General features: G+C 53.3%; 7 protein-coding genes across 9 annotated transcripts; 4 read left to right on the top strand and 3 right to left on the bottom strand.

Moving 5' to 3' along the window:
• The first annotated feature begins 15036 nt into the window (after positions 1 to 15036).
• Positions 15037 to 21764, top strand: PPP1R14A (protein phosphatase 1 regulatory inhibitor subunit 14A). The gene is made up of 4 exons (XM_081872169.1): positions 15037 to 15273; positions 19261 to 19341; positions 20223 to 20255; positions 21322 to 21764. The coding sequence occupies exons 1-4, from the start codon at positions 15052 to 15054 to the stop codon at positions 21460 to 21462; spliced, it is 477 nt and encodes a 158-aa protein (XP_081728295.1). The 5' UTR covers positions 15037 to 15051; the 3' UTR covers positions 21463 to 21764.
• Positions 21765 to 27930: 6166 nt separating this feature from the next.
• On the bottom strand, positions 27931 to 39572 carry LOC309347767 (cdc42 effector protein 2-like). The gene is made up of 2 exons (XM_081872538.1): positions 39094 to 39572; positions 27931 to 29077 (listed from the first exon to the last, which is right to left on the bottom strand). The coding sequence occupies exon 2, from the start codon at positions 28810 to 28812 to the stop codon at positions 28144 to 28146; it is 669 nt and encodes a 222-aa protein (XP_081728664.1). The 5' UTR covers positions 28813 to 29077; positions 39094 to 39572; the 3' UTR covers positions 27931 to 28143.
• Positions 39573 to 40330: 758 nt separating this feature from the next.
• Positions 40331 to 67099, bottom strand: ZC3H4 (zinc finger CCCH-type containing 4; the record flags this gene model as incomplete). Its single annotated transcript, XM_081869908.1, is given in 16 exon segments — positions 40331 to 44620; positions 46231 to 46482; positions 47504 to 47778; positions 48101 to 48456; positions 48674 to 48783; positions 49105 to 49216; positions 52041 to 52154; positions 53246 to 53385; positions 53580 to 53676; positions 54284 to 54426; positions 55029 to 55245; positions 55907 to 56020; positions 57198 to 57414; positions 66909 to 66945; positions 66948 to 67030; positions 67032 to 67099. Coding segments are annotated over 16 exon segments (3864 nt in total). The 3' UTR covers positions 40331 to 43091.
• A 486-nt stretch (positions 67100 to 67585) lies between these two features.
• SAE1 (SUMO1 activating enzyme subunit 1) lies at positions 67586 to 89638 on the top strand. Of its 2 annotated transcripts, none has more exons than XM_081869370.1 (10): positions 67586 to 67657; positions 67700 to 67776; positions 75423 to 75534; positions 81576 to 81749; positions 82332 to 82474; positions 82747 to 82846; positions 85341 to 85446; positions 88013 to 88157; positions 89031 to 89100; positions 89371 to 89638. In XM_081869370.1, exons 1-10 carry the CDS (start codon positions 67607 to 67609, stop codon positions 89461 to 89463), a joined length of 1071 nt encoding a protein of 356 aa, XP_081725496.1. In that variant the 5' UTR covers positions 67586 to 67606; the 3' UTR covers positions 89464 to 89638. The 2 variants fall into 2 exon arrangements, with proteins under 2 accessions (XP_081725496.1, XP_081725497.1); XM_081869371.1 differs by having other exon boundaries at positions 67597 to 67657; positions 67706 to 67776.
• A 1107-nt stretch (positions 89639 to 90745) lies between these two features.
• LOC309347752 (uncharacterized protein) lies at positions 90746 to 93343 on the bottom strand (the record flags this gene model as incomplete). The annotated part of the gene is made up of 4 exons (XM_081872523.1): positions 90746 to 91105; positions 91352 to 91503; positions 92568 to 92784; positions 93005 to 93343. 4 exons carry the CDS (start codon positions 93341 to 93343, stop codon positions 90989 to 90991), a joined length of 825 nt encoding a protein of 274 aa, XP_081728649.1. The 3' UTR covers positions 90746 to 90988.
• A 13451-nt stretch (positions 93344 to 106794) lies between these two features.
• On the top strand, positions 106795 to 125567 carry CCDC9 (coiled-coil domain containing 9). 2 transcript variants are annotated; one of them, XM_081869039.1, is made up of 14 exons: positions 106795 to 106941; positions 107141 to 107245; positions 109385 to 109543; positions 109649 to 109906; positions 109987 to 110070; positions 110185 to 110361; positions 111530 to 111729; positions 112210 to 112256; positions 115164 to 115305; positions 115441 to 115543; positions 118243 to 118609; positions 119636 to 119809; positions 119913 to 119977; positions 124983 to 125567. In XM_081869039.1, the coding sequence occupies exons 1-14, from the start codon at positions 106939 to 106941 to the stop codon at positions 125001 to 125003; spliced, it is 1905 nt and encodes a 634-aa protein (XP_081725165.1). In that variant the 5' UTR covers positions 106795 to 106938; the 3' UTR covers positions 125004 to 125567. The 2 variants fall into 2 exon arrangements, with proteins under 2 accessions (XP_081725165.1, XP_081725164.1); XM_081869038.1 differs by having other exon boundaries at positions 110182 to 110361.
• Positions 125568 to 126567: 1000 nt separating this feature from the next.
• C5AR1 (complement C5a receptor 1) lies at positions 126568 to 130968 on the top strand. Its single transcript, XM_081869358.1, has 2 exons — positions 126568 to 126792; positions 129643 to 130968. The coding sequence occupies exon 2, from the start codon at positions 129662 to 129664 to the stop codon at positions 130754 to 130756; it is 1095 nt and encodes a 364-aa protein (XP_081725484.1). The 5' UTR covers positions 126568 to 126792; positions 129643 to 129661; the 3' UTR covers positions 130757 to 130968.
• Positions 130969 to 135089: the final 4121 nt, after the last annotated feature.

Genomic DNA, 135089 nt, shown 5'->3' with positions numbered 1-135089 from the left:
TCACGGCCCTTCACTTCATCCAATCTGGCCCTCTTTGGGAAAAGTTTGGACGCCACTGGAGCCAGGGTCCGGGAAATCCCGGAAATATGGCAGTCCTCATTTATATGCTGGTTGTCCGTTTATTTTTTCAACCTGGGTCATATTCCACTTTGGAGATGGGTTTCCCGTCTGGCTATGGTGAGTCTGATTTTTCTTCTCCTTCTTTGGCAATCTTCTTTAGCCAAATAAGATTGTCTTCCATGAACACAGTTTTAACCATGTGTCCATAAGTGACTTTGGAGGCCAATTCTGGACCCACACATCCTTCCACAGTGGGGACATTGGTTTCCAGGCAGGAGTTGATCACGGTGTGGATTTGCCAAGCGTGCCTTCCTCTTCGCACACTTCTCCTTTGTGTCCTGAGTTCGAGTGTCTTCAAAACCCAGGACACCTTGGGTCAAGGCTGTTCTCCGAATAGAGCACTTGCAGGCCAGTGTTTCCCAATTGTTGGTGTTTATACTACATTTTTTAAGATTTGCCTTGAGAAAATCTTAAAACCTCTTTTGTTGACCACCAGCATTACGCTTTCCATTTTTAAGTTTGGAATAGAGCAGTTGCTTTGGAAGACAATCATCAGGCATCTGCACAACATGACCAGTCCAACGAAGCTGATGTTGGAGAATCATTGCTTCAACACTGGTGATCTTTGCTTCATCCAGTACACTGATATTAGTTCTCCTGTCTTCCCAAGTGATGTGTAAATTTTTCGGAGAAACCATTGATGAAATCTTTCGAGGAGCTAGAGATGGCGTTTATAAGTGGTCCGTGTTTCACAAGCATACAATGCCGCCACGTGGCTTGGAGAAAGTGGAGAGGACCGTTGCTGTCCCTCTCTCAAAACCGCAGGAGGCAGTGGGGTCGGACGTTGGAGCTGGATGCCAACAGGGCTGAGGAAAAGGAATTAAACTGCAGAACTCACTGCCACAGGATGCAGGGACAGCAGCCCACTGGGGTGGGACAAATTCAGGGAGGAAGAGAAGGCTATCAATGACTGCTATCCAAGATGGCTTGCCTCTGGCTCCAGGGTCCTTGGGAGGCAGCAGTTCTTCTGAAGGCCAGCTGCCATGATCCGCGGGGGGCGGGGGGAGCGGACGGACGGACTGGATGTAATGGGAAAGTCTTGCTTCCAGACTTCCCATTAGGGCACCTGGCTTAGATGTTTCGATTATTTACATTTCACATTTCGGGAACAGGGCCAGATTTAGATTTTATGAGGCCCTCAGCTCCTGAAGGGAATGGGGTCCTTTCTATGTCCAGCTGTCCTTTGCCAACAACAAATTGTCACTGTTTTTGGTGTTGAATATATGCTAGATGGTCATTGATGGCCCTAAGCTATTTGCACATAATAAATAGGAGCCTACACAGCACAAAACACTTTTGCTGTATGTAGGTTTTATTTTATTTGTTTTTTATCTTATATTTCAGAAATGTACATCCAGGTGTTTTTTCCTTTAATTTTTTGGGGGCCCCCCAAGAGAGTGGGGCCCTAAGCTATACAGTGGTACCTCTAGGTTACAAACACTTCTGGTTATGAACGCTTCAGGTTACGAGCTCCGCTAACCCGGAAGTAGCTGCTTCTGGTTGCGAACTTTGCCCCGAATGGAAATCGCGAGTCGGAGATCTCATTAGCGAAAGCATGCCTCAGGATAAGAACTGTTTTAGCTTAAGAACGGACCTCCAGAATGAATTAAGTTTGTAACCAGAGGGACCACTGTAGCTTGTTTAGCTTATACGTAAATCTAGCACTTTTTGGGATACAGATCTTTCCCAGGTGGCTTCAAACAGCAAAGAGGTCTCCATGAAATCTTAATAACTGTATCTAGAGCAAGGGGTCAGCATCCTGGGGCAGTTGGCGCTAGAAGGTCCTGTTTTGGGGCAGGGGGAAATCCTGGTGTCCTCCTCTTCTTGGTCACCTCCCTCTCCTCCCTTCCTCTGATGGTGTTTTGCTTCTATGGAAAGCACTTTGGACAAAGTGCTTTTGCAAATGAAAGGAACAATTGAACAGAAGAGAGGGGGAAATTCAGCTTGGAGGGCCCCCTGCCCCCAATAGGATAAGAAGGACCACGGGAGAGAGGGAGGGAGGGAGGGAGGGAGTTGGCTGGGCCTAAAGATTTTGGTCTGTGGTTCAGAGGAATTATGCCAGAATTACGCCACAATGTCAGGGAAATGCCAAAAGCCCCTTTGGAGTTTCTGCCTGTTGTGTTGATTCCCAGGGCTGGACATCCGAGGAGAGGAGCTCCCCTTTTGGAACTGGTAAGTGGTGACCCCTCCCTGTGGAAACGCAGGAAGCTGCCTTGTACCGAGTTCGAGCTCCGGTCCACCAGCCTCAGGGACGTGGCCCAAAGGACAGCAGAGCAGGACCCTGGGCATCGTCTGGGCTGCAGGAGTTGCCAGAAGGAGGCGTACGGAGTACAACCCAATCAGGCGGGGTGCAAATAATAAAGTTAGCAGAATGAAAGACAATACAAGTAATGTAATTAATTTAATAGAGTATTTGGAAGTAAGAAATGAAAAATAGGTTGCATTGATCATTTTAGATGCGGAGAAAGCTTTTGACAATATTTCGTGGTCATTTATGAACAAGATTTTAGAGAAAATGGAAATAGGTAATTCTTTCCTAGCAGGAATTAAAGCAATCTATGCAGATCAATCTGCAAATATATTAATAAATAATATTTTTTCAGACAAATGCCAAATAGAAAAAGGAACAAGACAAGGCTGTTCCCTGTATCCACTGCTGTTTATTATGACATTAGAAATATAAGGAGAAATAGGAAAATTAAAGGTCTTGAGGTGGGACGTGGAGTTTATAAATTAAGAACATTTGCTGATGATGTGGTGCTGACACTAGAACAACCTTTGGAGAGTGTTCCCAAAGCATTAGAAGAAATTAAAAGGTTTGGAGAAGTGGCAGGTTTTGGGTTTTTTTGTATATAATTTTTATTAATTTTCCAATAAAAACAAATTTATAACACAAACATTAGGAATTCATCACACGTCTTTTTTCTTTTAGACTTCCATCAACATGTCTGATAATTTTCCGTAGTTATTACATACCTTCACATTTCTTCATTTATATTGCACTATGTATATCTTATCTTACCATGTTATTTAAACAATATTTCTACCAAACCTTCTTACAGAGCTTCTTGGAAACTTACAAACGTTATATCATTATCACAAAGAGAAGTGGCAGGTTTTAAAGTAAATTCAGATAAAACCAAAATGTTGTTTCAAAACATGGATGAGAAGTTGAAATTTTTTAAAGAAAGGATGTTTGGTCTAAAAATAGGCAAAAAAAGTTAGGTATTCGGGAATTTGATTGACAGTAAGAAATCTCATCCTGTTTGAAAATAATTATATTAAATTGTGGAAAGTAATTAAGAAAGAGTTGGATATATGAGGAAGAATGAAACTCTCCCGTGTTAGGTAGAATTTCAGCTATTAAAATGAATTTATTGCCTTGGATGCTGTTTTTATTCCAATCAATCCCAATTGTGAATAATTTAAGCTGCTTCAAAGAATTGAAAAAGGGACTTCCGGGTTAGCGCCATCGGCAATGGTGGAATTCCTCTGATCCAGAGGAACCAGCTCCGCGAAAATCGGGTCTTGCCGCTGCGGCGAAGGCGGAGACCCTTTAAAAATCCCAGGCGGAGGAAGCCTGGAAACGTGGGATTCGGCTGACACCAGGAGCGCCCCCCTACACACAAGGAAACCCCTTTTTCGGGGATCCGAAGCGACGTGGGGTGAGTGGCGCGGTGTTTTGAATCGACCGCTATTTTTTCGGAGTGAAGCCACACAGCCGTTGCCGGAGAGCGCTGACTTTTTCCTGTGGACAATTGGACTCTAAAACAAGTACCCGTGAGTAGAACGGAAAATTGGGCTAAGAAACATTTTAATTTGGCACTCAAGCGGGAAGGCTCTAAACAGGAAGTCCGCCTTCCGTTTTTGTAAATAGCTTGAAGCAAAAATTGTGCAAGCTAAAGTCTGGAAAGCTGTTCATAAAGGTCTAAAATTCCTCCTGTCTTAACCATCTAAACCCCTCTTGAAAGCAGGAGTAAAGAGGGGGAATTTTGACTGTTTAAGCCTGCAGGAGAGAGAGTAAAGAAAGATAAATTTCCACCGTCTCAAACCTGGGAACGGGGTGTCAGAGACAGAGATTTTTGGTGAAGTTCATTGACTGTGAAAGGAACATCTTTTGACAGATAGCTAAAGAAGAGAAACAAATTATCTCCAATGTTGCCTTTTGCATTTAAAAGAAACCAAAAACTCGAAAAATGAAAGTAACTTTCTTTTGTTGGATCTGCTTTTAAAAAATGGATACAAATAGAAATTGTCTCCTCTAGAGGGAGTTTGTTAAATTGTTACTGGAGTCGATCTGGGGACTTTCCAGCTGTGGTGATTAGGATCCTGGGAACAGACTGTGACCTTGAACAAAGATGTGTTTGGAAGAAGTTTTGGTGCTTGCTTTTTGCAAGACAAGTGCTTTGTTGGAGCAGATGCACGAGAAGATGGATTTGATGACTGTTGCAGTCAAAAATTTTGGACAAACAGTGAATTCTTATACAGAAATCATCTATGAGCCAACTCAAGAACCTGATTTGATAGAGCAAGTGCAAATGCAGAAGATAAGGGAGGAGGTTGCTGTTGAACCTCAAGTAAAGCCCGAGGCCCTGCAGGAGCATAAGCCGTTGTTGTTGAAGGTTGAATCTGGAGTGGGCCGGGGGGGGGGGGTCCTGGAGCTGTGGGGGTCCTTAAGTTTGGAGGGACTTTGAAACATGCTTTTAAATATTTTCTGGACTACACTGTTGACTGTGGGGAATGGGACTGTGGGGAATGGGCCGATCTGCTGAGGAGAGACGGAGATATTTTCGAGTTGGAACATCCCCGAGACCTACTCCTCAATGAGAAAGGAAAGAAATTAAGAAAGAGATCAACAAAAGATAAGGTAAAGTGCAAGTACAAACAAGAAGAAGATCTGCAGAAGGGACATGGAAATGACTTAAGAGCCTCGGACACAAGATTACCAGGTTGATGGACTAGAAGAAATGGACAATAAGGACTGACATAACCCAAGATCAGGAAAAAGAGACGCTGGATGAAGATTGGAAGAAAGTATTTAAAGTTTTATTTTTGGGAATTAATGTGAAATTAATGAGTATTAGGAAAAACGTTGGAATGAAACTATTTGGCTTTAGTAGAAATGATATAAGGAGTTATGTATAAATAAGTATTAAGTTTTAAGCTTTAAGGTATTTTATGGTAAGATAAGGTTAAAATTAATTAAGGTAAACTGAATGACAGAATATAGTGAAAGATGGAAAGGATTTGTTGACTTAATTAATAGGTTAGACTGTTAAGATAAATTACCTAATAAAAATTGAGAAAGATGGAAAGAATTTGCTGAGACAAATAATTAAACTAGAATATAAAAAGGGAGGTGTGAGGAGGTCGATGAAACAAGTAATTGGAAGATTAAGATATGAAATATTGGATTTGTTTTGTTTTTTGTTTTTGTTTTTTTATGGATATTGTATGTTTTTTGTTTTTTGTTTTCTTTTTTATGTATTGTATGTTTCATTAAATTTTTTGCTTTTTTTTCTTCTTTTTTGTATTTTTAAACTTCTAATAAATATCATTAAAAAAACAACAACAAAGAATGGAAAAAAGATATCTCAAAATTATCTGACGGGGAAAAGCCAAGAATTAAACATAAAAGTATGATAGATACAAATGAAAGAGGAGGCTTTGCTCTGCCAGATTTGCAAATGTATTTTGAGGCAGTTTGCCTATGTTAGTTAAAAGAATGGAGTGTATTGGATAATGCAGACATCTTAGATTTAGAGGGTCAAGATTAAAAATTCGGCTGGCATGCATGTCTCGTATGGGAAGGCTAAAATCTGCAAGAGTTTTATGAACCACATTCTTAGTAAGAAAATATAAATATATATTTCTTAGGAGAAATATAAAAATCTGCTGGAAAGAAAAACATCTTTATGGCTATCTCCCATTGAAGCAATCACAATTAAGAGAGTTAATATTCAGACAATGTACAAGCAGTCAAGTACAACATTCCTTGTTTTCCTAGAGTGGACATGCGGGGGAATGCTTGGTCCAGCCAGTGGAAAACTTCCTGTTTCCTCCTGGCTGGGACATACTTCCTTTGCATGTGACTAGAGGTGGGCGTGACCTTACCTGTCCAGGTAACAAAAGGACAAGGCACGCAGCCCCCCCTTGACTTCCTCTGTCGTTGGAGCAGTTTTTAGCTAGAGATGCTCTGTTGACTTCCAGCCACCAGAGGGCACTGGAATTATCCCCATATGGGACAGATCCACATGTATATCCTTTGTAACTAAGTCTGCCTTCAGGGATCCCACTGTGAACTGATGTGAGTAAACTTATTTTATATACTTTACACAAGATTGTGGCGTGTTTATTCTTTTAAGAGGGATATAAGGGAACTTACCAACAACCTAATAGTGAGAGGCTTACACAAGCCTGCAACCGATTGTCCACTGTGTGTTTAAAAGGGGAATATGAAACTCTGCAAAGTAAAGGAAATTGCTAGCACAAGTTAAAGATAAAGGGACCCCTGTGTCCAGTTGTGGACGACTCCGGGGTTGGGGCGCTCATCTCGCTTTATTTGCCGAGAGAGCCGGCATACAGCTTCCGGGTCATGTGGCCAGCAGGACTAAGCCGCTTCTGGCGAAGCAGAGCAGCGCACGGAAACGCCATTTACCTTCCCGCCAGAGCGGTACCTATTTATCTACTTGCACTTTGAGGTGCTTTCGAACTGCTAGGTTGGCAGGAGCTGGTACCAAGCAACGGGAGCTCACTCCATCGCGGGGATTCAAACTGCCAACCTTAAAATGACAGAATATGCACAACTTGCAGATTTAACATATAGGATAAGAGAGCAAGAAGAACATAGGTTTAAAGAAAATTGGAAAACGTTTATTGACTATATGGAAAATACTTATGCAGCTCAAAACGCTGGCAGCATCAATAGAGTAAATAATTTCTGATGGAAGTAAAAGTGGAGAAATGATTTGAATAGTGATAGTAAAATATGCTGGGATGTGTGATATGCAAAATGAACCATGGAAAGAGAAGAAGGGACGTCACTGGATATTTCAGAGTTTGTAAAATGTTTATTTGGAAAGGTAAAATTGAAAATTCAATAAAAATTATTATAAATAATAATAAGATTAGTCCCAGTAGTCTTAGTGGAAGGTGCCATCCAACCCTCTCAGGGACCCCACTCCAGAAATATGCAGCTTTTATTCCTTAGCTTTTTCTTCTTCTGGAAAATCCCACAAGGCAGCCGAGGTTTAGGATGCGAGTTTTATTTCCTTCTCCTAAATGGGCTCTAAGGTGTTACGGCAAAAATCTGGGTGCGAGGCTGCTCTGCCACCCAGCTCATCGGACTAAGTCCGTGGGTCCCTGCGGAGGAAAATGAGCTCAGCCGGAGACAGGAGCAAACTGCAGAAGATCCAAGTTTATTGCGCAACAGGTTCAAGGCGAGATTGAACAGTGAGAAAGGGGTGACATGAGTTTTTGAAACTCCCTCCATGTCCCAGAATACAGTGCAAAACACGTCATGAATACATCACAGAAAGGTGGGGTTACACAGATCAGCAGTTCAGTAAGGTAGGGGTTGCACAGATTAACATATGGAGGAGGGAGGGGGGAATATGCAGAGCTGGAGATATGCACAGATAAACACTTCCTGGGGATGAAAAGACAATGGTCTCAAATATGCATAGTCTGCCACCTGACATTGTCTGGAGGAAAGGCGGATCAGAACAATTTGAAAGGATTAAGGTCTTGACACTTTGCTTGAGGGATTATGCTGGACAGGGGAGATGTGATGGAGTCCTAGAGTAATTGAGCAAACTGGCACGCTGATTTTCTATGAATTTTATAGATTTTAGTCCCTTTTGACAATTGGAAATAAATTGATATATTGTAGCGAAGAAGAAGGTGAAGAAGACATGCCCCCCCCTTCCGTAACAGTCCCCCATTCGGAGATAGATTTGCATTAAAGTTCTGTAAGAACTTGCAAATCTTTTCTCCGCACCCTAAATCTCGGTGAAGGTAGGGGTGCCGTGTGAGTGGGAATAGGCCCTAATGGAAAAGGAGGTGGGTTGAGCAGGGCAACAAAGGAGGGAGCAACACGGACCAATACAATGTATGTGTATGTTATATAGATATGCACTAAATAATAACTTTGTATCTATCGTACTAGATGTGTGGGTTTGTGCAAACCTGAAGGGGACTTGCAAATCATGCCTCTTAAGGCCATTTGCAAGTATAGTAGTGCAAAAAGGACACCTGTTGTATTTTGTTCAATAGTGGTCTATGCTTTACATTTAGCAGGAAGGTCCACTACTGACTGAAAAAAAATGTAGTTTGCTTTGTCCCCCGCCATTTTTGTGTTCTCAGGTGTCAAGGTAGCTTTTCTGTGGTCTCACAGTAGTGGCAATCCCTGGTGAATCCACTTAGGGCTTTCATATTAACCATGTTGCCTGGCACTCACCACAGCTGCCATAGGTTCGGGCACGTCCTGAGGGAAATGTCCTTGCCTTGGCTTCCTATGGGGGTTTTATTATTGGTCTTGCAGTCATGGGAAGTTGCGCACTTGCACTTTAAGGACCAAAAGCTAATTGCAGCCTGGATACACTTGCCCAATTCAAACTGAGTCCAATTTGAATTTATCTTTCCCCATGGTTCTCAACTCTTCAAACCAATCTGTTAAAAGAAAACCATTCTTAAAGGGGCACTTGTCGAAATAAGTCAATTTAACTGTATAAGGGATCATTCCTGCTAAACCAAAGCATATCCACCTTCATGTATAAGCTTCTCCTTGGTAAAGTGGGTTTTAGCACATTTTTTAAAATGGGTAGGGAAGTTGGCAGAGTGCCAGGTGAAACAACGAAATATGGTAATAAATTTATCTAAGTCTAAACATTGGACTACATAATATCCTGATCTGTTAAAAGGTATAAAATGTATGAGGATCCTCCACTGGGGTGTAAGGAATAAGACATTAGACATAAAACACTTACACACAAAAATAGCCACAAAATAGCCCCCCCATTTGTGGAAATGACACACTGTCAGACACATTTCAACATTCCTACGTAATAACACATAATACAAAACAAACTAATTAAATATCAGTTGCATATCTTGAGACAATTGGGATATTTTATATATGTATCTTGAGGTTCAAAAGTCAGAAAATGTCCTTGTAATTCAACTCCACCCCCCTTTGTCAGCCCCACTCCCCCCGGCAGTCTATATCCTTTGAAAGAGACATCACTTTGAAACTTTGGTGTCTTCTGTTGTGGTGGCGAAGTCTTTCATTGGATCTGTAATAACACACTTGTAGAAGTGATATCCTGTAAGGGCAGGGTGGACTTAAAAGACACAGTTAAAATAATAATAAAACACACACACACACACACACACAATGACCTATGAGGAACCAAAATAAATAAATGCTAAGACACAGAATTTTAAGAAATCTGAAGTAACAATGAAAATAAAAGAGTGTTTCTTGATGTGACCACATCAGTTAGAATGTTAATAGCAAAATACTGGGAAATGACTTAATACCAAGAAAATGAATGGCAATTTAAAGTTGTGCAAGTACCTTGAACTAGCCAAAATGACAGAATTAATAAGAAATGATCAGGCAAAGGGTAAACAAATACCATTCCACAAACAATGTTAGGTTGTGCTTCGCTTAATTTCGTAGACATCATGGAAAAACTGATTAAATAAATGAAAAGAGATTATTTGTAACTTAAAGCGTCAAAGGCACGAAGAGATGGAAGTCACAAATACAGCAGGGATTCAGACATGTTTCACAGAACAGGAAAGAAAGTTGCTGTGGGAGAAAAGAAGGGACAAAAACCTTTGTTATCGGGGTTCACATATCCTGTTAAAAGGGAAAAATTATTTCATGTGAGAAGCCTGTCAGGAAATGCTGTTCCTAAAATGCACACAAAGTCTGTGATTTTAAATCCCTTGGGGGGGGGGAGTGCTTTGAAATTTACCTGTGAAAAGAATTTGGCATGTTAATCATGTTAAGATTTGAAACTTGGCACACCTTTTGTCTTGCGAAGCCCCTGGAGCAAAGGACACATTAAGGGTGATTTCCCTCAGTGGCTCCAAGTTTTTACATAAGGAAATTAGGATAAATTTCCCCTTTCAGCCCAAGCTCCTCTCACTCCCTACAGTTCCTATCCTCTTTTTTTTTTTCTTGCTGATCTAGTCTCTGTGCATGTGTGGAGTTCATGTCTCAGCAAACCTTTTATACTATTGAAATGTTGCATCTTTTGGCAAAATTAGAATTTGAATAAGGGAAGGGTAAGTAGATTTTAAAAGAGGGTTAGATTTAAAACAAAAGAGAGAAACTCAGCAATTGAAGTATTCACCAACAAAAGCTAGCAATTTCAGCCCAAGCAAAGCGACTGCTTCCTTTATGTACAGGAAAGGGCTAATATCCCTCTGGCCATTCGTGGAACAATGCCACGCCCTTATATATGGGGGAAAATGGCCAGACTCAGAATTCATAAGATTTTTAATATTCCCAATCATTTCAGCCTTACCATTTGCAGACAAATTTTTTTCTGCCCTTTATTTACAGGATAAATGGTCAAGACTCATATGTATTTGATGTGCTTAAACTTTGAATTGACTTTGAAGTCTGATTTTTTTTAATAGTAGACAAAATGATAAACACTGTAATCACTCAAATGCTTGATATTCTCAGTTGTGCTTCGGCTTCACCTCTCATGTTTTAAAACTAAAGAGCAAAGCTAGGCTGAATTTCAACTCCATCACCACACCAGAATTTAAGAATTACCCTCAAATCCTCCAATGCTTGCAGACACATGTCCTTCCACACAGCCTCAAATTGGGAGAGCTAAAAGGGACCCTGGGGTCATCTAGTCCAACCCTCCAAAATAAAGGGTTCACAGCAAGATTTCACAGCAAGATTTGTACTACACACACATACTTATGTACACAGGCACTACTGGGGAAGAGAGCACAATCAGTGCTCCTATCATGTACTAAGGAAGAAGAAAATAAAAATTCCCAACTTTATACAGAACCCTTTAGCAGATCTTGAGATTAGTTTGAGTTTACTTCTTTAGACGTGCAAGTTCCTAGACAAATGATCTTTAAAGAAAGATTGAAGTGAACATTTTCTTAAGGTAGGGAGAGGATCTCTTATAAAGCATAGTTAAAACAGCCATAGATTTGATTTAAAGGGAATACAAAAGTGACAATTTTTCCTGAATTTGCAGAGGAATAGTAAACCTAATCTATGCCCCCCCCCTTTTGCAGTTTCCTTTAAAGGAAGCTTACTCAGAAGTAAATTTACCTGGCACAGAAGAGGAGAAAGGAAAAAAAAAAACCTGAAAGAGACAGAATGAAACAAGGGGGGGCATTTTCTAAGAAAAGAGGCCTGATATCAGGAGCCTTACAATAACTCTTCTGTCCAACCAAATCAAAGTTAAAACTGGACTCAGATATTTTCTTAGAAGGAAGACCATACTTTCATAGGCATGTGCTTCATGAAATAAATACACTGCATTTTAGCTTGAGAGAGCAGTGGTGCTCACCTACGCTTTTGCAGCAGAAACATCTAATTCACATTAGAAACATTCACATTCCAAAATAGACTGTAGACTCACGATCTGAAAAGTTGCGGCAGAGCACGAGGTGGGGTAAACATTTGCACCTTTCATTCTCATTTTGTCTTATTTAGGACTGATAAGGTCCAGCATGGCTTCCTTAAAAAATTAAATTTTGAAGCAAGCTTGCAGTTTAAACTATGCGCGCTTAAGAAAGGCAGTCTGTCAGAGACAGAAGGAACAGACAACACACATAACAGACGACATGTAAACACACATATTCTCATATATGTATTAACACACAACACACATAACAGACAACATGTAAACATATATACTCTCATCCTTTAGTTGGTTATTGCAAGGAGTTGGGCTGCTTCCTTTAGCTTCATTAAGTGAAATTAGTAGGAAGGTCCCACATGGTTTTAAGAGCCTCCTTGCCTCTTCAAACACCACCAGTTAACCAGCCGGCCAACGCAATTCGGGCTTGGCGGAGGCGGTGCTGGCAGGCCAGATTTCAGAACAGAGGTTCTCTAATTTTGCTTCGATAATAATTTGTGGCCAGGAATCGTCTTCCAATACGTGATGACAAATTGGAGAGGAGAGTCAGGGTCCTTCTGAGACTGAGATGGCTTTCTAGAAGCCTTCTTCCCAGAGTGAGCCCGCTCGCGTTTGGAAGCCTGGGTACCCATTTTATGTTTTACGCGTGTCTAGACAGAAAGAGGGAAGAGAAAGGGTGGTAAGGATTGGTATATCTAGGAGATTGATATACTTAATACGGGATTTATAGTAAAGAGGGGTCTTTAGTCGCTTGGCAACTTCCTTAGAGGGTTTTTAAAGAGCTCTAGCTATCCGGTATTCCTTCCTATTTCCTTAGTCAATAACCTGGGGTCCTTTTCCACTCTGCCGATCCCGCCCAATTCCTCATGGGCTATCCCTCCTGGCAACCTCCTACCTATCGTCAATCTCAGGAAAAGGGGCCCTACTGAACGCCCGCGCCGTGCGGTGCCAGATCGGGTGATCCCTGGATAGAGTTTCGAACCGAAAATCCCCCTTGCTTTTGGAAGCGGGCTCACGCACGATACACGTGTTACGTGGCACCGACCAGTGCGGCTGGGATTGATACAGAAAGCAAGACCACTTCCCGCCCCCTTGCCGGGCGCTAAAGAAGTTCGGAAAAGAACTCCAACCCCTTGCTTTCAACTGGGATGTCCGTTGCGGAGAGTCGGCTGTCTTTCAAGTCGGCTCTCTCCGTCTTACTTTCGGACTCCCAATTGGTGCGGCTGGCTGGAGGGTTTTTAGAGAAAGAGATAGAGCTCAGAACCCCCCTTTCGGGTCGAGCAGCAGTCCACGGTCTCTCTCACCAATTGGACCAAGAGACAGGCGAGAAGGAGCGATAGAGAGGAGGGCAGAGAATTCAGTTGCCAGGAGATTTCCACCCCTTTCCCACCAGTGCACTGGATTTTTCCTTTTCCTTATACTCACGTGTCTTCTATGATGATAAGCCGGCTGGATCCCTCTTTGCTCCCCGGCTGAACTCCTGGGGCTTTTGATTACCGCCCGGAAGATGGCCGGGGGTCCAAAGGATCTTCCCAGGCAAAATGGCCTGGTGCCGGCTGAAGATTTCGGGGCCCCCGGTCAGCAACGCGGGAGAACCGCATGCCCCACGTGGGGCGCCAACTGTTACGGCAAAAATCTGGGTGCGAGGCTGCTCTGCCACCCAGCTCATCGGACTAAGTCCGTGGGTCCCTGCGGAGGAAAATGAGCTCAGCCGGAGACAGGAGCAAACTGCAGAAGATCCAAGTTTATTGCGCAACAGGTTCAAGGCGAGATTGAACAGTGAGAAAGGGGTGACATGAGTTTTTGAAACTCCCTCCATGTCCCAGAATACAGTGCAAAACACGTCATGAATACATCACAGAAAGGTGGGGTTACACAGATCAGCAGTTCAGTAAGGTAGGGGTTGCACAGATTAACATATGGAGGAGGGAGGGGGGAATATGCAGAGCTGGAGATATGCACAGATAAACACTTCCTGGGGATGAAAAGACAATGGTCTCAAATATGCATAGTCTGCCACCTGACATTGTCTGGAGGAAAGGCGGATCAGAACAATTTGAAAGGATTAAGGTCTTGACACTTTGCTTGAGGGATTATGCTGGACAGGGGAGATGTGATGGAGTCCTAGAGTAATTGAGCAAACTGGCACGCTGATTTTCTATGAATTTTATAGATTTTAGTCCCTTTTGACAATTGGAAATAAATTGATATATTGTAGCGAAGAAGAAGGTGAAGAAGACATGCCCCCCCCTTCCGTAACAAAGGAAATATTTGGAGTCACAAAGAGAGCCAAGATGGCTTGTTTGGGATTGTTCTGTGTGCTAAAAGTGTAGTTTTCTTAGGGAACATTTCCTAAAATCCGAAGGGTGAAGGGTTGGTTTTCTGTGGGCTGTGTGTTTGCGATTTGTGCACCCCGAAATTTTGTAGCAGCTCCTCCTTCCCCGGCTGAGGAGCCCCATCTGCAGCCCGTGGGCGTCACGTTGGCAAGAAGGACGAGAACAGGCAGAGGAGCTGCGCGTCTCCCTCCCTCCCTCCCTTCCCTCCTTCCTTCCTGCCCAGCTGCCTGGTTCACAAGTGGGTCGGGGAGACCCACGCCTCCCCGGAGGAGGCCCCTACCTCCCGGGCTGCTCCCCCCCCCCCGCTCTTTCGCTTCCCACAGGGCAGAACTCGGCTGCTGTGGGCAATTGTGGGGATGGGCAAAGCAGGGAGACCCCCGCTCAAGACCCCCCTCACATCCCCTAGAGTGGTCTCACCGCCTTCCCATCCCCAAATCATCCTTTGCCCTCTACTGCAACCCCGCCTTCTCCCCCCACCCCTTCCCAAGGGCTGGGTACCATCACCCCAAACTCTCGGCTCCCAGTTCGGAAGGACCCAAAGAATAAAGGGGCCAAAAAGTCTTTTATGCGCCTTCCCTGTTGAGGAATCCCTCGCCATGAGATGATGGGCAGCCTTCAAAGACAAATGCACGGAAGAAAGGCGTATATATATTTGGGGGGGGGTGCATGGAGCCTCCATGTCCAGGGCAGCCTACCTGCCAAGAGGGCAGCCTCTCCGAGGGATCTGGCTGGAGACTCCCCCCCCCTCCCGCGCAACGGGACGCTGAGCCTTCTTTGGGTCTCCCTGGCGGCGGCGCCGCAGCCTGGCCTGGACGGGGCCGGCCGGGAGGTGGCGCTGGGGGCCGCCCGCCGTGGGGCGGGGCGCCCTGCCGCCCTTCCCCGCCCCGCCCGCCCCTCGCCCCTCGCTATAAGGCGCCGTGGGGCTGCGGGCGCCCCGTCGGGCAGCGGCGGCGGCGGCGCGAGCGATGGCTGCGCACCGGGTGGGGCGGCGCCTGGGACGGGCTTCGCCGGCGCGCCCGGCCGGGCTGTCTCCGGGGGGCGGCCGCGCGGCCGAGAGGACGCCCAGCCCGGGCATCCAGCGGCGCCAGGCGAGGGTCACCGTCAAGTACGACCGGCGGGAGCTGCAGCGGCGCCTCGACACCGAGAAGTGGATCGACGGCCGCCTGGAGGAGCTCTACCGGGGACAGGTGAGCGGGCCGAGGGAGGCCAGCCGGGGGGACGCCCGCCCGCCCGCCCGCCCCGTCGGAAGCCTCTCGGGGAGACTCCGCGGGTTCCTCCGGCGCGGCTGCCTCGACCGAGGGGGAAGGAGGGGCAGGATCCGGGCTGCCATCTGGTGAGGGGCTGGAGGCGGGGGTCTTCTGCCGTCCTCCCTGGGGAGCGAGGGGCCCGGCAGGAGGCGGCGTGTGGGCTTAGCATCCGAGGAGCGTGGAGCTGGTAGGGAACTCCAGGGGTCATCGAGCCCAAAGGAGGCTCACGCACGGAAGAAGGCTTTCGGGTCGGGCCAAAGAGACGCTCCCAGCTCAGAAGTGGCCGAGAGGGAACCTTGGGCAACACGAGAGTGGCAGCAGAATCCTCCTACGGAAGAAGCAGGGCTCATTTAGCCTGCGGAACTCCCAGCCACTGCGTGGGCTCTTTGTAGGTCACCGGGAAGGAAGCCGCTGTTTCCAGGAAGCCTCAGGGTGGAGCTGCTCGCCCTGACCCAGCTGCCCCCACTCTCCTGGTCATTCACTGCTGGGGCAGCAGCTCCGTTGGCAGAGCGTGAGGCTCGTGGGTCTGAGCCCCCCTTTGGGCAAAAGATTCCTGCATTGTCAGGCTTGGAGCAGATGGGGTCCCTTTTCGCACTACAGTTCTGTGATCCTTTCTCTTCCTGTGCCAGGGATCTGTGATCCAGCCAGGCCTGCTCCTCCCTTGCCCCAGATGCCATCGCCCGGCTGTGTGGCATCCCTGAAGCTGGAACAGGTCGGCTGCAGCCCCTTCTCCCTCCTGGCCCCCCTGGGGGGCTGCAGCCTTTTCTCCGCCCTCTACCCCCTTCCATTTTCTTCTCCTGCCACCCCAATATTTCTATGTGGCTTTCCGATGGGCAGAATCCCCATTAATCTCGCCAAATCCCTTCATTGATCTTTCTTGATTACTTGCCCTCGGGCACGATTAAGGCACTGCCCAAGACATATGGTGCCAGGATGTGAAATGGGGGGAGAGGGTCTCAGCTCAGGGGCAGGGAACTGCCAAGGCCCCCAGGCAGGACTGGGGGAACCAGAGAGCCCTGCCCAGTCCCAGCAAGATGGGACAGCCAGTCAGATTCTGGCGAAGGAAGCTGGCCTGCGTTGTTTATTTATTCCTTGCATTTATTTCCCACCTTTTTCTCCAAGGAGCTCAAGGTGGGAAACGTGGTTCTCCTCCCCATTTATTATTATTATTATTATTATTATTATTATTATTATTATTATTAATAATAATATACCACCCTATACCCAGGGGTCTCAGGGAGATTGTCAGAATAAAATCAAGATATAAAACCACAAAATACATAATATTTTGCCCCCCCGAAAAACACATTTTAAAAGGGCATAGCGTGTATCCCTGCAACAACCCTGTGAGGTAGGCTAGGCTGAGAGATGCAGTGATTTGTCCCCCAAGGTCACCCAGTGAACTTAATGGCTGAGTGGGGCTTTGAACCCTGGTCTCCCAGGTCCAACTCCAACCACTATGCCACACTGTCTCTCTCTGCACCGTCTCCTAATGGGAATCCTTTTCTGCTCTGATTTGGCTGGAGAGTCTGGATCCTTCCTTCCTTGGTGGCCCTTCTTTCATCCAGGCCTTTCTTCTCCTGTGGATCCCACATTGCACCCCCCACCCCCACATGCACAGGCCCCTGCCCACTTGCCATGGGGCTGGTCTTGCTTGCCCATCCCCCCCTCTCTCTCCTGCTGCCACCCCACCTCAGTCCAGCTCCTTTTGGAGGGCCCCCCTGCCTGCTCTTGGTGCCCCCCCCCCAGTGTGGCTTCTGCCTCCCCATATTCCAGAGCAATGAAAGGCAGAATTAGAACTTGGGTCCCTTCCCAGACCCCTCTGGAAGTAGGCAAGGATGCTGCCCCTGTGATTAATAAGAAGAGCAACAAAAATAATTAAGACCATTTCTGTGCTGCTCTTGGAGGCGACCTGGAGCTATTGACTTTGCCTTTATTAATTGAATTAATATCCTGCCCTTCATCCCAAGCACACAGGGCGGTTTGTCGGTGGGGATCTCCTCCTCCTGTCCCCCCCCCCCACAAAGGGGCTGCTTTGGGGTGGCTTGCGGGGGGGGCAGACCTCAGCTGGTCCCACGAAAGAGTGGCTTTTTGAGAGGAAGAGAATGCATTCCTGCAGCCTGAGGCCTGGGAGGGAGCGAGGTGGGGGGGCGGGGGGGGGGCGGAGAGGAGCCAGACCCATCTATAAAAGAGGCGCCCGCAACCCTGCCATGAAAGGAAAGTTTCCAGCCCGGCTGGCTTGGCGCATCCCAGGGGAGTTGCAGCGAGAGGAGCAGGGCTCAGCTGGCCGGCAAATTCTGCAGCTGCACAGCAGTGGGGGGGGGGGACGGGACACAGCAGCGTTTGCCCCCGCCTTGCCTGCAGGCCTCCCCCTGAACCCCTTTGCTCTGGTCAGGACGCCCTGGGAGGCTGCAGCTACTGGGGCAAGCGATGGGGAGAGCTGGTTCTCTGCTGGCCGCCCTGGCTGAGCCCAGTGGGAAGCGCTGCTGATCTCCCTTTGGGGCCCTGATGGGCTGGCTTGGCTTCCAGGGCTGTCTGCAGGCGTGTCAACAGCTCAGGCCTCCGATCAGGAGGCCCTGCAGTGCAGGTCTGTCCGGTTGGAGGCCTTTCCCGGCAGGGCCCGATCCCTACCTACAGGATGCCTGATCCTTACGGAATAGGCTCCTGCCTTGACAAACAGGTCTTGAACAGGCCTGGAGGGAGTCCTCTGCCTTTAACTGATGTTGCCCTTTTATTTTTCAGGGATATTTTAATGTTTGGTGTGTGTGTGTGTGTGTGTGTACATAGCCAGGTTCCACTTTGCAACCCACCCCAGAAGGCTTTTGACCCTTTCAGCCAGCATAAACGAAGATAATGAAAGCAAATAAACGCTGACCCACTCCTCCGTGGGCGACAGGGCCTTGGGTGCGCTGGGTGCCAAGGCACAAGCAGAGCGTGGCCCGGCCTCTTCTGCCTTCCCCAGCCCCCTCTGCAAGACCCCTCTTAGCAGCCCAGGGCTGGAGGAAGGCAGTGGGGCAGCTGCCTGCTGTGCTGCTTCAGGAGGGAGTTTGGGAGTGGTGCCACCAGCCAAGTCTTTGCAGGAAGGATGGTGAATGAATGAATTTTATTATTACGCTCACAGACCAGTTCCGGGTCACTTACAACATCAGGAAAATCATTAAACACAAAACTATATATATATATATAAATCTTGATCTTGTTCCCTAAGTTTTATGGCAGTCACACAGAATTTGGCCACCCTTAGCGTAATCTCCAGATCCTTGTTCTCTACCATGAGTTTTAGACATTGAAGTTCGGACCCATTTGGAGATTTTTGTATAACAGGAGTGATGAATGCCGAGCGTAGATCCCCGCAGAAACGGCAGCGTGACAAGGCATGAGAGACAGTTTCTACCTCCACGAAGCCGCAGGGGCAGACTTAGGAAGGAGGGTGGCAAAGGGGGCATTTGGGAGGGGGAGAGGGGCCAACTGTGATGGAGACGAAGGCTGTTGCTTCTGGGATGGAGCTAGCGGCCTCTGCTCTTCGCAGAGCATACAGGGAGGGCTCTCTGGCCAGCAGCTACGCTCTGCCTGTCTGGTCAGAGGCAGTGATGCTTCTGAATCCCAGCTGCTGGAAACCACCGGAGGGGAGAGAGCTGCTCTTGCACCCGGGTCTCGCTTGTGAGTTTCCCATGAGGGCGTCGGGTTGGCCACTGGGAGAACAGGCTGCTGGACCAGATGGGTCTTTGGCCCATTTTCTGTTCTTAGGATCTCCTAGCGAGCCTGTTTGTGATCTTCACAAATGGTGGCTGGCCCCCCTATTCCAGAGTCCTGTAAAGGGGCTGGTCCCTGGTGAGGCCTTGCTTGGGCACAAGATCCCTTTCCTGAGCTTTGGGGCGCTTCCTTGGTCCCGCAGAGCCCAACTCAACCCCCTGGCTTTCGTTGCAGGAAGCAGAGATGCCGGACGAGGTGAACATTGACGATCTGCTGGAGATGGCCACAGACGAGGAGCGGGCCAAGAAGCTGCAGGTTGGCGCAGGGGGCTGCTGTCGTGGGGGGGGGACTCTATGTCAGTGCCAGGGCAGCTGCATGGCTTGCAAGAGGTTAGCCACCCTAGCCTGGCAGCATCTTCCGGTAGGGCAGGGAAACAGCCCTGTGTCCAAAACCCTGCAGAGCCTTTCTCAAGTGCGCGTGGAGACTGCGCTGGGTGGAGCAGCCTTCTCACCCAGGTTGAGGCAGGACCCCATGTTCCTGTGCCCCAAATTTGGAGGGAGGGAGCTTTGTGCAGGAAACCCCCTCTGGATGAGATCCCTGAAAGAGCCGTCTCAGAGTGTGGAAGGTCACAAGGTCCCTGGCATTTCCAGGTGGGCCTGGGCCAGAGGTGCTGCCAGCCAGTGTAGACAGTATTGAGTCGGATTGACCAATAGTCTGACTCTGTATAAGGTGGCTTCTTTACGGTCCTCTCCCAAGGCTGGTGGGCAGGATCCAGAACTCCTGATGATAAGATTTCCAGCCTCTGCGCATTTGTGAGCAAGCGAGTTCTGCCTCTGGCCTGGGCGCAATAACCAGGGATCCGCGGGGTAAAGGCCATTGGTGCAATTGATAAGCGCGCCTGCCATGTTGCCACGCCAGCTGGAAAGAAATCCAAATAGTAATAAATCGAAACCAAAAGAGCTTCAAGCGGAAGGGCATCCAAACTTTATCCAAGGGGAGATGAGTTTACAGCAGGCCGAGGGGCCAGGGGGCCTGGGAGGGAGGGAGGCTTTTTGGGGGATGGGTTTGCAGCTGCACCGGGAGCGAAGAGAAGTGGGATTCTCCTCCTGCCCCCTCCCCAAATTCCAGGGTCAGAGAAGGGGGCTGAGATGCAAGGCAGGCTCCCCCAGCCGTTCCTCATTCTCCTCTCTTTGCAGAGCATCTTGGAGTCTTGCCACAAGGACACAGAGGTGGGTGCCTTTGCTCTTTGACCCCCAGGGACCCCTCTGGCTTGTACCCTGCAAGGGGAGGGAGGGGAATTAGCCGCTTGCCCCCCCCCCCAGAGCACCTGCTGGATGAAGCCTCTCCCAGCAGGAGTGGTGGTCTGTGGAGGAGGAGGAGGGGATGCAGCTCCCATCGCTGGCACAAAGCCCCCCCCCCCAGATACACAACACAGCCTCCCCCCTCCCCCCTCCCTCTCGGTGGCTGCTGGGATGGCTGCTGGATCCTCCCGGGGATTCCTGGCGTTCCAATCCCAGCTGGTCACTCCTAAGAGCATCCCCTGCCTCCCCCACTGGATCCCTTCTGCTGAGAAGCACGGAGCCCCTCCCCCCAGGGCTAGCCAGCCTGGCTGCTCTCAGGGCAGGGAGCTGGGGGGCAGCTTCCGGGGGGGGGCACTGTGAGAAGAGGACGCTGGATGGGGGGAGGCGTTGGCCGCAGCCAGGCTTTCCTGATGTCCTTATGGAACCCACAGCTCCACAGGCAGTCTACCTGGACTCCTAAAGGTAAAGGGACCCCTGACCATTAGGTCCAGTCACGGACGACTCTGAGGTTGCGGCGCTCATCTCGCTTTATTGGCCGAGAGAGCCAGCATACAGCTTCTGGGTCATGTGGCCAGCATGACTAAGCCGCTTCTGGCGAACCAGAGCAGCGCATGGAAATGCTGTTTACCTTCCCGCCGGAGTGGTACCTATTTATCTACTTGCACTTTGACGTGCTTTCGAACTGCTAGGTGGGCAGGAGCAGGGACCGAGCAACGGGAGCTCACCCTGTAGCAGGGATTCGAACCGCCGACCTTCTGATCGGCAAGTCCTAGGCTCTGTGGTTTAGGTAGACGGATATTTGGTCCCTTTGAGAAGAGGATGCTGGACCGGATGGGCCCCTGGTCTGATCTGGCAGCCTGGCTCTCCTTGGGAATGCTTCCCCCTCCCTTGCCGGCCGTTTTGACCCAGCTGTTGGCCCAGCCTGGCCTCTGACCCTCTCTCCCCACCGGCCGGAGAGAGGCGGGACTCACCCCTTCCTTCCTTCCTGTCGCAGGACTTCATCCAGGAGCTGCTGGGGAAGCTGAGGGGCCTCCGGACAGAGCATGTCCTCCGCCGGACCAGCCCCGACAGCGGAGGCGGCGGCAGCCGGGAGAGAGCGGATCAGGGCCCGGGGAGCCCGGAGGAGCGAGTGTGAGAGCCGCCTGATCTTGCGGAAGGCTTTGCCGAAAGCCTCAGGGGTGGACTCCTGGGGGAGGACGGGGGGGGGGCTGCAATATAGAGGTCAGGCTGCCAGTGGCAGCAGCAAACCAGGTTCCCAATGGTGTCTGGAAGAGGCGCATCTCCCCCCAGTTGCATCTGGCTGCAGGGACGTCCCCCAGCCCCACAGCTGCTGCACCCCTGCGCCCCCCAGCAGCATCTCTGAACCCCCTCCCCATTGTACAGTGAACAGTCTTGTCTGCTTTCCGTGTATCCTGTAATAAAGCACTCTGTCTCAAACGGCTCACAGGTCAGCTGCTGCCTCGGCTGCGGAGGTGGGGTTTCTTCTGGGGAGGGGGTACCTGTCGCACACCTGCTGCTGACATCGGCTGCAGGGATAGGCAGCCTGTGGCCCCCCCAAAGCCATCAGGGAAACATGCAGTAGGAAGGGACCCCCCAGGGCCGTCTAGTCCAGCCCCCTGCAATGTGGGAATTGCTGCTTTGGATCCTGCTGGGCCCCCCCTCACGTGCCCAGAAGCGTCTTTTGGGGCTCCAGCTCTGCTTCTCGTGAACCAGAGTCTGCCCATGCCCCACTCTCTGCCAGGGGCAAACTCTTGGGCTCGTCTCCAGCTCAAAATTGACTCTTGCTGCCCTCCCCCTTTGGAGGCTGTAAGCCTGGCCTCCAGTGGCCTTTGGGGCTGGGGGGTAGTAGCCTTGCGTGGGCCCAGTGGCCGTCTTCGGGACGCAGCCTCTCCCAGCTGCCGATCTTGTTTACAGCTCAGGATAAACAGCTGCACGCAGCACATCCCTTTTGGATGGGAACAAGGAGGCCTTCTCCGCTGGCCTCTCCTGACCTTCCCAGGCCGCCTCTTCCTGCATTTCCAGCTCTGTCAGGGTTTGGGCAGCCTTGGTGGGGAGGCTGCCCTTTTCACCAGTGGGGGGGATTCCCCTCCTAGAGAGCTGGCCTCGTTTCTTTGCTTTAAAACAGGCTTCTCCTGCCCCGGTTGTCTTCCCCATAGACTCAGGGCTGGAAGGGACCCTGATTTCAAGGCAGGCATCTCTGGCAGGTGGCCAACGCAAGCTCCGAGAGACCACAACCTTTGGAGGGGGTCAAGTTCTTGGTTCTTAGAATCTCCTTCCTTGTAACTTAAATTCATCGGTTCTGTCCCCCCCCCCTCCAGAGCAGGGAGAAACAGGCGCGTTCCTCCTTCTATGTGGCAGCGCTTGAGATATGGGAAGACAGCTCTCCTATCTCCTCTTAAGTCTCCTCCAGGCTACACCCCCCCAACCCCTTCAGCTCTTCCTCATAAGGCTTGCTTTCCAGACCCTGGATTATTTTAATCACCCAGATTAAAATGTGTTGCCCAGAACCAGCCACAGTATTCCAGGTGTGGCCTGGCCAAGGCAGAAGAGAGGGGAACGGACATCCCTTGATCCAGACACTCAATTGGCATTCGCTTCCCCGCACTCACTGATGTGCCTTCATAGTTGCACAATTTCCTCTCAGCGCCTTGTTTTCCTCAGTTCCTCTGGCAACCCCCAGCGCAGCAGGGACCTGGGGGGCGGAGGGCCTTTTATGGTCTGCTTAGCTTGCAGCCACGGACCCAACTGGCACGGCAGACACCGTTTAACTACCAGCTTTAATGACTGGAAATGAACTCTTTTCAGGCTGTCCTTCCAAAAACAATGACTTCACGCGGCCCTTTGGCCCCCTTCAGCAGGAGGAGGCGGAAAACCCCACGGCGGCCTCCCTGGCTCGGCCCTTTCCTCGCTCGCAGCGGAGATACAGTGGGGCATTCATGCCTTTGCCGCTTCCCTCCTGCCTGCCCCCCCTCCCCAAAGAGCACATGTGCCCATTGTCTTCTTCTCCCTCAATGGCGCTCTGTGGTTTGCTGTGCCAACCTGTGCCAGCCTCTGCCCAGAGGCCTCTTGCTGCATCGCAGGCAGCTGGAGAGAAACTCACCTCCCACCTTCAAGGTGGTAGACTCTCCTTCACGGGGGTGGCTTTTAATAAATAATAATAATTTACTATTTATACCCCGCCCATCTGGCTGGGTTTCCCATCACTCTGGGCGGCTTCTAGCAAAATATTAAAATACAAGAATTCATCAATTAGCTTCCCTAAACAGGGCTGCCTTCAGATGTCTTCTAAATGTCAGATAGTTGTTTATTTCCTTGACATCTGGTGGGAGGGCGTTCCACAGGGCAGGCGCCACCACCAAGAAGGCCCTCTGCCTGGTTCCCTGCAGCCTCACTTCTCGCAGGGAGGGAACCGCCAGAAGGCCCTCGGAAGATGGACCCTGGTGTCCAGGGTGGAGACGCTCCTTCAGGTCTACTGGGCCTTTGAGGCCATTTAGGGCTTTCAAGGTCAGCACCAACACTTTGAATTGTGCAAAGCTCTGATGGCCCCCCAGCGATCAGGCTTCCGCCGCGACTCCTGCATTTGCAGGGAGCCCAACGAGAGCCACAAGAAGCCTATGTTTCTGTGCCCTTGGCTGGGTGCTGAAAAATGGATTCTTGGCCACCTGGAGGAGGGGGCCGGGAAGGAGGAGAGACTGGCAGTGGGCGCTTAGCCGTTTCTTCTGCCCCCCCCCCTTGTGCAGGGAGTGCAGGCTGGCCTGACCCTCTGCTGCTGCGGGTGGTGAGCCCCTTCTTTGCCTCGGTGGAGAAAGGCACCAGGCTCCCCACCCACTGATGTCTCCCTGGGGAGCCTGGCTCTGATCTCCTTATTTGGCAAGAGGCAAAGGATGGCAGTGGGGGGCTCTCCGGACTGCCTCTGGCAGATTCAGTCATCGTCTTCTTCGGCGATCCCTCGTAACTGAGTAAGATTGCCTTCCATAAACACAGTTTTAACAATGAGTCCTTAAGTGACTGTGGAGGCCAGTTCTGGACCCACACGTCCTTCCACAGTGGGGACATTGGTTTCCAGGTGGGAGCTTATCAGTGTGGATTTGCCAAGCGTGCCTTCCTCTTAGCACGTTTCTCCCTTGCGTCCTGAGTTCAAGTGTCTTCAAAGCCCAGGACACCTTTGGTCAAGGCTGTTCTCCAACTGGAGCGCTTGCAGGCCAGTGTTTTCCAATTGTTGATGTTTATGCTACATTTTTAAAAATTTGCCTTGAGACAGTCTTTAACCCTCTTTTATTCACCACCAGCATTACACTTTCAGTTTTTAAGTTTGGAGTAGTGCTTTGGAAGACGATCATCAGGCATCTGAACCACATGACCAGTCCAACAAAGCGGATGTTGAAGAATCAACACTGGTGATCTGTGCTTCTTCCAGTCCACTGGGGCTGGGGAGGGTGCCACATAATTGGCCCCAGGCCCAATGGGGCGACCAGGAAGGGGCAGCCCACGAGAGCCCTGGCAAGGTGGAGGCAGGGATGCTATCTCTGGGTGGGTGGAGGCAAAGGGTTAACCTGCCCCCCAGCCACCAGCCTAGGAAAAGGGGGTGGGGGTTGGCAGGCAGCAGCTGGAATTCACACCCCCCCCCAGGAGGCAATGATGGCCACTGACTTGGATGGCTTTGAAATAGGGAGGGAGTTTGTTCTTGTGGGTTTCCCGTAATGGGCATTTAATTTGCCACTGGGTATCGTCGTCTCCCCCCCCCCCCCCGCTCTTCCTATGTTCAGCTGGTATCACTTGTCCAGGACCACTTCTCTCTTGCCCCCGCACTTCCATACTTGGTTTCCCAGACTCGCTTTCTGAATTTGCAACCTGGCGGCTGATTGCTCATCCAACCCTCCTGCTCAACTCTGGCTGTCACAGCAAGGGTTAATACACTGCCTCCTCGCTGGATAAGTGGGCAGATGCCGCCGCCTGGTGGCTGCAGGAGGTGCTGCGCCCCACTAGGCCTCTTCCATGCTGGCTCAGGAAGAAAAAACTCTCAGCACCTTCAACTGTGTCAGGCCCCCCACCCCCAAATCAAGCAAGTGTTGGGGTGCAGAGGTTTGCACAAAGCAACGGAAGGATGGCTCTGAGGCAGAGCGTCACTAAATGCTGGGGACACGTAAGGCCAGACGCTTCAATTTTTCTAATGCAAAGGCTTTTGAAAATGCAAATCACATCCTCCTAACAGTCTGGTAACAGATGGGATGAGCCCAGGCATGGAAGAGGAAGAAGCTAACCCTTTCTCTTTTCCACGCAGGCCTGAGGAAAATCCCACTTCCGGATCCAGGGTTAATTTCTCCTTTCACACCTGCTACAGACCACTTTAATTATCAGCCCAAACACCTGATGGAATTTGCATTTAAAAAGAAAAACGTTTTTAAACAATGCAAGCAGCCAGTGGGGTTCCCCACCAATTGGTACTGGGATCTTTTATTCATGATCGGTCTGAAGGTGGCAGGTAACTCCAAACTATTCGCAACCAGAATAAAAGCAGACTGGGAGGGGCGCTCCATGCTGCACAGAGGATGTCTGGCACAGCAGACGGGGAGCTGCCTTGTGACACGGGACTTGGCCAAAGTGATGCTCACTGGGGCAAAATAACCCCATTGTACAGGTTCCTGGGAGATCAGATACCATCACTGTATGAGATCTTGGGGTCACAGTGGATAGCTCAGGGAAAGCATAAACCCCAAGTGCAGCAACTTTGAACAAGGCTAATTTTGTATTAAGGAGCATTAGGGAAGGGACAAAAATAAGACTGCCAGTATGAGATGGTTCCTCGCCATCCTGGGGCAAAGTGAGTGGGGGGCCACCCAGTTCTACCCTGGGCCCATTGTTGTTCAATGTCTGTATAAATGACTTGGATGAAGGAATTGAGGGGATGCCCATCAAATTTGCAGAAGACACCAAACTGGGAGGGGTAGCTAATGCCGGGGATGACAAGATCAGAATTCAACATTACCTTAACAGATTGGAGAACTGGGTGCAAGCTAACAGAACGATTTCCAGTAGGGACAAACGTAAAGAACTTTAGACAAGAAGAACCAGGTGCGCCAATATAGGATGGGGGACACCCGGCTTACTAGCAGGACATGTGGAAAGGATCTCTGGGTCTCGGTGGACCACAAGCTGAACATGAGTCCACAGGGTGAGGCAGCAGCAAAAAAACCCTAATGCTGGAAGTCTAGTGTTCAGGTCAAGGGAATTCATAGTCCCACTCTATTCTGCCTTGGTCAGACCACACATGGGACGCTGTGTCCAGTTCTGGGCGCCCCAATTAAAGGAGGAACATGTGCAGAGGAGGGCGACCAAGATGATCAAGGGTCAGGAAACCAAGCCTGATGAGGAACGGTTGAGGGTGTTGGGTATGTTTAGCCTGGTAAGAGACTGAGATGGAGATAGGAGAGCCATCTTCAAATATCTACAGGTGAAACTCGAAAAATTAGAATATTGTGGAAAAGTTCATTTATTTCAGTAATTCAACTTAAAAGGTGAAACTAATATATGAGATCGACTCATGCCATGCAAAGCGAGATAGGTTTCTACTTCTCAGAGGTCCAATCTTGCTCAATTTGCAATCCTTGTTTTGCTGATTTCCATGAATATTCTAATTTTCTGAGATTGTTAATTTGGGGTTTTCATCAGCTGTACGCCATGATCATCGCAATGATAACAAATCAAGGCTCTTCATATCTCACTTTGCATGTCATGAGTCTATCTCATATATTAGTTTCACCTTTCAAGTTGAATTACGGAAATAAAGGAACTTTTCCACGATATTCTAATTTTTTGAGTTTCACCTGTAGAGGGCTGTCCCATGGAAGAGGGAGCCGGCTTGTTTTCTGCTGCTCCGGAGAGTTGGGTCTGAACCAAAGGCTTCAAGTGACAAGGATGGAGATTCTGACCAAGCACTGGGAAGACCTTTGTGGCAGCAAGAGGTGCCCCACAGTGGAAGAGTCTCCCTTGGGGGGTTGTGGCCTCTCCTTCCCCAGAGGTTTCAAAGCAGAGGCTGGAGGGCCACCTGTCAGGGAAGCCTGAGCTGAGATTCCTGCATTGCAGGGGGCTGGACTAGAGGACCCTTGGGGATCCCTTACAACTCTACCATTCTATGATAATGCCCTGAAACAAATCTTATTACGTTGGAATGCTTTGAGCATGTCTGTAGACCTGAGAAAGGGGCCACCCAAGCGACAAGGGGCTGGAGCACTTTCCCTTTGAGGCAAGAGGACAATATTTAATGCACAGAATCCACCGTCCCAAAACATCGCTCTGGTTCCAATAGAGGATGCCATCAAAATAAAACAATCATGGAGACGGGGGAGGTCTGTCCAGTGGCTCATTAAGTCACGATAGCTATGCAGAACCTCCATATTCAGAGGAAGTCTATCTCCACATAGCAGATGCTGGAGTGGGGGAGCCTGTTGCCTTCGTGTCCTGGGGCTGGGCCAGGTGGACTTGGCCGTGGCCTGAAGGGGCAGCTGCAAGGTGGTGCCTCCTTGCCGTCCCTTGGGTGGGACCGGGCGTGGTTGGAGCCGCTTCTCCTCTGGCGTTGCAGAAGGCAACAGCAGCCAGCTGCCCCCCACTCTCTTTCCGCAAAGACCCCCCTCAATTCGACTCCTGGCCAAGCCCCTGTCTCTCCTTGCTGCCTGCCTGGGCCCTCGAGCAGGCAAATGGGGCTGCCTCTCCTCGCCACCCCAGGACCCCGCAGGTCCAACCTCTCTAGGGACGTTGAGCAGGAAGGCCGCAGCCACACCGGTGGAGCTGAGGAGGGGCGCGTGGGCAGGCGGGTGCTCTACAGGTCTTTGGGCACAGGTCGCTGGTATTCCTCCATGATGCGCAGGACGTCATCCAAGATGGAGGGGCCCAGGTCCAGGTCGAGGCGCAGCAGGGACTCCGAGCGAGGCAGGGGGGCTGCTCCCCCACAGGGGCACTCCTGGCTGCTCACGGCGCGGTACCCGCTGTCCCCCACAAAACAGCCGCCTTCTGGTGGGGGGGCCGAGAAGGAGACGGAAGAGGCCAGTGGCTCGTAGTGGGGGGCAGCCGCGGCAGAGAAGGAGAGACCCTCGGCGGCGCTGGCACAGCCCACCGACATGGAGCGCCCCTGCCCCCCGCCGCTGGGCATCTCCTCCAGGTGGAGGCGGGGGGGCTTGGGGGGTGCCTGGTCCTGGGCGCCGCTGAAGGCGGGCAGGGAGACGGCGCTCTTCAGGAGGGTGCGGTAGCCGCCCCCACCCCCCGGGGAGCCCCCACAGCGGCCCAGGCGGGGCAGCAGGTCGTACTTGCCCTGCAGGAAGGAGAGCTCCCCAAACATGTCGCCCTCCCCGTCCAGGCCGATGTGGGCGCTGTGGCGGAAGTCGCCCAGCGGGGGGCTGATCAGGTCGCTGGAGAGCACTTCCCGCAGGCGCAGCTTCCGGCCCCGCTTGGGGGTCGAGGTCTTCAGGTAGATGGGGGTCTTGGCTGGCATCTCCGGGGGGGTGGGCGCAGGGAGTCACCCTCAGCGGCTGGGCTGGCTGCGCCCTCAGGTCAAAGGCCGCTGCTCCTAAGAGGCTCCTCGGAAGGCCAGCTGATGACGTGGCTGGGAGAGGGGCCTTTTCTCACAGGACTGGCAGGTGCCCCTTCCAGTGCCACCAGAAGGCGGCGGCGGTGACTCCTCCGTGGCGCCAGACACCTTTCTTGGGCCTGGAGCTCCTCTGCTCAGCTGCCCCTTGCCCTGGGAGGCATTTTGAGACCTGTGGGAGGAGCAAACAGGCACAGGTGAGCCTGGCAGAGGCCGGAGGGATCTCTCGCCAGTGCCCATCTGCACACACATCCCCTTCCTTGTGGCTTTCTGGTCGGGAGACATTCCCAGGCCAGGGGTCCATGCTCCACATCCTGCTCTCATCCCTGCCAGCAAAATCTAGGCAGCCACATCAATCTGCCCAGGCTGGGCAAGGAGGGGGTGGGAAGCAGGGAAGGCACAGCCTTCTGACTCTTCTCCCAGCAAATCTGGGGCTGAGCCCTGCTATGGGGAGAGTAGGGGTGTGGGTGGCGCTGTGGTCTAAACCACTCAGCCTCTTGGGCTTGCTGACTGGAAGGTCAGCAGTTCGAATCCCCACGATGGGGTGAGCTCTGTCCCAGCTCCTGACAACCTAGCAGTTTGAAAGCATGCCAGTGCAAGTAGATAGGTACTGCTGTGGCGGAAAGGTACATGGCATTTCCATGCACTCTGGCACTCATCACAGTCCTCCGTGCGCCAGTGGCAGTTTAGTCCTGCTGGCCACATGACCTGGAAAGCTGCCTGTGGACAAACGCCGGCTCCCTCAGCCTGAAAGCAAGATGAGTGCCGCACCCCATAAGTTGCCTTTGACTGGACTTAACCATCAGGGGTCCTTTAGCTTTACCTATGGGGAGAGTGGAGGCTGCTGGTTTCTAAGGCTCCCCTCCCAGCCAGTCAGTCGAGGAAGAAAGCCAGCCAAAGCACAGCCCCCCCCCCTGACCTCTGGTGCCCAGCCAAGGGCCATGACCTGCCCTGCTTTGAGGCTGGAGTCAGCCTCGGGTACCCAGAGGGCTCCTCGGGCCAAGAGGCCACAGCAGGAGCCCTGGGCAGAGGAGGGCAAGCTTGGCCTTTTGGTGTGGCCTGGAGCTGGCAGGGATGGAGGCGAAGGGCTTCCTTCCCCCAGTGGGACAGAGAGCCCTGCCTCCTCCAGCCGCTGGGCTGCTCTGCCAGGTAGCAAAAGCTGCTTGCCTCAGCCTCGTACCCTCAAAGGGCCGGGAGGGCAAGGAGCGCCGACCCCCCAAGAGTCTGGGTGAGAAGCCTGCTCTCCTTGCAAGGAGCCACTGTGGATTCTTTTTTTTTTTTATAAATTTTTATTGGATTTTCAAATTTTTTAACAACAAACAACACATATGACTTCCCCCCACCCCCCCACATACATCCCACTTCCCCCATTTAATTCAGCAAGTTCTTATTCCTCTCTCTAAACTTAATCTCATTATTCTCCAACTTAGTTCATCTTATTAAACCCTATATTATTACCCTATCTTCTTATATGCAATAAATCCTTTTTTCTAAGATCAATCAAAATTTATATACCAATCTCCCCTTTTTTATATTAAAGTATAAATCAAATTTACAATATCCAAAAATCATAAAGTTTTTCAAAAATCTGTTTTCCCCCCTCCCTCCCTGCCCGGGTATCTGTCCCTTCCCAGGTAGTTATCCTCCCATAAAATTCCTAGCCAGGATTCCTCACATCTCCAGCCCTCAAGTCTATTTCAGTCTCTCTCCGGTTTTTCTGTTGATATTCCTTTTTGCTGGTTTCCAGGTCTCGAAGGGTGTCTGTTACAGTTACTTCATCTTCTCCCAGTTCAAACCTAATTGAGAAAACTTGTTGCCAGGATTCTACCAAAAGTCCTCCAGGTTGCAGATAATAAAGGCCAGAAAAGAGGAGGAAGTCCCAGTTATATTTCTTTACTCCTTTAATTTTCATAATTCCACAGTTTCCAAGGGCTTCCTCCTTCACTTTTCTCCTCAGTCTCATGTCTTCATACTTTGTAATCCAAAAGGTTTCTTTGTTCTCTGGCACCATAGGTTTCCACACTTTCTCTTCTCCGACTTCCTCCTTCACCCCCTCCAAAGATGTCATATTTGGTTGAGCTACAGAGTCTCTCAAGAACAAGTCTCTAGTTCCATCAGCAAGGTTGTTTGTTTTAAAAATCAAGGTCATGTATTGTTCTTGTAAGATTCCCACGAGAAAAGAGGCTCTCTCAATTTGTGCTAGTAATTTTCCTTCTGCAGCCATTGTAGTGTCACTGGTTTCCCCTAGGGGGATTGCCATTGTTCAAAGTTCTACGCCAGCAATCCTTTACCCTATTGTTTATTACTTTGTTTCAAATCACGTCTGTTTATATGTAACACCTTTAAACCAAAGAGATATATAGTAATACAGTTTTGTCCTTTGTTCAGCTGTTTGACAGCTCAGTTGACAGCTGTCAAACTCCGATTCCTTAAGGCTAGATTGGTGCAGGACGCTCCCAGGTCCAAGGGGGGGGGGGGGTCACAAAAGTTTCCAAAGTTCGTCTCTTCCCTCCAGCACAACTTGGCAAAATAAAACTTGTTCTTAAAAGTTATTAAAGTCTCTTACCAATTTCCGTAGACATAAAATCTTTTTTCCGATCTTAGATTTTCGCTCCTTGCTTCCAATTGTCTGTATGAAAGGGGGGTGCGGACTTCCCTTTAGCACATCCCCCCGTTTGCCCGATTTACAAATAACGATTTTTTTTAAAGTCCAAGTTTTCTTCTACTCACGGGGTGTTTGTATCCAATCGAATTTTCAGGTAGAAAGTTGACGCTCTCCGGTGAATGGCTTGCGGCTTCACTCCACTGAGGTAGCGGTTTTACTCTCAGCACCACGCCACCCCCCGTACCTTCTCCGCAGCCTTTAAAAAGGCTCTTCGACTGTCAGGGGGGGCGCTTAAGGTGCCCACCGAGTCACCAGGTCCACAGGTATCCGCACCTGTGGTTTCTAAGGGTCCCCGCGTCGCCGGCGCGGCAAGACCCGTCCTCAGAGGAGCCGATTCCCTCCGGAGCTCGGAGGGAATCCGCCATTACACCGATCGCGTCAACCCGGAAGTCCGCCACTGTGGATTCTTATTGCTCTTTGGGATTGAAAATGTTATCGTAAAATACGGAGGGATGGATGTTAATGAACTGCTGTGTGCAAATGCCTCAAATGAGCAGGCAGGCAAACAAGGACGCCCGTCCCCTCTTTCTCCCTCACCCCCCCCCCCGGAGAGGCTGAAAGGTTATCCAAGGAGGAGGTCAAGGGAAGAGCTGGAGGGAGACCCCCGAGGGATGGTGCATCAGACCAAGGGCAGTGCCAGGGTCACCCCCCCCCCGGCTGTCCCCAGATGCGTTTGGAATGATTTATGGACCCTCTTGGCCCAAAGCACTTCAGCCGCAGCAGCAGCAGCAACTGAGATCAATAGTGCAGCAGCCAAGCAGGAAAACTGGCGTGCCTGTCCGAGGGGGTCAACAGGCAGGGAAAGGAGCAGCCATGAATAACCTGCTGCCAGGTGACTGGGGCACAGGGAACCTCTTTGCCACGCCCACCAGCTGGCTCAGGGGAGAAGCGGCTCTCCTCACTTGACCCCAGTGCCAAGGCTGCTCCCCCTAGGGCTTCCCACAGAGCAAGACAGGCAGACCTCAGAGATTCCCGGGAGGTACAGGTATTGCAGCACCCGTAAACAAGCAGCCTCCTGCTCTGCAAAGGGCACCCTGGCAACTCAGAAGTGCACCCAAGGGCCCCTCCTCAGGAGTCGGGAACCCACCGATCTCCAATGGCAAGGAGGAGGAGGAGGAGAGGAAGTCTCAGGGCTCTGCCAGCCAGCCGGCCTGCCCCTCCCTCAGCCTCCTTGCCAGGGCTCAGAGATGCCTCCTAGGCCAGCCCCAGAGCGGCACTTGCTCCCTTATGTAACAGGCTTATCGTGGAAATCAGTTTCCTCTGCCCTTCTTCTGATCTTGCTCTCTGAATAGCCGCTCCCCGACAAATCCCAAGTCTGGATGAGGCCCTGGCTCCTCTGGCAAGTGGCACAAAACAAGGAGGAGGAGGAGGAGGACGGGCCCTCTGGAGTTTCTGCCCCTCCCAAGCAACACCCATCCCCAAGGGTGCAGGCAAGGCTTGACCTCTTCCCTACCACCCTGCACATCTCTGGGTACACATGTGGGGAAGGGTGCGTTCGCCAAACGAGGCCTGACCTCACCACAAACTCCTGCCCCAAGTTGGCCACCCGACAGCAATGCCTTCCAGTGAGCCCCTTCCCCATTTAAGGCTCACCTGCGGAGCCAAAGAGAGGTGGGGAGAGAGGTGACCGAGTGCCCAAGCCCTGAGCATCTCCGCAGGAAGAGCAGCAGGGGTCTGTGGGGGCCAGGAAATGTGCCACCTCTGCTCTGCTTTCGCCCAGATGTTTTGGATGACAACTCCCAGCCACCCGGCTGGCATGGGGCCAACAGGGGCCGGGGGGGGGGGTGCTGGGAGTTGGAGGCAAACAACATCCGGAGGGCAGGAAGTCAAGGAGTCAAAGGACCAGACGAGATGGTGTGGTTGCTGTTTCTGCCCCCGCTAGCTAAACCTCCTTGCAAGGGGCTTGGGAAAGGGACCCCCTCCCTCCTGCTTCCTGCCCGCCTGCAGCCTGCCAACCCCTTTTCCCTCCTTGCACCCAGGGCTGAGTCCCACACCCCCATCTCTCTCCTGCTACCCTGCTTCTTGGCAGGCTCCCCACCCTCCCAGCTCCATCCTCCGAGGGTTGCACTTGCCTGGAGCTGCCCAGCACCTTCTTGCTCCGCGCTACACCGAGGGAGCCTGTGAGAACACCCAGCCCCAGTCCGAGGAGGAGGAGTCTGAGCCGGCCTCTGACGCAAAGCCAAAGCCCAGCTTAGGCCGCCTCGTCCCCCCCCCTCCCCGGAGGGGCTGCAGACAGGCGCTCCGCCCAGCCCAGCCCAGCCAGCGCAGAGAGGCTCTGTCCACATGGAGGGAGAAGAAGAAAACATCACCCCTTTGCTGCACAAATCAATGGCAGCAAGCTGGTCTCCCCATGGCCCTGGGGAGAAGCAGGAAGGGACAGGATGTGGCAGCTGGTCCAAGAGGCCAAAGGGCCACAGCGGAAGAAGCACAGGCCAGAGAGAGAGAGAGAGAGAGCGCAGGAGAAGTATATAAAGTTATGCAGGGCCTAGAGAAAGTGGAGGGAGAAAAAAAATTCCCACTCTCTCCTACAGTGCTGGGTTTACGTATAAGCTAAACAGGCTATAGGGACGCGGGTGGTGCTGTGGGTTAAACCACAGAGCCTAGGGCTTGCCGATCAGAAGGTCGGAGGTTCGAATCCCCACGATGGGGTGAGCTCCTGTTGCTCGGTCCCTGCTCCTGCCTACCTAGCAGTTTGAAAGCACGTCAAAGTGCAAGTAGATCAATAGGTACCACTCCAGTGGGAAGGTAAACGGCGTTTCCGTGTGCTGCTCTGGTTCGCCAGAAGCGGCTTAGTCCTGCTGGCCACATGACCCGGAAGCTGTATGCCGGCTCCCTCGGCCAATAAAGTGAGATGAGCGCCGCAACCCCAGAGTCAGCCACAACCGGACCTCATGGTCAGGGGTTCCTTTACCTTTACCTAGGTTAGGGCCCCACTCTCTATTGAGGCCCCCCCAAAAAATTAAAGAAAAAACAACACTGGATGTACATTTCCAAAATATAAGGTAACAACAAATAAAATAAAACCTACATCCAGCAACAGTGTTTTGTGTTGTGTAGACTCCTATGATGTAAGGAATATTATTAATATTAATAACAAGCTATTATGGGCTGTCCCATGAATCCGCTGGATGGAACAGTGGAAGAACGTTGCCTCAGGAGAGTGAGGGAAATTCTCAGGGATGATTATTCACACCCTGGCCGGCACTTTCTTGATCTCCTGCCCTCAGGCAGAAGATACAGAAGCCTGATTAGTTGCACCAACAGGGTAAAGAACAGCTTCTATCCGTGGGCTGCTAGTCTGTTAAATGAAAAGATAACAACAGGGCAACTGACTTTTGGGTTTTGTGGGTGTGCGTCAGTAAATGAGGGGAATGAAGACTAAGAAAGCTGAGTGCGGGGTGCTTGTGTAATCTCACTATATACAAGTTGTACAAGTGACAATAAACTATTTCAATAATATACTTGTTCTTAATTGTTTTTCACTATTAATATGCTTATTCTTAATTGTATTTCAGTTCAACAATTACTTTGATAAAATACACATTTTGTGATGTGCAAACGGCTTGAAATGCCTATGAGGTCCATCAATGACCATCTAGGATATATTCAACACAAAAACCAGCAACAATTTGTTGTTGTCAAAGGACAGCTGGACATATCAAGGGCCCCATTCCCTTCAGGAGCTGAGGGCCTCATCAAACCTAAGTCCGGCCCTGCTCTCCCAACACCAGCAGAAGCGGAATTTTGGACGATTCAGGACAGAAAAGTCCCTCTTCACGCAGAGCAAGGCCCTAGATGGCTTTAAGACAGAGGGCGATGGAGGCCGTCTCACCATGGCTCTGCTCTGCCTCCACAGTGAGAGGCAGCGAAGCCACAGGAGGGGAGGGGGGGTCTCTCTTTCTTAGCATTCCCCTCGGGGCATCTGGCTATTACTACTACTTGTGACTTATTCCATTTGTATACTGCCCTGTACCTGCAGGTATCAGGGCCCTTCACAGGAGGAAAAACACAATGTGAAAACACAAAATGCATAATCAAAATAAAAACAGGAACAACCCAATAACCCCCAAAGGCCTGGTTAAAGAAGAACATTTTTGAAAGGCGCTTGTGAGAGAGCAGGTGCTGGCCATTGTCCTTCTGCTCTTGGACGGACTCTGCAGAGGGGCTTCTCTGCTAGGAGCCTCCAAGGTGGGCGAGCTGGAGGGCCTGGCTTGAAAGCAGAGCATGGATATAGGGGGGTTAGGAGATGAGAACCAGCAGGACCCTCTAGAGGAATCTCAGGTGGTCAGACGGCTGCTCCACAGGGCCCAAGGGCAGGCCCCCAAATTCATTTAGTACCAGGATGTACCAGGCCTAACACCCAGGGCGATGAGGATCTTGAGGTGGAACATGACTTCAACTGCGCTCTCCTAGAGAGCAACTGGCACATCCGTGTTCCAGCCACAACAGAGAGGTTGGGTTTTTGGACACCTCGGACAACTGTGGCCCAGAACAGTTGGTCACAGAAGCAACTGATGGGAGAGGATCGCAGGTGAATCTGAAGCTGCACCCAGGACCTCCTGTGCAATGTAAGCCTCGTGCAGCTAGCTGGGAGCAGCCGGTCGCCAGCGCTGCGCAATTCAACGGATACTAACTGGGAAATGGCCAAGAGAGCCCAACGAGAGTTCCATCTGAGGAAAGTTCCCAAAGATGAAGAAACTGGTAAAAAGGACGTTGCAAGGGAAAGCCAAGAGGGCCAAATTCCTCCCGAAAGCTTTGCGGTTATTTTTTGAAAAGTGGAACAACCAGACTTTAGCCCAAAGAATACTTTTGGGAAATGTCCCTGTGGTTGGCCAAGCCCAGTCAAGGAAGTGACTGGAGGGCTGGGGGTTGACCCAGCAGGCAGCACTTCATTCTAGGGATCAGAGGAAAGGAATTGAAAGCACACCTGCCGACATCAGGCCATTATGCAAATTCAGGGGGTGATTGCATTTGGAATAATGTGTTGAGCTCTGGTTGCCCCACCTCAAAAGGGACATTGCAGCGCTGCAAAAAGGTTCAGAAAAGGGTCACCCAGATGATCAGGGAGATGGAGCAACTATGATGAAAGGTTTCAGGGTTGGGGGTGGGTAGAAAAGGCAGGCAAAGAGGCTTCTGAAATGATGAATGGTGTGGAGAACATGGAAGTGTGACTGTTAGCTCCCTGGGGCAGAGACTTGTCACCTTGTACTTTTTTACATGCCAGGCACAAGGAAAAGAAACAGCCCAGTAGTGTTCCCTGCCTGAACTGGGAGCTGCTGCTTGGCTCTGCAAGGACTCGGGCAGAGGCCTCTCCCAGGCCGGCCACCCAAATGCCTTCTGCCTGGAGGTGCTGGCTCTGGGCCTAACAGCCAGCTGGGTCCCCCCGTCTCCAGGAGGGCCTGAGAGACCAGTACCCAAGGCCAGAAGGCCAGGAAGCAGGAGGTGGAAAGCCCACCTGTGGCAGGAGCAGACTTAGGGGCGGAGAGAGAGTTCAGTCTTGTGCTGACAACCCCCTGTCCCCAGGCAGGAGCAGGCTGCTCCCAGGCACACATCCTCCATGCAGAAGGGGGAGTCATGCCAGCGAGGGCCCCTCCCCTCCTCCTGAAGCCATTCCCAGGCTGGCCTCCCTCCATGCCCCCCCCCTTGGTCTTGCCCAGGGCTCTCCTTCCTTTGCTTTGGGACTTTAAAAGGCAACTATTTAAACCATTTATTAAATTCAGGCATTCACCTGTGATGGATTAACCACGGTTAACCATGATTTGCCGGCTGCTCCAGAAGAAAAACATTTTTAAAAGCCAGATGCAAATGATGTTAACAGTCAATCAATCTACTGGAAATCAGCAGCAACTATGCTTTGATTTGAAAATTCTTAAAGGCAGCTGGATGGACCAGGCTGCAACCTGAGCTGTGAGACAGGCTTGCCAGCAGCCAGAGTGCTAACCACTCTCTTGGCGTGGGGCGGAGGGGTCTGGGTGTGGGTGGTCTGGGCGGGCAGCTCCACCCACTGACCCCTGCAGCCAAAAGCCAGGCCACGCCCTCCCTTTTGAGGAAGTGCAGCGCACACAGATCAGCCAGAACACTTTGCCCTGCGCTAATCAGCCCCAGGCAATAAAGCCTCTAAGTTCCTGACCCATTTTCCCCATAAGCCGATTCACAGCTATTTATAGTGCACACACACAAGGCTCCCAAGGTCGCCCGTCAATGGACTGTGTCCCCACTGAGAGAGGAAAGCACAGGCACTCAAAAGCCCAGCCCAAAATGACCAGGGGAACAGAGTGACTCCCCTTTAAAGGGGACAGCATTTGGGACTTTCCAGCTAGGAGAAAAGGCAAGCAAGAGGCTGCAGCATGACAGGTTAAAAAATGGAGAAAGTGGATAAAGAACAGCTTTTCTCCCTCTCTCACAAGGCTAGAACTCACAGAAGAATCATAGAGCTGCAGACTTGGAAGGGACCCCCCCAGGGTCATCCAGTCAAACCCCCTGAAATGCAGGCACGTCAGCTCAAGCATCCCTGACAGAGGCCACCTGCCCTCTGCTTAAAAAGCTTCACGGAAGGCAAGGCCCCCACCTTCTGAGGGAGTCCGTTCCACTGCTCCTCATGGACACCAACGCAGTGGTGGAGCAAGCCGATCGGGCGCCTGTGGCGGCACATGTGCCCTGCACCCGGGGCAGGGACAGCCAGGGCAGGATGGTCCGTGGGGCCTCCAAGGAGTATGCCTGCCTCCTCCCATGTAGCTGCCCTACAGCGGGGGGGGGGGAGGGAGGCAACAGAGTCTGCACGCACCCAAGCTACTACATCTCTCCCAGGAGAGACGCATGTCTCGGGCGCACTGCAGGCCCCACGGTGAGTACCGCCTGGCATTTTGTCACCCCTCTCAGTTGGGACACCCAGGGCGGCCAGCCTCCCCTGCACCCGCCTTCCTCCTCCCCTGCAGCAATGAAGCTGAATGTTGGAAGATTCAGCTGAGATAAAAGCACTTATTCAGGCAGCGCATAAACTGGGGGATTTGGCTCCCACAGGAGGCAGTCCAGGCAACTTCCAGTTTTTGTGGGAGTTGCATTCCTGGTCCCCGTGTGCATCGGAGGAGCGTGCGTAAGCCTGCCCCACCCCGTTTTGGGGCCATGTCAATTGGGCGCGTGTAAAACGGTCACTGCCTGCAATAGGCATCAAACTTGGTTTCAAAAGAGGATTACACGAATTCAGAGAGGGCTACCGAAGGCCACTAGCCACGATGGCTAAGCTCTGCCTCCATGGTCAGAAGCAGCAACGCTCCCAAATCACAATTCCTGGAAAGCCCAGGGAGAGAGCAAGCTCTGGTGCTCGAATCCTGCTTGCAGGTTCCCATAGGCATCTGGTTGGCCCCTGTGAGACCAGGATGCTGGGGGCTTCGCAGGCCAGACTGTTCCCCCTATTTCTGCAGGTGCAGCCCTATCAACCCAGCGCTGTAGAGTATTCAAGCTTTGTGCTGCCCCAACACAAGGACGCAGGCAGCAAGGAACAAGAAGGAAAGTCTAGCACTTACCCGTCTAGGAGGATGAAGAGCCGAGCAGCTGGCTGGGCTGCCACCGTCAGAGGAGAGAGCAGCGACCGAGGTCTGCAGCTGGTGGCAAGATTGCCCACACGGCCGGGATCTTCAGCCTCCTGTCTTCAATGGGAGATGAGTGACGTGTTCTTCCGCCTTTCTGAGCTCGGCTCTTTCCAGACCTAAGCTGCAGCAGAGGGTTAGTTTCAACGCTTGACATTCCTGGTGCCTGGAAGTGTGGGAAGCTGCCATTTCCAGGCCACGTATCTAAGCAAAAGGGGCAGGATCACGCCCGCCCACCCTCACCTGAGGACTGCCCCCTACACTACCTGCTGCTGTCAGCCCAGCCTACCCTCAGGGAGAGATTGTGAGGAGCCAGCCTGGCAACCCAGGGGCTGCAAGGTGTCCAGAGTGCCTCCGACGGGGATGCTTCAAAAGATTAGACAAATTAACAGAGAATAAGGCTAACCATGACTTCTTCTTCTTCTGGTCACCGCGTCTATGCACTCCCGCCAGTATCAAAGGCAGCATGCGTCTGAATACAAGTTGCTGGAGATGGCAAGCCCAAGGAGGACACCCAAAGGATCCTGGACCAGGCAGGCCAGCAGGTGCTGTTCTGATCCTCAGACGAAGGTACGCCAACGTCTGTGATGCTATGCCCTTGACGGAGGCTGCAGACCCACCCTCCTGGGCTCTCCCCAGCAGGCTGCTGGGGTTCTAGCCTGGCCCCCACAGCAGCAACCAAGTTTGCCGGGGGGGGGGGAGTTCTGGCCTAGAGAAAAGCCCTCCTTCCTGCTCCACATTCTGGAGCCTCTCCTGGTCTGGCTGGAAGAGGTCCCATTCGCTTCCTTTCTCCAAGCAGCAGTCCCCCCGCGCAATGACATTGCACAGCGCAGCCCCTCAGCCCAAAACGCAGCTGGTTCAGGATGTGTGCAAAGTGGTTGTCACTGTAATCTCAGAGCGGAGGACCAGCGGGCTGGTCAGTCAGGAGTAGTTTGGAAAATCCAAGAACGGCAGATGCCAAGCTTGCCAGACAGCCTTGCCACCTTCCTTTCGCAAATGCCATCCTCTTCCTCCTCCTCCTCCTCCTCCGTTACCTTATACCACACCATCCTGGGACCCCTCCCCTGCATACTGTCTCTTCCAAGCATCCCCTGGCTGAAAAACTGCACCTCGGGGGGGGGGCGGTCATTTCTGTTACAAAGGGATTCCACACCAGAGCCAAACAACAGCAGCCTTTAAAATCACTGCATCATTTAATGTCAGCAGTACAATGATAGGAGACTTGAGTCTGGATGACATTGTTGGAAGACAAATGTGTGATACAAAAGAAAGTAGAGAGCCATGCAACCAAAGATTCACTGTAAAAATACCAGTACAATATATACAAACCCCATTTCAAATAGTATTTACATTTTATAGCATGTTTATAAAGCTCTGGTAGATGACCAATTTCATCAATTAATTTTTTTGCCATTTGTGTCTATTGAAGTGATTTTACAGTTTTTACAAAAGATCAGTTTTTTTTATACAAATGTCACTGGGCATCTCTATCTAAATAAGCACGCAAGACAGAATACTTCACAAAGAACCTCCCTGGTTAAAGTTACACTCAAAAACTTTACACCAGTTTGAGAGCTATAGCTGCACCAAGGAGCCCTGGAAATGATAGTTTGGGGAGGCTGCTGAGAATTTTGTTCTAGTTCACTGTCCCTCCCACAGGACCTACAGCAGCTAGACCTCAATGCTTGTGCATAGAGTCAGAACGGTGAAACGGTTGCCAAGTTTGTAGAACGGACAATTGGCTTAACCATCTCGGCTTTCACCAAGGAAAACTGGTTTAAGTTTGGAGCGAGATGGAACACGTCCCTCCTATTCTTAAACCAGTTCCTCCAATACACTGTGGCTTTTATGCTCCCGGGTAAGAGCCAAACCACATCTCCATTAAATGAATGTGCCTGGAACAGGAGGATTTGCAGCGGCACAGGTCTGGGGAACGACCAACCTTTCAAGGTGTCCTGATGGCCCTTTTTAAAGTAAACACTGCCAAGTTCAGCACCCACAACGTTCCCAGCAATGCAAATGCCTTAAAGCTGTTTTCCCAACCCTAAATACTTTTTTCTCCGAATGAAAGACACCCCACCACTTCTCATACGTATATACTACACGGGAGGGAGAGAAGACCTTCTTACAGCTAGTCAGTTTCAGCTAAGACACACTCCGCTCACAGTGTTTACTGCCTTCACCACTCAAGACTATGACCTCCACGCAGGGGGAGAGACCAACCTGTTCCAAATCTTTGGGGGTGCTGTGTGCTGAGCATGGTTGCAGGATGCTTCCTTTGACCAGGCTGGGTCGCTAGGACTCAGTCAAAGCAGAGGGGAAGCCTCGGCTGCCTCTTCCTCCTCGTTTTCTGGGTAGGTTCCTTGTGCAGAAAGGGCACAAGCACCTCGTCTCTGCCGAGCTGACAGAGCTCATGCTTTTTTTCAGAACACTGCAAATAGCTGTGAAAGACCCTTGCTGTTGAGAAATACTTTTTCCAGGCCAGCATCCAGTCTCTCTCCTGCCTTCAAGTGCAGATGGACAGGTGAGAAGGAAGACGACGAAGAGCAGCAGCCCCACCTGAAGGAGGCCGCCAAGAGGCGGCAGGCGCTTATTTCTACAGGATCAGGCCAAACAGCTTTGTGTGCTTTAACACAGAGATGATGAGATGCCAACCTCACGACGCTGGCAGGGGAGAGGCAGCAGTACAATGCAGGGCAGGGGGGCTATGAAGCAAGTGCAGGCCCCAAACTCCTCTTCCCTTTGAGAAGAGATTCTGGCTGGGCTTTAAAACAGCCAGCAGGCAAGTTGACTGCGATGAGCTCTCAAGAACAGACGTTGCAATCTCTGGTTCTTGCTCCTGGTCCTCATCAGCTGCTTCTGAAGCACCAACGCCAGACACCTGCTCTTCTGATGCTTCCCAAAGGACTGTCCACCTTCAGGAACGCTTCCACTTCTAAAGCCACGTGGAATCTCGAGTTATTCAGGCTGGATTTTAAGTGAACCTGCTCTCCAGCAGAGCCTCTGGGCCCTGGCCTGCTCTACAGTTGCCCCCTTCCACCTCCCCAAGACGGCCTGCAAAACTGCCTGTTCTCGTAGGAGCTACATAATCTACAGGCCATTTGGGAGCCCTGGCAGTGCCTGCTCATTAAGACAAGTGCAGAAGACAGACAAGTGGAATCAAAGGGATATTAATAATTTAATTTCAATACTACAAATTCTGTTTTGGTAGAAAGCATCACGTTTTTTGAGAGGCGCCCCAACACCCCAGATGTAGCGCCCTGTTCTAGTTCAGCTCGATCTGGATCCAGCCACCTCCAGGAAATGGCAAACAAGTACTTAAAATCCAACACAATTACAAAAATAATCCAACATGGTTATTTCTCCATGGTAATTTTCACCGCACTAGATTTTTTTTCTTCTTCTTAAAAAAAGGCTATGATACACTTATTTTGTTACAGCTAAGAAATGAAGATACATATATTCTACAGATCAGCATGGCTGACAGCATCATCCCTTCACGCACCAGGAAGGAACCACCTTTCTCTCCCCAGCCTCTCCTCCACCCCGCAGAGAAGACCTGAAGAGGAGGAGGAGCAGGAGGGGTTCGGACGTAGCCCACTGTGCAAAGGAAGGCTAAGGGCTGGAGGGATTGCTGGCCCAGGTTTCCAAAGAAGATTTGAAGACAATGAATGATTCCAGGTGAGCCTCAAACAAAGGCCCAGGGCATCAGACAATACTGGCTAGTACTACTTAAGATACTCTGATTACTTGTTTACAATGCAGCTTGGATATTACACGCTACAGCACTGAGCAAAACCCAAAGGAGGTATATACAAGTTATATGGCTGGGGTGGAGGGGGGGGGAATTAATGGAATAAAAGGAAAAGAAGAGAACAAGTTTTGAACACTGCTGCTTCTCTCGGGCACAAGGCTGCAGGGGCAAGTCTTTAATACTACTGGCAGAACGGGGAGGCTGTGGGGTCAAAGCCTTTAAAAACATCCTTTAAGGAGCCGGCGTCCTGCGGGTCCCCCTCCTGCGCAGGGCTGTTTCCAGCAAAGGGGCTGCCTGCCCCGGACTTGGCCGCCTGCTTCACCATGCCATAGACGGGGGGCACCGGAAGGTTGTGGATGCCGGGTTGTGCGGCAGTCTCTGTGGCAGCAGGCGTGGTGGTGGTGGTGGCAGTGGTGGCCGTGGTGGTGGTGGCGGCGGCCTTGGGCCGTGGCCGGTTGTAGCTGTTGTACCTGTCGGTTGACGGTTCTGCGCTGGGCTTCTCCGCTTCCAGCTGGTCCAGGGCCGACCGGCGAACAAACAAGGGCTCCTTCCCTCTGGCGCTGCCTTTGCTGCTGTTGCTGCTGCCGCCGCCGTCAGAGCCCTTGGCCGCCGGGCTGCCCTCCCCAGCTGGCTCCGCAGCCTTGCCGCCTGAGCCCGGAGTCCTTGGGTCATAGAGGCTGATCCCACTCAGGACACTGCTCTGGCCGGTGCCTCTGCTCAGCCCTCCCGCCGTCAGCAGCCGGGGGTCGTAGGGAGCGATGCTGGGGGTTGCCTCCGAGGAGGCAGTAGGGCCAGCTGCCGACGTGCTGGCGGCCTCTGTTGGCTTTGAGGGCGCCGAGGGCGCTGGGGGCTCAGAAGCCTTTTGCAGCCTGGGGTCAGCAGGGGCTTTGCGCATCCGGGGGTCGCTTGGCTTGTCGCTCGGGGTTGGGCTGCCTGCTGCGTTGACGGTCTTCAATATCCTCGAGAGCAGCTCAAAGTCCGGGAGGCTGGAGCCAGAACCGGCCGAGGCTTCTGCTGGGGCTGCTGCCCGCTGCCTGGGGTCAGAGAGGCCGGTGGAGTTCGGAGGCCGGTTCAGGCGCGGATCAAGACCAGGCAGAGCCTGCAGAGCCGCCGGGACGGGAACAAACTCCTGCTTGGGGACAGGCAGTGGGATGAGGTCCTCGGGGCTCCACAGGACCATGCGGGCAAAACCGGGCATGACCAGGACAATGTCCTTCTTGATGTGGCTGAACTGCTGCAGCTGGCCCCTAGGGTCCCTCAGGGTGTGATTTGGCAGAGCATCCAGGGGAATCGTGACCGGCTTGTCCCTCAGGGCCCTCTCCCCCCCTTCCTCCTCGTCTGGAACTGGAACGCCCTTCTGCCCAACGGAGGGGCTGGAATGCAGAGAGTCTGCTTTAGGGGCAGAGGGGGGAATGTGCCGCGCCAGCCTGGGATCTGTGGGCCCTGCGTCCCCTGCGCCGGGCGGAGCAGAAGGCTCCACGCCTCGGGAAAGCCTGGGGTCGCGCAGGAGGCGAGGGTCGGCTGGCCGGCCGCTTCCCGGGGGCTGGCTTTTCTGGAGGCGAGGGTCGCTCCTGCCCAAGGCGGGGCCAGCGCCACTAGGAGGGTCTTCATGGGGCCGGCTGGAACTTTGCTGCCGCAGAGTCTTCAGGATGGAGCTGACGCTGCTGCTGCCATCGTCCTCGTCGCTGGAGTACCAATTGCCAGTATCACCTGGGGGGGGGGGAGCAGAGAGAAGGGGCAACAGAATGAGTCACGAGGCAAAGCTGGAGTATCAATCCTGGCTATAGTAACCCCCAAATCAGGGACAACTGACAAGATACTTGAAACTGCAAAACGCAAACCTCGCCTGGCCGAAGTGCTTAAGGCAACATTAAATGCAAACTGCCACCCCAAGCAAAAGGTCTGCCTCTCTGTCTGTCTCTGAGACATGCACCACCCAAGCTTTAGAGGTCAGTTAGGGCTCTGGACTATGCCAGACTCCGTCATGAATGGCAGATGATTGTGTCCTCAGCCTAAACGAAGAGACCACTTCCTTCTCACCAGCTGCAGCTCAAGAACCCCAGGAGGAGGGGCTCTAAGAGAGGGATGGGCAACCTCTGGCCCCACCCATGGCCCCCTGCTCATCACCTGAGGTCATGTGACAGGGTGGGACGGGGCAGATAAACCTGCAGAAAAAAGCATCTGTCAGGGGCTCAGGAGCAGAGGCACAGGGAAGATGGGAGATGGAGAGCGAGGGGGAGGAATCCGAGGGGAGTGTAGGAGGGGACAGTGGTCCGAGGGATTCCATGAGCCCCTCCAGCGAATCGGAAGATTCACAGAAGGGGGCGCCAGTGGCCAGGGGCAGGGGGGTCCCAAGGGGAACGCCCCAGGAGCAAGGGGCAGCAGGGACTCCCAGAGCAGTAGTTGGAAATCAGGACCAGCTTCCCCACCAGAGCAGAGTGGGGGGGAAGAGTCCCAGGCATCGGGGCCAGTGCTTTCCCCACCAGGGAGAGAAGACGAGGCAGAGCTGACCACGCCTCCCTCGGAGAGTCGGACAACGGAGGGGAGGTCAGATCCGGCCAGTGTCACGGAAGAGGAAAGCAGTGATAGAAGTAGTGTAACGGTTAGGAGAAAGGTCACTGGGTTGGCGCGAGAAGCAAGTTCAAATGTACAGGAGCGCGGGACAGCAGAGAGTGAGGATTGGGAACAGGGTCCCAAAGCCCGCCGGAGGCAGGGGGAGGAGCTAAGCGACTCAGCGTCGGAAGAGTCCAGAAAGGGGAATGCCCCAGCGGGCAGGAGGACCCAGAGGAGGAGAGAGCAGCGCAGAAGGTGGAGCAGGGCTAGGATCTTAAACTGGTGCGGAAGGGGCGGAGACTCAGATGGGACTTCGCCGATCTAGAGTCTAGACGTAGGGCTGCACGCTCTGGCTTTGAAATGGAACCTAAACTTCAATAAAGACTTTTGTACATAACATCAGCCTGGCGTTGGTCCTCTGTGAGCTGGGACCTAGAGGCAGCTCTGACAGCATCAAATTATGCCACAGGCAAAGAAGGAAGACTCAGAAGGCAGGGGGGAAGGACAACGACTTAGGTGAGTGCCTGGTTTTTCCTTTGCAAGCTGCAGGTTTGAAGCTGAGTCACCTGACGTCCTATGACAAGAGGTGACTGACAGGTAGGCAGCCTTGCCCAACTGTGAAAGTGGTCCATGGAGGGAGGGGGTTCTGGGGGGTCCACTTCCCAACCTCTGATCTAGGAGGACACCAAGACAGCCAGTCTGAACGACCAGAGCAGCTTGGCCCCCTCCAAGCAAGCGTGGAGTCAGGGGCTGCCGGAGCCACTTGCCTTCCTCGTGCTCCCGATCCGGCTTGTAGCCTTCCGCGTGCCGCCGAGCCCTCTCTTCCTCCTCCTGCTGCTTGTGCTGGATGCGCAGGTACAGAGCCCGCTGCGTGGACGGCAGGAAGTCGGGGACGTTGGTGGGAGGCTTCTGCAGTCTGGGCATCCCTCCGTCGCAGAAGGGGTCTGGCTCCAAGGAAGGGTCGGGGAAGATGTTTTCCCCGGGCAGCTCGTCCATCTCATCGTAGTTCCCGTAGCCCTCTGTCAGGGAAAGCGCAGGCAAGGAAGCCGTGAGAAACAAGGGCGGGGAGAGCAAGCACAGCCATGCTAGGGACGGAGGAGCCTCCAAGAGCAGCCGCCTCCCAGCATACTGTGGCCCTCCAGGCTGCAGGGTCCAAAGGGCCCATTGGACTCAATGCTCTAGCGCAGTGTTTCTCAACCTGTGGGTCCCCAGATGTTGTTAGACTACAACTCCCATCATGCCTAGCCAGCACGACCAGTGGTCAGGGATGATGGGAGTTGTAGTCCAACGGTCTTATTTTCATACGGAAGCTGCCTTGAGTCCCATAAGGGGGAAAGGTGGGGTAAGGTAAAAAAAGATAAAGGACCCCTGGACAGTTCAGTCCAGTCAAAGGCGACTCTGGGGTTGCGGCGCTCATCTCGCTTTCAGGCCGAGGGAGCCGGCGTTTGTCCACAGACAGCTTTCCAAGTCATGTGGCCCACAAGACTAAACCGCTACTGACACACGGAGGACCGTGGTGAGTGCCAGAGCACACGGAAACGCCTTTTACCTTCCCACCGCAGCGGTACCTATTTATCTACTTGCGCTGGCATGCTTTCAAACAGCTAGGTTGGCAGGAGCTGGGACAGCAACAGGAGCTCACCCCGTTGCAGAGATTCAAACCGCTGACCTTCCTACCAGGAAGCCCAAGAGGCTCAGTGGTTTAGACCACAGTGCCACCCGCTCTAGCGGGTCTCGTTTTCAAACCTAAGCTGCCTTGAGTTCCATAGGGGGAAAAGGTGGGGTATTTAATAATAATAATAATAATAATAATAATAATAATAATAATAATAATAATAATAGGCCTGCTGCCCACAGCTTCTCTTTAGCCACACCACTGACATGCACCTATTTTTAACTGCTATTTTTAAAAGAGTAAACACTTATTTTCACGTGCTTTCTTTTAACTGCCTGCAATGGTATTGTTTTGCCACTGGGCTCCTTTGGAAGAGAGGGAGGGAGGGAGGGAAGGAGGACGGGATATAAATGAGTTAAAAGTACCTGGGCCACCCATCAGGCTGGGGTCCATCTCCAAGCCTTCTGGGTGCGGGTAGAAGCCGTCATAGAAGTCGGGTGCCGGTGGGCCAGGGGGCATCTCCTCAGGCCCAAAGGGCATCATTGGGGGCCCAGGGCCCATGGGAGGACCAGGATTCATGCCAGGGCCCATGGGCATGTCGGAGCACATGTCAGGGCACATGTCAGGAAGCATGTCGGGGGGCATGTCCGGGGGCATGTCGGGATGCCCAGGGAACATAGGCGGAGACATGCCTGGGTGCCTAGAGGAATGAAGGCAGCGAGGGTCAGCAAAATGGCCAAAGAGGAGGAGGAAGAGGAAAAGGAGCCTTTTCAGAGGCGGCTCACTTCAGCACGGGGTGAGGCAGGTCAAGCCAAACCTGCTGCATGTGGCTCCCCGCCAGGCAGCAGGACATGGAGGAGGAGCGTAGCCTGGAAAGAGGAGTCAGCCCCCTACCACCACCCCCCAGGCCGGGACCTGAAGCACTTTGGCTGCCACCAAGAGGGAGGGGGAAGCCCCTGGCGCCCCCCCTTCCTTGCCCCTCACCAGGTCCCCGTGCGCGCTGGAGGGAAGGTGGCACGTACCTCACACCCAGCTTCTCCGCCAGCTGGCCGGTGGGCCTCACCACAATCTCAAAGAGGGAGGGAATCTTCTTGAACATGTCCTGCTGCTGCGGCGAGAGGGGCTCGTGCATCGGAGGCGGCATCTGCGGGGGCCCAGGGGGCGGGAGGGGAGGCGGTGGGGGCGGCGGAGCAGGTGGCCCCCCAGGCATGGGCCGGCCGTTGGGCGACGTTGGAGCTGGCGGCCCTGGCGGCCGAGGGGGGGTGGGCAGGAGCCCCACCCCGGGGGGCGGCTTGGGCAGGGGGTTGATGCCTTGCTTCTTCAGCTCCTCCACTTCCTTCTCGTCTTCTGCTCCGGCCTCAGCATCGTCCGCCAACATCTAAGGGGCAAGCGAAACAAGGCCGTGGGCGAAGAAGGCAGGGGCCACCTTGGGTGGTAAGGCAGGAGGAGTTGTCTCCCGTTATCCCCACACGCCGACTGCATGGCTCCCGAACCATCCCTGCGCCCCACAACTGCTAAGGAGAAGGCACTGCCCTCGGCAAAGGGCTTCCATGACCGGAAGCAAAGCTCAGCAGCCCCCCCCCCGGCCCACTCACCTTATCCAGAAGCTCCCGCGTCTCGTCTGTGAGAGGTTCGTGGGAGAACATGCAGTCGTCTCCATTGATGCAGTTCCCAGTCGTGTGGAACAGCTTGCAAGGGAAGTCCCGTGCGAGGCATTAAAGAAAGCAAATCATGCCAAGGGCAAAGGCACAGAAGAACTAACACACCCCAGGCCAGGCTTCGGCTTGCAGCAGGCCCACCCCCAGACTCAGGGCTCTCACACCCAGGAAGCGGGCGGGGCTGATCTCCCTAGAGCAACCCTGGCCCAGCTCAAAAACTTTGACTGAAGCTTAGCCGTTGTCCACAGTATGGAGAGTCAGATTAAACCTCCCCACCTACTACCCTTTGATATTAGCTTTCCTCTAAAAATGCAGGACTCAGAGGCAAATCTAAGAAACCCCGGCGTGGAAGCAACCAGAAAGGATATCGTGCATGTAGGGACAGTTTTCAGCTCTGGCGCAGTAGCCAGTGATGTAAAACTTGCACAGTTCCCGCTTCTTTGGCAGCTCAATGTCATGGCTGAAGTTGCAGTGTTCGCCCTGCCAGGAAAAAGCAGAAGGTGCAAAGAGCTGACTTTTGCACAGTGTGACACCTGAGCACAAAGGATGTTTAGCAGTTCATCCCTAGAAACAGTCCCCACCTCAATCAGCTCCAGAGGTGAGATGAGCCACCTCTTCACACAATCAGACAATGAGGGGAAAAGAAGAACTTCTCATTTGGAAAGAACAGCAACAGGAGTAACGTACAGCCATGAACACCTTCCCAAGTTACAAGGACAGGCTCAGCACTCGAGGTCTTTGTGACATCAGCAGCAAACTGCTGGCACAGGAGGCCAAAATGGGCAGAGCTGGTGGTACAGCAAGACAGAAGCGGGACTTAGCTGGCATCTAGCGGTGTAACATTATGCCTGCCAAAGAGGTGAAATCTAATACGCTCCAAGTCAATGGAGAGCCCAAGGTGATCTCTTCCCCTACAGCCGAGTTCAGGGACCCATGGCCCTCCAGGTACTATTGGACTAAAACTCCCACCATCCCTGGCCACCAGCTGTGCTGGACGGGGCTGATGGGAACTAGAGTCCAGCAAATTCTAGAGAGCAACAGATGCCTGCTGCTGCCCTCCCTATGCAACCAGCCATATGCCTTGTAGCCCTTCAGTCACATGCAATGGGGCCACACCCAGGTCTGACTCTGGCGATGGGGAATGGCGCATAATTTAACTCTCTGGTTGCTTGTTTTTCTGCTGTTTTATTGCATTTCTACATGCAGAGCCACACTGAGATCTTGTGAAGGGCAGCACATTAATAAACACACAAAACAGAATAGTGGTGAAACAATTATCCCTTCTTCAAGAGGTAGCCACTACGTCCTCCACACAGGCCAAGTATGCATTACATAGAAAGGGCCCTCCATCAGCCATGAGCCCCCAAATGAAGCACTGGCAAAGGCCAAGGGGGGCACAGCAGGCACTTCACCTCACCTGCAGGATCTGATCTCTTTCCGCAGGGCCTGTAAGACAGAGTTGTTCCGCCTGGCCTTTGGCTTGGAATCAACTTGATCCCCTCCCCCTCTTTCCTTTTTCCTTCTGTGATGGAACTCCTATTTGGGGACTTCCCTGCTTTTTTCTGGCCCACGTAGGACCAGTCTGGATAGTTGGCCTTGGTGAAGACTTGACATTTCCATCCCCAAAAAGTTTTTGATTTGAGTTTCTACTGAAATGAGGCTGCATTTGAATGTTGTATTTTAATCTTGTTTTTAAGTTGTATTTTAATCAATTTTTTTATACCTGGTGTTAGCCGCCCTGAGCCCAGTCTTGGCTGGGGAGGGCAGGGTATAAATAAAATTATTATAATTATAATTATTATTATCTGCTGCTCCTTCTAGTCAAATACTCATGTCCCCTTTTCCTGACAGGATCAGAGCAAAAATGAGGCCACAGGAGCTGGAGACAGAGATCCCTAAATGAGATGGAAGCTTCCGTGTCTCCCCGATCCGACCACCGGCAGGTGAACCACCAAATGTGGCCGTTCTGGGCACCACCAACAGGGGAACGGAGCTAAGGCGTGAGGGCCAAGAGAACATCTAGCCAGCTTGCTCACTGACCCCTACGGAGGCACAGAAACTGCTGACTGCTCACTACTCCTGACTTGGCCTCCTAAAAGCAATGGGACGGCTCTCCAGCAGATGCAAAAGCAGGCAAGCTTTCTTCCAGCACTGCAATGCAGGCCACAAGCAAGGTGCACAGCGGAGCCAGCAGCCCTCTGGGCTTGTCCCCCCTTCTCTTCCCAAGCAGTGGCTCTTCCTACACTGGATACATGCTCTCCAGCCTACTATGGAAGCCTCCGGATATTGTTAGCCACACAGAGTCCAAACCCACCAGCCTCGTAAGTACAGTGGTGCCCCACAAGACGAATGCCTCGCAAGACGAAAAACCCGCTAGACGAAAGGGTTTTCCGTTTTGGAGGCGCTTCGCAAAACGAATTTCCTATGGGCTTGCTTCGCAAGACGAAAATGTCTTGCGAGTTTTTCCGACTTTTTTTCCCTCCCCCCCTTTTTCTAAGCCACTAAGCCGCTTATCTGCTTATCCGCTAAACGCCGCTAATAGCGCTAATCCGCTAAGCCGTCAATGGGCTTGCTTTGCAAGACGAAAAAACCGCTAGACGAAGAGAATCGCGGAACGGATTCTTTTCGTCTTGCGAGGCACCACTGTACAGTGGCACCTTGGTTCTCAAACGCCTTGGTACTCAAACAACTTGGAACCCAAACACTGCAAACCTGGAATAAAGTGTTCTGGTTTGCAAACTTTTTTCGGAAGCTGAACGTGCTCTGTTTTGAGTGTTACGCTTCTGATTTGAGTGCCACACTTCCGTTTTGAGTGCTACGCTGAGGTCTGTCTGTTTTTGCTATTTATAATGCGTTTTTGTGGTTCTTTTTGTTTTGGTTTGTGACTGTGTAGAACCCTGTTCAGTACATTGTTTATTACTTTGATTTTATGGATCAATGGTCTCGTTAGATAGTGAAACTCATGTTAAATTGTTTTAGGGGTTGTTTTTAAAAGTCTGGAACAGGTTAATCCATTTAGCATTACTTTCTATGGGAAAGCACGCCTTGGTTTTGACTGGACTTCCGGAACGGATTAAGTTTTAGAACCAAGGTACCACTGTACTGTACAAGCCTCTGATGCAAGTGGACTCTAGTACAAGAAAGCTTATGCCATAACAAGTCCATGAGCCTTTAAGGTGCCACCAGACAGACGCCTTGCTGTTTTTGCTGCAACAGACTCCGATGGCACATATGCCTGCAGACCCAGTGCATGGCCACCACATCATCAGGCAGCCAGGAAGGAAATCTGGTCCTGAACACTTACCCAGGTGCATCTTCCCTCCACAAAATATTTGCAGATGACTTTTCCTTTCTTATCTGATTGCTGGTGAGATTTATCGTGGTCGTTCCGCCGATAATTCCCGCCTCCGCCTCCATCCTATGGCAATCACAAGACACTTTATTTACCAATGTTATTCATGCAAAGCCTCCGAAAGTAGTTTACATAATTTTAGAACAAAACAATCTGTAAATATTGCCTGCTGCCGCCCAGTCTTGCTGCAACAATTTTGTTGGGTTTTTCCCAGCCTGCCTTCTCAGAAGTCTGGCTGCTGCTGCAAATAGCTTCCTTTTTCTGCCCCATCCAGGTTGTGTAACCACTGTTCCTTTAACTCTGAACTTGCAAACTATGCTGCCAACAGTGTCTCTAGGAACATGCAGTGCCTTTGCTATCTTTTTGTATCCTGCTCCTTGTTTGTGAAGGGCGATGTTCTCTTCTCTTACCTTCTTGGACAATTCTCCTAGCTTAGCCATATTCCTACCATGCAGCCAAATTTGACACTCTGCAACCCCCTGGTCAGCTCAGGTATTCCATGTGTTCAAGCACACCTAGTGCAACTAGTGGAGCCCTTGATCAGTTGTACCAGGTGCGCCTGAGACAACACCTGCTGTATTTGTGTTGCTGTGAGGGGTTCTATACAGGGGGCTGAATAATAGTGAGACTGGAGAAGCCAGTATAAGTTGCAATTTCAGCTGAATTTGGGGAACCAGGAAGCATCTGCTGCACTGAGCTATTTCAATTGCTTTTGTTTGATTTGCTCATTGCAAACAGCTGAAAGTCTGCAAATTTTGATAATACAGTGGAACCTCGGTTTTCAAACGTCTCGGAAGCTGAACAATTTGGAACCAGAACGCAGAAAACCCGGAAGTAATTGCTTCCGTTTTCGAACATGCCTTGGAAGTCATACGGCTTCCAAGGCGCATTTCTCTATTTTTTCAATGGATTCTGCCAACCGCTCATTGATCCTTGGTTTTCGAATGTTTCAGAAGTCAAACTGTCTTCCAGAACGGATTATGTTCGAAAACCGAGGTTCCACTGTAAACTTGATTTGCAATGGTGGTTGAGTAATTTTGATTGCAACTGCATCTCGACCAATCAGGCTTTGGCCCCATGGAAGCAGAAGGGGCCTGATCCAGGCACACAAACTGTAGGGGAAGGCTTAAGGAACGTGGGTCGGGGAAGTCGCTCACCCCCATGTCGTCATCGTAGTAGTCGTCCTCTTCATTCATCCCCCCTCCTTTGCCCATGCCTCCTCTCCCTCGGCCTCTTCCTCGGCCCATCCCCTTGCCTCCTCGCCCTCGGGAGCCACGGCCTCGGCCACGACCTAAGCCTGGAACAAGTCAAGCAACAACATTTTCTTAAATGGCAACAGATGGCACACCATCACTTCAAGTCCACACAGGCAACTGGATCACACAGTGCCAGCACAAACAAAAGGGAAAGAGAGGCCTGTGAGGGCTCCAGCCTGCCGGCCAGAGGGGTAACTGCAGTCTTGGCCAACCGCAAGACCCCCGGCCTACCTACCTCTTCCCCTTCCTTCCTTGCTCCTGCGATACTGGTTCAGCTCTTTGGAATAGTCGTCATACTCATCTCCCCCTGCAGGCTCTTCTCCTTCGCAGTACTGGCATTCAGAAAGAGGAGAAATCAGCAAAGTGGGGTTTGGCTCATGAAATGCCACACAAGGAGTGTCCAACAATGAAGGAATACAGAGAATAGAATCTAACCAAAACAAACACAGCTGTGTATATAATGAAAGTATAACACGAACTGAATGTCCCGATGGAATTTATATTATGCAATTGGACAAAACAATGTCCATGCAATGTACAGTCGCAATGTACATTGTAATAACAGCATGACATGTATTATTTAGCAATGTGTCTGAACCGACTAGAAGATGATATGATATGCGAAATGAAGACAATGCCCAGGCATCTCCTCGGCCGGAGTCCTTCATCTTATCTAGAAGATTCACTACATAGTCAAACTATTGAACTCTCGGTTATATTGAAAAGCAATTTGCAAGATTGCATATATGCTTTTTTCAAGTCCTCTGCCACTGTACACATAGGCCTCAAGTGGATATTATTTTGGGTCATGATACCAATTGCGCTGGGACATTCAGTATGTATTATACTTCCATTGTATACAGTTGTGTATGTTTTGATTAGATGCCACACAAGTTGCAGAAGCTGGGCTGGCTGCAAGCGCCAACCGTGCCAGCTCACCTCCATTTCCTCTTCATACATTTCCTCCTCCTCCTCCTCCGGGTGCTCTCCTCTTCCCCTGCCACGGTTGCCTCTGCCCATGCCTCGCCCACGCATCCCGCCTCTTCCACGACCACGGTAGCCTCGGCCTCGGCCACGACCCCCTGTGGACACAAGACAAACAAAACAAAAACGGATCAGACTCTGGGGCATAAAGAGACGCTGCTTCCAGCTTCCTGCCAAGGCTCCCTGTAAGCAGGAACAGCAGAGAGTTTTGCATCTGTCTATCAGGAACAGCAAAATTCCCATGCAATGGCGCACAGCCCTGCCACCATGATTCTGTGGACCAGAGGACACAACACACCAGGGGTGGGGGGGAATATGTTGTCTTGCCTTTCTATGACTAAGATCTCAAAGGAAAGGAAAGCAGCCATGTTGTGGCAAGGGACCTGCATAACCAAGGAGCTAACGCACCTTCGGTACCAAAGTCAATCTGACTCAAAATTTGCAGCTGGCCTCAAGGGAGCCTAACAGGCAGAGACAGTTCAACTCCTCCCTGGTGACAAAAAGCAGGCAGGAACGCAACCCTGTTTTCTGAGTTTGAACCCAGAACAAAAATCTGCACTGAGCCTGAAGCACCTTTTAAAAAGGCAAGTTTAATCCCTTTGAATGCTGACTAACTTTCACGATGGGCGTCACTTTTGTACTGGGGAGCAAACACTTTCCCAGCATCTGGAATGAGGGCTAAGCACAGGCGGGTGTGTACCTCTCCCCCTGTGCGACCCCTCCTTGGCCCTCCGGTATTGGTTCAGCTCCTTTGCGAAGTCATCATAGTCTTCTTTGCCCATGTCCTCGTCATCCTCTCCCTCATAGTCACAATAGCCCTCGTTCTCATATTCCTCGTACATGGGGTAGTTCTTGCTTTCCATTTTGGAATATCCCTTTTTGGGGGCGCTGTGAGATGATGAATACTGCTGATGAGACTGGAAGTGAACGCACACAGAGTTATTACCAGGCATAACAAGCTGATCACCATCACCCATCATCTCAAGGAGACGTACAATGAAAACAGCAAATGTACTGGAAACAGGGTGCCATAGGCACTCCTGGCAAAAACACATTGAGTCAACTGGGAAAGCCACCTGTCTCTTGAAAGAAATGCTGCTCCACACCGCATGGGCAGCCACACCAAAAACCCTGGCCTGAGTTCCTGTGGAGGAGGGCTGCTGAGATCCTGGGGACTTGCAGGAGAAACTCTCCCGTAGGCCGCAGGAATAAGGCAGTCTCTCTCATAACCTGGTCCTCAGGTGTATAGGGTCTTGAGGTACAAATGGGCTCCTTATGCATCTTCTAAACCAGCCTCTCCAGAGGGACATCCCTGATCACTGGCCATGCTGGCTGAGGCTGAACTGTAGTCCAAAAAGTACGGAGGGCACCACGTTGGGGGAGGCTCTCCTCCAAACCACCCTTTCCGGGAGCAGACACCAAGCTGCCTGCTTTCCCCTCTGGCACAGAGGCCTCCACTGCCACCTGCCAGTTCTGCCACAAATCCCGCTGGCCCCTGTTGCGTGGGAGCCTTTGCCCAACCGCAGGGTGGGACTGAGACCCCAGCCCGATTCCCGGTGAACTTCCAAATGCACTTACGGAGGAGGAGTAGAGAGGGCTGTACTCCCTGTACTTCCGATGCCCCTTCTCGCCAGGGCTGAAGTCTGAGTCCTCACTGTAGTCTGAGAAATCGTCACTTGAAGAGGCATGGCGCTGCAAAGGAGAGCAAGGCTGTTAGTGGCTGCTCCCCAGATCGTGCTCTTTTTTCACCCAGCTCTGGCTACTGCTTAAAAGGAGCTTTAATGTTTTCAGCACAGACTTCTCTACACAGGTGGGAATTCCAACTATTTATGAAGCAGCAGTCACTACATCAGGCTGCAACAGCCAACAGAAGACAAGGGCAGCAGGGACACCCCATCGGCACAACAGAGAGACAAGCAACTTTTTGTGCCTCCTCTCCATTAACTTTTTCATGCCAGCTGGCCATTAGATTGCTTATTTCCTCCTCCCTCCCAACCCCTTTATCTTTTGTGTTGTGTCTTTTTAGATTATAAACCTGATAGGCCAATGACCCTCCTTGGTTTTTAGAGATTTGAAAGCTCTGGCTAATGGGTAGCAGTTGAAAATAGATAGATGATAGACAGATAGACAGATAGATAGAAGATACTGCTTGCCTGGAGCAAGCAGGCTGTTTCCAAAGGCATCAAATGCAACTTGAAATTGGGCTTCCAGCACATGCACTCTAGGTTACATGATTTTTCAGATACTTTGGTATTTCTACATGCAAGTCTAGCTGTTTTTGGTTCCTCGTATCATCTGTTCACCTTAGAAGCAGTTGCTTTTAATCAAGAGTGATCTCTTCTAGCCTCCAAACATTTCTGCCACCTTTGATTCTAGTTCATCGCTTCTCATCTCATTCATGCAGTTGTGTGGCCCCCTCATGCTTTTGAAGACCAGCATGCCATTGGCACAGCAGGCTCTGGGCCCACCAAGATCCTTGTTAAGAAATGCAGGTGACAGTCTGTGCTTGGCATCCCCTTTACGTCCCCAGCTCTCTGACCCCAGACCAGGGCAAACATCAAAGGAAAGAACAAAATAAAAAAATTCCTTCCAGTAGCACCTTAAAGACCAACTGAGTTAGTTCTAGGTATGAGCTTTCGTGTGCATGCACACTTCTTCAGATACACAGTGTGTATCTGAAGAAGTGTGCATGCACACGAAAGCTCATACCTAGAACTAACTCAGTTGGTCTTTAAGGTGCTACTGGAAGGAATTTTTTTATTTTGTTTTGACCATGGCAGACCAACACGGCTACCTATCTGTAAATCAAAGGAAAGGTTGAGGAGGGGTCTGAAACTGATATTCTTGAAGCTTGCCTGGCCTCACCCACCTTGTGCTTCGATTTCCTTTTCTTTTTGGACCTCCGCTTCTCTTTCTCACGCTCTTTCCGACGCTTCCTTTTCCTCCGGTGAGTCTTCTCTTCATCCGAGTCACTATGATGCTTCTCGTTTTTGTCCTTCCGACTCTTCTCTCGGGACTCTGAAGCATCATGCGGCTCCTCGCCCCCATCATCTTCCAGCTCCCCTTCTTCCAGCTCCCCATCCTCCCTGTAAAGACACACAACCAGAATCATTTGGGTGGAAGGAGCAAGGCAGGTGACAGAGGGGAGTTTCAAAGCAGGAAACTGTGCTAAATAGCATGTCGCTTGCCTGTCAAAGGTCACAGGCCTGATCAGTGCATTGGAAAAGAACCAAACCAGTCCTGCTTCCTCCCAGAACAGGTCCTTATTCTGCAGAGTATGTGCAAAAATGAATACAGCTCCAGCCCTAAGACTATATTCCGGGAGAGGATAGAAACACACACATGCATGCACACACACACCAGCAAAAGCAACCATCAAGTGGCTGGCTACGTATCTGACTACGCAAACACATTTGTGACTGGAAACCTCAGAGTTAAATAAAAGCAAGAGACATTGCTATTCCAACTGCTTGGTATCTACACAAAAATGAAGTGTTGCCTTTTTACACTGCCACTGCGAGGTAACCCATTTACTCCTCCCCAGCCCAAGAATACAGCAAAGTGGCAACGCAAGAAGAGCTGAGAAAGCCCAGAGCTGAAGTGCCACTTCTTCCCGTCCAAAGACAAAAGTCACCACAACTTCCATCCCCAATTCAAAGCCAGAGAACCAATTGCGGAGGAACCCTGCACTCTTCTGCAAGGCTGAAAGGATAAATAACGCACGTATTTCTAAAGCAAGTCCCCAAAACTGCTCAAAAGAGTTCATGCATGACATGCTTTCATTTCATAAATTAAGTGTTTACTAAAAAAGGTTTGCCATTTTTATCACCTCCATAATACAGCTAAGAGGGTGATGATAATGGGCTGACCCAAGGCGGCCTGGCGGCGAGACCCAGTGTGAGCTGAGAACCGAGGATTCAGCTGATACGTCGTGCTCACCATCCCTCTGCCACAACAGCTTATAAGCTTTCCTTACATGCGACCAAATTCCTGAGTGGGAATCTTATTTCTAAAGCGAAACCAACATCTCCTGAAGATCTGCTTGGGCCCTTCAACAGCCATTGAAAGGGGCTCGTCTCCTACTTGGAATGACACACAGGCTTTTATTTTGTCTTGGCTGCGGTTTGTGCAGAGGCACCAGCAGTGGGGAAAGGTCAGCGGATGCTCTGAAGACCACCACTCCAAGCACCACCACCACTATGGCAGAAGCCCTGCAGGCCCCAGGCCAGCCAGTCACTCCGAAAGCAAAACTTCTAGGCTGGCACTCTCCAGGCCACGAACGGTTTGGCTGCTTCCATCAGTATCCGTGAGCCAAGCACAACAGTGAGGCCCAAGGACATACAGCAAATTATAGACCAAGATACAAAGCTGGCAATGGGGCCGGCTTCCCATATGGCATTTTTAATGGATGTAATCTTCATTTAAGAAAAGAAGCCCATATCAGTGTAGACCGTCAGATGTGGAAATCGCAACCATGCCCACTTTTCTGCTGGAAGGTTGGACTCACAAACTTCACACGCACTTAAAACTGGAATACTCACTACATTTTGACTCAAAATGTATTTCAAATAAAGAACCACCTCAATTTGCCTGTCTTATGCTAGTCCATGTTCTGTGCTTGTAAACTGAAGGCAATAGGTAAAGGATGTGGTTTATCTGACTTCCAGGGCTAAGAAACAGCAGGCACTCAAGGAAGCGATGTGTTTCACGAAAGGAAGAGCTGCCGGGGGAGACAAGCTCACATCCTTTCTGGCGTGAGCCAGCATTACTTGCACGGAGCTACTAGTGCTACCTGAGTACAGCAAACAGGACTGTTCTCCTGATCTCAGGGGGCGGTGGGGGAAGAGAGGGAAGAAAAAAATAGGCTTGGATGGGGGTTGCCTGCTCCTCAGGTATATTCATGCCTCACCTCAATGAAGCCCTCTCTTTCTCCACCTGACACTAAAAGTCTGATGCTAGTCAAATTGCCTCTGCAGCACACATGGTGGAAGCCGGGCTGCTGCCGCTGCTGCTGCTGCTACAGAACCTATTGACTTTCTCCCCAGAGCCTGCCAGCCAGCTGACACGGCCCTGCACACAACTCAGCCCCTCGGCTGTCCTCTCTCTGTAAGCAGGACACAGTGATGCGGTGCTGACGGTGGTGTGTGGCCAGCCAGGGCAGTGCCAGGGCAGTGCCACCGCCTCCAGGCTGAGTGTTTGCATCTCAGACAGGGAACAGTTTAAAGCTGGCAGCAACCTTCAGAATTATTTGCAGCTCTTCCACAACTGGAAGCATGTGCAGTAGGGGCTTCCAAGACCTAAAGAGAGCCAAATCTGGCACTGCAATTTACTAGTTATAACTGTTCCAACTCTCAAAATAACTTAGAAGAAAAACGGCATCCAACACCTCAAATCCCTACAAATGAATGCTTGGGAGAGAGGGGGTTTGGACAGCCTAAAGTTGGGGGGGGGCACAGAAGGGAAGCCGCAGCCTTTTTAGGGCAGCTGGACTTCATCTCTGCCATCCACTTTCCAATGGCAGCACTGATCCCTTCACCTAAACCTCTTCCACCTGGGCATAAACACACCGCTTTCGCCTTGACCATGCTTAGTCTGGTAATAGAGAACGCCTTGAGGGCTTCAGCATGCAAGATACATGTGCAATCCCATGCATATTTACCCAGAAGTAAGTCCTACTGTGTTTAATGGGGCTTACTCCCTAGTAAGTGTGGTTAGGATTGTAGCCTTATTCTGGCAGTCAAAATGATCTAAAACTTGGTGGCTTAATGCTGTGTGAAAAGCTATTAATTAGCAACTCTGAGTAAAGTAATTAATACTAAAAGCTACAGGGCTCTGTCAACTTCATAGTAGAGCTTGCCATACGTGTTCACTGTGGCTATAGGGCAAAGCAGCGTGGTTGCCATGTGGCTATAGGGCTTTCAGAGAATCAAGTTGACACTGGGGGAAACGCTAGCCTTGTGACAGGCCCACCACAGCTCTTGGGGACTTTTCCTCAGGAGCCAGTCCCTTTGCTACCTCTGCAGCAGAATGCTGAGCTTCATGCAAAGTATTACATCACAGTCGCCCTGTGTGACCTCACAGATCATGTGGCTGGAGCCTACTGCAGGAGACAAGACCCTTCCAAGGCCTGGATCAGAACAGCACAGAAGCTTCTCCTGGAAAGTCCATGTGGGGAGGGTGCTTGTGCTTCTGCAGGTGTTTGGTGCCAACAGAACAAAACCCAGGGCACGGCAAAGGCACTGTGCTTGAAAAGATCACATCTGCCAGAGAGAGGCAGAGGAAGAATACCAGGCTGAGGAAAGAAGCCATGGCAGGAGAAGGCTGCGTAAGACAAAGGTCACCTCTGAGCGGTCAAGAGAAGGGCCTGGCTTCAACAGACCCACGGGGGAGTACAGGGCAGCAGGCGACGAGCGTGAAGAAAAGACCGGACGGAAACAAAAGGGAAGCCACGGAGCCTGACATGGAACTTTGAATGAAACATGACAGGGATCCAGCGCACAGACGTAAAGAGAGAAGCCACACTGTCAAGGCAATGAGGCAGAAAGGTAATTTTAGGAGAATATACTAAGTTGATTAAGGAACAGAAGCACTGCAGGCAGAAGGGCCTCAGAGCAAGTGGTATGTGGTTTTGCTTTACTGGACCGTTTACAGAAATATCAAGCTCTTATTTAATTACTGCAACCGAAATATATCAGTTCTCTCTATGAGAATAGTTTCTGCCTTCTTACTTTGTGTCTGAAACTTAATAGATATAGTAAGACTTTTTCTGGTCAAAAATCAAGGCCAGTGTCTCTGCTGCCCCGATGGTGGGAAATGGGAAAGCCATGGAAAAACCACCTTGGTCTCTAAACTTTGGATTGAACAAACACAATGCTAAAATGAAATAGGGTTGATATCGTTCCCCTGACCTGCATACCAGTGTTAAGACACTCAGCTATACGAGCCGATTGCCAAATGTCACCTTGAACCTAGGTTATGGTTGCCACAGTGGTATGTCTAGGCACGCCCCTCCAATTGAGTTTGTTGTTATTATTTCATTTAATTTCTATACCACTTTATAATCTAAAGAAAAAATAGCAAAGCTTTACAACACATTAAAAACAAATAAAACAATCCAGAAAAAAACATACGTATTCAAGCTTCTAGAAAAATATTTCAGATCCTTTTCTAAGTGACATTTTGCTTGCCCTATATTTCTTTATATAGCTGTCCCATAACATGCGGACTGCTGGAAGCCAGTGTGGTACAGGACCTGGGAGATCAGGGTTCAAATGCCCACTCAGTCAGGAAGCTCACTGGGTGACCTATGGGCAGCCACAGCCTCCGCCTACTGTACTTCACAGGGCCGCTGAAGGATTATCCAGGTCCTCTTTGGAGAAAAAGGTGGGATATAAATGCAGCAAGTAAGCTCTGCTCCTGACCTGCTTAAGAAAGGTGGAGGGGCCAGCCAGACGGAGATGTCAGTCACCCACCAGGCAGCCAGAGATCATCTCCACGTGGTCACAGTTGGACCCGTGCCTGTCGCAAAAAGCGCCTGGGTAATTTCTAGCACGGCTGCTTACCTAGCAGACTGCTGAAACCTAGGGCTGTGCTCAACTTTACTCATGCTCACTGTAGGCCCACTGAAACCAGCAAAGTAACAAGTCTGTTAATGAGTCTACTTCAAGGGAACACAGTTGGACCCAACATCAGCCATAACCATAAGGGGTGTAACTTGGGTTCATTAATTTGGAAGGATTTTTTGTTGAGTAGAACTTAGCTGCAATTATGGAAGCCTTCTACAACATCAGCTAAAATATGTGCTGGCTGCAGGTCCACAGCAAAGGCCTTCCACAGCTGGGCCTGAGATTTCACACACTGGAGAAGAAGAAGGTGTTGGAGAGAACACCAAACTGTAATTACCCAGGGAATGATTCCTGTGAGAGCAAAACTGGGGAGGAGCTGAGGTGCTGTGAACTATGAATTCAGGAAAGCCAGGATGTTTCCTGGAGTGAGGAACTCCACAACAAAAAGACCTCTTGGCCAATGACATTTTGAGGAAATCTAACCAGTCACGGGGAACTCTAGTCAGCAGGTGGAAGGCGAATCCCTGCCCACTAGAGTATAAATGCACTTTCTACAGAAGGCAAAATAACATTCTCTGGCATTATTATACACAACCTTAATGAATCTTCTGAGCATCTCCCTTCTACCAAGCGAAACCAGTGGTCTCTCTCTCTCTGTATTGCCCTCACTGACCAGCAACAGCTCTCTGCGGTTTCAGACTGTGGCTGCTCCCAGCCCTGCTTGGGAGATGCAGTTGGGGATTGAAGCAATGACCTTTCTTCATCCAAAGTATGAACTCGGAATGCCGGGAAAATGCTATGAAGGAGCTCACTAAGAAATCTGGGAAAAGGCAAACACTTGGAGCTCAGCTCTCCCAAAACGAAATGGGACCTGTCATCGGCATGACAACGCACACGCCTTGGGGTGGGAGTTGGCCCTATGGGATTTGGCAGGAGTGGGACCTACCCCCTAAGTACACACTCATCATATACGGCACGACTCTTAACCTCAACCCTGCAGGAGTAGGAGTTCCTTTTCTGGTTTAGCAGCATACACTGCAGGGTGAAGACACCGGAAACCTTCGTGGAGGATTTCCTAACGCCTGTTCCTTAAAGCTAGAAATAACTGTATTTTCAAAGGAGATCAAGACAAACTACGCCCTTAATTCAGGCAGGCAGCTAACTTGGACCTCTTTGAAAAACCCACCCTCCAGCTAGGGGGTGGAGAGAGATGAGACTTCAACATTTTGGAATTATTTCAATGGCCTCAACCTGCCCAAAAGCACGGCTTTCAGCCCAGTATCATTTCTGCACCTTTCAAAACAAGAGCCTGCAGCAGAACCAGGTGCTATGAAGCCAGACGAAGCGCAAGGGCATATCTCAGAGGAGAATGGAACCCGCAGAGCTGGCTATTAAAAGACCCCTTCGTCAAGAGAGGCTGCCATGGAAGAATGTAGGACACCTTCTTCCGAAGGAATTGGCCACCTATTGCTCCTACTACCAAAACTGCTTTCAAGGTTCCCTGGGCAAAAATAATAATCAGAAGACAGTAAAAGACCACCACCACCACTAACTACTCTGCGAGTCACTCTTGGTTGCATTAAGCGCTATATGCACCTGCCAAATATTTAATTTAAAAGGTCATTTCAAAAGAAGTTAATATGCAATCTAGCTCTGTAATGGAAATTAGCCACGTTTCCTCCCCCATCTTCCTTGCTGTTCACACTGTTGACTCACGGCATTCTAAGCTGACGTAATTCACCCAAGAATGCCCATGAGTTTCAACAGGGGGCAACCTCCTACGTTGCCAACAATGGGAGAGAAGCAGAAATTCAGCAGGTGTCCTCAGTGGCAGGAGAAGAAACTCTTATCTGCAAAAGTTCTCCCTTTCCATCCAACTACTAACGGCACAAGAAGACTTCCCTTAAAAACGTGTTGACTGTAACCAGCATAAAATGCTGATACAGAGTTTGTATTTTAATCCCTTCCCACTTAACATCAAGCAAAACGGCAAGAGGATCAGCGCCCAGGACTTCGTACTTTCCAAGTGTGCACATCCTTATTCTGTCTTTCTCCCTCCGACTCCCAGCCTAATTTTGTCAGTAGGAAGAATTTCAAAATCTAGCAGATCTTACAAAGCACTGCCAGACCTGCCTCAACAATGGCTTATTGTTGGCAGTGCTGAAATAATGCACTTAACTCAGAAGTGCCACATAAATTCTTACGAATTGAGGAATATAAAGTCACAGCAGGGAGATAATAATCTATGTTCAAAGTTGAAGCAGGTCTGTTGACCTGGTAGCACAACTCTTGGTAACACATCAGGCCAAGCCTTGGCTGCCTCATTCAGCCACCACAAACTCCCTGAACATGGATTCAGGCTGCCCAGGACACGGTCAGCAGGCCTAAGTTCAGCCCACCTCAGAGCTTGCAAGCTAGATCAGTCACAAGTAGAAATAAAATGGCTCAAGCTTTTAATTGGCGGAAAGGTGGGCTTTTGTAACAGTTACTGTCCGAATTCGTGCTTTAAGGTCCCTGCCAGAGCTACCAACATGCGGATAAACCACCTAACGTATTTTGACCACCAGAGCTGGACCAGTGATGGAGAAAGGAACCCTTTTCTCCTGTTAGTTTGACTAGGAAATTTCAACCAGACCAAGAGCGGTGGTATCTCTGCCACCCATCTCGCTGAGTGAATACTGTCAAACCACGCAGCAAGAGCCGGGGCACGAAGAGAAAAGGGGTGTGTGACTGCAGCACTATCAGCAGATGAATCCGACCAGAGAGGGGTGGGTCTTGGGACATATCCCAGGCCCTGCCTGCTTGAGGTGGTCAGGGCAGAAAGGGGCGAGAGAGACCATTTTGCAGCGCCGGGTGCGGGTAGTTGAGGCCTAACGGTTCAGGGTCCTCAGCGCTTTGCACCCAAAGCTGCCAACACCCCTTTCCCCAAACACCCTCCTTTTCAGGCCTTTGCTGGCAGTAGTAGCTTTCTGCCCAATAATAACTACTACTATTAATTATTATTATTATTACTACTACTATTATTCCGCCCATCTGACTGGGTTGCCCCAGCCACTCTGGGCAGCTCCCAACAAAATATTAAAAACACAATAAAAGATGAACCATAAAAAACTTTCCTGAACAGGACTGCCTTCAGAAAGTCCTATAATTGTTTATCTGTTTGACGTGATGGGAGGGCATTCCACAGGGAGGGCGCCACTACCAACAAGACCCTCTGCCTGGCTCACTGTAGCTTCACACCTTGAAGGGAACTTGGAGCTGGACCCCAGTGTCCGGGCTGGATGATGGAGACGCTCCTTCAGGTAGATCTTCTACCTCCTCTCCTCCAATGAAGGTTGGGGAAGAGGCAGCCTATCTACCAGCCTACCAGCCAATCAGAATCAGGGAGCTTAGCATTGCATGCTAAGGTGATTTTTTAAAAAAATCTCTAAACTTAACACTTCACTATGAAATTTGCTTTTAAACTATCATTTGCTGCCTAGTGTCTGGGGCAACTCAGAGGGCCAGGGTACAAGTAATAAATTGCTACTATTATAATTATTGTCACCCCAAGCAGAAATTTCATACTGTTCTTTAGTGGGCAACTTAGTAGTTTCCTTGTTTTGTAGATGTTTTCTAGCACATGCGTACAAAAGTATTTTTTGGTAGTGCAGGAAAGCACAAGCCAATGCTATTTTGCATAAGCGAGTGTGTGGCCCTCGTAGACCATTTCCCGTTTCATCAGAATAAACAGGACAAAACACTGCACTCGCTATGGGACCAAGTGTATGGTCTTGTTTTACATGAAGAACAGGAGCGGTGGGATTTGGAAAGCGCTGGGTTATGGGATAAGGAGTCTAATGTACACAACACAGAGTTACTGTCATTTGGATTCACTTGTCTTGTGTGAGGTACAAACATGAACTTTGCACAGAACATGTAGTTAACAAAAGGACGATGGAAACAGGAAGAAAAGGGTTGCTAATAAGGTGCTTACACTGTACATGGTTATTGCTTACCAAATGAGGGAGAGGGTGGAAGTGTTTGATGACTTTGGGGACACTGTGATTTGTTACACTTTGGAACTGCTTATCCTTTTTGGAAACAACTTTGCAAACCTGCACTAAGTGCAGCGTGTGTCCACTTTCCAGATAGCCAGATGAAGAGGGAGTCCGCAGACACAGTGCCTGGGTGGCATCCCAGCTGGAGCTCCATAGCCCTTGGCTGGGGGGGGGGGGAGGCGGGCGAGGGGGCAGCCACTCACCCTGCAAAGCTTACAGCAGGGCTTGAGCTATTTTTTACAAAATACAGGAATCCGAAACATCTCCTTTTTCTTTCCAGGATGGTGTGTGCTTTTGTGAGTACTTTCCTAAGTTAAGGTCACATACGGAAGGGGCACCAAGCAGCCCAACAGAAAGGGACACCGTTCTGCTCGTTTCCTTAAACGAAATGCTTACTGACTTCTGGCCTTTTGTTTGTGGCGGGAAAGAAAGGAACAAGGTACAAATTGAATTATTCAATAAAAGAGATTACTTACCAACCCAACCCCTGCATCACATGAAAGAGAGAACTCCACAGGGAGGGAGGGAGAGAAGGAGGGAGGGGGGAAGGAAGGAGGCACGCGCCCCGTGTGCGAGCATACACACGTGCGCGCGCGCCAAGGTAGACCCACGGCGACCCTGCGCTGCCCACCTGCCCTCGGGGGAGTGGGGGAGGGAAGGATGGAGGAGGATCCCCCTCTGCCTGTCACACTGCCGCCCCCCCCCCCGTCCCTCGTGGCGGGGCGTCCAAATGCCCGGCTTGGCCCGGGAGGGGGCGCACACCAAGGCTCCGGGGCCTGCTGCTCCTGCTCTTCCTCCTGGCCTCCCCGCCATGCCGGGATGGATGGGGGGGGAGGGGTCCACCTGCGCTGCCCTCCCCCGCCTGGCTGCCCCCTCCCCTCCCCCCGCTCGTGCCCCTCCCGCCCCGCCCTGCCCCCCCCCCGCTAGAAGAGAGAGAGAGAGAGAAAGCGAAAGAGAGAGAGGCGGGTACTGGACCTTTCGTCCGGGCCGGGCCCGTGGTGGTGTTGTTGGAGCGGCCGGGCGCTGGCGCCGCCGAGGCCCAGGCTGCTGCCGTGGTGGTGGCTGTGGAGGAGGGAGGCGGCGGCGGCGGCGGCGGCCGGCGAGGGGGAAGGGGGCCTGGCCTGCGGGCTGCTGGGCGGGGGCAGGCTGGGGCTCTCCACGGCCATGGGGGGCGGCGGGCGGGAGGCCGGGGCGGGCGGGGCGGCGCCAGCGGGCGGGCGGGCGGGCGGGCGAGGGAGCCAGCCAGCCAGCCGGGGACCGGGGAGCGGGGGGAGCAGGACGAGGAGGAGCAGGAGGAGGAGGAGGAGGCGGCGCACCGGGACGGGGCACAGTCACTGTACTCGGCGGGCCTGAGGCGCCGCGCTCCGCTGGCGGGCTGGGCTGGCCGGGCGCCGGGCGCACGGAGGAGGGCTGCTGCCGCTGCCGAGGCTGCACCACACAAAATGGCGCCCGCCGCCCGCTCGCCCGCCCGACACTCGCCCAGCGCCGCCCGCCCGCCCTCCCTCCCTCCCTCGCACGCACGCACGCACGCACGCAGCCCCCGCCCGGCGCCGCCCCACGCACCGGCGGCCCAGCCCGACAAGTGGCGGAAAGGCCCGAGCGCGGCCGGAAGGGGCGGGGCGGGGCGGGCCGAGGGCGGGGCCTGGCGGCGGCGGCGGCGGCGAGTCTCAGCCATGGTGGAGAAGGAGGAGAAGGACGAGGCCGGCCGAGCCAGCGCCGCCGCCCCGGGCGCAGGGGGCCCCGCTCCGCGCGCAGCAGCCAGCGCCGCCGCCGCCATCAGCGAGGAGGAGGCGGCCCAGTACGACCGCCAGATCCGCCTGTGGGGCCTCGAGGCGCAGAAACGGTAAGGCCGCCCGCCTGCCTGCCTGCCTGCCTGCCTGCCTGGCTGCGCCGCTTTGCCCGGGAGCCCCGAGGAGGCCGGGGGCCCTTCGGCCGCCCCCGCCCGCCCCCCGCCGGAGCTCCCGGCTGCCCAGGGCCCCGCACGGGGGAGCACGAGGCCCTCCCAGCGCCGGGTTACTCAGAAGCTCAACAAGCCACAGCTTAGGCCCCCCCCCAAAATAAAGGGGGGGAAACTGGGTGCACATTTCCAAAATAGAAGATGATGATGATGATGATGATGATTTATCATTTATTCCCCACCCACTCTAGCCGAACATGAAACACACAATACAGTATTAACATAACATAACATAAAACCGATATACAGCCACAGTGTTTTGTGTTGTTTAGGCACCTATGATGTGTAAGCCAAGGACCCTCAAGCATCTTAAATTAGAGCGTAATAATTATTTCACTATTACTATACTTCTTCTTAATTGCATTTCACCATTAATGTACTTCTTCTTAATTGTATTTCACCATTAATATACTTCTTCTTAATTGTATTTCACCATTAATGTACTTCTTCTTAATTGTATTTCACCATTAATATACTTCTTCTTAATTGCATTTCACCATTAATGTACTTCTTCTTAATTGTATTTCACCATTAATATACTTCTTCTTAATTGCATTTCACCATTAATGTACTTCTTCTTAATTGTATTTCACCATTAATATACTTCTTCTTAATTGTATTTCAGTTCAACAATTACTTTGGTAAAATACACCTTTTGTGATGTGCAAATGACTTGAGATACCGATGAGGTCCATCAATGACCATCTAGCATATATTCAACAGAAAAGCCAGTGACCATTTGTTGTTGGCAAAGGACAGCTGGACATCTCAAGGGCCCCATTGCCTTCAGGAGGTGAGGGCCACATCAAACCTCAATCCGGCCCTGCCCAGTCCCATGGCGACATCCCCCCCCCTTGGGAGCATTTTTTCCTTCTCCCCAATGGCGGCTTCAAACAAAGCTCCAGGCGCATCCCTAGGATTCAGGGCAGAGAAGCCAGTGCAGCTTGCGCCATCGGGGCAAAGCGGGTGGAAGCCACTGATTTATGCGCAAGGTCAGGGGAACACAGAGGAGCTGCTGCTGCCCTGTCATTTCATCATCATCATCATCATCATCATCATTTTGTTTGTATGCCGCCTTTCCGTAGTTGAAACTATGCTCAAGGCAGCTTACAACATGACAAGATTTACATCATTACAAACATAGCAGAAGTCATCAACAATAAATAAAACACATCAAAAAGTACACAACCAAATGGAAACAATTTCCACGTAATTTATAAGATCCAAAACTAAAGATACAACAATAATATCAATAACAGCAACAGCTCTCCAGCCAGCCCATTTATTAGTATTAATATTTATTGAATCCGTATGCTGCCCTTCCTCCACAGAAGCCAGGGCAGTTCACAGCAGAAAAGAGATTCACACAAAACACGGGATAAAGGCACAACAAAAGCACCTCCCATTCCAAATGCATAATAATAAATAATAATAATAAATTTTATTTATACCCTAGCCAAAACCGGGCTCAGAGTGGCTGCATAAGCGCTACATCGGGTGGCTCCTCCGAAAACACGGTCTCAAAACGATTCAAAATCTAAGGCAGACAGGGACTGTGGAACTCCCTGCCACCAGGCTCAGTGGCGGCCTCCCTGGCAGAGAGTGAGGGCCAGTGCTGCCTGTGGTCTTCCTCCAGCGCTTGCCGGGGGGCTCCTGCTTGGGGGCATTTGGCCGGCCGCTGGGAGGCCACAGGGCTGGAGGGGCCGGATTCAACCCTGGGGCCCCTCCTGCGCCCTTAAAAGAGAGCGGGGCAGCCCTCTTTGGAAGGGGCGTCTTGCCAGGCAAGGCCAAGGCCCTCTGCTGGCTAGGACGGGCCCCTGCCTGAGCCTCCTGCGCTTCCTCAGCATGGGGGCCACCGCAGAGAAGGCCCCGTCTCTCATGGGGCTGCATGCTATGAAAAACGGGGAGCATAAATACCCCACAAAGAACCCCCAGGCTTACCTGTTGGGGGGCTCCCAGCACGCCACTCCAGCCAGTGGAGGCCTCCTCCTGGGGGTTTGGGGTGCTGCCCCACCTCAAGATGGCGGGGCCCTTGCTGCCGGGCCCCCTGGATCCCGCCAGCCCCCTTGCTGCCGCTGCTGGCCTGTTGGGGGGCAGGTGCTTGGCAGGCCCCTTTTTTCTGCCCCCCATTTGGAGCTCCCCTTTCCTGGGAGGGAGGGAGGGGGTCATGGCCGCCCTCCCGGCTCCCCCCAGGAGCGCTGGACTGGCCATGGGGGGGTCTTCCCACACCAGCTGCCCCCCTGGGCTTCTCCTGCCCCTTCTGGGGCGGAAGCCGCCTGGTTTGGGGGGGTCCCTCTCCTCCCCTACCCAACGGCCACGGAAGTTTCCGGGCCCCAGCCTTCCGCCTCCCGGGGGGGGGGGGCTGGTTGGGCCTGTGAGGGGCCCCAGGCGAGCGGCTGGCATTGAAACCAGGGGGGATAAAAAGGAATGGTTTTTATATATAAAAATAAAAAAAAATCAGGTTTTTTAAAAAATTAAATTGGATTTTTTAAAATGAAATGCTTTTGGAGGGAAAACCTTTCTAAAGATCGCTTTCTATTTAAGTTACATTATAGTCCAAAGGCTATTTGTCAGGAAACAAGGATTTAAGTTTTTCATGTGTGCTAAAACTCAGCCTAAGGTGTGTGTTTTGTTTTTTTTTTTAAAAGTTGTTTAACCACATTGGTTAACAAACATGGATACATATGCTACAGTCTTATTGTTTTAGTTAAATAAATGGTTTAATAAATTGTTCTTTCTCTTTCCAATCAAGTACAGCAGAAAGGTTGTCCAAATATCAACAGTTAACTTATGAAACCTCACTATAATTTCATAATTATCTGTCAAGGTATTTCTAATAGTATCACCAAATCAGGAATTTTGATGTAACTGTAAAAAACTACTCTGGAAATTTATGAGTCCAAAAAGGAAAGCTTCCTCTGGTTGTAAATATTAAGATGATACCAGCAAGAATGAGTCTTTCTGCTAAATTTTTTTTGATTTAAATCAAATCTTACTGACTCGTAATTTAAATTGTGATTTCACTCAAATGGCAGCCTGCAAGAGGGGGCAGCTCTGAGGCCCCGCTGGGCCCCCAAGCCGGCGTCTGAGGGGCCAAGAGGAAGGAGGCCCCGCTCCCTTCAGGCCCCACACAATGGCCAGGGCACCTTCTGAGGGAATTTCATATCCAAAAACCAGGAATTGTTGATAAAACTGTAAAAAACTACTCTGGAAATTTATGAGTCCAAAAAGGGAACCTTCCTCTGGTTGTAAATATTCAGATGATACCAGCGAGAATGAGGCTTTCTGTATCAAAAGATGATTTCAATCCAGCCCCGCTCCCTTCAGGCTCCACAGAATGGCCAGGGCAGCTTGGGGGGCCATTTGGGCGGGCGGGCGGACGTCCCCTCAGAGCGGCCTTGGGGTGAGGCCTTGGGGCCCTTCCTTCCTTCCTTCTCATGAGGGGACTGCTGAGCCCCACCTTTCCAGCCCCCCAGCTGCATTGCAACATTTTCCGTGAGGGGTTCTTGGTTGCTTTCAACCAGGGAGGGCGGATTTGATTTAAATCACTAGTCAGTCAGACCCGATTTCAATCATCTTTTTTTACAGAATGACTTGTTCTCGCTGGTATCACCTTAATATTTACAACCAGAGGAAGGTTCCCTTTTTGGACTCATAAATTTCCAGAGTAGTTTTTTAGAGTTTTATCAACAATTCCTGGTTTTTGGATATGAAATTCCCTCAGAAGGTGCCCTGGCCATTGTGTGGGGCCTGAAGGGAGCGGGGCCTCCTTCCTCTTGGCCCCTCGGACGCCGGCTTGGGGGCCCAGCGGGGCCTCAGAGATGCCCCCTCTTGCAGGCTGCCATTTGAGTGAAATCAAATTGATTAAAATCACAATTAAAATCACTAGTCAGTAAGACTTGATTGAAATCTTTTTCTTTTTTTTTTTTTACAGAAAGACTTGTTCTTGCTGGTATCACCTTAATATTTACAACCAGAGGAGGGTTTCCTTTTTGGAATCATAAATTTTCAGAGTAGTTTTTACATTTATAATTTGGTGATACTATTAGAAATATGTAGACAGATAATTATGAAATTATGGTGAGGTGTCATAAGTTAACTGTTTATATTTGGACAACTTTTCTGCTGTACTTGATTGGAAAGAGAAAAACAATCATTTCCTTAATAGCAATGTAAACTATTTAACTGAAACAACAACATTATAACATATGTATCCATGTTTGTTAACTAATGTAGTTAAACGATTTAAAAAAACAAAATAACTCTTAGGCTGAGTTTTAGCACACATGAAAAACTTGAATCCTTATTTCCTGACGAACAGCCTTTGGACTATAACGTAACCTAAATAGAAAACTATCTTTAGAAATATTTTTCCTCCAGAAGCATTTTATTTTAAAAATCCAGTTTTATTTTTTTTAAAAATCCAATTTAAATTTTAAAAAAATTGAATTAAATTTTTGAAATCTGAAATTTTTTATTTTTATTTTTTAATCCTTGGTTTTTATCCACCCTGCCCTGCCCCCTTTCCTCGCTCTGCCCCACAAGCTCTGCCCCTTGCCCCTCTTTCCTCCCCCTCTCTCCACCCTCTTCAGAGCTGCCCCTTCAAAATGTCCGCCTGCCTTCGCATCAGGGGTGGGATTCTTATCTGAATTTTTTATGGAAAGTTTTCAACATAGAATACAATAGAAATAAAACTTAGAAAATAGAAAAGGAAAGAAAGGGGGGGGGGGACAAAGACAGGCGCCTTCGCTGCCTCTTGGTCTCTCCTCCATCCCCTTCCTGTCAACCCAAACTAGAAGGCAACAAAAAAACCAAATGCAAAAATAAAATGAGTCCCCCATAAAGGACAAAAGCTACATAGCATTCAAAGGGGCATTTAAAAAATCAAAAAGAGAGATAAAGAAAAGAAGTAGCAGGGACCTTAGATTCTCCATCTGCCCGTATTTTTCCGTCTATAAGACGTCCCATGTATAAGATGCCCCCTATTTTGGGGGACTCTGATTTAAGAAAATGGAGGAGGAGATGTATCCGTGTCTAGGATGCCTCCCCAATTTTATATACAGAATAATATGGTATAACCAGGTTATTCAAAGTATTCCACCCATTCATTGCAGGCCTCAGTCTGTTAGATGACATTTTCTCCGTCTTCAGTTGCCTCACGTTCGTTCAGTTTCCTTTGCGTGCAAAAAAGGCCCAAAGAGGATCTTCCATTGTTATTACCCCTAGATACAGTGGTGCCCCGCAAGACGACGCCTCGCAAGACGGAAAACCCGCTAGACGAAAGGGTTTTCCGTTTTGGAGGCGCTTCGCAAAACGAATTTCCCTATGGGCTTGCTTCGCAAGACGAAAATGTCTTGTGAGTTCCTGCGGGGGTTTTCCCCTCCCCCCCCCTTTTCCTAAGCCCTAAGCCGCTTATCAGCTGATCCGCTAAAAGCAGCTAAACCGCTAATAGCGCTAATCCGCTAAGCTGTCAATGGGCTTGCTTCGCAAGACGAAAAAACCGCTATACGAAGAGCCTCACGGAACGGATTAATTTCGTCTTGCGAGGCACCACTGTATCCAGAAAAGTCTTCCTCCAGTACAGTGGTACCTCGTGTTACGGATGGGCTCTGTTCCGGAGGCCCGTCCGTAGCGTGAAATGCCTGCAACTCGTAGTACTGTGTCTGCGCAAGCGCACGGCGCGATTTAGCACCTGCGCAGGCGCGAGTGGCAAAACCCGGAAGTAACCCTTTCCGGTACTTCCGGGTTGCGACAGGACATAACGCAAGGTATGAATGTATAATAGTTTTATCTCCAAGAGGTTCCCTTAGTAGGATAATGATCCGTAACTCTTTACTTATTGTATGTCCATTAGTTCATACCCAATTCCGTATCTTCTGGTCCCATTTCCTGTTGGCTAGGAGTTTCTGTCTTGATTTAGGAAGAAGCGCCTTCCATCATGCCCCCTTCTTTTTCCAGAGTCTGGGTGGCCTATCCCTCTGAGTCTTCCTCCACTTGCAGACAAGATCCTTGCTCTCCCAGCTCTTTCTTGGCCATCTCAGAAGGTTCCTTCATGTTTTTTTGTGTCCTCGGTTCCATTTCTCTCCTCCTTGATCTGTTCCAGTCCTCCATGCCTCTCCCTTCCATCCTCTGCCATCTCCCTCTTTTCCATTCCACTCTCATTTTCAGGCACATCTCGATCGGTGCCCCCCCTCCCCCCAGGTCCTATGGATTCTTCAGCCTGGCATTTCTCTGATCTCTTTTCCTCCTCATTCTGCGCACCTTCTTCATTCTGATCTCTTGCAATCGCTTAGCCAATAATCGCTGCGCAATACCAACAATCAATGGGGTTGATTGATAATTAAGATAAGCTTTTTGCTTTTGTTCTTCAGCCTGTTAATTAATGTCTCTTATTATGCCAGCAGCCAGTTAGCGTCCTGGGCAAGAGGCAGATGGGTCGCCTCAGTCATAATTAGTTCCCGCCTCAAAAATAGAAGGGAGGTTTTGCTGAGCTGATGCCTCAAGACAGGGGCCAGCAAACTTTTTCAGCAGGGGGCTGGTCCACTGTCCCTCAGACCTTGTGGGGGCCAGACTATATGGGGGTGTGAATGAACTAATTCCTATGCCCCACAAATAAACCAGAGGTGCATTTTCAATAAAAGGACACATTCTACTCATGTAAAAACACTCTGATTCCCAGACCGTCCGTGGGCCAGATTGAGAAGGCAATTGGGCTGGATCCGGCCCCCAGGCCTTAGTTTGCCTACCCCTCCCTTAAGAGCTACCCTGAAGGGCCCGATGGCAGTTCTTCTCACCCAGACGCTCTTCATCCGCAAAGAGCAACTTGTCTCCATGTGAGGAGTGGCTCCTTCACAGCAACTGCCAGTGAGGTTTATTCCATTTAATCTCCCTCTTTTCAAAGGGGGAGTGTGATACCAGGATTCTCCCTGGCTATCATAAATCACTGCATAATCATCTCTAGAGGTTGGCATTTGGGAACATTCAAGAGGGGCGGAGATGGGAGTGAGGGGGGGCAGCCCCCTTTATTCCAGTAAGCAAGGTGACCACTTGGAGGATTTTAGGCATAGATTTGAATGACCATCTGTCAGGGATTCTTCAGCTGAGATTCCTGCCTTGCAGGGGGTTGGACTAGATGAACTCCGGGACCCCTTCCATTCTATGATTCTAATTATAAATATCACCCTCAGCAACACATACTGCCATTTTCTTGTTGCAACCTCTTTGGATTAGAACAGCAAAGACAGGAGAGAAAAGCTGCAATAAAAACAAGGAATAGCAGGGATAAAATTTGCCATTAGAACCCCCGGGGTAATATAGCTCTTTTCAGAGCTTTGAAGATCAAAACCCATCAGGTTAATTTGATCATTTGGCAAAAGGATCCCGTCCGCTGGCCTTGGATTAACCCTTTCATCTCCATCCTGGGCCACTTCTTGTGCCGGGGGGGGGGGGGGCCCTGAACTGCCTCCTTTCTGCCTCCTGGAGGCCCTGCTATGGGCATCGGGACACTGATGGCTTCCTCTTGTATTCTGCAGCCTGCGGGCGTCTCGGGTGCTGCTGGTGGGCATGAAAGGCTTGGGGGCAGAGGTGGCCAAGAACCTAATCCTGGCAGGAGTCAAAGCCCTGACGATGCTCGACCATCAGCAGGTGAGTCTTGCCCAAGGGGCCGGGAAGCGGGTCCGGGGGGGGGCCTCCTCCCTTGGGCTTCCTGTTGCCGCCCTGTGTGTCCCCTCATCCTGGAATGGGAAATAGGATATACGCGATCTTGCCCCTTTGTACTCAAAAGCGCATGTCCATAAAATTATTTATTTCATGAAATTTAAACACTGCTTGATTACCGGCGGGGGGGGGGGGGGGGGGAGCCTGAAAGCGGTTTACAGAAAAGATGATAAAATTTACCCTACAAAAAACTACAGCGATCATTTAAAACACACAAAAAGTTTAAAACAACGATAGATTGAAACAAATTAAAACTCACTTCAACTTTCCAAAGATCTGGGTAGGTTTGTCTAAACAATTATGTTTTTGGCAGATGCCGAAAAGAATATAGCGAGGGTTTGATGTCAATAGGCAGAGAGTTCCAAAGTGTAGGGGCCGCCTCTCTAAATGACTGAGTTCTTACAAACGCAGAACAAGTATTATGTGGCACCTGTAGGAGTGCCAGGTCTTTCAATCGAAGCAGTTGAGTGGGCCCACGGGGGCAAGGTGATCTCACAAATAAGTGGCCCCAAGTCCTTAAGGGCTTCATATACTGGTCGTAACACCTTTAACTCAGTCTGGTAGCAAATGGGCAGCCAGTGCAGATCTCTGAGCACTGAGGTGTTTTATGCCGGCAAGGCCTCACTCTTGTCAGCAGTCGTGCTGCAGCATTCTGCGCCAACTGCGGCCTCCAGATCAAGCACAAGGGAAGCCCCACAGAGAGCGCATATGTGGCGAGGAGAGGGTTGTATGTCGCAAGCCGGGAGATGGAGACTTTCTCAAGAAAGGAATGTCCTTGTTTGGGACCCCTGAGGCCACTGTCCCTCAGACCCTGTGGGGGCCAGTATATTTGGAAAAAGGAAAAAAGAACAAATTCCTATGCCCCACAAATAACCCAGAGATGCATTTTAAATAAAAGGACAGATTCTATTCATGTAAAAACTGCAATTAGTCCTACAGGAAAAAGCAAGGGATAGTATGCAGATGACCAAAAATAGCTTTAGCACGTGTAATGAGACACGAATCCAGGGTTCTCCATAGCTTTCAGTTTAGTAATAAGTTGTAATTTAGCGACTTCTCTTTCAAGTCTGTTTCTGAAATTCTTTTGTAATAAGACAGCTGCTTTGAGATCTTGTATTGAATGATCTGGGAGATTGAAGTGTTCTCCTACTGGTTTCTCTCCCTGTGAGGTGGGTTAGGCCTTGTGAGTGAGTGGCCCAAGGTTACCCAGCAAGCTTCATGACCAGATGAGGGTTTGAACCCTGCTCTCCCAGGTCCTAGTCTGCCACCCTGCCACTCTGCCACCCTGGCTCTCAGTCTTCAGGGCTCCTGTGGCGTTTCTCCTGTGGCATTTCCCACCCAGTCTCTTCCTGGTGGCACCAGCCACAACCTTTCCTTGTGCGCATTTTCTGCCAATGAAGGGCTGCTGCAGCCGACCTTAGTTCTACTGAGGGTGTTAGTCCTTCTTGGAGTAGAGCCATTGAAATCATTGGCTGTGGCTCGAGAACTTTAATTTAAGTGGGTCTTCTCTTCAGGACGACTAACACAGAATACAACACCAATCACTCTAGAAATACACTTTCCCCAGATGAGAGATGCTTGTAATAAGGTGTAAATCAAGTATTGAAAAAATCTGGAGGTTCAAAGACTTTAGAAATCAGTAACAACAGCAAAATAGGCATGAGGGAGAAAGCATTTGGAGGGGGAGATATTTTGATTAGATAAGTACAGTAGACCCCCAATTTAACTTGTGATTTACTTATGTGATTGCACCTTGCATGGGTGGCAGGAAAACAAATAAGAAATGGAGAGGGTGGGTGGGTGGGTGGGTGGGTGGGTGCGAGACAGTTAGAAGGGGCTCTCAACCTCTCAACCAAGATCTCTCAACCTTCCTGGAGCCCTATAAGTAACGCCAGAGGGTTTTAGAAGCTCTTTCTGTTCTGGGTTCTCCTGCTGCACAAAGAGTTTCTTAGGCCTCCGCCTAGTTCGTCGGGCTCTGGGAAGGTGGCATGACGCCTCTGGAAGGCTGTGAGGGGCTGCTGCAATATCTTGAGGTGCTTTTGCAAGATGTCGGGGGGCTCTGTGAGATCTTGCAGGAGCCTCCCACAGTTTCCAGAGTCCAGTAAGGTAAGGATGGGCCTGTGGCGGGGCCATTCTGGGGGTCTTCCTGACTGTGCATGATTTTGCCTTTGCACACAAACCCCTGGCATGTAACCCCTTTCTAGTGCTTTTTCTGGGGGTACGCATACCCCTAAACATTTTGTGAATCTTTGTACTTTTGTCCATTTACCGTATTTATTTTTTGTGATTTGAACTATAAAATGGTGATTTTTTTGAGTCAAAATGAGAGTACCCCTAAACATTTTTTGGGGGGGGGGAGCACTGCCCCTATGTACCGTATTTTTCGCCCTATAGGACGCACTTTTTCCCCTCCAAAAATGAAAGGGAAATGTGTGTGCGTCCTATGGGGCGAATGCAGGCTTTCGCTGAAGCCTGGAGAGCGAGGGGGTCGGTGCGCACCGACCCCTCTCACTCTCCAGGCTTCAGGAAGCTATCCACTAGCCCTGGGAGACCCAGCTCTCCCAGGGCTAGCGGAGAGCTTGCCTGCTCCCAGAAGCTTGGGGCGCGCTGAGCTCAGCACACCCCAAACTTCGGGATTAGCGCAGCGCTCCGCTAGCCGTGGGAGAGCCGCACGGCTCTCCCAAGGCTAGCGGAGACTTTGCCGACAGCCAGAAGCTTGGGGCGCGCTGAGCTCCGCACGCCCGAAGCTTCGGGATTAGTGCAGAGCACCTGGGCGGGAAATAATTTTTTCCCCCTTTATTTCCCCCCCCAAAAAAACTAGGTGCGTCCTATGGGCCGGTGCGTCCTATGGGGCGAAAAATACGGTAAGTTTCGGGTGTGGAAAGCAGGCTTAACTTTCCCATTACACGGCAGCGCTTGCGACTTTGGGCCACAAGGTGGAGCTCCTTCACGCTGAAATGAGGATGCAAACCGGCCTCTTAGCCAGAAGATGAGCAAGAATTTGTAGAGAAGGAAGTGTGCAAGGATCAGGGTGGGGAGAGCCAAAGTACATAGCCAGCACATATAGTCCCCTCAGAGAAAACAGCAAAGAGAGAGCCTGCTTTTCCCTTTCTTGAGCAGTCCTCAAGCTGTTCTAACTCCTCAGTCGCTCCTGTGGTTCTGAGGGCTGCATGAGTTTTCAGCAGCTGGAAGTTTCCCCATTCTGTGTTTGCACAAAAAAACTGAGCCTGTTGACTTCCTGGGCAGCATTGCGCTGTGAGAGAGAAGCCCTGCCAGAGAACAAAGCGCCAGCTCTCCCTTTGCCCTGGCTTCAACTGGTTCCCCCCACCCCATGCTCTTAAATCAGTCGCTAAGGACAGATTGAGTGGCAGCAGCTGGGAGACCAGGCACGTGCTTTGCCAGAGTGTGCAGCTGGATTGGAGGGGGCTTTATCTGGGTCTCAGCTCCACCTGGATGTGGCGGAACTGAATTCAACTCCCTCCCCCATTCCTCTTTTGTGCTGCATAAGCTCTTGATATAAAAGGTACCTACCAGGAGCTCTTGGATATAGAGGCAATAAGTATTCATGGAGGAGAAGAAGGCAGTTGATGGCTGCTAGCCAGGATGTGTGCGCTCTGCCTCCACGGTCAGGGGCAGAAATTCTTTGGGATACCATAGTAACTACTGACCAGTGACTCATTTTTCCTTCCTGGGTAAAGTTCTCGAGCAGGTGGTCCCAGTAGGGTCACCCCAGGCAGTCACTTTACTGTGGCTTGGGGAACACAGACCACTTGTAAATGCCATCTCCAACTCCTTGAAAGATTCCATCAACAGTGTCTCAGAAAATTTTTACATATCACTTGCGAAGGCAGGCAAACTAATGCCAGTGTACTGGAAGAAGCAAAGATCACCAGTGTCAAAGCAATGATTCTTCAACAGCAACTTCGTTGGACTGGTCATGTTGTGCAGATGCCTGATGATCGTCTTCCAAAGCAACTCCTCTATTCCAAACTTAAAAATGGAAAGCGTAATGCTGGTGGTCAACAAAAGAGGTTTAAAGACTGTCAAGGCAAATCTTTAAAAATGTAGCATAAACACTGACAACTGGGAAACACTGGCCTGCGAGTGCTCCTGTTGGAGAACAGCCTTGACCAAAGGTGTCCTGGGCTTTGAAGACACTTGAACTCAGGACGCAAGGGAGAAACGTGCTAAGAGGAAGGCACGCTTGGCAAATCCACACTGGGACCAACTCCCGCCTGGGAACCAATGTCCCCACTGTGGAAGGACGTGTGGGTCCAGAACTGGCCTCCACAGTCACTTACGGACTCACTGTTAAGGCCGTGTTCATGGAAGACAAGATTGCTCAGCTATGAAGGATCGCCAAAGAAGAAAGACTCCTTCTGGAGCAGCTGTCCAAGTTCAGGGTGGCTGGCAGCTATTTGCGGTGGTTCCAGTCCTGCTTCGATGGTTGTTCCCAGAGGGTGCTGCTGGGGGAGTGTTCCTTGGTCCAATGGAGCCTTCAGTGTGGGATTCCTCAGGGTTTGATTTTATCCCCTGTGCTGTTTAACATGAAACCTCTTGAGTGGGATCATCCAGAGCAGGCTTCCTCAGCCTTGGCCCTCCAGGTCTTTTTGGCCTACAACTCCCATGATCCTTAGCTAGCAGGACCAATGGTCAGGGATGATGGGAACTGTAGTCTCAAAACAACTGGAGGGCCGAGGTTGAGGAAGCCTGATCCAGAGGTTTGGCGTTGTCAGCAGTATGCTGATGACACGTAGCTCTACTTCTCTTTACATCAGTGGAAGTGCTGGACTGGTGTCTTCCCACGGCAATGGACTGGCTCGCTTGGCAACCTTCAAAATACACCTTTTGGTGCCAGGTAAAAACCTTCTTCCACCAGGCCTTGGGCTGATTAACATCTGATACCCTTTTACATGTGTTGGGGGAGGGGGTTGTTAGCTTGTTTTGGTTCTTCTTTTTGTTACGTATTTTGTGTTTTTTAGCTTGCATTTTCATGTAAACGAACCACCCTGAGATCTACAGAAGAGGAGCAATAGACAAATTTGATAAGAAATGGCAGAACCCAGGACTGCAGCAAGGGAGCCCCACTTTTAAACCCTCACTCAGCCACGAAGCTCACGGGGCCGCCTGGGCTCAATCTCTGTGCTTTAGCTTTGTCTGCTTCACTGTGTTGTTGTTGTTACAGATAGGTAGCCGTGTTGGTCTGCCATAGTCAAAACAAAATAAAAATTTTTCCTTCCAGTAGCACCTTAAAGACCAACTAAGTTAGTTCTTGGTATGAGCTTTCGTGTGCATGCACACTTCTTCAGATACACCCTTCTTAGTGTGCATGCACACGAAAGCTCATACCTAGAACTAACTTAGTTGGTCTTTAAGGTGCTACTGGAAGGAAATTTTTTTATTTTGTGTTGTTGTTGTTAGGATAAAATGGGGACGGGAACCTTTTAGGCATCCTTGAACCTAAAGAAGTGAATGAAATGAGCTTGGAACAGGAGGCCCTGTGGTTACTACTGCTACTATTAATATTTATTAACTTTATAGACGACCCTTCATCAAGAGACCACAGAGCAGTTTAAACCATAAAACTCCAGTTACTTAATATAATAATAGTAAAGGGCAGCAATACCCCCTCTTCTTCCCCTTCTTGCCTCCCGTGGTTTTTTAGCTTGCATTTTCATGCAAATGAACCACGCTGAGATCTTTCTTCCCTCCCGTGGTTCTGCTTTCCAGAGATAAATTGCTAGAAGTCCCTGGTAGAAGTTCCTACCTCACAGGGTTGTTGTAGGAAGGGAAGAACCATGTGCGCCACTTTGAGCTCCTTAGAGGAAGAGGTGGGATGTAGATGCAATAAACAAACAAAACCTTTTGCTGTGTGGCTTCAGGTGAGGTCCAGCTGTCCTGGCGCTGCTGTTTATCCCAGGAGGCCTGGGATGTTGCCCTGCTCTGATTACTTCCTTCTCCCCTCCCAGGTGTCGCCGGAAGATACGCAAGCTCAGTTTCTGATCCCTGGGGGGTCCCTGGGCAAGAACAGGGCGGAAGCCTCGCTGGAGCGGGCTCAGGACCTCAACCCCATGGTGGACGTGAAAGCGGACCCTGGGAACGTTGAGCAGAAGCCCGAGGAGTTCTTCACCCACTTTGACGTGGTAAGTTCTGGCGGGAGAAGCCAGCGAGGGGAGGCAGTCCAAGGGAGTGGCCTCGGTGGGCACCGATGGCACACACTGGGCCACCATTTTCACAATGCCTCTGCTCCCAGATTGCCCTCTCTGGTGCTGTCCGAGGGGGTCTTAAAGCAGAGGCCAGCCGGCATGTAGGAGAGAGGAGATGACAATGAAGGCCTTTTCTGGCCTTTCTTAGAAAGTCTCTGTCCCATAGGCCACTTGGCAGCCTGAGCTAGATGAGAGGGCTGGAGGGTGGCGACATGAGAATGAGGCCTTTTCAGCAGTGGCTCCCTGTTTGTGGAATGCCGTCCCCAGGAAGGTTCGCCTGACACCTCCAGGCGCCAGGTGAAAAGGTTCCTCTTTTGGGCTGATGAAATCTGCGGCCTTTTAAACTGTGTCTGTACAGAGCGGCTATTGGGGTTTTTTATATTATGCTCTGCATTTTGTGTTTTTATGTCGTAAGCTGCCCTGTGATCATTGAACAAAGAGCAGCATACAAATTGAATAAACAGTTCGAATAATATGCTCAGGCAGCTGACCTCTGGCCCCGGGGCTTTCTCCTTCCAGGTCTGCCTGACGTGCTGCTCCCAGGAAGTCCTGGTGAAGATCGACCAAATATGCCACAAGAACGGCGTCAAGTTCTTTGCGGGAGACGTCTTTGGCTACCACGGCTACATGTTTGCCAACTTGGGCGAGCACGAATTTGTGGAGTGAGTCTGCCTGGGAGCTGGTAATGGGGCTGGGAAATGCCCTTCGTGGGGGGGGGGGGGACTGTAGCCCTCTCAGGTGCTGCTTGGGGAAACCTCTCTGGAGTTTGGCCACCGGAGGGAGCCCGAGAGCCATCCTGTGCCCACTGTCCAGGTTCCTCTCTAGCTCTGTGCCGACTCTTAACCAGTTGAAACTCAGGCCGCTGGGGAGCAGGGGTCCTCCACTGGCTGGAGGGGAGGGGGCCGCAGTGTTAATTTGCTTCCGTGCCTTGCAGAGAGAAGGCGAAGGTTGCCAAAGCCGGCCAGGGAGTGGAGGATGGACCGGACGCAAAGAAAGCCAAGCTGGACTTCACAGAGACCACGCTGGTGAAGAAGGTGTGTGCTGGGAGAGCTCTCTGGCCATTTGGAACAGAGGCAGGAGCGGGTCTGTGCCTTGCTTCCCCCCCCCCGCCCCCCCCCCAACTCCACATGATGCAGTGGCCACATAGCTGCATTCCTGGTCTTCATCCCCCAAAACTCCTCTGAGCTGAGTCTGCCTTTTCTCCTCCTCTTCCCTTTCCCTCAGGCAGGTCTGCCGTTGCCCCAGTGCAACCCTCTCAGTCTGTCAGGGGCTTCTCATTCTTTGCTTGGGCTCCAGACAAGCTCACCGTCCCGGCCTTCCCCTTCCCACAAGAGCCGGGTGGGGACCACGTGGCCTTTCAGGTGGTGTTGGACTAGAATTCCCCTTGTTCCTGACCATCGGAGTCTCAGCATCACAGCTGTCCTATCCCTGAGTTAAAAGATGCCGAGATGAGAAGGAATAGTTCAGGGGGGTGAATGAGCCTCATGTGGCAACCCCATCTAGCCCTGGCATTGGGCAGATCATGGCCTCTGCCTCCGATGAATGCCTCTGTGCAAAACGATAAAGGCAAGGATGTTGTGTCCTGTTGCTCACTATACGGACAGAAGCAAGGCCCTTCTGGGTCCTAAGTGCATTGTAAGGACTGATCCTTGCAGGAAGCTCTGCGCTTCAGCTGGGCTGGGCAGACTCTGACTGGAGCAGAGAAGGCCCATTGAGTCAACTTGCCTCTGCCCTATATAGCTAGGTTTCTAGGGTTCATATCTTGGAAGCATTTTGGGATTCTTCCTTAGGGAGGGGCAGGGAGGCCCACAGAAGTGGTGGGCTGTGTGAGAGGGGTGGGGCCGTGGTGGTGGTGGGTGCGTGTGGTTGTCTGGGGTCCTTCAAGAGAAAGGATGGGTTATTAATTCTAACAAATAAAGAACTGGTGGTTCATTGATAGTTGTCTGTTAGCAAACACAGTCAGTGCCCGGGCCATTCATAATCTAAGCCATCTCCAGTCCGCGCCCATGGATTTCTGGAGCCTCTTTCTGCAACTGAAGAGGCAGAAACCAGGTTTCTGGCCTGTTCTATGTCTTTTAAGTACATAAACCTGCCAGTCCTGAGCTTGCATGGCAAGCTGCTAGGTATGAGCTACTGGGCTAAGCTGCACTGTGGCTTAGTGAAGCTCCCAACACAAGAGATCACAGCTGCTTTGCTTTTCCCCATGGGCTGTGACCAAGGTTTGTAAAGGACAGCCAAGCCCTGAGCCTGGGTTCTGATAGCATAGATAAGCCAAACCCCGGCTGGAGAGGGCAAAGCAGCTGCCATCTCCTCTCCTCAAACCAAGCCTCCGTGTGGGCTGCCAGATGTGCAGCCTCCTAATGGTTCTCACCTGGTTATACCACCGCAGGTAATGGAGGATGGAGGCCAGAGTGTCAGGCACGGCTCAGAGCTCCAAGAGCTGCTTCTTGCCTCTTGCACCCACTTCGCAGGTCATGGTCTCCAGAGATCAGTCTGGGATGCTCTCTTGCAGAGCTCTGCTCCCCGTCCCTGGCAGCTTTGTGCAACTGAGCTGCTCCTGGTGGTTTCTGTGTGCATGCTAGCAGCCCCGCAGCCCCTTCCTGCACAGGCAGGGCGCACTTTGTAAGTCATGAGTTGGCCCAGCGTAGCGTCAGGAGGCGGCTCTCCTTGCTGCTTGTCAGATCGGGCCCCATCTTTCCTCAACCCCCCCCCCCCCCGCCCAGGGTGGGTGTCAGGATCAAGCCAGCGATAACTCACATAGTGCCAGTGAAGTTCTCTCTCTTGATTCAAAGAGACAAAGCAGCTCAGGAGGCCAGGCCTCCTGGCAGATCTTGCCCCAACGAGGCAATTTCAAGGACTGGAGACCCCTGCCTTCCCCCAGGAAGCCTGCCTTTGCTCTGCCTTCTTCATGCCTCTTTGGCTTCTAGGAGACCAGCGGGGAGGGGAGCTGGTCACAGCAGGAGGGAGAGACCCCCTGGCTTCTCCATCAACCTGCCTCATCTCTGTCTCCTGCCTCTGATCCTGGTCTGCTCTCTGCCACAGCCTCTCCCTACTCACCAAACCCTGTTGCCTCTTCAGCTTGCGACCCTCCTCCTCCCCGCCTGCCCCCTCGTCTCCCTCTGGCCAGGCATCATTGTCCCGCCCCCACGCCCCGGGCTCTGAGCCTTCTTCCCAGCCGGTGCCTCCCGCTGCTACTCAGCACCCATGGCAGGGACCTTCCTGGGGTGGCAAGGGGTCCAGCCCACTTTTCCTGCCCAAATGCCATTCCTCAACCTCCCACCCTTTGCTGTGGGGGTCTCTGGGTGGGGGAGCCGGGCCGTTCCGAAGGAGCAACTGTGAAAAAGGAGAACAGAAAGGTAGCACCTGCTCTCTTAATGCTGAAAACAGTGGCTGTGCCACCGAAAGCGGCCATAATGGGAGGAAGAGGGAATGTGGCCGCCATGAGCTGTTGGAAGGGGCATCCCTTGGTGGCTAAGCCAGGCAGCTGCACACGTGACCCTGGTGGGGCTCTCTCTCCTCTCCCCCCAGTGTGTGAATTTCTGCCTCCTGAAAGAGGCCTTGACCCTCGACTGGAGCGGCGAGAAGGCCAAGGCTGCCCTGAAGCGCACGGCCCCCGATTACTTCCTTCTTCAAGGTGAGATGCCCCCTTTGGAGGCCAGCGGGAGCGTTTATGGGGGGGGGAGAGAGAGTGTGAGCAGGAGGGCAGTTGGTGTTGCAGCTGGTCACCTGACTGGTCTTAGGACCACATGACTCCTGGTCCCCAGCAGACAATGAGGCTGTGTCCCGCTTGCCAGCACGTGAGCCCCTTGCGCTCCCAAGGAGAGTCCCACCCGTGTGCAGCCGAGGTGGGGGGCAGAGGGGCTTGGGGGGCTGTCTCTGGAACAGGCCCGGCATTCATCCCTGGGACAAATCTGCTTGGTGGCACAAGGACCCAGCTCTCTTCAGCAGGGCCTGCGGGGGGCGGGCGGCCGTGGGCTCCACCTGGTTCCCTGCCAGGGCAAGGCTGCCGGGCTCCAAGCAGCAGGCGCTCTGCCCCTTGCCACCGTCCAAGGCAGGAGGAAGTGGGAGCCCTCTTTCCAGCCAGCAGGGCTTCGTGTGTGTCCTTATTGGTCAGCCTTGCTCTGGGTAAGAGGCCTAGTTCTTGGGCAGCATCTCTGGATTGCACAAATCAAAGAGCTGCTTTGTGTCTTGGCCTCGCTCCAGTCCGTGTCGCTTCTGAAGCTCATTTTTCTCCTTTGCCCTCACGGTTTCCCCCTCCCCATCCCCAATGGGGGGAGCTTTAAGGCCTTTGTGTGGGCCTGGTGTGCGCAGGCAGCCCCTGTTGGGCCTTCGCAAAGGGGAGAGTGCTGAGACAGTCCCAGGGCAGCGGGAGGGAGGGAGGGGTTGTCAAGAACCCCACCAGGAGAGGAAGGTCCTCAGGGGAGATTTCCCCCTAGCTTCTCCTCTGCTTCCTTGGCTTTTCCCTCCTATCAGCTTGGATTCCTGCATGGCAGGGGGTTGGACTAGATGACCCTTAGGGTCCCTTTCAACTCTCCTATTCAAGCACGCATGGCAGGTGGTCATCCAAACTCTGCTTTAAAACCTGCAAGGAAGGAGAGTCCCCAACCTCCCAAGGGAGCTCATTCCACTGACAAACAGCTCTCCTGCCAGAGAGTTCTTTCTGATGTTCAGTCGGAATGTCCTTTCTGGTCCTTTGACTCCATCGGTTCAGGACCTGCCTTCCAGAGCAGCAGCAGCAGCAGAAAACATGCTCCCTCTTCCATGGGACAGCCCTCGAGATACTTGAAGATGGCTCTCCTATCTCCATCTCAGTCTCTTACCAGGCTAAACATATCCAGCACCCTCAAACGTTCCTCATCTTGGTTTCCTGACCCTTGATCATCTTGGTCGCCCTCCTCTGCACGTCTTCCAGCTTGTCACCCAGAGCTGGACACAGTATTCCAGGTGTGGTCTGACTAAGGCAGAATAGAGTGGAACTATGACTTGATCTGGACACTAGACTTCCGTTGACGCAGCCTAGAATAACATTCGCTTTTTTTGCTGCTGCCTCACCCTGTGGACTCATGTTCAGCTTGTGTTTCGCCAGGACCCCAGGATCCTTTCCGCATGTCCTGCTAGTAAGCCAGGTGTCCCCCATCCTATATTGGCGCATCTGGTTCTTCCTGCCTAACTGCAGAACCTGACATTTGCCCCTATAGAGATTCCTTCTGCTGCTTTGGGCCCAGCTCTCCAATCTGGGACGGTGGTCGTATTTCATCCCAATTCAGTCTTCTGCCACACCAGCTGCCCCTTGGCCCCTGTGGCTCTGGCTTGGCTGGCCCATCCTTGCTGGGTGATCTCACTTCTCTTCCAGCAGGGCAAGAAAGGAATAGGGCGGGCCAAGCAGGCTGTGTTTGCTGTTGGGCGGGGCTTTGCCTGAGGCCAGGTCTGACCTTGGTGCAGCCACCAGCCAATTTTGGCAGGTGGGTGGGGCTGTGACTTTGCAAAGAGCCCTTTGAAACAGCTTCCCCTCCTTTGGAAGGAGGAGAGAGCCCTGCTCTGTGTCCCCTTTAAGAGGGAGGCCGGCAGCATTGCAGCAGGAATGCTTCCCTCCCCCAACACACACTGGAGGGAAAGTAATCCTGCCGAGATCCTGTGCACCAGAGAGATCCCTAAAGGAACGGGATTTGCTGTCCCTCCCCATCATCAGGTGGGAGAAGCGGACCTGCTTAGCTGTGGGCTCTGGCCCACGTGCAACCGAGCGCTAACTAAGCAGATCGCTCTTGCTTTGCCTTGGCTGAACCCATGCGCAGCCTCTGCGGACTGGAGGCGGTCTGTGCAAAGGCCTTTCCTTCCCGGGGTGCAAAGGGGGCCTCCAGAGAGCAGCCCTGCGGAGGAGGAAGAGGCTGCCTGCTGGCCCTGGGAGGAGCTGCCTTGGCCTTCGGGAGCAAGTAGGCTGGGCACTTGGCGCAAACGGGACCGTCTGCATGTTCTTTGCCCCCCACGTACCCGTCTGGGTGGAGGGAGCTGGAGGTGGCTGCCCCTGGGATTCATGAGACGGGGTCTCATTGCCCAGCCAAGCTAAGGGAGACTTTGGTCATTTGTATGTGAACCTGCCCCCCACAGCAGACACGGTGGGAGGTCTGGCTTGGGGGTGTTTGGGAAGCGCTGCCGGCTGCGACAGGTTGTGATGCTGTTTCTGCCACTGCCGCCTCTTGCAGTGCTCCTGAGATTCCGGACCCTCAAGGGCCGGGACCCTTCCCTGCAGAGCTGCTCAGAGGACGCCGAGGTGCTCCTACAGATGCGCGCAGATGTGCTAGCCTCTCTCGGGGTTGCGGCTGACTTGCTCCCGGATGACTTTGCCAGGTGGGTGGCGGCCCCTTGAGCCTGCTCCACGGAGGAGGGGCTGCCCGGGGGCCACGACCCTGGAGGACGGACCCCCACCGCTAGGCCCTGTGTCCCCCATGGCGCATCCGAGTCGTGGGACCTTGAATGCCTGGGCTGCACGGCCCCACGTCCAGCGTTTGGGGAAGGGTGGTGGCTCAACCCTGGCAGGGCCACCCTGGTCTCCCCCTTCTCTGGGAGGGCTGACCGGACCCTCTGAAGGCTCACGTGGGCCTGCAGGGCCAGAGCAAGGACCGGCCTGGGCTGCCTTCAGCTGCCGGGCTCTTCTGAGCGCTGGCCATTCCGCTCCACATGGCTGAGGGAGCGGCTGCCCTGCCTTTCTCTTGGGCGAGTTCAGGCCGTTAATCCTGAAAGGGCAATCCCGGGTGCCGCAGTGCTGCACTGCTGCTTGTGGGGATGGAGGGGGCAGCTCTGTGACCTTGGAGGGGGGCGGCGGCTGCTTTCCTCCTGGAGGGAGGGGGCAGCGGAAGGCCCTCTTGTGCCCCTCAGGCGAGGCGAGGCTTCTGAGCCCCCCACCACATTGGCATGTCTCTGCCTGCGGCCCACCAGGGGAGAATGTTGGGAGAGGAAGAATGTGGGGGGGGGTGGCGGCTGGGGACTATGTTTAGCAAGGCTGTCTGGAGCATGGAGGGGGGCAGCCTGCCCAGCCCCCTCAGGACTGTGTGGAATGCCCACGGACAACACCAGGCCAGGATAGGGTTGCCCGGACTACACTGGGCTGTGGCTGCCCTCTACCAAAAACGCTCCCCTTGGCATGTTGCTTCTGTGGGGGCTCCGCAAAGAGATGTTTCCACAAACCTCCCTCCCCCCAACACACCCCTTTCTCTCTCTCAGCTCCTGCTGCTCCGAAGTGGCTCCCGTCTGCGCTGTGGTGGGAGGAGTGCTGGGCCAGGAGGTGGTCAAGGTGAGGCCCAGGGCCCTGGATTCCCCACGGGGCGGGGGGGCGGCTCTTGCTTGCGGCCCCACCCACAAGCAGCACAGCTGCAGGCCATATCTGGTGTCTCTTCCCCCTGCCCCACAACTGTGAACATTCCTGGAGAGAAGTGTGGGGAGGATCCTGGCTGCCCCCTTGGCCCTGCCTGGGCCCTGGCAGCATGGGTCTTCCAGGCCCCCTCTTATCCCACCCAGCTCTGCCTCTTTGCTCACGCTGCCTCCTTTCCCCCCTCTTCTCCAGGCCCTCTCTCAGCGGGACGCTCCCCTCAACAACTTCTTCTTCTTTGACGGCATGAGGGGCAACGGGATGGTGGAATGCCTGACCCCCAACTGAGCCTGGGCCACAACCCCGGAGCCCTTGGTAGTCCTGGACCAGCTGCCCACAGCCCCATGGGGCACTTCCCTCTGTGACACCTCTGGCCTTGGGAGAGGGGGCGCTGTTGCTGATGCCCCCCTTCCTGCATTGCCACGGGGGGGGTGTTACTCAATAAACTTTTTTTAGTATCATTTGTCTCCTGCAGTGTGTTTGACTGGAGCCTACTTGTCCTTAAATGGAGAGGAGTGGGGGGTCCCTCTGTTCCTGTTTCCCCCCAGGGGGCCCTGGACTATTCTTGCCTGTCTGGGCACGGGAGGCGGTTTGGGGGCAAGGCGATGGCCTGTGCCCAGCAGCTGTTGGGGCTGAAGGTGGTCCGTCCCCGCTAACCTGGCCAGGTGCTCTTCTGTGGCTTGGCAGAGCCGGGCTGGGGGGGGGGGTCCTGCCCAGGGACTCCCGGCACAGGCCTCTGTTCCTGGCGCAGCATCATGGGAGGGTGGGGCTGCTTTGTGGTCAAGCAGCCAGAGGGTCAGCAGAATGCCCGGCCTGCTGTTTGAGGAAGCGAAGGTGAGGCTGGCCAAGGGGCTGCCTTTGGGGTCAGCTCTGCATTCCTCCTTCCCCACAGCTGCACTCCCAGGGGAGAAAGGTCACCTTGGCGCTTGCCAGGGGGAGTGGGGCTGGGGCTTCCAAAGACCTGGGCTGACCCCCCTCTGAGCCCTGAGCGGACCACCTGGCCCTCTCCGGCTCCGTGGGGCAGCCCTCAGGATCGCAACAGCTCAGTCAGCCCCACTGACCAATATCCCACACGGCCTGCTCCAGTGGGGGGCCTTCCCCTCTCCCGTTGTACGTACCAAGTTGTGGCTCAGAGCCCCCCAGCTCCACTGAGAAGCCCCCCCCCCCCCGCTGGAGAGTGGCTGCTGCCAAGCCTGACCTTGGGGGGCAAAGCCACTTCCTCTGGCCTCTGTTCACAAGGAAAAATCACATGTAGGCCTTGACAATACAACTTCTTAGTCCAGTTTTTATTGAAAAGGAAACATACAAAATTCTGCCTCCCTCCCCCCCAAAGTACAGATCCTGGACCCCCCCCTCCTCCCCCCCTCAAGTATCTACAGGCAGCACCAAGTTCTCCTGTACAAGTTGTAGATTGTCCACAGGATGTATATACACACAGCAGCTTCCGCTGTACAGGCCCCCCCCCGCCCCCTATGTACAAGATGGCCACGCCCCCTATTTACAGCTTGGCCCGCCCCCCAGAAGGAAACCGGGCCCTGTGCAATTGTCTCCCCCCCTCCCGCCCCCCGCCCCTGTACAGGCTCCATTGAACAGTATTGACATAGTGCTAACTTGCTTGGCGTCCCAGCTGAGCAGCTCTCCTTAAGGCACTGCTGGGCTGGGGGCAGAAGGAAGCAGCCCGGCGCGCCCCCCCCCCCGGCTCAGGGCCCCGGGCGGCGGCGCGGGGGGGCGGCTCCAGTCCCGGCTGGGTTCCCCCCTGGCCAGCAGGAGGACCACGAGGAGGAGGAGGAGGCGCTTCGGGCGGCGGCGGCGGCTAGTTGGGGCGCAGTCCGGCCAGGCCCTCCGCCGGCAGGTTGTAGAAGATGCCCAGCAGCTGGAAGACGAAGTGGGAGACGTGGCCCCAGAGGGCGCCCTGCGGCCGGCGCTGCTCCTGCGGGGGGAGGAGAGGAGAGGGCGCAGGTGAGCGGGGCAGGCGGGCAGCGGCGGGCGGGCGGGCACTGCCCTGCCCACTGGCTCCCGTGCCCGGCCGCCTGCCAGGCCGCGCTATTTATAGGAGATGAGTCAGCGGCGGCGGCGGCGGAGGCAAAGAAGCGGGGGAGGACGGGGCTGGGCAGGGGGCCACCGGCATCCCGGGCACACACGCCCCCCTCGGTCCCCCCCCCCGGCACCGACTTACCCTGTGCGCGTACTCGCGCTGGAACTGGTCTCCCAGGACTCGCAGGCGCGCCCCGATGGCTCTCTCCAGGCCGGGCGCGGGGGTCCTGAGCAGAGCTCCGCTGGACGGGGGCTCCTCCGGGCGGGGGGCGGCGGCGGCGGGGGGCGCGTCGCCTGCGGAAGGAAGGCAGCGGCGATGAGGGCGGCGGCGGCGGCGAGGCGGGGAGGGCAGCAGCAGCAAGCCGAGGAGCCCCTGCCTTCCCCCGGCGGGCGGGAGGGGGCCGTTTCCTGTCGCCTTGGCAACTGCGGAGGGAAAAGGGATCATTCCAGGACACGGGCCCCCCCGGCTGGCTGGCTGGCTGGCTGGGGCGCGCGGCGCCGCGGGGAGCGCGCCTGCAGCTGCCTCTTGCCCTGCAGCCCCCCCCCCGATGGTTGCAAGGGGGCTGCCACTCGCTGCTCTCCGCCAGGGATGCTCCTCCTCGCAGCGCTTAGCTGGGGGCGGCCCCTCCCATAGTCTGCCCCCCCCCAATACACGCAATTTTTGATGAGTCAGCGTTTCCACGCCAGGCTCAAGGAGGGCAGGGCGCTTGGGGGGCACCCTCTGGGTGCAGTGCGGCCAAGTGGGGCGGGACCAAAGCAGACAGGGGCAAACGGGGTACCCGCGAGACCCCCGCCCAATGCCTGCCACCTGCGCGCACGCTTCCCGGGGGTTTAGGGGTGCGGAAAGTGGTCTGGTCTCGGTGGGGGAGCACTAACGAGCCCATCGGAGAACAGGCTGGCTCCCGATCTGGGTGCCTCGCCTGAGCCCCTTCCCACGTGCTCGCAGCCACCGCGTGTTGCCCGCAAGGAGACGCAGCGCTCGGGAAGGAGGAGTGCCCGTCGCGGAAAAACAAAGGTCTGTCCTTGACGGGCGGGGGCGCAGAAAGGAGCTGTGCTGTGCCCGACCCCCAGGACTGCTCAGGTGGGGAGAGGAGCGGAGGGTCCGCCCCCTCTTCCGCGGGCACCTGCGGCTGGGAGACCGAGGGGCTGAGCCGCGCCCCTTTTGCCCCGCACCCCGGGGGCGCGCCAGCCCTTTCCTTGCGGGACAGCTCCTGCGGAACAACCACCGCCCTGGCTGGGACCCCGGGGTTGGGGGAGGAGCTCTGCCCATGCTCAGAGGCGCTTTGTGGGTCCCGCCGCCCTCCCCTCGCCCAGCAGCAGGCGCCCCGCCCCCTCGAGCCCCCTCCCCAGGCACTCACCTCGCGTGGCCCCGGAGCGCATCCGCAAGGTCTCGTGTCGGATCCCGCAGCGGCAGAGGCCGTTCAGCCGGGGGGGCGAGGCGAGGGGCGCGCGGCAGAGGGGGGGCGGCAGGGCCAGCGCCCCCCCCACAGGGCAGGCTGGGCTCCCGGACACAGCTGCTGTCGGCTCGGCGCGGCTCCCGTCCTGCAGTGGTCTGGCCATGGCGCTCGGCGGGGTCTGCGGGGCGAGCGGAGACGGGGCGGTCGGTGGGGGCGGGCGGGCTGGTGTTTGTAAACAAACCGCGCCGTGCCAGCTTCGCGGGGGGGGGGTCCGTCTCCCTTCCTCCCGCCCCGCCCCGATCCGGGCTGCCGCCCCCCTGCAGCCACGTGCGCCCCGCGCACCTCCCGCCTCCCCCGACGGGACGGTCCCTCCCCGGGCATCCGCCCGCCCCACTTACTGCAGCTGCATGAACCCTCCGGGGGCGGGGCGGGGGTCTCTGGGCAGCGCAGGGGCTCCGTCGGTGGCGGCGGCGGCGGGCGAGGCAGGAGAGCGACCCCGGCGAGCTGGAGCGGCGGCGGCGGCCAGAGTCTCTCTGCCAGGCGAGCGGGCAGCGGCAGCGCAGCCCCGGAGCCGGGCCCCGCCCCCGCCCTGACGTCACCGCGCCCCGCCCCCTCCGCCGCCTCCCGGAGGCAAGTTCGGGCTTGTGCGGGAGTCGGGGATCCCCCGAGGGCGCGGCCGGACGGCGGGACCCGCGCGCAGCAGGCGCCCCCTCCGTCGCGCTCCCCGCTCGACCCATTCCCCGCGCGAGCAACTGAGGCTGCCCCGGGTCCGGCTTGGCGGGCAAACGTCCGCCCCGCCTCCCTCGGAGTAAACAAACAGACGGAACCCGCCTCCCTCCCCGCGGACTAGCGCCATGCGGAGTGGCTCCAGCCAGAAAAGGACACGGAACACTGACATGCTTAAGTGTTTTGCGCGCGGAGAGAAAAGAGCTTTCCTCCGCTTCAAGGGCCACAACTGAAAACAGGCCTCCATATGTTGTGCAACCAGGAAGTTCCAGGGTCAAAAATGAGGGGGGACACCTCTCTCCTGGCACCCTGCCAAGCAGCTCCCCCAGCCAGATCAGAGCACCCGCCCCCCCCCCCAATCATTCCTGGCTGCAGTAGTGCCTTGCCTTAATCTAACCTGCCAGGGACTTCAGGCGCTGAGGGTCAGACAGAGGCAAAGCTCCCCAGGAAAGGGCGCAGCTGGCAAAGCAACGGGGGTGGGGGGAAAGGGGCTCCAGGTCACCATCAGAAGGTCTGGACCCAGGTGCTGCCCACCCATTGCTTGAAGCGAGGGGCAACCTTATCCAAAAGAGGCTGGACGCTTCTCCCTAGACATCAGCCTTGCTCAGGGTCACCTCCTCCACCAGGCACCAGAGCCTAAGCAAAAAGCCTGCTGGATCAGGCCTGTGGCCCATCTGGTCCAGCATCCTGTCAAAGGGAAGCCCACACGCAGGATCCAAGCACAAGGGCCCTTTCCCCTTGGGGTTTGGTCAGTCAACCAGTTACAAATCCACTGAACTGTTCCCTGGCCACATCTCACCAGCTCCTCCACCAGAAGGGGTCCCCTACGGAGTCATAGAATCATAGACTCTTGGGGAGCTTCGTCAAAAGCCCTCCTGAAATCAAGATACACTATGTCCACAGCATTCTCCTGATCCACCAAGCTTGTAACTCTACCCAAAAATGAAATGAGATTCATTTGTCTGGCGTGACTTGTTTTTGGGAAACCCATGCATGGTCTTAGAAGCCATTGCCACTGGCCCATCTAGTCCAGCCTCCTGCTGTCCCAGTGAAGGGCCAGATATACCCAAGGGAAACCGGCAATCAGGATCCGAGCACTAGGGCCCTCTCCCCTCCCGTGGATTCCAGCCACTGGGATTCAGAAGCACAGCTGCCTCTGGCTGTGGAAGAAGAGCAGAGGGCCTTCTTGGTGGTGGTGCCCGCCCTGTGGAACGCCGTCCCATCAGGTGTCAAGGAAATAAACAAATATCTGACTTTTAGGAGACATCTGAAGGCAGCCCTGTTTAGGGAAGTTTTTAATGTTTGATTCTATTCTTAATATTCTGTTGGGAGCCGCCCAGAGCGCTCTCCTCCATGAATTTCTTTAATCCTCTTTTAAAGCCACAGGTCGGTGGCCATCACTATCCAGGACAAGGCCTGCGACTCTTGGGAAAGGGGAAGGCAAACTCCCAAGGCTTGGAAGGGGGCGCGGGGGGGGGGGGTTAGGAGGAGAGGAGGCCTCCTTGGCAAGCCAAGCCAGGCAGCCTTTGTTGAAGCAGGCTGGCCGGGGGATTTCCAGCAGCTGACCCTTTGTGGAGCTGCGCTGTGGGCCTCTTCCCCATCAGAGGGCCCCGTGCTGGGCTCTGGGTCAGGGGGTCATCCCCACAGCTGAGCGGGAGGGGGGAGGGGAGGCTTTTTCTAGCTGAATCTTTTGGCCTGGCCTATGGCGGGGAGCGTCATCCATGGCCTGCCAGTGCACACATTGGCAGAGGTGCCTGGCCTTGGTGTACAAAGCTGTGTGCGTGCGTGCGTGCGTGTCTGCTTGCGCATTGGAGCAGAGTGTCATGTATGAAGATGTTGGTGGAACACATGTGTCACACACAGGTCCACACAGGGGCCTGAATGGAGGTCCCATGGCAGAACAGTCTGACAAGAGTAACATCATCATCATTATTACAGTGTTATTATTATTATTATTATTATTATTATTATTATTATTATCAGTCCTTCCTGACTCCAAGATATGGTGGGTGGCATTATGAGGCCCCTGGGATGAGGGTGGCGCTGTGGTCTAAACCACTGAGCCTCTTGGGCTTGCCAATCAGAAGGTTGCCAGTTTGAACCACTGCAACGGGGTGAGCCCCTGTTGCTCTGTCCCAGCCTCTGCCAACCCAGCAGGTCGAAAGCATAGCAGTGCAAGTAGAGAAATAGGTACCGCTGTGGTAGGAAGGTAAACAGCGCTCTGGTTTCCACCACAGTGTTCCATCATACCAGAAGCGGCTTAGTCCTGCTGGCCGCATGACCCGGAAAGCTGTCTGTGGACAAACACCTGCGCCCTCGGCCTGAAAGAGAGATGAGCACCGCACCCCAGAGTCACCTTTGACTGGACTTAACCGTCCAGGGGTCATTTACCTTCACCTTCTGAGGCCCCATCCTGTACACCCAGCACCTACATATGCTGAGGACCCGGGTTCAAAGGGATGCATGTTTCTGTAAGGGACCAAAGCAGGGGTGAATATTCCAGGAGGCAGAAGGAGCCTTCAAGTCACTCTTTGCAGAGCAGAGCTGCTTATCTGCCCATTGTCAGCTAAGGACCTGAGTGCAGCCTAGTCCAGCGTCCTGTTCTCCCAGTGACCAGCCAGGTGCCCCCAATGGACCAAGAGCTCCTCTCCCTTCTGACAGTTTCCAGCCACTGGGATTCAGAAGCATGGCTGCCTCCAGCTGTGAAGACAAGAGCACCGCTCTCGGGAGCCACTGAGAGTCTTTGCCCAGGCCTCTTTGAAAGCCATCCACCGGTGGCCGTCCTGTGGGAGTGAGTTCCACAGGCTGAAATCCCACCAGCTGTGCAAACTCCCACCAAACTGAGGGAGCCCCAGCCTCAAACTAGAGGATTTGGGGTGGGGGACACAAACCCGACTCAAGCAGCAAAAGGGACCAGTTGGGAAAGGCAGGGGGGTCCCCAGCAGAGGAAGGGGCCCAGTGGAGAGGTCAGTGGGGCAGGGAGACTGACACCTCAGAGAAGGGGCTGGGCGGCCTTCTGTGCTAAGGAAGGACAGGTCGTGTTTGGGGTCTTTCAGATGGAATCAGATGACCAAATGGGCACAATGGAAGTTCCTAAAACGATGAATGGCTTTGAGACAGTCCATGGGAATAAAAGGATCCTTTTCCCTCATCATCCTAGAATTCAGGACCAGCCGTGAAGCTGCTTCCCCTTCACCTGGGAAGGTCACTGCCGCCACTAAGAAGAGGACCTCGCCCGGAGACACCTGTTTACATGAGGATGAACATGCCTTTGAGCATGCGAAGAGTGCCACACACTCCCCCCTCCATGCTTAGTAGCTTGGGTGAGATGGATCTCGGCGGGTGGGCAGCGTGGGCATGGATGGGCCAGGCGGGCGAGGGGGGGCTGGAGTGGCGCCGCCCCCTCCCGCTTCCCTGCTGCTGCTCCTCCCCCGCCCCCCCCGTGCCCTCCGGTGGAGGGATCCCGCCGCGTGGCTGGCTGAGCCCAAGCGCCGCGGAGCCAACGAGCGCCCCGTCGCCGGGACGAGCAGGCGGGCCGCGGCCAATGGCAGCGCGAGGCGTCGGGCCGTCGGAGCGCCTTCGCCGCTGTCTCTATTGCCCCCCCCCCTTCTCCCTCCCGCGCTGACATCACTGGCTGTTTATTCCTCCTTCGCCGAGAGCGGGGGGGGGGGGCGCTGGGCTGGCACATGCGCTCGGCCGGGCATGAGTAACGCTTCGCTGTGGCGGCTGCGGCGCAGGGCGAATTTGCCCAGTGACAGCCACTCAGCAGATGCCCGCCTCGCGATGATGTCACCCCTGGGGGCGGCAGGAGGGAGGCGCGGGGGGGGGGGGCAGCCGGCAGCGCTCCTTCGACGGGGCGGACGCGCCAGCGCCAAAAGCCCACGGCTGGCCCCGCGCGCGGCGCAGGACGCTCCTGTTGCAGAGGCCCGCGCGCGATGGGGAGGGGAGGGGAGGGGAGGGACCCACCTGCTGCCAGGATCCCGCCCCGCGCCACCCCTTTGGCCTCCTCCTCCCCCCCACCCCCGGCGGCCCACGCGGCTGGTCGCCTCCTCTGCCAAGTTCCCTTGCTCTGGTGGAACCTCCAGGCCCAGAGACAGTCTATCTCGCTCCCGAGGCAGGGAGGGGCATTGGGCCACTGCGAGCAGAGGGTGCTGGACGGGGTGGGCCACGGGCCTGATCCAGCGCCACGCAGGGGGGCCTGGCAAGAGCAGGGCAGGGCTGCGCGCATCCCGCTTCCCTGCTCCGAACGAGTCAAGCCCGCGGTTCTCCTGGGATTCTGGACCTCCAGAGGCGTCCCGGGCGGGGCGTGTTTCTCGACGGGGAGTTCTTTGCTTAGCAACGCGCTTCCCGCCTTTTGCTTCCCTCCCTCTCTGCCTGTCTCCCGCCTGCGAAGTGGGCCGCCCTGCTTCTCCTTGAGCCTGGATGAGGCCCAGGCGGCCCGAGGGGGCGTCCGAGGACCAGCCCGCCTCTGCCCTGGCTCTTCCCAGCGGGGCCCCGTCTCCCTGCCTCAGTTCTCCCTCGGGATAAGGGGCGCAAGAGGGGCAGCAAGGCCAGAGGCAGGGACCCTTTCAGTCCCGCGCATTGCAGGGGGCTGGGCTGGATGACCCTGGGGACCCTTTCAGCTCTCCAGACCCAGGTGTCCAGCCCAGCTGCCTTTGGGCTCCCCTGCGCGCGGGGGGGGGGTCCCTCGTGCCCCCCAAGCAAGGCTGGCGACGTCCGTGCCCGGCTCTCGGGCTCCTCACCCGGGGAGGGTCGGGACGCCCCCACCTGCCCACCCCAAATGCTCCCGGAACCCGCGCAATGCACGCGGCTCCCCGTCTACTCGCGAGGAAGGAGCCTCCCCCCTGCGCGGGTTTGTTTTGCAGCAGGGGCAGCGGAGCGTGTCTAACCCCCCGCCGGTTCCGCTCGGCTGCCTGGACACCCCCGCCCCCCCTGCCTTCCCATTGGCTGGCGGCGGCGGCGGCGCGCAGCCACTCAGCGCCGAGTAGGCGCCTGTTTCCAAAGGAAGAGCGCCACGCGCGCCGCGCGGAGCCACGGCAACACGGCCCGGCCGGGCAGGCGAACGGGCAGGCGCGGCAGAGACGGGGCGCGGGCACGGGAAGCAGCCTGGGGAGGCCCGGCCTGGCTTGCGCGCCCCCGATGGGTGGGGTTCCCCGGGCACACCTGCTGCGCCCCGGCCGGCCTCCGTTGCCCTCCGTGGGGTTGCTGCGTGGGGACTCCTTCTCCCCCTCTGTCCTCCCAACAGGCCCCGGCGGTGTAGCCCCCCCCCCGTCGCCCCATTTCACAGGCGGTGGGGCGAGGCATCCAGGCTAGCGCTCGGCCAAGGGGAGCGTGGCGCAGGGGGGCTGGACTAGATGACTCTGGGGGTCCCGTCCGGCTTCTATGAGCCTATGATCCATGGGCGCCAAGGCATACCTGTCCACTTTCAGATTTGAAAATAAGGGATCAGCAGCCTCCCCTGTCCCGGGGACAGTCGACGGGATAGCTAACAATCCGGGATAGCAGCGGGAAACGGCGTGAGAATAAGGGAATTTCCCGCAAAAAAAGGGGAAGGTGGACAGCTATGCGCCAAGGCAGCACCCCAGCTCTGTCCGACGGTGGCAGCAGGCTGGTGGCGCAGCCGATGCCCAGATGTTCAGGGCGCAGAGCGCTCCGTGGGCCACGTGCGGACGCAGCTGCGCGCCTGAGCTGCCTCCTAATCCTGGGCTGCGCCGGGGTTGGGCGAGGTGACCTCCAAGCTGCCCTCTAAGGGCGCGTCAGGCGCTGAGCCACAGGCCCCACGTCGAGGCAGGGGAGGCGGGCTGGATTCGGCCTTCCCCGGAGACCGGCCTGCCTGGCGAGGCTTTGGGGAAGGAGGGGAGAACTTTCTGGCGGCAAGACCCGGGAGGTCCTTCAACCATCGGCCAGGGACTCTGGAACTGTGATTCCCGCATTGCAGTGGGTTCGACTAGAATGACCGCAGGGGTCCCTCCCAACCCTTCAGCTCTGCCATTCTTCCCCAGTGGGCCCAGGAGTGCCCGAGGGCGGCCCCTTCGCCTGCCCCAAAGGCGTCGGTTGCTTTTCGGGGGCCCCTACTTGGCAGTGGGGAGGGGGCTGCTGGCCGTGAGCGCCGGAGCCTCCTTCGCTCCCCCGAGGGCGGCTGCCTCGGCTCCCCGGTTGCTGGTGCAAGGCTGGCCCTGGGAGATTAGGATCCCCGCGAGGGGCTGGAGGGAAATCCCCTGATCTCATCCTGGGGATTCCCCCTCCTCCCAGCCCTCCCCGCCCCCCCCCCGGCCGGCTTCACCTCTCCTCCCCACCCAGTTGGAGGGATGGCAGCTGGCAGGACTCAAAAGTTAAGTTTTGCGCTCCCCCCCAAATAAATAAATAAAAGCGCCAGGAAAACACATCGCACGAGAGCGAGGGAAGGCGTTTTCCCCTCCCTCCGCCTCCGCCCCGTCGCAACAACAGCCGATGCCGCCGCCGCCGCCGCCGCCGCCGCGTTTGGGTCCGTCCCTTCCAACCATCTCCTGCACTCGGGCCGGCGCAGCCAATCAGCGCCCGCCATCCCAGCAGGAAAAGCAACTGCCATGGAAACAGCATCCGCGGCTGGCGGAGGCAGCAGAGCATCCCAGCATCGGCGGCGGAGGAGGAGGCGGCGCCCTCGCGCCCAGCCCAGTGCCCAGGAGGCTGGCGGGGGCACGTCTGGGGCACTGGGGCACTGGGGCCCGGGCAGCCCAGCCAGGCGCCGGGGAGAGGAGGAGGAGGAGGAGGAGGAGGAGGAGGAGGGCCAGGGCCGGAGCACGAGCGCGAGCGCGCGCGCCGCCGCCACCGGAGCCTGGGAAATACATCACGGGGCTCAGCAACAGCCACGGGGCAGCCGAGCCCAGCGCGCGCGCCAATGAGCGGAAGGCGCTGCTGCTGCTGCTGCTGCTGCTGCTGCTGGGCCGGAGCCGGCCCGGCTTGGCCTCGGTAGCTGCGGCTGGGGGGAGTCTGCACATGCTCAGAGGGGCCTATAAGAGAGCAAGGAGAGCATGCTGGATCAGGGCCCAACAGTTGCCTGTGGTTTCCCAGCACAAGGGCAACCGGACCATGGAGGCCTAGCGTGGCTCCTCTGGCCAGCAGCCACCAGAAGCCTCCACTGGGATGGTTGAGCCCTGCCCTCAGGGGCCTGATTCAGAGGGGGGGCCAGTTAAGGGAGCAAGCGCCCCTCCGACTCAGCCTCAGGCTCTTCCTGGGGCCTGGGACCCGGCAGGTGGGACAGCTCCGTTTCCTGGACCCCCAAAGGCAGGGCCGGCCCATGACAGTTTGGCACCTGAAGCACCAGTATAGGATGGGGGGCACCCGGCTTGCTAGCAGGACACGTGAAAAAGATCTCTGGGTCTTGGTGGAACACAAGCTGAACATGAGTCCACAGGGTGAGGCAGCAGCCAAAAAAGCAGCGAAGGCTATTCTAGGCTGCACCAACAGAAGTCTAGTGTCTAGATCCAGGGAAGCAGTAGTCCCACTCTATTCTGCCTTGGTCAGACCACACCTGGAATACTGTGTCCAGTTCTGAGCGTCACAATTTAAGGATATTGACAAGCTGGAAGACGTGCAGAGGAGGGCGACCAAGATGATCAAGGGTCAGGAAACCAAGCCTGATGAGGAACAGTTGAAGCAGGTGGGTATGTTTGGCCTTGTAAAGAAGAGACTGAGAAGGAGATATGAGAGCCATCTTCAAATACCTAGAGGGCCATCACATAGAAGAGGGAACAAGCTTCTTTTCTCTTGCTCTGGAGGGTAGGACTCGAACCCGTGGCTTCAAGTTACAAGGAAGGAGGTTCCGACTCAACATCAGGAAGAACCTTCTGAAAGTAAGAGCTGTTTGATGGCAGAATGGACTCCCTCAAGAGGCTGTGGCCTCTCCTTCCTTGGAGGTTTTTAAGCAGAGCTTGGACAGCCACCTGAGATTCCTGCGTTGTGGGGGGTTAGACTACTAGATGACCCCTGGGGACCCCTTCCAACGCTACAATACTATGAGTCTGTGAAGCAAACACAGAATCATGCCTCCCTTCCTCCCCAGGGGAGAGTGTAGACCCACATCAGGAGCAAGGGGGTAATAAAGGTCTACATGGGATCCGCTGTCTCTGTGGATTCTGCCGCCTGAGGCGCTTGCCTCACCTTGCCAGGCGGGTGGGCCAGCCCAAAGCGGCCTCTTGCCCAGCCCCCTCGTTGCCCCCAGGCAAAGCTCCGAGAAGCCACTGCCTTTCTCTCCCAGGGTGCAAAGGTGCTGCCGGACTTCTCCTCCTAAATGGCCTCGTCCGTGAACAGTGGGACCTCAGTTTCCGAATGTCTCAGAAGTCGAACATTTCGGCTTTCGAATGCCAAAAACCCAGAAGTAACTGCTTAGGTTTTCGAATGCTTTTGGAAGCTGAATGTGCCACGCGGCTTCCGTGTGGAGTTTTTCGGACGTAAATGCTTCCAGAAATGTACGCTTTGTTTTTGGAACGTTTTGGAAGTCGAACAGTATTCCAGAACAGATGATGTTTGAAAACCGAGGTACCCCTGTATCCCTCAAGGGACACCATCTGAAGGCAGCCCTGGATAGGGAAGTTTCAAATGTTCAATGTTTCATTGTCTTTTTATATTTTGCTGCAAGCCACCCCGACTGGCTGGGGCAACCAATCAGAGGGGCGGCATATTCACAACAAGAACAATTCTGACAACAGTTTCCCAGAATCGTAGAATCGTGGAAGTGGACGGGCTGCGGAAGGTCTTCCATCTCTCTGCAATGCAGGAATCTCAGTTTCAGGCTCCAAGGCCAGCCAAGCTCTGCTGAGAACCCTCCGAGGAAGGGGAGGGCGCCACCTGCCGACCCACTGCGGAACAGCTCTTGCTATCAGAAAGTTTTTACATATTTATGTACTTCCTGGTGCTGAGTTGGAATTTCCTTCTTGGTAACCAGGCAGGAACGCCCTCCCACCAGATGCCAAGGAAAGAAATCTGACCTTTAGAAGACATCTGAAGACAGCCCTCTTTAGGGAAGTTTTTAAGGTTTGATGGTTTTATCGTGCATTTAATTTTGTTGGGAACCACCCAGAGTGGCTAGGGAAACTCAGTCAGATGGGCGGGGTATACGCAATAAATCATCATCATCCTCATCATCCTCATCATCATCATCATTATTATTAGCTTACTCCCCCTTCCATGTGGTAACCCTTGGGATATGTGAAGATAGCTATCATGTTTCCTCTCAGTCTTTTCTTTTCCAGGATAAACATAGCCAGATCCTTCAACGGTTCCTCATAAGTTTAATAAATTATTATTATTATTATTATTATTATTAAGACATCTGAAGGCAGCCCTGTTTAGGGAAGTTTTTAATGACTGATGTTTTAATGTATTTTTAATCTTTTGTTGGAAGCCGCCCAGAGTGGCTGGGGAAACCCAGCCAGATGGGGGGGGGTATAAAATAATAATAATAATAATAATAATAATAATAATAATAATAATAATAATAATAATAATAATAATACTTAGATGCCACTTTCCCACCCCAAGCTGCACACAAAACTGCTTACAGCAAACACTGAAAACAACCAAATACAGAGCATTGGAAATACAAATATATAAGACACAGAGCACGTCAATAAATTAAAAAATGACAAAACCCAGCAATTTGGCAAACACAGAATGAATTCTACATGACAAAACAAAGCAAAAAAAATCCTTAATCTTAGGCCTAAGTACATAGATATGAAGAAAAGAAGAGCTATACAACAACCATGTTTCGGGCAGAGGCCTTGTTGCCCTTCGAGAAGCCTGGCTAGACACAGTTCAGAGGAGAGGGGAGGCTGGCACCCAGCCCTGCCGGGGGCATCTTGGGGGGGAGGCACCTGCCTGTTCCCCAGGAGAGACAAGGTGCCAGGGAAGAGGGGTCCCCATGGCCCCTGTGGCTGCTGTGAGTCGCTTTGGGTGCCCTTGGCATGGGGGTGCCCATTCACAGCCTGCGACATCAAACCCCACTGCCTGGCCTCTCCCTTTTCATGTGCAATTCCTTCCCTGCAATTCCTCACATGGGAAACTGAGGCAGCAACTGGCCTGCTGCAAAGACCACTGTGGGAAGACAGTGGTGAGGAATCGGAACCCAAGCCCCGGCCCCTGGGGGGAGAGGGACCCACGCCAGCTGCAGGGGGTGCGGGACTTGTTATCTGGAGGACTGGGGAGCAGCAGAGCTGCCTTAAAGTCACAGGGGGGGGGGGAAACTTGCAGAGACCCAGCTTGGAACAATTTGTTGTTGTTGTTTAGTCGTGTCCGCCTCTTCGTGCCCCCCTGGACCAGAGCATGCCGGGCCCTCCTGTCTTCCACTGCCTCCCTCATGCTGGTAGCTTCAAGAACACTGTCCCACCATCTCGTCCTCCATCGTCCCCTTCTCCTTGTGCCCTCCATCTTTCCCAACATCAGGGTCTTTTCCAGGGAGTCTTCTCTTCTCATGAGGTGGCCAAAGTCTTGGAGCCTCAGCTTCAGGATCTGTCCTTCCAGGGAGCACTCAGGGCTGATTTCCTTCAGAATGGAGAGGTTTGATCTTCTTGCAGTCCATGGGACTCTCAAGAGTCTCCTCCAGCACCAGAATTCAAAAGGATCCATTCTTCGGCGATCAGCCTTCTTGATGGTCCCACTCTCACTTCCATACATCACTACTGGGAAAACCAGAGCTTGAACTATATGGACCTTTGTTGGCAAGGTGATGTCTCTGCTTTTTAAGATGCTGTCTGGGTTTGTCATTGCTTTTCTCCCAAGAAGCAGGCGTCTTTTAATTTTGTGGATGCTGTCACCATCTGCAGTGATCATGGAGCCCAAGAAAGTAAAATCTCTCACTGCCTCCATTTCTTTCCCTTCTATTTGCCGGGAGGTGATGGGCCCAGTGGCCAGGATCTTTGGTTTTTTTTGATGTTGAGCTTCAGACCATATTTTGCGCTCTCCTCTTTCACCCTCATTTAAAGGTTCTTTAATTCCTCCTCACTTTCTGCCATCAAGGTTGGAACAATAGTCCACCAAAAATCAAATCCTGCCTCTGCATTTATCATCTCAATCCACACCCCACTTTTTCCTCCAAGGAAAAAGCAACCCTGTGAGGTTGGTCAGGCTGAGAGGCCCAAATTCGTGGAGCCAGTGAGTGCCAAGTGGTGATTTGAACCCTGGTTTCCCAGGTCCTCATCCAGCACTCTAACCCAGTGATGGCAAAACTTGGCCCTCCAGCTGTTTTGGGAATGCAACTCCCATCGTCCCTAGCTAGCAGGACCAGTGCTCAGGGATGATGGGAATTGTAGTCCCAAAACAGCTGGCGGGCCGAGTTTGGCCATCACTGCTCTAACCACTGCGTCACATTGCCTCTCGTATAATGATGTTGCTTCCTGATGTGCCACAGGTGCCCCCTCCCGCTTCCCAGAACACCATGGAATATGGGGGGGGGGGAATCTCAGGCGCACTTTCTTGGTGGGGGAGCAGATCAGGGGGCAGCCAAGGAAGACGCCCTGCGCCAGCCTCTCTGCCAGCCGCCTTGCCCTGGCACAGAGGGAATCCTTGCTGACGGATGCTGCCATCTTGTGGTCTGAAACGGCAGCGCAAGGCAAGACTCACCAGGAAGTGTTGCCAATATTGATTTTAATAATAATATTATTATTAATATGTTATTTATTATTTTATTTATTCCCCAGCCACTCTGGGCAGCTCCCAACAGAATATTAAAAGCACGACAAAACAACATAAAAAAACTTCCCTAAATGCCAACCTTTATCACACACTCAGGGCGGCTGACGGGGTAAAATACAAGGTAGAAACACAAGTAAACAGTTAAAATGAAAACAACAACACCCCCCCCTTCCCACAAATACATTTAAAAGGCTGGGGAATATTAATCAGCCCAAGGCCTTGTCAAAGAAGAACGTTTTCGCCTGGCGTCTAAAAATGTATATATTTTTTGGTTAGGACATTGTGATTCTAAAATATATATAATTTGGGGTTTAGGATATTGTGGTTCTTCTCTGGGCCACACTGTCAGAATAAAAATTTGCTCGTGCCACAACAACTTTTTTATTAATAAGAAAACGAAAGGGAACAACTGCTTGATGACACTATCCCTGGGACATTCAGAAATTATAGAATATTGCAGCTACCCAAGAACGTGATTCATCCCCCAAATATAAGGATAAAGGGATCTCCCCCAGCGCTGGGTTTGAATCTGGATCAGAACTTGGGTCATCCTCAGTCTCACTTGGTGCTTTTGCTCCCCCCTTTTGAAAAGACATCTGGCCATATTTTGCAAATAAAGGTAAATATTTTGATGCTGGACTGTACAGCACTGAGATCTTTAAATGTTTCTTTGTCCTGGGATTCTCCTCTGAGAGCCACTGGCTCCTTTATTTGTCCCCATGCTCCCTCCCCAAACTTCGGATGAATTAAGTTATTCTTATGCTTATTATTGAGAGCATTTGTCCCCTGCTCCTTTTCAGCTGAAAAATCTTCCAGGGCAGTTTAAAATGCAGCCAAAACAAGGTCCCTGCATTGTGGGCTTACAATCTAAAGCGCAACCACACAAAGAAACGACGGCATACAAGGAAAAAGGGACTGGGAGGGAAGAGGAAAATCTGATTAACCAGTGGTGGCCAAACTCGGCCCTCCAGCTGTTTGGGGACTACAATTTCCATCATCCCTGACTACTGGTCCTGTTAGCTAGGGATGATGGGAGTTGTAGTCTCAAAACAGCTGGAGGGCCAAGCTTGGCCACCACTGGATTAAACAATCTATGGCCTCTTAAATGCGACTGGGGAGGGGCAATTCATTGTTTTTTGTTATTATGTTATTATGTTGCCAACCACCCTGTGACCTTCGGATGGCGGGTGGCATTTAAATGTAATAAATACACGAACAATTACAATGAATCCAAACAAAAACTCTGGCAGAAATTGCGAAAGGGTTGTCCCCACAATGGCCAGTTTGCCCAGTTCTGGTGTGAAACTGGTGCAGTGGAGGAGCCCTGATGCTCCCCCCCCCCGACTCCCTCGGACTCTCCATCCACGGAGGTTTCGGATGCGCCCCCGTCTGAGGGTCCAGCCTTACGGGGGTTGGGATGGATGACCCTCGGGATCCCACTCCCACTCTCCAAATCTAAGGTTGTGAGGCCACGGAGGCTGCCCCGGGCCACTGTTCTGCGCCCGATCCGCCCACGATGGAGGGACGGGCGCCGGTCCCAGGATCGCGGCTCCGAGGGAGAAGCTCCTGGCCCGGCCCCCGCGCCTGCCGCCCCCAACCTCGCTGCGGGGCTCCCCTCTCCGCACCCCACCAGCAGCTCCGAGCCTGGGCGCAAGGGACGCGGAGGATCGCGCGCACGGGAAGATGCGCGGCGCAACCTCCGCGCCCTTCTGCGCAGCCGCCTGTCCCGGGAATGGGGGTGGGGCGGGAGCCACGTGACCAGCCCCTCCCCCCCGCCCGTGGGAAGGAAGCGGAAGAGGGACCCACGTGGGGGCGGGGAGGGCGGAGCGGCCGAGTTTCCGCGTCTCCCGGTGGGGGAGGGCGGCGGGGGAGGCAGCGCCCGGACGCCTGGGTCCCTTCTCCGGACGCGGCGTCTCCGGACGCCCCTTCGGGCGCGATGGTGAGGGGAGGAAGGGCGGCGGCGGGGGGGGAGCGGCGCCTTCGCCGCCGAGGCTCCTGCGGGCCGGACCGGCGCCTGTCCCGGGCCGGGGGCGCCTCCGCGTTGCTGGTCCTGCCCGACGGGGCGCCCGCTCCGGCTCCGGGGGCGCAGCAGCAGCAGGAGGAGGCGCCCCCTGATCTCTCTTTCTCCCCCCCCCCAGTCCGCTTCCTTGGACCTGAAGTCGAAGGAGGAGAAAGACGCCGAGCTGGACAAGCGGATCGAGGCCCTGCGGCGCAAGAACCAGGCGCTCATCAAGCGCTACCAGGTGAGACGCGGCAGCTGGATCCGGATTCCGGGGCCGCGCGGGGCGGGCGGGGGAGCCTGGCGCTCTGCACGTGCGCAGAGTCCCTCGGGCGGCTAATCCGGGCGGAGGAAGAGGCGTCGTCCGGCTAAGCGGCTTAGCGAGGCCCGGGCGCCGTGGCTTCGCGTGACCTTGCCAGGGGCGGCCAGGCAGGGCAGAGCTGGAAGGGGCACCCAGGGGTCCTAGCCGAACCCCCTGCCATGGCACAGCTGCTATTGTTTAGTGCTATCCGCCTCTTCGTGACCCCCTGGACCCGAGCACGCCAGGCCCTCCTGTCTTCCACTGCCTCCCTCATGCTGGTAGCTCCGAGAACACTGTCCCACCATCTGGTCCTCTGTCGTCCCCTTCTCCTTGGGCCCTCCATCTTTCCCAACATCAGGGTCCTTTCCAGGGAGTCTTCTCTTCTCATGAGGTGGCCAAAGTCTTGGAGCCTCAGCTTCAGGATCTGTCCTTCCAGTCAGCACTCAGGGCTGATTTCCTTCAGAATGGAGAGGTTGGATCTTCTTGCAGTCCGTGGGACTCTCAAGAGTCTCCTCCAGCACCAGAATTCAAAAGCAGCAATTCTTCGGCGATCTGCCTTCTTTATGGTCCAGCTCTCACTTCCATACATCACTACAGTGGTACCTTGGGTTACATACGCTTCAGGTTACAGACTCCACTAACCCAGAAATAGTGCTTCAGGTTAAGAACTTTGCTTCAGGATGGGAACAGAAATTGTGCTCCAGCTGCATGGCAGCAGCAAGAGGCCACATTAGCTAAAGTGGTGCTGCAGATTAAGAACAGATTCAGGTTAAGAACGGACCTCCAGAACAAATTAAGTCCTTAACCTGAGGTACCACTGTACCGGTTGGGCCTCTTTTTTGCTCTTCAAGATATGGCAATCCTAATGGACTGTCCCAAAAGACCACTAATCAACATCTCACCACCCTGAAAAGAAGTGACACGGTGGAGTGACACGTGGTTCTGTCCCAGGCTTGGCAACACTTAACATATTTTTCTCTCTATAAGACACACCAGACCACAAGGCACACCTAGTTTTTGGAGGAGGAAAACAAGAAAAAAACACTCTGAATCTCAGAAGCCAGAACAGCAAGAGGGATCTCTGCACAGCGAAAGCAACGATCCCTCTTGCTGTTCTGGCTCCTGGGATAGCTGTGCAGCCTGCATTCGCTCCATAAGACGCACACACATTTCCCCTTACAGTGGTGCCCCGCAAGACGAACGCCTCACAAGACGGAAAACCCGCTAGACGAAAGGGTTTTCCATTTTGGAGGCGCTTCGCAAAACGAATTTCCCTATGGGCTTGCTTTGCAAGACGAAATGTCTTGCGAGTTCCTGCGGGTTTTTTCCCCTTCCCCCCCCTTTTCCTAAGCCCTAAGCCGCTTATCAGCTGATCCGCTAAAAGCCGCTAAACCGCTAATAGCGCTAATCCGCTAAGCTGTCAATGGGCTTGCTTCGCAAGACGAAAAACCGCTATACGAAGAGCCTCACGGAACGGATTAATTTCGTCTTGCGAGGCACCACTGTACTTTCTAGGAGGGGAAAAGTGAGTCTTATAGAGCAAGAGATACGGTAAGTTCTTAACCCGAGGTACCACTGTACTGGGAAAACCATGGCTTTAACTATACGGACCTTTGTTGGCAAGGTGAGGTCTCTGCTTTTTAAGATGCTGTCTAGGTTTGCCATCGCCTTTCTTCCAAGGAGCAGGCGTCTTTTAGTTTTGTGGCTGCTGTCACCATCTGCAGTGATCATGGAGCCCAAGAAAGTAAAATCTCTCCCATTGCACAGCAGTCGCGCCTAAAGAATCCCTGGGGATCTGGGCCAGGGTCCCTCTGCTCTAAGGCTTCCTGAGAAGGGGCGTCCACCACCTTCAAAGATCATGCATTGCAGGGAACACAGTTCAGGAACCCCTGGCAGGAAGGAGAGGCCGCTGCCTTCTGAGGCAGCCCCTTCCCCATAGACTCTCCTGCTCTGCCGTTGGAATTGACTGCCCCGAAGATGCAGCTTGCCGGGGGGAGGGTCCCCCGAGAGGCCTGTGATTTCTTGGGGGGTGGGCTGCCTGCCTCCCCACCTGACGCACTCTTCTCTCCTCCCCCCCCCCAGGAGATAGAAGAAGACCGCAAGAAGGCTGAGCAGGAGGGCATTGCCGTGACGGGGGTCCATCATCGCCACCCCCGCTCTGCCGAGGGGGAGGGCCCAGAACGCCGGCGGGGAGAGCTGGACGCCCCCACCCTGACAGTGCAGGTCTTGCTGTCCCCAGAGGTGGGTGCTGTGGGGGGGGGAGAGGCAGAAGGGTGGGGGCGTGGCTGGGGAGGGGGGCAACGGGGGCTCACCCCTCATCCCTTTTCCACTTCTGTCTCCCCGCAGGAAAAACGTCTGATCAGCAGCGACAGGAAGCCCTTCCGCCCCAGCCCAGCCACCCCCCGGGGCTCCCCCCGAGGTGCCCCCTACCCAGGCCCCCGCTCCCCCCGAGCTGAGGGACCCCCGGAACAGCCCCGATGGGAAGGGGCCGGCCCGGACGGCCCAGGGGCCAGCAGGCGGGGGGGAGGGCGAGGGGCCCGTGGACAGAGGGCCAGGGGCCGGGGGGGCCCCGCTGGCGACACCGGGCCTGACCGGAGGTCCAAGGTGAGGGGTCTCGGGCCGAGGGAGGGGGTGGGATGTGGGGAGACCAGACCCCCCTCTCTGAGCCCCACTTCCTTGGGCAGGAATGGGAAGAGCGTCGCCGGCAAAACATTGAGAAGATGAATGAGGAGATGGAGAAGATTGCGGAGTACGAACGCAGCCAGCGGGTGAGTCTGGGGGGTGGGGAGGGGGCTTGTGCTGCTGAGAGGGGGGGTCCGTATGGGGCAAGAGTCTGTGGTCTGGCCTGGACCTGGGGGTCTCCCCCCTCTCTCTCCCAGCAGGACGGGGCCCAGGAGAAGAATCCCATCCGGAACTTCCTGGACGACCCACGGCGCAGCGGCGCCTTTGCCGAGACCGACCGGCGGGAGGGCAGCCGGCGCCATGTCCGCAACTGGGGGGGCGCCGACTTTGAGAAGGTCAAGACAGGCATGGAGCAGGGCAAGCAGTGGTCGCCCCCGGTACGTGGCCAAATTCTGCCGTTGATCCAGGGTAGAGTCCAGTGGAGTTGGCAGAGTAACACCTTAAACACGTTGCAGGATCCCCCCAAAATAGACCAGAGGCCATTGCGTTTCATCCAGCAGAGCTTTGCAGAATGGGCACAAATCCCATACATTCAGGATTGGGCCTGTCCGTAAGAAACCCACTTGCAGCAGACTTCACTTAAACTTACAGTAACTTATACGTAATAAGTCTTAATGCTAAGTGTACTATGTACAATTGTAACTTGGTTATCAAACGCCTTGGTACTTGTATGCTTTGGCTCCCAAATGCCGACAACCTGGACGTGCCGTACTTTCCTGTGTATAAGACTAGGTTTTTTTATTGAAAAAATGCATCCAAAATTGTGGGTCATCTTATACACAGATACAGTCTCCCACCATTTTCTCAATTTGGAGTCCCCCCAAATAGGGGGCATCTTATACATGGAGGCGTGTTATACATGGAAAAATACGGTAAGTGTTCCGGTTTTTGAACGTTTTTTGGAGGTCGAACGTCCGGCGCGGCTTCTGCTTGAAGCTCTTGCAGCCAATCGGAAGCCGCGCCTTGGTTTTCAAATGATTTTGGGAGTCAAACGGACTCCTGGAATGGATTAATTTTGAGAACCAAGGTTCCACTATACGGAACACCATCCCAGAAGGGAAGGGGCTGCCGGCAGGTGGAGAGGATGTGTTTCTGCCCCAGGGATGTGGGTGTGCCGTGTGGTCCCCTGGCCCTCTCCACCTGGCCCTCTGGGGGGCCCCTCCCTTCATTGGCCCCACTCTCAGCTGGAGCGTTTGCTGGTCAGCTGGGCGTGAGGAGAGATGCCTGAAGCTCAAATGGGCATCTGATGCTGTGCCCGCTTTTGACCCCACCCGTGGCATGTGGCTCTTGGGAGAGGCGGCCCCCAGAAAATGTGGTCCTCTCCTGTGAAAGGTTCCCTGCCCTGGAATAAATAAAGGGGCCTGGCTCGGTGCCCCGGACCCCCCCCCCCTTTGCAGCTCTCCTGGTTTTGGGGGCTGCATCCTTGCAGCAAGAGGTTCCCTCCACCTGTCGGCTCCTCTTTGCCCTTGGCCCCAGTGGTCATCCAGCCCACCCCGGGCAGCGCAGGGGTCCGACCTCTGCTTGAGAACTGGCTCTCCCTGGCAGGGTCGCGGTGGCGCCCGGCGCCGGGGGGTTCCGGTTGCGTCCCCCTTGGACATGACGCTCTCCATGACGGGCCGGGAGCGCGCAGAGTATGTCCGGTGGAAGCAGGAGCGGGAGCAGATTGACCAGCAACGCCTGGCCAGGCACCGCCAGCCCACCGGGGAGTGGCGCCGCGAGTGGGACGCCCAGAAGATGGAGGCCGCGTAAGTCGGGGGGGTGGGAGGAGGAGGGGGGGGCCTTGGGGCTTTCATGGGGGGGAATTCTGGTCTGGTGGGGGGGAGCAGATCGTACTCATGCTTTCAGTGGGGGATGGGACTGGGGGACCCTGGGCCCCACTCACTTGCAGAGCAGGGAATGCAGGGGGGAGGGGGGCCCTTTATTTATCTGCTTCATAAAATTGTGTTTAAAAAACAAAATTTCAAAACAGTTTACAAAGCAATAAAATCATCCCTAAGAAAAAATCAGCAATGAAACATTGCAGAAGGCAAAGAGGAGTCCTGGCCATTTCCACTTGGAAGTGGGGGCCTGGGCTGGGCAGAACCCCCTTTTTGGAGGGCTTTTGTGCCTTCCAAGGGCTCTGAGCAGCCTCTTGGAAACTCAGAATTGTAGAATTGGGACCCCGAAGGGTCATCCAGCCCAACCCCTGGCTGATCCTCCTCACCGTTCTCCTTTCCCTTTCCCAGGTTTAAAGAGGGTGCCAAGCCCAGCGGTCCAAGCGGCGGCAGGCATGGTAAGGAGAAAATTTGAAGGGGCTTTGGGGAGACCCTCTGGGTGGGCTCCTGGGCGCAGACCCCTGCGATGAGCTCGGGCGCCTCAGTCACCGCTCAGGCCGACCTGCCCACTCTCACTTCAATATTTAATAATACACTAATTAACTTCAAGTCGTTTTCAGAGGTTTTGGGTTTCTAGTTTGGTTCCTTTCTCAGGTGGCACTTTCCTTCAGTTACCCCCCCCCTCCTTTAACAAATCCCACTCCTGAGGTGGTTTAAGTAATAGTCTATGGCAGTGGTGGTGAACCCATGGCACGTGCGCCAGAGTGGGCACCCAGAGCCCTCTCTCTTGGCACACTCACCATCGGCCCAGCAGTTCCATTCTTGGGGGCTGTCAGAGTGAGCAGCCGCTCCCCCCACGCCACTGCGGGTGGGAGCACGCGCCAGCCATAACAGCGTTGGGGGAGTTGCGCACCCGCCAAGCAGCTCATTTTCTGCGGCGCCGCTCCCCGCCCCCAGCGTGATTAGTTGTGTCGCAAGCAGGAAACACCGTATTTTTGGCTCCATAAGACGCACTTTTTTCCTCCTAAAAAGTAAGGGGAAATGTCTTTGCGTCTTATGGAGCAAATGTGTGGTCCCCGGAGCCGAATTGCCCAGGAGCAAAAAGCAGATTGTGCTTTTGGGGGGGGGGGAAGAGGGAAGGGGGGTGTTGAAACAAAGCTGCTAATCGGCAAGCGATTGGGAAGGGAGATAAGGGACGCTAGCATTAAGGAGGCTGCCTGGGATTGGAGAGGTAAAAGCCCATGGATCCTCAGGATTTTTGCATTGGGTCACCCCAAATTCATCATCAGATCACATAGCATGTCTGTGGCCACCGCATGAACCACAAAAATCATACATCCACTGTTTCGTTCAGAATATTTTTTCCCTTGTTTACCTCCTCTAAAAACTAGATGCGTCTTATGGAGTGAAAAATACGGTATACAGTGGCGATAGGAACTCAGTAGGAAAAATGTACCTAAATTAACCCTGATTTATAGTGGTTAGTCCCTTCTCAGAGCTCCTCCCTGGCCCCCCCTTTCCCCCCCGCCTCCTCAAGGACCCGCAGGACAGACTGCTCCGCTTCAGGACAGGTGTCTCCTCCCCCCTCCTTTTCTTGCTTTCCTTTTAGCTCATGGGAGGTCTGGCTGCTCTTTCTTCACCCAGTCATGTCAAGGAGCAGCATGGGGGCTAAAAGGAGGAAGAAATGGAGGACAATATCCCTGTCCCCTCAGAAAAGCTCTTCTTTCTCTTTTTGTGGAGGGTCTAGGCCCCTCTTGAAGGACCTTTGCCTTGCTTCAATCAGGCTGTATATTTCCACCCCTTGGGACGGGACCGAAATATTTGACTTGCCTCATTTTGAAAACTGGCATTTTGAAGCTTGGACCGTTAGGCCGTCTCTTTTTGTACCAGCTTGGAGTGTATGAGGGAAACTTCCACTCCCGTGTCCCTTAATCCTTTTAAGACCTCTTTATTTATGGCAGAGGTCAGCAGCCTTAGGCCCATGAGCCAGAAGTGGCCCATGAGCCATCCCCAAACTGAGCCACCTGCTCAGCAAGTCCCTGCGCGCTGCACTAAACCGCTGCAGCACGGCACGGGAACTCCCTTCTGTGGCTCCGGAAATCACTTCTGCCCAAGCCCAGACGCCGGAAATCGCGTCTGCTCATGTTTGCAGTGCCAGAAACCGCTTCTGTGCGCAATTGCCGGCATCTGGGCATGCGCAGAAGTGATTTCTGGTGCTGCCCTGGTCTGTCCCATGGAGTATCTCCGCAGGAGTGATCCAGCCCATGCTCAGTAAGCCTTGCTGACCCCTGATTTATGGTAAATCACACTTTATATATACTGCCAACCTAGCAGTTCAAAAGCACATCAAAGTGCAAGTAGATAAATAGGTACCGCTCCAGCGGGAAGGTAAACGGCGTTTCCGTGCGCTGCTCTGGTTCGCCAGAAGCGGCTTAGTCATGTTGGCCACATGACCCGGAAGCTGTACGCCGGCTCCCTTGGCCAACAAAGCAAGATGAGCGCCGCAACCCCAGAGTCGGCCACGACTGGACCTAACGGTCAGGGGTCCCTTGACCTTTACACTTTATATGTCAGCCTGACTCCTTTCCTATCTCCCTCTCCAACCTCCCTCCTCACCCACCTCCACTCAACTACAGTGTTACCTCGGGTTACAGACGCTTCAGGTTACAGGCTCCGCTAACCCAGAAATATTACCTCAGGGTAAGAACTTTGCTTCAGGATAAGAACAGAAATCGTGCTCCGGCGGCGTGGCGGCAGCAGTAGGCCTCATTAGCTAAAGTGGTGTCTCAGGTTAAGAACAGTTTCAGGTTGAGAACAGACCTCCGGAATGAATTACAGTGGTGCCTCGCAAGACAAAATTAATTCGTTACGCGAGTTTTTTCGTTTTGCGAGTTTTTTCGTCTTGCGAAGCACGGACTTTGGAAAAGCTTCAAAAATCACCAAAGTCTTCAAAAACCTCAAAAAAGGCTACCACACCGCGTGCTATGAGTTGCTCCTCGAAGTGAATGCACAGGAAACAAACTTGCAAGACGTTTCCGTCTTGTGAAGCAAGCCCATAGGGAAATCCGTCTTGCAAAGCAACTCAAAAAACGAAAAACTCTTTCGTTTTGCGAGTTTTTCGTCTTTCGAGGCATTCGTCTTTCGAGGTACCACTGTAAGTTCTTAACCTGAGGTACCACTGTAACACTCTCCCTCCGAGGCCCCTCCTTTTAAGCCCTCCCTCCTGGAACCACAGCCAATCAGAGACTGCCATTCTTTAACCATTTGCTGGCAGAAGAAAAAGTAACCAGCTTTTTGCAGCTCTCCTTGGCTGCTCTCTGCCCGCCTGACTCCTTCCTTCCTTCCTTCCTTCCTCTTCCCCACAGATGAGCCCAGGCGGCCCCCCAAGCCCCCCACTTTTGGGCAGTTCCTGGCCGAGCCGCAGCCAGAGCGACGCAGGAAGGGCCGTGGCCGTGGAGGAGGAGGCAGGCGAAGAGGAGGGGGAGCGGGACCCCCCAAGCCCTACAGGTGAGGCTGCCTTTGCGGAGATCAGTGGGGCAGTCCCCTGACCCCCTGATTCTCCCCCTGGGGGGTGGGGGCTGGCATCTCCCTCCTGGTTCAGCTGTCGGGGCGAGTCTTAACTGCGGGTCTCTCTCCTGCCAGCATGCATGACGATCGCTGGGAGGAGCAGGAGGAGCAGCAGCTAGCGCCTGCAGCGGATCGAGCCCCAGAGCAGGAGGAGGCAGACAGGGCTGCCGCCCAGCAGGTCAGACAGGATGGGACGGGAGGGGTTTTTTGGGGGGTGGGGTCTTGCTCTTCCATTGGCTTCCCCTAAAGAGTGGGTCTCAAACTCTTTTCTCTGGGCCCCCCTTTCAGAATAACAATCCGATTGAATCTTAAGAGTTGGGAGGGGCACCCAGGGTATCATCTAATCCAGCCCCCCCCCGCCAGGCAAGAATCACAGCTGAAGAACCATAGAATTCTAGATTTGGGATTCCAAGAGCCATCTAGTCTGTGTCCGGAGCTCAGCCTACACTCGAGTAGGACCCTGGAATGCCCGACTGGCATGTTCCCTCCCTCCTGGCCGATCGTTCAGGAGCTTCACAATCTTTCTTCATCCCGAACATCACAGCGACCGATGCCAACAGACACCGGCACACTTAGGGATCCGCAGAGTTTGTGCAGCATGCATGACAGACCCTCAGCAACTCAGCATTTTGGCTAATCTACTTCATTTACATATAAACACACACAGAGCACTGCAACATGGCTCCCTCTCTCTCTAGCATCAGACAGCAAAGAGAAAAAGAACAAAGGACAATAGTCCCCCTTCACGGAACACAGTAACACAAACATCCTGTCTCCGTCACTTCCCACTTGGTGGAGTCAAAACATATCATGTCATGTGACAGACAACAATCCCATGACTGCACTCATGGAGCAGGAATACTAACAGTCTGACCCCCCGCAATGCACTTGCAGTGCTCATATCCACAAGGTTGGCGCTGAAGGCAATCTTCCACGATTGTGCCACACCAACCTTTTAATAAGAAATACATCAGGAAAGACAACTAGAATTGTTCTCAGATTAATAATAATAATAATAATAATAATAATAATAATAATAATATCACTTGATGCATTTTGAAAAAATGGCTATCCATGTCTTGCAAATACAAAAATTTTTTTATAGTATATAGTCATACTTTGGTTTCCGAACAGCTTAGTTCCCGTACGTTTTGGCTCCCGAGCGCCGCAAAAACCCAGATGTGACTCTTCCAGTTTGCAAACTCTTTTTGGAAGCCGAACGTCTGACTGGCCTTCTGATTGGCTGCAGGAGCTTCATGCAGCTAATCAGAAGCCGCGCTTTGGTTTCTGAACGTTTTGGAAGTTGAATGGACTCCCGGAACGAATTCTGTAGACTAGACCAGTGTTTCCCAACCAGTGTTCCGCGGCACACTAGTGTGCCGTGAGACATTGCCTGGTGTGCCGTGGGAGGGAGGCGGCCGAGTCGGGCGGCGAGAGGCGGGGCGGCGGCGGCGAGCACACGCGGGGCGGGGAGCGAGCTCCCTCCCACATCCCATCGCCCCGTGCTCCGCGCTGTTGTAGGCCAGCCCTGTGCACCCGGGGGACCTCCCCCCGAGAGCGCAAGGCTTGCGGGCGTCAGCTGGCAGCGCGGAGCACGGGGCGCCCTTCGGAGGACGCCCCGTGCTCCGCGCTGGTGTTGGCCAGCCTTGCGCACCCGGGGGATCTCCCCCCAGGAACGCAAGGCTTGCGGGCGGCAGCTGGCAGCGCGGAGCACGGGGCGCCCTTCGGAGGACGCCCCGTGCTCCGCGCTCGTGTTGGCAAGCCTTGCGCACCCGGGGGGCGCATGGGGCGCCCTGAAACAGAGGGTTCCCCATGCTGCGGACTGTAGCCTGCCGCCGGACGCGCGGGGCGCCCTGAAGCAGAGCGCCCCTCGCGCCAGGCAGACATGGGCCAGCCCCACAAGCTCGGGGGACAGCGGGGAGGCGCAGCACCGCCATCCCACTGTTCCCCGACCTGGTTTTTTTGGGGGGAAATAAAGGAAAATTTTTTTTCCTTTATTTCCCCCCTCAAAAAAGTAGGTGCGTCCTATGGGACGGAGCGTCCTATGGGACGAAAAATACGGTACTTACTATTTCATAATAAAGTAATTATAAAATACTTTCTTTGTGTTTATTTGATTCCTATTAAAGAGAGTTACTTTATATATAGTCAATATAGGCACAGAGTTAATTTTTTAAACATTTTCTAATGGTGGTGTGCCTCGAGATTTTTTTCATGAAACAAGTGTGCCTTTGCCCAAAAAAGGTTGGGAAACACTGGACTAGACTGCACTGAAATGCTTAAATGTTTCTCTGCTTGCCCTCGACTCTTCCTGCCGCGTACTTGGAGAACCACTGTCCTAAAGCGAGAAGGACATCTCTCGATCGTAGTCGCTGCCACTAAGCAGCACAGGACCAGGGAATGATAGGCTGTAGGGGCTGGGAGGGACCCCAAGGTGCCATCTAGTCCACCCCCTGCAAGGCAGGAGTCTCAGCTGAAGCATCTATGGCTGATGGCCATCCAACCTCCACTTAAAAGCCTCTGAGGAAGGAAAGAGTCCAATAGTAATAATAAAATAATAATAATTTACTATTTGTACCTGCCCACCTGACTGGGTTTCCCCTTCCGCCGCCATCAGCTGTTTATCCTCAGAAAGTTCTTTCTAATGTTGAGTCAGAATCTTGCCATTTCTACCCTGAATGCTTTAGCGAAGCTTCCTGCATTGTAGGGGGTTGGAATGGATGGCCTCTGGGGGTCCCTTTCCAGCTCTGCAATTCTGTGCTTTATGAATTTGTAGCCATGGGTTTGGGTCCTGCCTTCCGTGCCTCTCTTGTGTGGTTCTTTGAAGCGCCCGGCCTTTGCCCGCCGACCCCCGGCCTTGTCCTTCTTCTTCTGCAGGCGGGGCCCCCCGCCTCCCCCAGCGCTGGGGAGAAGGAGGAAGAGGAGGAGGAGGAAGATCAGTGGGAGGACGTCAGCGAGGGAGAGGAGGAGGAGGCCGAAGGCAGCGGCAGCCAGCCGGAGGAGGAGGAAGGGCCTGGCTTGGCCCCCCGGCCCCCGGGGCGAAACGGGCAGCTCTCTCTGACCATGCCTGCCCCCCAGGCAGAGACCCCCAGCGCAGAGGGGAAGCCGCTCACCCCCTTCTCGCCGGCTGAGGGCTACTGCCCCGTCTCTGACTGGGGAGAGGAGATGGAGCTCAGCTCGCCCCGGGCAACCCCCCCCAAGAACCCCCTGGCCGCCCCTGGGGAGGGGCCGCCCCCCACGGCAGGTGAGGAGCCAAGCGGGGTGGCGTGGGGGTCCAGCTCAGGGGTCCTGGGTCCCAAGCGCTGCTGTTCACATGGGTCAGAACCAGGGTGGATTTGATTTCAACCAAATCGATTTAAATGACAAATTTAAATCTCTAATCAGCACAACTTGATTTAAATCATTTTTTTAAACAGAAAGACTCATTCTTGCTTGTTTAATTTTAACATTTACAACCAGAGGAAGTTTTCACTTTTGGAATAACAAATTTTCAGAGTGGTTTTTACGGTTATATCAAAAATGACTGATTTGGTTCTACTATTAGAAATACCTTGATAGATAATTATGAAATTGTGAGGTTTAATAAGTTACATGTTTATATCTGGACAGCTTTTCTACTGTACAGTAGACGCTTGGGTTGCGAATGTGATCTGTGTGGGAGGCACGTTTGCAACCCGCAGCACCGCATCTGCGGACGCATGGGCTGCGATTCGACGCTTCTGTGCATTTGCAAAGCGCCCAAACCCAGAAATAACCTATTCTGGTACTCCAGGGTTCAGCGCTGTGCGCAACCCGAAAAGGCGCAACCCAAAGCGTCTGTAAACCGAGGTTTGACTGTACTTGATTGGAGGGAGAAAGATAATAGTTTCCTTAATAACAATTGAAACAATTGAAGCAATAACATTATAGCATGTGGTTTAAAAACAACTTAGGCCGAGTTTTAGCACACATGAGAAATTAAAGCAAATCCTTATATCCTATTGAATAGCCTTTGGGCTTAAATGGAACATAAAAAGAAAATTATCTTTAGAAAGATTTTTCCTCCAGAAGCATTTTATTTTAAAAAAAATCCATTTTAAATTTTAAAAATCAAAATTAAATTTAAAAAATCAGATTTTTTTGTTTTGTTTTTAAATTACTGATTTTTATCCACCCTGGTCAGAACTCGGTTTGGGTCCTCCCAGCGCATAAAGTAACTGAGGGGGGTGGGAAATCCTCTGTTTCCCCCCCCACCTTGTGCAGCTATACCATCTTCTTTCTCTTTCTGCAGGGACGAAGCCCCCAGACCCTCCAGCTGAGCAGGGTTCCCCTCAAGCGGAAGGGGCGGCCCCTCCTGGACCCGTAGTGCCCCCCCCAGCTGTGGCAAAAGAGGAAAAAGAAGAGGAGGACCCAGAAGTTGTGGCCCCCGGAGGAGGGGAGGCTGCCCAGGAGCCTGGAGAGCCAGGTGCTGCGAGGGGCAAGGGAGGACCCCCCCAGCCCCCCCTCTCTGCCAGACCTGGCTCTCCCTCGGGGACTGAAGCCCTCTTTCTTCTCTCCCCCCCCCCCAGGCGCGGCCATGGAGCAGGACCTGGCAGCTGCGTCCGGCGCGGTGGAGATCACCGGTTTCCAGCGGGTGCGTTTCTGTAAGCTGCCCCCCAGCGGGCTCTAGCGGGCGCCCTCCCTGTTGGGCGGCCCTGGCATGGGGCGCAAGGACCTCTCTGTCTCCCTGCACTGGCTCTGCGGCGCCACCTCCTGGCTGCTCCCTCTTCTCGCCCCTTGCATGCGCCTGTCCTCCTCTCTGTATGGCCGGGCTGACCCCTCTGCCCCACTTCCTGGCAGCAGCGGCTATCTGGGGTTTCAGGCTGGGGGGGTGGGTCTCTCCCAGCCCCACCTGGAAATGCTGTTGTTGAGGGTCGAACTATAGACTATCTGCCTGCGGGGAAGCAGCTCTGCCTCGAATGGTGGTGGTAATAATAATAATAATAATAATAATAATAATAATTTATACCCTGCGCTTCCCGGTTCAGGAAACTGGGATCAGGGCAGCTAACAACAAATTTAAAACACTTAATTGATGCTACAAAAAACCCAGCATAAAATATGGTAAAGGTAAAGGGACCCCTGACCATTAGGTCCAGTTGTGGCCGCCTCTGGGGTTGCGGCGCTCATCTCGCTTTACTGGCCGAGGGAGCCGGTGCACAGCTTCCGGGTCATGTGGCCAGCAGGACTAAGCCGCTTCTGGCGAAGCAGAGCAGCGCACGGAAACGCCGTTTACCTTCCCGCCGGAGCGGTACCTATTTATCTACTTGCACTTTCGACGTGCTTTCGAACTGCTAGGTTGGCAGGAGCAGGGGTAGCAATGGGAGCTCACGCTGTTGCAGGGATTCGAACCGCCAACCTTCTGATCGGCAAGCCCTAGGCTCTGTGGTTTAACATACATTGCCACCCACGTCCCCATAAAATATGGTATAAAGCGTAAATAACAATAAAATCAAAAATCAATTTAGGGGGGAAATCCATCCAATAAACACTAGGTGATCCCCAGGGCTAGCTGGCTAAATTAGTCCCACTTGGGCCAGCGAGGAGACCGGGGAGAACCAGCTGGGATCCCAGAGCGGGGAATCTTCACAAAAAGGGGAGGGGGAGAGAAGGGAAGGAAGGGGTAGTCCCGTGGGGGGTTGTTTTAGGGGTCTGCATCACCCTCCTCTTTGCGCCACCCAGGGCAAGGTCCCCCATGGGCAAAATTGAGCAGCTGGGGGGGGGGCATTCCTGAAGGGGCTTTTGTTGTGCATTATTTATTTTTTTCATTTCTATACTGCTTTATGTTTTTAAGAAAAATCTCAAAGGAGTTTGCAGCATATTGAAACATCAATGAAAACAATCCAGAATCAAACATTTCTAAAGAAAGTCAAATCTAGAGTATACAGTCAAAGCAACATAACTAACAGAAAAGTAAAATATTACCTTTAAAGATTTCAAAATAAAACATTGCAAAGGAGGTCAGTGACAGAATACATATCTGACGCAAACAAAGTTAACAAAAAAAATCTTCAACTTTTTTTTTTAAAAAAATTGCTAAGTGAAGTCAGATATAAAATGCACATTTAAAACAGCATAATGTTATCATAAGCATTTCCCCTCCAAACGAGGATTTTGCTCTTCCTCCTCCCTGGCAACATTCAAGTGGCCTGGGAAATGGGCACAGCGGCCTTTGTGCTGGGCCAGGAATGCAGGGATCGGGGCAGGACCCCCCCATGTCCCCCCCTTTAGAAGACATCTGAAGGCAGCCCTATTTAGGGAACTTTTAATGTTTGACAGACTACTGTATTTTAATATTTTGTTGGAAGCCACCCAGAGTGGCTGGGGAAACCCAGCCAGATGGGCGGGGTAGAAATAATAATAATAATAATAATAATAATAATAATAATAATAATAATATATTTATTCATTCATTCCTTCCCCCGCTCCAGCCCACAGGTGTGAAGAGGGTGGCCAGAGCTGGTGGGAGTGAGTTGGGGTCCAAAGCGAGGAGGGGCTGCAATTCTGGGAAAGAAGGGCGGAAGGGAAGGAGGCTGGAAAGTCTCTGTAGGAATTCCCCAGCCCCTTCCCTGGTGGAATCCTGGCCACTTCCCCCCACGGAAAAGTTGTGCAATTAGTCAAAGCAGGGAGAGGCGGGGAGTAGATTCTTCAGACACACAAGTAGAAAGCCACATTCAGGGATCACATTTATTTCTATTAACTTATTCCTTGCCTTTTTCTCCAAGGAGCTGGAGGTGGGTCTCCCCCCACCATTCAATCCCCCCCCCACGACCTTGGGAGGTGGGTTGGGCCAGAGGCAGCGACTGGACCAAAGTCACACCCCATGAGCTTCTTGGCTGGGGGTGGATTTGAATTTTGGTTTTCCAGATCCTACCCTGACACTTGGAAAAAGGGGGGGGGGTCTGGCCAGAAGCCCATTCTTTGGGGGGGGTCTTGGTGCGTCCCAAGGGCTCTGAGCAGCTTCATAGAATCACAAAATTGTAGAGTTGGCAGGGATACCCAGGGGTCATCTAGCCCACCCCCCTGCCAAATCCAGGTCTCCGTCAGCCTTTTAGTGTTGGCATGGAAGCATGGTGGCCTTGGCATCGCGGGAAGTGGGGGGAGGCGGCTGTTGCTGACTGCCAGCCCCCGTGGCTCTTATGCACTGCTCCCCACAGTCAGAAGGAGCAATGTCAGGGTGGATAAAAATCAATGATTTCATTAAAAAAAGATTTTTTTAAAAAAAATAGGATTTTAAAAAATATAAATCAGATTTTTAAAATAAAATGCTTTGGGAGGGAAAATCTTTCTAAAGGTAGTTTTCTATTTAAGTTACATTATAGTCCAAAGATTCATCAGGAAATAAGGATTTGTTTTAAGTTTTTCATGGGTGCTAAAACTCAGTCTAAGTTTTTTTTTAAAAAAAAATTAGCCACATCAGTTAACAAACATGGATAAACATGCTATAATGTTATTGTTTTAGTTAAATAAATTGTTATTAAGGAAATGATTATGTTTTCTCCCTCCAATCAAGTACAGCAAAAAAGTTGTCCAAATATCAACAGTTAACTTATGAAACCTCACCAGAATTTCATAATTATTTGTCAAGGTATTTCTAATAGGAGAACCAAATCAGTCATTTTTCATATAACTGTAAAAACCACTCTGAAAATTTATTATTCCAAAAGTGAAACCTGGTTGTAAATATTAAGATTATACCAGCAAGAATGAGTCTTTCTGTAAAAAAAAAATGATTTAAATTGGGTCTTAACTGACTAGAGATTTAAATCAAGTCTTACTGACTAGTGATTTAAATCGTGATTTAAATCGATTTGATTTACATCAAATCCAGCCTGAGCACTGCTTCCGAAGACCCATTGCTGGAAGCCGCAGGAAGGGCGAGTGTTGCTCTCGTGGTCGGATCCTGCCCGCAGGTTTCCCATTGGGGCACCTGGTGGGCCACTATGAGAACAGGAGGCTGGCCCAGATCCGGCAGCCGGGCTCTTCTGATGTGCGAATGGAACCTCCAGCTCCTGGGGCAGTCTATCTCTATGGGGAATTAGCCACTGTGAGGGCTGCCTGTTGGGCCAGCTGGGCCAAGGGCCTGATCCTGCAGGCTGCTCTTCAGGGGGGGGGGGCAGGAGCTACGTCTAGCTGCCGGTTGGGGAAAGTCCTTGTCTGTTTCTCTGCTTCTGTTTGCTGCATTAAACCTTTTCTCTTTCTCTCTGACGCTTCTCTCTGGGCTTTTCTCCTCTTCTGTGCATGCAGCCCCCACTGCCTTGGGGTGACCCCCCCCCGCCCAGGTTCTCTGTCTCAGGAATGCCCGCTGGCTTGATTCATGGGCTGTGGCAGAGGGGAGACCCCCTCCAGTAGGAGTTTCTTTTGGGGGGGGAGAGAGCAAAGGGATGCTGCTGCATGTTTGGGAAAGGGCAGGCAGTTGCCTTGGGCCTGACGGGACGTCCCTCTCCTCAGTTGCAATTCCTGCATTGTGGGGGTTGGGCTGGATGACCCCCCCCCCCCGTGTCCCACCCAGCCCTGCAGTTCCATGTTTCTTCAGCTGTGCAGTTGAAAGGGGGATGCTGCCCTCTGCTGGGAAAGCAGGGCACTGCAAGACAAGCCCATTCAGGTCATCTTTATTCGCCTGCAGGAGGATAATGCTAATAATAATAATAATAATAATAATTATTATTATTATTATTATTATTATTATTATTATTATTATTATTATTATTATTTATACCCCACCCACCTGACTGAGTTTCCCCAGCCACTCTGGGTGGCTCCCAACAGAATTAATGATAATCCCTTTTTACCTGGGAAGAGGAAGTGGCCCTTGTCTCTCCCTCCCACGCCTTCCTTGTACCTGAATTTCAAGAGCATTTGGCTTTGGCAAGAGCAGAGGGCAGGGCTTGCTCTTCAGAAAATTTCCCGCAAAGACCTTCCCCTCCCACAGGGGATGGAGAGCCTTCAATGGCTCTTGATCATTCTTTTGGAGTTTTTGCCCCCAGTTCGCAGAATTGCGGCCTTGGAAGGGGCCCAAAGTCCATCTTGCCCAACCCCAGTCGCAGAGAAATAATCCCTGGCACGTTGGTGTCCGAGCCCTGCTTAAAGGCCTCCATCGAAGGAGAGCCCACCGCCCTCCCAGGGAGCCCCTTCTCCTCTGGATGCCTCTGACTCTCGGAATGTTCCCTTCCTGATATTTAGTCGGAATCTCCCTCCTTGCCACTGGAAGCCATGGGTTCGAGTTCTCCCTTCTGGAGCAGCTCGCTCCATTTTCAGCCTTTCAGATATTTGAAGAAGGCTCTCGTACCGTGATTATTTCATTATTCACTTTGGGCGGGGGCTTGCTTGTTTTGGGCCCGCCCCAGATCAAAACAAAGCCCAAACTCCCAGCAAAGACTAAAATGCATGTTGAATTTCAAGGCAAAAGTCAAGAAACACCAAATGGGGGGCTGGTGTGTTTTTTTTAATGGGTCTCTTCCTCTCCACTGGCCTGTCCCTTCTCTGCCTGGCTCACCTGCACCCAGGTGTGTGTGTGTGCATGTCGGGGGGGGGTCTCAGGTGGGACCTGTCCTCCCCCCCTACTTGTGACTGATTTTCTTTCCCTCCCGCCCCCCCAGGAGCAGACGGAGGAGGCCTGAGGTCCAGGAGGACATTCCCTGTCGCTCTGTTCACCCCGGGTTGTGGGGCAAGTCCTGAGAGTTCGGAGCCAGAGCAGCTTCCTCCATGGAGGGGGTGGGATCTGCAGCCCCCCCCTGTAATCTGCCTGCTTGGACCACTCCTTTCCACAGCCTCCAATACAATGAGTGGGGGGACGCCAGCCCCCGCCCCGCCCCAATGCCTTTTGCTGCTGTTCACGCAAGTCACCTGGCAGGTGGGGAAAGTGCCCCCCCCAGCTGCATGTGAGGCTGTTGCTGACCCCTGCCAGATGAGGCACATTTTTCAAGGGGGGGACTTTGCTTTGCACCCCTTGCAGTCCCTGTTGTCATCGTCCCCCTTCTGTGCATCGCTCTTTTATGCCGTTTCCAGGATTGGGGGGCTCTGAGGGTGGGGAGAGCAAGGCCCCCAGTCTGGTAGGGGGGAGCGACGGCAGCTCCTTGTGTTAGGAGGGGCTGCCCCCTCTGCTGGGGTGAGGGCTGTCTGTGGCGCTGCCCCATATCATGTGCAAATGAAAGGGTTTCCTGTCAATAAAGCCTTTCCAGCGACTTTCTGCCTTGTCCTCCCTTGCTAGAGTGAATCTGGGGGGCGGGTGTTTTCTTAGGAGGAGGGGTCTTCCTCTCCAGGGGGTGGGGTGGGGGTGTCGCCGGATGCCTTGGGCTGGATTCAGCGTGCCATGTTTTTAAATAGCTGGGACTGCATCTCTTGGGCAGGAAAATGTAGGGTGAGAATCTCCCCAAGTATGGCTATGGGCTTGCTGGCCACTCTGGAAGGTCCAGCCCCCTATTTTCCCCTTGAGAGGGGCTGGGAGGTGCCTGGAGGAAGCCCACCCAGCTGTGGGTCTGGAGGCAACTTGCCCTGCCCCCCCCCAGTGGTAGAGTGGATCTGAGCATGGAGGTTCTTGCTGCAGGTGGGCGACCCCTCCAAGCCCCCCCTCTCCTGACCCACCAAGGGAGATAATAGCACAGTAGAAGGCTAATAGCAACAATTAATTCATAGACCCATAGACTTGGAAGGGACCCCAGGGGTCATCTAGTCCAACCCTCTCTTCCAGGAATCTCAGCTAAAGCATCCCAGACAGATTGGCCACCCAACCTCTGCTTAAAAACCTCCATGGAAGGAGAGGCCACCGCTGACCCATCGGAAAGTTCTTCCTGGTGTTGAGTCGGAATCTCCTTCCTTGTAGCTTGAAGCCATGGGTTCGAGTCCTACCCTCCCAAGCAGGAGAAAAGGAGCTTGCTCCCTCTTCCAGCCCTTGGGATATTTGAAGATGGCTCTCATTTCTCCTCTTTGCCAAGCTAAACATCCCCAACTGCCTCAGCCTTTCCTCGTAAGGCTTGGCTTGCAGACCCTTCGCCATCAATTGAAACTGATGGAAATCGCGTAACGGAAGAGAGAAGCTTGTGAGAACAGCTTTTCGAAGACACACGTTTCGGAGAATCGCTGCCGCTTCCTGCGCTCCTCTTAGCGTCCCCCCCCCCCAGTTAATTCCACCCCCCCCCCAAGGGAACCGCTATCTGCCCCGCCCTGGAAGTCCCTATAAAGATCCGGAGCGAGGACTGGCGCCGGGACAGCAGATGGAGGCGCAGCGCCCGGGCGTCGCCTGAAGGCTCGTCGGGGAGAGAAACGGAGGCAGCGAGCGAAATTTAGCAAATTTCCTGAACCAGACCCTGAGACTTCCTCTTTCTGGCGGTATAAACGGGGAGGGAGCCGGTCAGCAGCCGCCCCAGAAGCAGGAGAGAGGGAGCGGCTGCCTGGTTCTTGCTCCTCAGGGTGAGTGTGTGGGAGATCGCCCCCCCAAAACCCGGTCACCCCAAAGGGAAGCGGGCAGAGCTGCCTCGGATCTGAGCGGTGCTGGCGAAGGGCTCCTGCGCGCAAGCAGAGGGCAGAGGTGGCAGTCTGCCGTCGGGGGGGGGGGAGCTGGGAGAGGCGTGTTTAGCGGAGGGGCTCCAGCTGCTGCACCCGGCTCTATGTTTGCACCTGGTGCTATCCCCCCCCCCCAAAAAAAGGGACCTATTGGGAGTGATTTGGCTCCGGACAGTTCGCGACGCGCTCCCTTGTCAGGCCAGAAGCTGCTGCCCCCCTGACCCTAGTGAACCCCCCAAAACAGGCTGTATCGCAATGCTGGGGGGGGGGGGGAGCCGCTGCCCCTCCTTCCCTCCCCAGCTGGGTTTGGGTGCGTCTCACCCCCTTTATGTCTGATGCCTTTGGGCGTTTCTTGGGAGGAATGGGATCCTGCAGGGGGTGATGCTGCTGCTGAAGATGAAAGGAGCTGCCGGCGTGCCACAATTGCAGGGTCCCGGGTTGCCGTCCCCCCAAAAATCTAGTAGGCTGCCAAAGCCCCCGAGAAGACCCTGCTCTCTCCTCCTCTGCCCGCCTGCCTCCGGGTCACACGATTCTGCTTCTGCTGCAAGAACACTGGGCAATGCACCCCCGGCAAAGGCGACTTCGCCCCGCGCCCCGATTCTCTGCCCCCTCCCCACCTGCCCTTCGGTAATGGGAGCGTCTCGCAGGCTCTAGGGCGCATGGGAACGGGGGGAGCCCAGGAGGGCCCGGCTGGGTTGGGGGCTGGCAGAGGAGGTAAGGAGGGAGGGGGGCAAAAGGGGAAGAAGCCGGGAAGAGAGAAAAAGGGCGGAGGAAGGAAGCTCGGAGGAAGAGTGGAGGTTGTGACACTGAGGCTCAATTCCTCGTAGCGCAGCTTATTGGCACCTGCCAAGGGGTCCCATCTGGCTTCTGTGGAAGGAGTCATAAAATGCCGCCACGCAAAATCAAGCCTCATACCTTCTAGCCAAAGGTGCAATACGACTAACATTGGAATATTTTTTAAATAAAAAAAAATCTACACCCTGGGTCTCTAATTCTCAGCCTGGCCGACCTCGCGGGGTTGTCGTGGGGATTAACGCGCCTGCCACCTGGAGCTCCTTGAGGAGAGAATGCGAGAGGGATTCGAGGGCAGACTTGCACCTCCCCAGCCTGCGCTTGGCATCCTTGGCACACTCGGGACCCCCGCCCTCTCCGCCCCCGCCCCCCTTCTGGGCGACCTCTCCTGGTCTCCAGCAGCTCCGCTCACAGCTTGCCAAACAAGCCGCGCCTCGCTCCAGGAACTTTTTGGGCTGCCCATTTTTCTGTGCAGCCGCGAGGATTCTCTCAAGTGCCTTTGCTTCTCCAGCCGGGGACAATATCTGTGAAATCCCAGGAGCCCTTAATGTCAGCCCCCCTCCCCCCCCCCGCTAGTGCTTCCCGCTGCACTTGACGTTTCTGGGGAGGCGCCTCCAGAGGGGAGCCAAATCGCTCTTCCTTCCTTCTTTCCTGCGCGCGAGGATTTTCCTGAGCCGCCTCCGTCCAGCTGGTGGCTCTGGGACATTCGGGGCGAAGCGGGGCTGGAGGGCGAGGATGGGGGGCTTGGAGTGGGAGGAAGGAGGCAGCTCCGGGCGTTGCCTTGGCGGGGAAGAGAACACGGTTTAATTTGCGGGCGGCATGTCTGGTTTGCGGGCAAAAAGGCAACGCGGGTGGGGTCTCTCTTGCTGTTCACACCCGGACAGACAGACTGGAAGCAATTCTTGAGTTATAGGAGCCCAGCGGTCCCGGAAGAAACTAGGCTTAGATGCGGTGTCCCCTGAAGCAGCTTCAATCAACTTCATATCAGAATTTGCCAGAGAATAAGACCGCCGAGTCCAAACGGGTTCGGGCTCCTCCAGGGTGTAGTTTTTGTCCATCCGTTCCCCGTTCCCAAGGGTCACGTGGTCCGACCCTCTGCCCACAGCTTGACTCGCAGAACCCCCAAAAGATGGTCATCTGACCTCTGCTGCCTTCTAGTCTCTTCAGTTTATGTTGTATTTTATCATTGCGTCCCGAAGCTTCACGAGTAAAATTTGCAAGATTTCCTACCCTCTGTTTGGGGGTAGAACGGTTCTCTTTGCTTTTATTGCAAAAAATAAATAAATGTAAGTTTCTTACCCAGCACCTAAAATAGCCCAGCGCCGTACAGAACAGGACCTTAACAGTGACGCCACGATCTTCATCATAAAGAACAAATGTGTTGTGTAATTAACTCTGCGATGACAACTAACACAAACTGATTGTTTAAAAACTCCTTGGCGGCTACAGCCGGGAGCTGTTCCCAAACGTCGGAACTCACTTCCTAGGAAAGGAACGCTGATCTATTAATCTGTGGTTGATTTTACTTGTGTGAACCGCCTTGAGTTCCGGCCTGGGGAAAACAAACAAACAAACAAACAAACAAACAAACAAGCAAATTTTATGGCCACTTGCATAATCACAGCTTTGGGCAAATGTTCCCTCGCTCTGTAGATGTTCGTGTGCGCAAAGGTAACCTTTTGGGGCGGGGACCAGGCTGGAGGGGGGACGGACACCCTGAGTTCAGTGTCAAACTTGTGGATATGAGCACCGCACGTGCATTGCAGGGGGGGGGGGACGGACTAGATGACACTGGGATCCCCCAATCTAGGATTCTGTGGTTCTTCAGCTGCGATTCCTGCATTGTAGGGGGTTGGACTGGATGGCCGCTGGGGGTCCCTTTCAGTTCTACAGCTCCATGATTTCCTAGAGACGACTCCCGCCTCTGGCCCTGACTCCTCTCTCCCGCCTGTCTGCCCCCCGCAGGACTCCCCGCGGCTCAGGGATGGGCGACTTCAGCGACTTCTACTCCGAGTACAATGATTCCGACCCGGACCCCTCCGACGCGGGCCCCCTGGTGTTTGAGGAGTCGGGCCTGAGCCCCCTCCTGTGGGTGGCGCTGACCGTCTACGTGCTGGTCTTCGTGGTGGGCGTGCTGGGCAACGGCGCGGTGGTCTGGGGGGTGGGCTTCCAGATGCGGCGCACCGTCAACACCACCTGGTTCCTCAACCTGGCCGTGGCCGACCTGCTCTGCTGCCTGGCGCTGCCCTTCCTGGCCGCGCCGCTCGTCTCCGACCACCACTGGGCGCTGGGCGACTTCGCCTGCAAGCTCTTCCCGTCGCTCATCATCCTCAACATGTTCGCCAGCGTCAACCTGCTGGTCCTCATCAGCATCGACCGCTGCTGCCTGGTGCTGAGGCCCGTCTGGTGCCAGAACCACCGCTCGGTGCGCCTGGCTTGGGGCTCTTGCGCCCTGGCCTGGCTGCTGGCGTTGGCGCTCACGGCGCCCACCTTCTTCTCCCGCGGCATCGTCACGCAATTCAAGAAGAGCCTGTGCAGCACCAACTACGCCGCTTTCCCCGGAGGTCCCCGCGTGGCCGAGGTCTCCGTGGCTTCCACGCGCTTCGCGCTGGCCTTCGCGCTCCCGCTGGTGGTCATCTGCGCGTGCTATGGGCTGCTCCTGCGCCGGGTGCGCAGCTCCCGTTTCGGGCAGCGCTCGCAGAAGACTCTCAGGGTGGTCCTGGTGGTGGTGGTGGGCTTCTTCGTCTGCTGGGGGCCCTACCACGTGGCCGGCCTCATCCAGGCCTCCCAGCCCCCCAAAAGCTGGCTCAGCGACTCAGTGAACCAGGCGGACCCCCTGATCGTGTGCTTGGCCTACGTCAACAGCTGCATCAACCCGGTCATCTACGTCCTCGCCGGCCACGACTTCCAGAGCAAGATGCGCCGCTCCGTCAAGGCGCTCCTGCGCAACGTCTTCAGCGAGGAGTCCGCGCTCGGACACTCCTTCGCCGACGGCCATGCGAGGACGCAAGACACGTGCGCCGCCACCACGGAGGACCGCAGCGACCCCAGCGACCGCAGCGCCAGCACCGTCGTGTGAGGAGGGGGCCACCACAAAGGAGACCCTGCTGGGGCGCTCTGTCTGCGCAACGCCCCTCCTCTTACTTGCTTAGCTCTGGGAGGGGGCCAGCCCCACCCCAGAAGTCTCTGCAGGCTCCTAGACCCCTGAGACCATTTGCACCCCCCCCCCTCACTGGGGAACTCCGTGCCCATAGACACCAAGCAGGCGGCCTTTCCTGTGCTCCTTTCAGCGCCTGAGGAAAACATTCTGGTCAGTCGAGGTGGATTTTAACCTCTTGGAGTATTTTAACTTTTGTGTGCTTTAAGTACTGTTGTACATTTTTCTCAGTTCTTACCTTTTTGTAAGCTGCTTTGAGGCTTTTTTTTTTTAGAAAAAAAAATCAAGCCACGCATGCACATTATGAAATAAAATAACTGCAATAGACTTACCAACCCATCCTCCTCCTTTGTTTGTGTGCTCTCTTTCCGCAGTTCAAACCTTGCTCAACTATGCGTGAAGAGACAGGCAAAATTACAAAAAGAGGGAACCAAAGGAGCCATAATAAGTGATACACAAAAATCTTTCGAGACAAGTGTGTGTGTGTGTGTGTGTGTGTGTTCAGACTGGGTGACTCCAAGGGATGGGAGGCGCAACCCCTTTGATGCCTCCCCAGGTTGCCTAGTGATGCCCAGAGGAAACTTTATTTTTATGGGAATGTTGTGGATAGTAGGAGAGGATATATTGATTTAGTAGTATGCTTCCCCTCTCTCACGCTAGTGAGTCAGCAGCAGAGTATATTCCCCTGTATATTGCAGGGAGCTAGTTGGTAGAATGGCTTGAATCTCTTTACTTAAGCAATCTAATCTGGCTTCTGCAGATTGGGTTTGTTCCTCTGTTCCCTCTTAAAAAGAATAATGACACAACAGTCTTCTTTAAAAGTAATGATAAGAGGTTTACTCACATTCAGTTCACAGTTGGTTCCCCGAAGGAATACTTTAGCTTGTAGTTACAGAAAAGAGTTTATCCCATATGGGGACTGAGCCATGTGCTGCTGGCTGAGAGCCAGCAGACAGCAAAAGACATCAAGATGGAATAAAGTGAAGAAGAAAGGAAGATGGCTGCGTGACCAGCCCTGTTATGGGGTCTGCCAGGGTCACACGCATGGGGAGGGTGCTCCAGAACAGGTGGGGCAGGAAGTCCTCCTGGCTGGAGTAACACCCCCTACGTGTCCACTCTGGGCAAACAGGAAGTGTTGTACTTGACTTGTTATGTACTGAGTTGAATAGGATCCAAACTGCAGCAGTCTGATTGGTCCTAGAACAATAGGCTCCAAAAGGCAGCAGTCTGATTGGTCCTAGAACAATAGGATTCAGAATGCAGCAGTCTGATTGGTCCTAGAACAATGCAGCAGTATGATTGGTTAGCAGGAACCACCCAATCATGCTCCAGATAGAAGTGAATCCACAACCTGATTGGCCTACAGTAGAATCCTGGAATTAGCCAATCATGTGCAGCCCATTGTGTAAATAATGTATATAAAGCAGATACTTTGAGGGGACATTCATTCATTCCTCCTCACCACTATGAGCTGAATAAAGAGCATGAAATCACTTTGCGACTCTGAGTATATTTCACTGGCGACGAGGATGGGATCCCGCTGAGCTGACTGCCACACACAGCACCGCAGCACCGCCACCTGCCGCACCGCTGCCTCGCACCGTGTATCCAGGCTTCAGCTCCGGGACACAAGGAACTCAGAATGGCAACTGACAGCAGCTTCTCGCCATTCAACCCAGCATCTGGAGACTGGGAAGCGTACGCCTCCCGTTTCACCTTCCTCCTAGAAGCCAAAGGGGTCACTGATGAAGAAGACGCCAAGAAGAGGGCAATATTCTTCAGCGTCTGCGGAGAGGAGACATTTGAAATCGCCCGGGCTCTCCTTGCGCCTGAAGACGTCGCTACTGTTCCATACAAAACAATAATGGAACAGCTGAAGGGGCACTTTTCGCCACAGCCCTCAGTGGTGGCTCGTCGAAATGCCTTCTACGCAAAGCGGCAAGCCCCTGGGGAAACCATAACTGGGTTTGTGACCTCTCTCCGCCAAGCTGCCCGGTTCTGCAACTTCTCAGAGCTGGAGAACATGCTTCGCGACCGCCTCGTCGGTGGCCTGAAGGATGAGAAGCTGCAACGACGCCTCTACGCTAAGAAGAACCTAACGTTCCAGGTCGCTCTGGAGGAGGCCCTGGCAACGGAAGCTGCTGAGAGGTCGACGCAAGAGGCACGGCTGAGCCAGCCGTCCCAACCGAGGGTCCACCACGAAGACCTCACCAACGACTCGGGATCCGACAGGGAGGAGGTGCACCGAGTACAGCAGCGCACTCAAGCAGCCCACATACCACAGCTGCCTCGACGAGAAGGAGGGAACTGCGCAAGCTGTGGATAAAGTCACGAGAGGAGGACCTGCCGTTTCCGCAACGCAGAGTGCAGGCAGTGCAGAAAATTGGGACACATCGCCCGGGTGTGTCGGGCTCGGCCCACCCGAAGCCAGGCATCAGATGACCAATCCAAGAGCCCCAGGTCCCGGGGCCCAACGCACCAAGGCAACTCGACGGAGCTCACAGACTTCCAGGTATACCAGTTGCCCCACCCCAACGTAGAGAAAATTTATGTAGAGGTACAGATAGAGGGGGCCCCATGCCGCATGGAGCTTGACACGGGTTCAACTCTATCCATAATCTCGGCAAGGACCTTAAGGAAACTGTGTCCTACTGGGGGTCCCAAACTCAGGCCGGCCCCATTCACCCTCCGGGACTTCCAGAAACGTAAGGTCCCCACAATGGGGGTGGGGACCTTCAGGGTGCAATACCGAGGGCGGACGCGGCAACTGGACTTGCTTGTGGTCAAGGGCCCCTACATTAGCTTACTGGGGTTGGCATGGTTTGGACCACTGGGACTAGCCATCACCGGGGTGAACCACATGAGCTTACAAGTGGACGTGGACGCCATATGCAAGGAGTTTCCGGGGGTTTTCGATGGGAAATTGGGACAGTATACGGGCCCCCCCATTGCTCTACAGCTTGACCCCGCAGTACGACCAGTCAGGCTCAAGGCCCGCCGGGTCCCATTCGCCCTGAAACCCTGTATAGACGAGGAATTGGACCGACTCGTGGAGCAAGGAGTGCTGGAGCCAGTGCCTAATGCCCCCTGGGAAACCCCAATCGTCACACCCGTCAAGCCTAATGGTTCGGTCCGCATCTGCGCAGACTACAAATGTACCATAAACAAGGCCCTCATGGCCCATGCATACCCAGTGCCAGTGGTCAGCCATGTCCTTGCCACCCTGGCTGGGTCGAAAATTTTTGGCAAGCTGGACTTGGCCCAAGCATATCAACAGCTGCCAGTAGATGAGGCCACAGCAGAGGCACAGACGATTGTGACGCACAGAGGAGCGTTCAGGGTAAAGCGGCTGCAATTCGGGGTCAGCGTGGCACCAGGCATATTCCAGAATCTAATGGACTCTCTCCTTAAAGGGATTCCTGGTGTCACCCCCTTCTTTGATGATGTGTTGATTGCCGGGCCCACACCAGAGGAGTTTGAGGACCGCCTCCGCACTGTTCTGCACCGTTTCCAGATGGCGGGTCTCAAGGTGAAGCGGGAAAAATGTCTACTAGGAGTGCCTCAAGTGGACTTTCTGGGATTTATGGTGGATGCAGAAGGGGTTCACCCGACTGGGGACAAGGTACGGGCCATTTGTGATGCCCCAGCGCCCAAGAACAAGACTGAACTTCAGGCCTTCTTGGGATTATTGAACTTTTACCATTCCTTCCTTCCCCACAAGGCGGCGGTAGCGGAGCCCCTACACAGACTCCTGGACAAGCGGGCCCCTTGGGTGTGGGGCCAGCGCCAGGAGGCCGCATTCCAGGCAGTCAAGGACTTGCTTGTCTCAAACTCGGTCTTGGCACACTTCGACGAGAGGCTGCCGGTGGTGCTAGCATGCGACGCCTCGCCCTATGGCATCGGCGCTGTCCTGGGACACCAACTCCCGGATGGAAGAGAGGTACCGGTAGCATACTTTTCCCAGACACTCAACGAAACCGAGCGGAACTACTCGCAAATCGACAAGGAGGGTCTGGCAATCGTGAAGGGAGTAAAAAAATTCCATGATTTCTTGTACGGGCGGCCCTTCACCGTGGTGACTGACCACAAGCCGTTGCTTGGCTTGTTTGCCCCCGAAAAGCAGACCCCCCCAAGTGCTGTCTCCTCGCGTCCTCAGGTGGTCAATTTTCCTTGCCAGCTACCAGTATGCACTGATTCACCGCCCTGGAAAGGCGATGGGCCATGCAGACGCCCTCAGCAGGCTACCACTACCGGA

The sequence above is a fragment of the Podarcis erhardii genome, assembly GCF_964252035.2.
Source record: "Podarcis erhardii genome assembly, chromosome: 7".
In the NCBI taxonomy this organism is placed as follows: Eukaryota; Metazoa; Chordata; class Lepidosauria; order Squamata; family Lacertidae; genus Podarcis; species Podarcis erhardii.
This window is presented reverse-complemented; position numbering and strand designations above follow the sequence as displayed.

Excerpts from the sequence above, each read along its gene's own strand:
- CCDC9 (XM_081869038.1), top strand. Across the intron at positions 109,907-109,986 it reads GGCCTGACCGGAGGTCCAAG|GAATGGGAAGAGCGTCGCCG; the intron begins GTGAGGGGTCTC and ends TTCCTTGGGCAG. Across the intron at positions 112,257-115,163 it reads TCCAAGCGGCGGCAGGCATG|ATGAGCCCAGGCGGCCCCCC; the intron begins GTAAGGAGAAAA and ends TCTTCCCCACAG.
- LOC309347767 (XM_081872538.1), bottom strand. The coding sequence starts at position 28,812 with ATGCCAGCCAAGACCCCCATCTACCTGAAGACCTCGACCCCCAAGCGG.
- C5AR1 (XM_081869358.1), top strand. The coding sequence starts at position 129,662 with ATGGGCGACTTCAGCGACTTCTACTCCGAGTACAATGATTCCGACCCG.
- SAE1 (XM_081869370.1), top strand. The coding sequence starts at position 67,607 with ATGGTGGAGAAGGAGGAGAAGGACGAGGCCGGCCGAGCCAGCGCCGCC. Across the intron at positions 75,535-81,575 it reads CGATGCTCGACCATCAGCAG|GTGTCGCCGGAAGATACGCA; the intron begins GTGAGTCTTGCC and ends CTCCCCTCCCAG. Across the intron at positions 82,847-85,340 it reads AGACCACGCTGGTGAAGAAG|TGTGTGAATTTCTGCCTCCT; the intron begins GTGTGTGCTGGG and ends CTCTCCCCCCAG.
- PPP1R14A (XM_081872169.1), top strand. The coding sequence starts at position 15,052 with ATGGCTGCGCACCGGGTGGGGCGGCGCCTGGGACGGGCTTCGCCGGCG. Across the intron at positions 15,274-19,260 it reads AGGAGCTCTACCGGGGACAG|GAAGCAGAGATGCCGGACGA; the intron begins GTGAGCGGGCCG and ends CTTTCGTTGCAG. Across the intron at positions 20,256-21,321 it reads CTTGCCACAAGGACACAGAG|GACTTCATCCAGGAGCTGCT; the intron begins GTGGGTGCCTTT and ends TTCCTGTCGCAG.